The sequence below is a fragment of the Schistocerca cancellata genome, chromosome 8, assembly GCF_023864275.1.
Source record: "Schistocerca cancellata isolate TAMUIC-IGC-003103 chromosome 8, iqSchCanc2.1, whole genome shotgun sequence".
Taxonomy (NCBI): Eukaryota; Metazoa; Arthropoda; class Insecta; order Orthoptera; family Acrididae; genus Schistocerca; species Schistocerca cancellata.
The window spans coordinates 347,905,203-348,049,381 of NC_064633.1; the positions used below are offsets into that span (position 1 = coordinate 347,905,203).

Below are 144,179 nucleotides of genomic sequence, written 5' to 3' on the forward strand. Positions count from 1 at the left end.
TGGGAGCAATTCACAGCTTCCATAGACGAGAATCCGATGGTGTCAACAATGAACAAGCATGTATTCCTCCGTGGTTACCTTGATGGGGAACCTAAGGACTTGGTCGATGGCATTGCTGTTACAGCTGATACATATGAGCAGACTAAGCAAATTTTGAAATACAAATATGGGGATAAGAACAGAATTATCCAAAGTCACCTGGATTTCTTGGAGAATCTTAACACTTCGACTTCAGGCAGTCCAGAGGCTCTCAATTCCACCTGCATTGAGTGCCATAAGCGCATCCAAGCACTACGAGCACTAGGAGAAAATGTGGACTCTTATGGGAGAGTGCTTGCACCCAAACTTCTTCGAGCCTTTCCTGAAGAATTTTGCAAAAATTGGCTTGTTCATGCCCGAAGGCAAAAGATTGAAGAAGGGAACCTCACCCACCTTATGGAGTTCTTAAATGAAGAGGTGGAAGGAGCTATCAACACACGCAAAATTCGTGGAGATACTGTACCACGTGAAAATTACGTACCAACAGCATCTGCCTTCCATGTAAAGGTTAAAACGAAGAGGGACAAGAAGAAACAACAGAATTCAGAGCCCTTCTGTGTGTATTGCGGCGAAAGAGGGCACTGGGGCCAAGACTGCCAAAAGATTGCAAGCTTGCAGGCAAGAATCGACGCCCTCAAGACAATGAACCGTTGCTTTCTATGCCTGAGACGTAGCCACAACAGAAATCAGTGTTTCAAACGGGGAAAAGCGTCCTGTGCGAAATGTAAGGGGGAGCATCACATTTCTATCTGTAGTAGCCATACCACAACAGTAAATAAAATTGAAACTATGACTTCTAACTTCACATACCTGCAGACTGCTCGTGTGAGTATCACAGGACCCACTGGTAAGAGCAAACAGACACGTGCCATCCTGGACACAGGGAGTCAATCGAGTTTCATTCACCATTCACTGATCGAATCTCTCCAACTAAGTGTCATTGGAATCACTACTCTCGAGATAACTACTTTCGAATCCAGTTACAGTTCATCACTCTCAAGGAAGAAGGTGCAGTTTAATATGATGGGGTGCTCCACTAATTCCCACATATCAATAACAGCCTTTGAAAGCACAAATAATTTTTCACAGCAACCAACAGTGCCACAAGATGTAGGAGATATGGCCTTGAGGGGTGGTACACCACTCGCAGATCCTAAAAGAGACAATGAAGATCTACCTATTGAGATCCTGATTGGAGCTGATTATTACTGGAGAATCGTGACTTTGGAACAACCAATCAAGGTATCACCATCATTGGTTCTTCTCCCAACAATCTTTGGATATGTTCTCATTGGAAACAGATCTAGCACCACCATCAACAGAGCAACTGTCAACTTTATTCAGGGCAGCTGCAGTGATATATCTGATGAGTCAGAGCGCCGATTTTGGGACCTGGAGACAATCGAGATAACAGGACATCAAGAGCGAGCATTAAAACCCATGGACCACCCTATTTATCAGGAATTCCGAGAATCATACTGTGTGGAATATGGCCACAGAGTTGCATCTCTGCCTCGAAAGAAGGATATGCCTCTCTCCTGCAACCTCACAACTGCTGAAGCGCGTCTCGCTCCTTACAAAACAAGCTGCGAGGGGGAGGCTGGTGGGAACGCATGATAGGCTCAGTCAAGCGCTGCCTGAGGAAAGTTCTTGGTCGCTCCCAGGTGGATGAAGAGAGCTTAAACACCACCTTGATCAGCATAGAAGCCGCAATAAACTCACGACCCATCACTCAAGGAGAGAGCGACACTACATTGACGCCAGCTCACTTTCTAAATGGTGGGAAATTAGTGACAATTCCATGTGGGCCAGAGCCAGCAACTAGAAAGGACCTTGCCAAGAAGTTCCGACTCAGACAAAAGGTCAATGACGACATCTGGCGCAGGTGGAAGACAGAATACCTCCTGCTGCTAAGACAATATCAAGAGGTGAAGGGATACCCTTCGCAAAGGAAACCGAGAATTGGAGAGGTTGTTCTGCTCCTAGAAGACAGCAAACCACGGCACTTGTGGAAGAGGGCTGTGGTAGAAAAAGTGCGGCATGGCAGAGACAGTAAAGTACGGTGCATCATCCTCCGCCAGCCAGATGGTATGAAGATCTGTCGACCGGTCCAGCTGGTCATCCCCCTCGAGATGGACCAGGGTGGGGAGGATGTCGGGGAATGAAGACTCCTACGCCATCTGTTGGTGTTCTGTTAAGTCTGTACATTGTGCTGCCCTCTGCAGCGGATATATTTCAACTGTAACTGTAAAATGGACGTGTGAGAATAAAGGTGTGTGTGAGCAGAAGTTTTACTGTGTCCTTGATTTCACTAGTGTGTAGCAACAAGCCCAATAGCAGACTAACCACCCTCCTACAACAAATGAGCGACAGTCTTCCGCTCATAACGTCTACATCGGAAATACGGATCCTTTGCTTTTACTAGTGACAGCAACAGACCCAAAGTGTACAATAGACAATTGGATTCTAACAGAGAGCTAACGCCATTCAGAATTCGATTCCAATATCAATTGGCAGGTCTTAGTATTCACTATTACAGTTCTACGAAAAATTGCTTTGACTCATACAATTAAAATTTCTGAACCTATATTCACCTTTATTACCCGCTCTTTGTTGAGCTGTATACCGATTGATCTCGATATCAAGGGACTTCAGCAGTAAGATGTCCATTTTTTGTCCCCAAGCTGAAATATCCCAAGCAACTTCGTCTGTCGCCTATTCTGTCCAATTTTTACAGCGGAAGCAATAGCGATTCGAAAGATTCTCATATTTGAGTGTCATTCGGAGCTCCAGAACTTGGTGACAGTGTCAGATTCGAAAATTGTATTGCCTTCTGTTGAAAATCCAAAACACAACAATAAAACTAAAATACGGAAAATACACTTGAATCATCGTCAAATAAACGAAGAGTTAAGAGAATCTCCTTTGTATGAGCCCTAGCCCATGTAGGCTCGATATACAGTGAAACGTCGACCTGTTGACAATGGAAACCAATGTTTCGGTGGCTCCATAATGAGAATCAGTCTATCATCCTCCAGTAAAGGGCTATGGATGCGGAAACTGGGCGAGAAAGAATGGGCAGAGGATTGGTGCCTTTCAGTCTGCAGTCCAGTCAGTAGTCAAAAGCTCCCACTAATTTCGAAAATATCAGGTGAGTGGGAAGCTGATAGCTACAACCATAGTTTAACTTCTACCCTCTGACATCGGATAGGTATCAAGGATAAACCATTCTGTGACTGTCAGCAAAAAGAAGTAGATGTAAACCAACTGCTTGTCCCTAGAGTTTCTTCGAAGCAAAACCGTTTACTGCAGGCAAGTGCTCCTGTATTGTTGTGTCGTGAAGATCATCAAATATACTAAGCCCTTTTTTGTTTTATACGAGATACTAGGGTGTGTGTGAAATTTAGTGTTTTATCTGAAGCAGCTTAATCACTAGGTGTATGCTTCTCAATCTCTGTTGAGTTTTGTTTTCTATATTCTATTTCTGTTACAGTACAGTTGATTATCAAACTTTCTTTATTAAGAGTATAGGACCTATGTGAAAATAACAAAACAATTTAAAATCATTGTTCAAACTCTTTGTATTTCGATATCTCCGTGTATGTGTACCGAGTTCTTGACGTTGTGGTCCAATAAACCTATGGCAAGTAATCATAAAAATTTTCTTCTTTAGGGCCAGCAGCGTAATATATGTCTGGTAACGACATTATAGTTACAGTACATACACCAAATAGCTGCATATAATGAGTAATCTTCATTTACACTTACAACAGACTGTTTCGGCTTTATCGCCATTTTCAAGTATGTCTAGATTGATGTGACGTCCATACAGCGTCGTTAGTGAATTGTTTTGTAACTGTCACTGCTTTAACAAGATCGTAATTAACATTTAATTTCAACATCTTCACAACAACATTTACGATCTCATTAATGCAGTGACAGTTACAAAACAGTCCACTAACGACATAATATGGACATCACATCAATCTAGACATACTTGAAATGGCGATAAAGCAGAAAGAGTCTGTCGTAACTGTAAATAAAGATTACTTATTATAAGCAGCCATTTGGTGTATCTACTGTAATAATTAAAAAAAATCCCCACGCCAATGTCCGTGGTAGACCGAACGTCGTTCGTTCGTGTATTCCGATGAGCCCTTTACACGACAGCTAAGGACACGGCCTAACCGTACAATGCATCGAATAAACTTCTCAGTGCATGACACAAGCAACGTCGCATTTAGTCCACCAGAAAATCGTTATCAACACAGATAACTATGTACAGCATGTGGAATTTGAATATTTCTAGTTCCTAATTAAAATGATAGAATTTTGATTAAAGTTAGTTCTTAGAAGAGTGTTATATTTTATACGTGCTCTATTCGAAAAAAGTAACTTGTTTCTGTAACAATCTGGAAAATAACCATTAAACTATGTTTACAGCTTCGCAGGAGGACTTAAGTGTCTTAAGTTTACCTATTTAAATAAATAATCCTTTACTTATTATTTTGTAATTTACAGAGCAAAACGCCTTTTCTCAAACACCCTAGATATCATTTATTGTTTATTTTAATCCCGAGGTGTTCATTAAACCATTCCTTAAACAACAATAAGTGCTGGGAGAAGGCCATTAATGAAATGTTATTTCGAAATATCCTGGGAAGCAAGATGTTTACGTTTCATGTGTTTCAGCAGTTAGTAAGCTTAGCAAGAAACCGTAAGTTATTTTAGACAGTGGAACAAGAACTAACAGGAAGTTTCAGCATAGTTTAACTTTTCTGAGGAGTAATAAAGCGTATTTTTCACTCTGAGTAAAAATGGAGATAGAGAATCATTTGTCTAAAATACGATCAATTTAGCATTTTAAACAGAACAGGTGTTTTATAATAAGTAATTTCCAATGGCCGAGTTCTCAAAGCGATACATCTTCGTTAACTTTCAACATGAAAGACCTTTGGTAAGTAAGATATTAGGCCTATTAATGATTACATCAAAGAGGACAGAAATGAATAATAAATACACAGAATGTCTGAACGTCTCCCACAACGGGATTTCACAGTTCCCCTTCAAAATCATCTCGTGATGCTTGATGAATATAAAACGCAGTTTACTTTTGTGAATAAATTAATTCATGTCAGGCATCAAAATAATTTTCATTTAATTACAGGTGCCTTTATCTCAACTACCACAATGAGACGTGTCAGCGTTTTGTGTCCAAAGAGAATCGCGTATTCGGCGACGAAAACTTGTGACAAAGGCGTCACGCGACGGCGCTCGCCGGAAATTCGTCGCTTGCGTTGCCACGAACGAAGGAAACGCCGTGCCGCTCTGCCATAGCCGAGAAGATAAAATATTATTTTGAAGACGGCTAAGGATGCTATGCTAGAGACACCGTTTAGGCGGTTCTTAACACTTGGTACTGTCAGTTAGCAAGCAGTATTGTTTGATTGTTGGTAGGCTGTGAAAGCATCGGGACCGCCTCTCACAGCGAATTCTGTAAGAAGTCGTTTGTTTCCATAACCTACACTGGATATTTTTTGCATTTATTATGAGTTAACTTGTGTATTACGACGACTGTTTTACGTTTTAACTGCTTGCTTTGGTTGTGTTAATTTTAGGAGCGGTAGCGTATCTCTTCGCGGTGCAAACGCCAGTGAAATGAGACAATTTACTGTTTAGTACGATTAGTACGTACACAGAACTAACTAAACTTCTTTTGCAGTATTTAAGGACGGGTTCCTTACACCGAACCAGGGAAAAGCACCTGGTAAACAGGGCTCTAAAATGTGAACATCAAGAGTTATGAGCACTTGGCTATCTTCGATACTGTGAGACACGTCTCTCCTACTGTAAGCTCTTTGCCTTCCATATTTTGGGAGGAGGTAGCATGAACGAAAACAAGAAAAAAACTCCCGTAAACAAGGGTCCTAAAACGCATACTTAAAGAGCTATGAGCACTTGCTCATTTCTAGTGTGAAACACATCTCTTCTATTGAACAAGTGATCATAACTCTTAAGGTATGCATTCTAGAGCCCATGGTTCCTGGACATGTTTTTATTTCTTTGTGGTCTATACTGCCTCCTTCCAAAATATTGGAAAGGAAAGGGCTTGTCGTAGAAGAGATGCGTTTAAATTACCGAAGCTCAAGAAGCGCTAATACCTCTTAAGGTAAGCACTTTACAGTCCAGGTTCACCAGAAACTTTTTCCATTGTTGGTTTTCGCTAGACCACTGTACAGTGTGTGGTGGAGAGTACTTACTTCCATTATTAGATATTTCGTCTCCCCTTCGAATTTGTGTATTAAGCGAGGAGAGAATGACTGACTATGCGCCTCTCTTCACATCCTGGTCTCTCTTGTCGTATGATACGAACGCCAGATGCGAGGGGCGTTCAATAAGTAATGCAACACGTTTCTTTCTCCGCCAATTTCGGCTGAAGAAATGTGGAATTTTTTGTGAGACATCGTGTAACATTACCGCTTCATCCCATAGAGTTTAGAAGTTTATGAATTTCCGATAGGTTGTGGCGCTGTAAGCAGCATTCAGAATGACGTCTGTAGTGGAGGTGCGTTCCAAGCAGAGAGCTGTCATTGAGTTTCTTTGGGGGCGGGAGGGGGGAAACCAGTGTATCGAAGGTATTCGTAGGCACCTGCAGAAGTTCTACGGAGACTGGCAGTGAGCAAAAGCACACTGAGTCGTTGGGCGAGGCGCCTGTTATCACCGCAACAAAGTCGCTCAAACCTATCCGATCTCCTGAGTGTCGGACGACCGCACACAGCTGTAGGCTCCTGTCATGTTGGAACGTGCGGACACTCTCATTCGAGGTGATCGACTGATCACAATCAAAAACCTCGCTGCACAACTGGACGACACAGAAGCCGAAAGGAACTCAAAAAACTTCACTGGACCGCTCTTTCTCATCCACCCTGTACCGCTGATCTCGCTCCATCCGACTTCTATCTGTTTGCCCCTGTGAAAGATGCACCCTGCGGGAAGCAGCACATGGATGACGGGGAGGATATTGATGCAATAAGACGATAGCTCCGACGTCGACCAATAGAATGCTACCATGCGGGCATAAAGGCCCTTCTAGTAATGCGTCGTAAGGCTGTTGCTTTGAATGGAGATTATATTGAAGAATAGAGTTTTGTACCCAAAAGAGAGAGGAATAATATCGTGTACTGGAATCCTGAAAAAAGAAAACAATTTGCTTTCAGAAAAAAATGTATTTCACTATTTACCGAACGCCCCTCGTATATGACGGTGGCATAGCATCGATGGCCAGTCTCTCTCGAATAAAAGTTCCGTAAGTTTGTCCGGGAGGGTTTTGACAGAATAATATCGTCTCTATTACAGCGATTCTCATTTAAGTTTTCCGATCACCTCTGTGACTATTTTGTGTGGGCTACACCGACCTGTTGCGAACCAAGCTGTGAGTTCGTTCAATGCCTACTGCCGTTCGTACCTAAAAAATATCCCAAGCGACGGAGTACTACTTTAGAACCGGTCACAAAGCGTCTTGTATGAGGTTTTATTTACAGATGTTTTGTACTTTCCCAGAACACTACCAGTAAATCGAAATTTACCCCTTCCCTTCCCTACAACATATTTTACGTGTTCATCTCGTTTAACGTTGGTTCTTAGTATGATTTCTATATAGTGTGTCGAGCTCATTAATACTCTTTTTATCTTATTCACTCTCTTTTTTGCGGGCATTACCTTGGATACATGCCAAAGGCCTTGTCACAGTGATAACACTAGTTACCGTCAGATCACTTAAGCACTGTGGGCTTGGCTAACACTTGGATGGGTGAGCGCCCGGTCTGCTGAGCGCTCTTGGCAAGCGGGCTGCACTCAGCCCTTGTGAGGCCAATTGAGGAGCTGCTTTATGGGAAAGTAGCGGCTCCAGTCACGAAAACTAACAACCCGCATCCATATCCTCCATATCCGCATCCACTGATGCCTGTTGCCCTGAGTATGACACGGCGGTCAGTCGTTACCGTTGGGCCTTAAAGGTCTGTTTGGACAGAGTTTAGTTTTACCTTGTATACTTGAATACCAACTGAGCACCCAGTTTTACTTGGATATGTACTTACTCAATTCTGTCAGCGCGCATCCTCCTGGCCCTCTCCCTTTTACCGAGCGAGGTGGCGCAGTGGTTAGATACTGGACTCGCATTCGGGAGCACGACGGTTCAATCCCACGTCCGGCCATCCTAATTTAGGTTTTCCGTGATTTCCCTAAATCACTCCAGGCAAATGCTGGGATGGTTCCATTGAAAGGGCACGGCCGCCTTCCTTCCCTAATCCGATGAGACCGATGACCTCGCTGTCTGGTCTCCTTCCCCAAACAGTCCCAACCTCCCCCCCCTTCTCTCCCTTCACCTTCTCTGTCCATCCCTCTATCTCCTCCAGTCCCTATCTCTTTAAATCTGCTACGCCCCCTCTCTCTGTACATCCGCTCGTCCCCACTCTCTCTGTCCATTCTCCCCATCCCCACCTCTCCCTCTTCCCGTTTCCCCATTCCTGTGTCCACGTTTTCCTTCCCTCTTTCTGTCTACCATCTCTTCCTCCCCCCTTCTCTCTCCACGTTATCACCAAACCTCAACAGGAAATTTCTGGTTCTTGCTCCTAGAGTATTTCTTCCCGTATAGTGCGTAATATGTGATCCAAGTTTGCTTGAAATCGATCCGGGGCTGTAGGAGGTGTTTTTTACTCGCATCTTTGCCTTCGTACACACATGTCACGTGTATTTCACATATATTTAATACCGGTGTATCTCACACGTATTTGTATACAAATTTCACCTGTATCTCTAGCGAATTTGGCCCTGCAGTTTCATTTCACGCAGCTCAATGTTTAAGACGTCATATCACCTGAACTATATGTCTTACAAAGACAACTTTGCAGGTACATTCAGTGGAGTGTGTGAATATTGTCTTCAAATACAGTTAGTAGTAAAGAAATAATACATTAATACATCATGCCTTATGGGGCAGTTTTACTGTATGAACAGCGGAAATGCAGTAGGAGCTAAACTTTGATCATTTTGTGGAGGTTTTCAGCGTGAAAAAAGTTTATAAAAGTTCGAAATTATTTGTAAAGTTTGTTATTGATCTCATTGTCAGGTGCTGCACGAAGTACGTGTATTCGCGTGTCATTGGGTACACTTCTTCTGCACCCTGCCCTTTTGGTAGCTAGGTGGTTCCTATCCACACAGCGATTCTTTCCACGCGGTAAGTGACATGTGTACTAAGTCTAGTTGAAACTGGTCAAGTGGTTATCAGGAGAAGTGGAACATACGTACATATATAAATTTCTATAATGTGTATGGATTTTAAGAGAGATGCCTTTAATTACACGAAGTTGAAATTTTGTCCAATTTCTTTTGGATTTCGTATCATGATTCAATGACGATGCTTTCCTGTACATAGCGTAAATGTCAGCGAACAGACTGATAACGCTGCTGTTCCTACCTGAAAACTCGTATTAGTGTGTGTAGCTCAATGGTCGACGCAGGCCTTTCGACTGGACGCTACCCCTTCGGCGAACACTGGCAACACCGGAGATCTTATTACGCTTCCTTGGGATACACTCGGTGTCTTTCGTTTCTGTTGAAATTCAGGCATCTCACGGATGCCCTTATTCGAAGAAACGATAACATTTTAACTTACTCTCTGCGACAGATATTGGGATCTGTAAAGGGCAGGAGTATTCCTGTGCAGCTAGTGGTTCTTCGACTCTCTATGATGCACTTGACTGACAGATGAATTTAGCTGTGTAAAATACTGCACTGAAAGTAAGGAACAACAAATATAATAATCCTCACATGAATTGCCGACATCTTAATCTCAGTTTCCCTTATGACACACTAGCTGATGAAAAGTATTTGAGCATCCATCAGTGGGCATTAAAATGCAGTGTCAAATGTTTTTTTTATCTTTCCAGTCTTTGATCACAATAACAATTCTCTAAAGAAATGATATTGTGATCAAAGACTGGAAAAATAAAAAAAAACATTTGACAGTATTGGATCACCGTTTGGTTACGCGACCATGTCGCAGTTGGTGAAAAATGAAGTGCGTCAACATTTCGCTTTTCATGGCATTAAATCTACTGGGGACACTTTCAGAGAGATGTCTAAATGTCTGTCGAGGAATGGCGACCCAATTTTCCACAAGAGTCATAACCAGAGAAGGTAGTGAGGGCGCTTTGGTCTGAAGCGAACTGGACGTTGTAGCTCACCCCAAAGGTGTTCCATTGAGTCCAGAACGGGACTCTGACCAGTTAGGCCGCTCCACAAATGTTATTGTCCACAAACCATAGCTTCACAGATGCTCTTTATGACAAGGTGTATGTTGTACTGATGCAAAGAATCATCGTATCCACACTGTTCCTTTACTGTACGCAGTACACAATGCTATAAATCGTGTTCATATTCTTCCATAATTAGCATTTCCTTAATCGCAATATGAGGTCCATACCCTAACGAGGAAAAACATCCCAATACCGTAGCACCACCGTCTCTGTACTTTACTGTTGGCACTGTACAGGTATCTACATCTACATCTACATCCATACTCCGCAAGCCACCTGACGGTGTGTTGCGGAGGGTACTCGGAGTACGTCTAAGGGTTGTCCTTTCTATTCCAGTCTCGTATTGTTCGTGGAAAGAAGGATTGTCGGTATGCCTCTGTGTGGGCTCTGATCTGTCTGATTTTATCCTCATGGTCTCTTCGCGAGATATACGTAGGAGGGAGCAATATATTGCTTGACTCCTCGATGAAGGTTTGTTCTCGAAACTTCAACAAAAGCCCATACCGAGCTACTGAGCGTCTCTCCTGCAAAGACTTCCACTGGAGTTTATCTCCGTAACGCTTTCGCGATTACTAAACGATCCTGTAACGAAGCGTGCTGCTCCCCGTTGGATCTTCTCTGTCTCTTCTATCAACCCTATCTGGTACGGATCCCACACTGGTGAGAAATATTCAAGCAGTGGGGGGACAAGTGTACTGTAACCTACTGCCTTTGTTTTCGGATTGCATTTCCTTAGGATTCTTCCAATGAATCTCAGTCTGGCATCTGCTTTACCGACGATCAACTTTATATGATCATTCCATTTTAAATCACTCCTAATGCCTACTCCTAGATAATTTATGGAATTAACTGCTTCCAGTTGCTGACCTGCTATATTGTAGCTAAATGATAAAGTATCTTTCTTTCTATGTATTCGCAGCACATTATACTTGTCTACATTGAGATTCAATTGCCATTCCCTGCACCATGCGTCAATTCGTTGCAGATCCTCCTGCATTTCAGTACAATTTTCGATTGTTACAACCTCTCGATATACCACAGCTTCATCTGCAAAAAGCCTTAGTCAACTTCCGATGTTATCCACAAGGTCATTTATGTAATTTTGAATAGAACGGTCCTACGACACTCCCCTGCGGCACACCTCAAATCACACATACTTCGGAAGACTTCTCTCCATTGAGAATGACATGCTGCGTTCTGTTATCTAGGAACTCTTCAATCCAATCACACAATTGGTCTGATAGTCCAAATGCTCTTGCTTTGTTCATGATGGCAGGTAGTGTTCTCCAGGCATTCGCCGAACGCAAAACCTTCCATCGGATTGTCGTAGGGTACAGCGTGATACATCACTTCAAATCACTCATTTCCAGTCGTCCACTGTTGAATGGTGTCACTCTTTGCACCACATCAAACGTCACTTGGCATGGACTACAGAAATGTGTGGCATATGAGGAGCTGTCCGACCATTGCACCCCACTATTTTTAACTACCTGCCCACAGTCATTTTGCTAGACGGGATGTTGGCAGCACTTTGGAACTCACGACTCATTTCTTTCTCTGATTCCACGCAGTTTTTTACAGGAGCCGTCCGGAATGCTCGACGGCCCTGTTCGTCAGTACATAATGTCTGCCTAGTCGTGGTTCAGCTGTTATTGCTCTTTCGCGTCTCCACTTCAGATCACATCGCAAACAGTTAACTTTGAGATCCTTACAAGGTTTGCCGTCTCCCTGCTGGATTTTTTACTCGTGTGACATCCAATGGCTAACCCACATTCGAAGTTTGTGAGCTCTCCTGACAGGCCCATCTTGCTGTTAGGCCCACTGTTTCTCTACTGCCAACACTACACTCCAAACCACCTTCTATATTGGCGATCTTCCTCTAGTCACATCTAATAGTCAGTTCAGCATTATATGGGGTGTCTAGATACGTTTGCTCAGATAGTGCATGTTAATAATACAGCAGTCACGGTTAGTCGCGGTATACTGGCGTTTACAAATGACAACCCGACCTAAATGAAAGTAAATACGTAAAGCTGCTGCATTTATTTCGTTGCGAACGCTGAAGAGAGGTTAAATCGTCTGCAGTATAAAAACATGTATTCGATAGCAGTGGTGGATAGGAATCTCTAAGGAGATTTCAGACTCCTAATTTTCTACGCGAAATGTTACTGTATGCTGTAGATCACTCATGTCATTGTAGAGCTCCGTGTCCACATGTACGTTGTTGATACCATGAGAGAGAAGCGATTGACTGGAAACTGATGTGGGCCTATGGGCTACTTCTGTGCATGTGCAGTGGTACGAATGGAACTGCCATAGTTGGGATTTACTGCAGAGCAATGAAGCGCAGTGTACCGAAAAGAACTTTAAGCCTGGGAGGCCTAAGTATGGAGATCAATATTTCCTCCACAAACATGACTTACAAGATGTCTCGGAGTCGGGCGCTATGGCATTGACGGGAGAATGTAATTTAGTGTACGGAAGCAAGAAGTAGCAGAATGATGTAAACTAGAAACGTTTCTGTGAGTACGGTAGCGAAAGGTAGTCGGATGTGACCTTCAAAATTATAAAATTTTTATCTAATTCAAACATCTGACGATTCGAGTAGCTATACTCCAATAAAGGCCGTACATTCGTCTTTCTCAGCGCTGCAATCCAGCACAGGTACACAATGGCAGTAACTGCTGAAAACTAGTCATGGGGCTAACAAGCCATATTATCCAGCATTAAACATTACGATTTGTGCAGGAGGTTCGATATGAGGATACGGAATGCTAGTAAGACGTTATCCATTAGCTTCCAGAGGGTATTCCTGCAGCTGCTTCGGACACAGCACGCTGTGCAGCTCCCCTTGTTTGGTCCAGTAGACATTAATTGGTCTTCACAGGATCATAAAATACACTGGTGTCCAAAATTAAAGCAACAAAGACCTATTTCCCTAGCCTGTGTCTAATTCACGATATAATCATACAAACTGTCATTGGATGTACGTACGATCATGTTCTGTACGGAAGATGCCGTTCTGGTCAACGGACAACCATGCCAACGATGACGCAAGGACACCCATGAAAAGGGTAGTGTTTGCTGGGTAGCCCCACATCCATTATCGCTGTGTATACAGGCACAGAAGGGGCAGTGTAGACCACACCTACCAGGCTCTGCGATGAACGGCCATGGGAAGAATGGAAACAGGAGAGTTGCAAACTGTTGTGGCCCGATGGCTTAATGTGAAAGATTCTGTTGTTTTTTGGGTGTAGCGGCAGTTTATAGAGACCATAATTATATCCCGATGACCAGGGTGGTTCCGACCACGTGTGACTTCAGAAAGAGAGGACTGCTACTTGGCTGTGACAGCATTAGTGCTGCACGGCAATTGGCATCGACCTCTCAGCATCCACTGGACGTGTTTTGTTGAGGCAAATGGTGTTCAGGAGGCTTCAGCAGAATGGCCTTTATTGTAGGAGACCTGCAGTATGAGTACCTCTGGCACGTTCTCAAAGAAGGGAACGTCTAGAGTGGAGTCGTCAACATACCACCTGGATGGTAACAGTGGGCCTATGTTCTTTTCACAGATCAGCCACAATTTTGACTAGAGAGTGATTCTTGATGGATTTGCATCAGGAGGGAACGTGGAACACGTTTCCGGTATCCACTCATTGTGAAGAGACCGATATCGAAGAGAATCCCTAATGGAGCCGGTAGGCATTATGTTGACACTGGGACACCTCTTCATGAAATTGTATGGGTGAATCGGCGAGGTTTAACTGCTGCCAAGTATCGCGAGGAGACCTAGGGACCTCATGTGCGGTTGTTGCGCGGTGCTGTAGGAAAGACGATAATGCTCGGCCCCTTAAAGCACAGGTGGCTGATGTTTTCTTGGAAACGGACGACGTTGCACGCATTGGGTGGCATGCTCGCTCTCCAGATTTGAATCCTTTAGAGCATTTTTGTATTTCTGTGATGAACTAGATGCACTAGGGGGACAGGGTGCATCAAGTCAGAATCCACTAACCACTCTGCAACACTTGCGAGCAGCTCTGCATGAAGAATGGACGTCATTACCTCATCATGAGACTGATTAATGTCACTCACAGCATGCCCCGTCGTTTTGAGGCTAGCATTGCTTCCAGAGGTGATCACGTCCCATACTGAGCACATTAACCGGTTGTCGGTATACGTGTTCAAATCCGTTAAGTTGGAAAAAACAAAGGACATTTTTTCCATCTTTATGCGTAATGTAGTTGTTCACGTTCAGTATTGTTTACGTTGTTTCTACTTTATTGTCATCTGTTTGTACGATTTTGTGACAAAATAAACGCAAACTTGAAAAATTTCCATTTGTAGCTTTGATTTTGGACACCAGCATAGTAGCACAGTGCGGTGAGAAATGGTACTGAATGTTACGAACTGACGTCGGGTCCCCGCCATTGCAGTCGCCTGAAGTGTCAGCCAGTCCTGCATTAGCGTCCTACACAGACAACCAGAACACTTTTGCAGCGGAGGTTAGCATGTACAGGCCACCACAATCCTCTCCAGACGATCGATTTCAGGAAGACAAGGATTGTTTGTATCTTTCTGGGATTACCAATTTATTGGTACACTCACAATATTTATGTTTTACGTGATCTTTTGTGACCATATTATGAGTATGTTTGAAAATAGGTGCAAGAGAATTACTGAATACGGTAGTGGAAACGTTAAACTTCGAGAGCTAGAAAAGATAAATAAATACAAAACAATAAATTAGATAAACATAATTCCTAAGGCATCAACAATTTATATCGTCACACGGGAGTACAGGAAAAAGAGATGCGGGATTCACTGGCAATTAGTACAGATTAAAATAGGCAAGAAATAAATTTATATAAATGTGGTTGGGGATTATAAATTAGGAATTTGTAGAAACCTCAGGCAAAATCCCCAAGAAATTAACGATATTCTTATAATAAATAAATGGTTTGGGTGGAAATTTTAAGGTGTATGCATGATGCGTGCTCAGTTAGGAAACTTCCGTAATTATTGAAGTTTGCGTAGTAGCTAAAAGATGTAGGTAACTTGAACACAGCGGAACTACATTGGCGTGCAAAACAAAAGAGTAATTTTCGCGTGATGTGTCATTGTCAAGTAACGTAGCTCGATGGATCTGGGACCATAAGCAGAACTGCTATAGTAAGGCACAATACAGTACTGAAAGAAACGTGCAGTGAGAAAGGACTTTTTTTTTCAAAGATAATAATTACAAGGTAGTCACTACTATTTGTGATGGTCTCTTGGATATTACAAAAGGAAGGACATAGTTCTTAGTAAGGTGTGCGATTATCACGGACTGTAATGAGTGCTCTGCAACGTGCTTTTATGCGTGACACAAAGTTGGCAAGGAGTTCTTGTGGTAGTTTATCCCATTCCTTCACTAGCGCAGTTGACACCTGCTGAATGCTTGTTGATGAATATGGACATTCTGCAATACATCTCCTTAATGCATCCAACACGTACTCAGTTGGATTTAAATTGGGAGCCCGGCAAGGCAATCCACTCGCCTGATATCCTCTCCTTCCAAGAGCTCTTACACCGGCACTGTTCGATGCGGTAGCGCATTGTCATCCATAAAAATTAGGTCACAGTCGAAGGCATGCCTGAAAAGAAGTACACTCAGAAGGAGAACAGCTCCACAATAACATTTGCTGGTGAGTGTAACTCATTGGCCGAAGAATGGGAAGCCCTCCCACGAGAATTCGTTTACCAATCTTGTGGCCAGCATGGAAGCACGTTGCCGTCTGTCGTGATCACGCTCCCTATTAAGAGCCATATCCTGCTTTTTTTTTTATATCCAGGGGACCATCTTGAGTCGTGGTGACGTCAGTGTAATTATTCTCTTTGAATAAGAGTGTCCGGTCTGTTCGTATCGCTGCCTATTTCGTTCAGTTACCTTATCTATTAAACTACAGGTGTTGCTGGATTGCGTTGTCCCACCTGTGAACTATATTGTTGAAATGCAATCCAGGCAGCTGGGGTTGCACTGTGAGCAGCAGGATGGGTATGGAGTGAAGGTGGTGACTGGTCGAATGTACAGAATTATAAAGCGTCTTTGTGGTGACCGGGCATAAGCGCACTCTGCAAAGAAATGCTGTCACCTCGTCAGGAAGACGTGACGTCACCCTGCAGGACAGTGAACCAGGACTGCATACTGTGCTGGCAGTAAAGTGAGGACGAGAAGGTGTCGCCTGCCAAACGTTCTGCGTTACAGTACGGCTGCCACATTAGCGCTCTTGAAGATAGCCTGTCGCATGATGGGGTGGATGGAGACTGCTGACTTTTGTCCAGGACGTCAGCTGTCAAGAAGACTAGGTCTTGATCATTCAACGTAGATTGACCAACACTGCAGCAGATGTTCACCAAGTCGGTCAAGAGTCAATGGCACATAGTGTAGGAGGGCTGGCTGCACACCAGTCTCACCATAGGCGATGGCCCAGTAGATAACAACCGCAGACAGCGGCTGTGGTATGCGTCAGATTGGGTGCATCTCTGTGTTGACGTCAGCAAGAAGGTAGGAGGCTGAAAGCATCTTTGAGTTCCGAAAGCCTTGTCATTTAAAGGGCCGAGTCTGTGCCAATAATGTGATGGCTCTGGGTGTGTAAGTGCATCTGCCCAGTTTTATTGGTCTCGTCAGCACACCTTGCCTCACTGTGGTAACTTAATAATTATTCTCGGATATTTATTCCTACATTTGACTCTGCAGTGGTGCTCTGCCGTTGAAGTTATGAACTGTTACTTCAGAGTGTCTTGTTATTCAATCCTATTCCATCGTGCACTTGATTTGTTACCGAATACGTTTGTAAGATTGATTGGTTTTATAGGTTTGCTATGAGACATATAAGATGGGTCATCAGCATTTCAAAAATGAGATTCTGATATCTGAGGGGACCTGAAAAATCGAGGACTCTGAAATTAATTTGCAGTTTATAACATTAACATGATCTAAAGTAACATACGACCATCGCTTCCCGCGCCCGGCTTCGATTCCCGGAGGGGTCAGGGATTTTCTCTGCCTCGTGATGACTGGGTGTTGTGTGATGTCCTTAGGTTAGTTAAGTTTAAGTAGTTCTAAGTTCTAGGGGACTGATGACCATAGATGTTAAGTCCCATAGTGCTCAGAGCCATTTGAACCATTTAAACATACGACCATCTAAAATCGGGAAGATGCCATAAGCACTTGCATTCATGGAACTGACCAATGATACGTCACATCCGCGGAGTATGGTTGACGCATTGAAAGTGAACGCTAGCTCCTGACCCACTGCCGATGGAGATCCACAATGTATTTCAACTATAGGATCCAGACACGGGGAAAAGTTATTCCATTACACTTAGGTGAGTACTCTACATGAAACATTGGCCACCCGCTAATACCGTATAACACCGCATCTAGTGTTAGTAACAATTAAAATTTAATTTTAAAACTTCAAATTTTTTTGCGTACTTCACCACGTATGTGCGGTTTTTACCATTCATTCCTTTGCAATGATTCTATTGAAAAGAATTTCTAGGTCTGCCACACTTTCACATACGACCACAGCATTACTTGAATAATCACGAATTTGGGTTGGAGTTGATACAGTGTGTGAATCAAAGTGATGTCCACCAACCCACTCATAAGAAAAACAGCGAGTCATTGCAATTAATTAGGGCCACACTTTCTTCGGAAGTGCCAGAATTCTAATTATGTATTTATTTTAGAAAGCAAGGGGAGTCGCTTACAATGCAACTGACAAAACCCACGTCCTACCGATACTGGAGTATTGCTTTTCACTCTTGCAGCTGTCACCAGGTAGGATTTGCAGAAAAAGTAGAAAAGGCACAAATAACATCAGTGTGTTTCATCATAGGTTAGGTTGTTAGGCAAAAAAGCCTTGTAAAGACTCTCATCCAATTGAAGTGGCGGACGCTACAAGAGGGATTAGAGTTCAAATGGGGGCTGTCAACAGTCGTTCTTCCCGCTCACCATATCCAACCGGAACGAGGAAGTTGAGAAGTGAAAGTGGTGTAAAAAGTACTCACCGTCAAACACTGTATGGTGGATCATGGAGTACACATACAGATGGAAATCTGCGTATAACGATTCATACTAAGCTCATCTGCTAAAACATACTCTCTCTCACTCTCTCTCTCTCTCTCTCTCTCTCTCTCCCCCCCCCCCCCGACACACACACACACACACAACCACACACACACACACACATACACAACCACACACACACACACACACACACACATTGTGAAACATTTAGCAAAAACGTATATGTCAAATAATGTATTGCCTCGTGAGTAAATTGCATCTCCCTCTCTGCTTCATACTTCGCTGAAATAATTTGTATGCCAAATACCGTAATGCCTCATTAGTAAATTTCGTCCCACAAGTGCGCACACATCATCAGAGAATACTTAGCGCGCATAACAGCAATCACTGCTTGTGTATAAGTGAAGTTTAATTGTATCTGAATCATGAATGAGGCACACCCTTGAGACCCATTGTTGAATTCAGTGTACACAATGGATTTACTAACGCTATAATTCATTTAGGCCTTAGCAATGGATCTGAAGGTGAGGGAATTGGCATAATATCTACCACTGAAGGGACTGGATGTTTTAATAAACTCAGTACTTAACTGTACTTACGGCTCGTTACAATAGGCAATTCTAATTACAAATAATTAAAAACATCCATTTGACTATAATCTTTTTCAATATGTATATTACTATGAGAACTGTTAACTAATATTCTGAGTTGGAAAAGTTACTATATGAGGTGGGGTTGCTTCATAATCTCGCATCTGATTCTGTGAAATGTACTGCAACTTGACCGTAATGATCACAGTGATTGTTTGTCTGAAACAGGGACCTAAGAATCCACCCCAAAGATGAGGAAGCACTGACGAGTATGAGACAGTGAAAGCTATGATAATTTTCAACTACAGACTATCGCTTCTCCTAATATGCCAGGGCTGTAAGCGACGCTTACCACAATCTTCAGTGTAATGCAAACAGAGTGGAGACACGACAGCTCTCTGTCTGAGGATCAGCATTACGATCCAGCAGCTGTGGACTCGAACATTGGACTCCAGATGACTCCACCGCTTCTTACTCTTCTTACCACCTCCTGACCGCAACTTGTCTGCGCTGATTTTTTTTTTAAGTTTCTGACAAGCAGATTGCTCCTCTCTTTCCGCCAAGAAAAAGCATCCACCAATTCTCTCAAAAGTTAGCACAGCCCGCCAATGGAATAATCGTTTTCTGACAAAATGTTCCACCTAGAAGGGGCAAAACTTCAATAAGTCAATGAACTGAATTTCTTCCCCTTAGTGTTACGCCGTCCTGTCGGCACTTCTGACACACCAATCAATGCTCATTCAGCCAACAACTAGCCTCACACTGCAGGTCCAGTGAAAATGTTAAAATATTGTCTTCAACGCTAGTCACTGTCTCTGCTGCAACTTTTCAACTTTAAGGAGGACAAAGCTGTTTTGTCATGTTTTTAGGAAAACCAGGGGTTGCTCATCCACACAACTGTTTCCTTTAATAAGCTCCTTGCACCTACCACTCTCTAACAGAATTCTGAAACAGAGACTCTTATCTCAGCCATCCCACAGGCCATACTGTAAAGTGGACAATAGCTCCTCTGCTTTCTCACCATTCACAAAAGCAGCTTTCAACCCCAACGTGCTGAGCCACCATACCTTCAGGTCTCCTCGCCTATGAAGGGCAATGTGCTCATCGCTCCTTGTGTCTCATATCGCTGGGCTTAGCTGCAAGTCACCTGTCTCATATTCACAGCACTCCTCACTTTCAAAGCTCACCTGTAAATAAAACTGAAATGTCCAGTACCAAGTTAGAATCAAGAAGATTAAGAAGTGGAAATCAAATCAGCATTCACAGTCACTGTGATGTCATGATTCCCATCGAACTAATTCAACTCCCCTCGAGACGCATAATTAAAGGTGAATAAATGAAAGTAAAGAAGCGGAATGGCTAATGCCTTTCGTATCTTAGAGTCCTTGCACAACCGTACTATTTATAAAAAAATAATCTAAACACCTAAAACCATGACATGTCAGTAAATTTAATCTCAATATATTTTATACTTCACAAAACAAATTGTGTAAAATACTGCACAGCCCCATCAGGAAAATTTCATCTCCCTCTACAATGCTTTTTTTTTTCTATAACGGATCGAAACACATATGGCTAAAAATAAAATACTAGGCAGGTAAGCAGTGACAGCTGAGACAAATAAATACGCATTCTGAATTACTGTACTATTACCTTAATCTGCTGCAAGAATTCAAGACTGTCGTTATGTGTGACTTAAATTAGATACCTAAAACATGACTGTGGGCTTTAAAATTAGGTGCCACAGTGGTGTTTCCGTGTCAATGTCATCTGTAATGATTATCAAAATACATAAATATATTGGGGTTTCGACCTGAGGCCTACTTGAGGCAATGTGCTGGTGGTACAAAGATGGTAATGGGGAAGAAGATACTGCATCATTTTGCACACTACAAAATTATAATTAATTTTATTGAATGTTAGTATAGATTTTTTGTTACATTTGCTTTGGGACCTATATGTGTAACATGTTTATTCATCTTTCTGACACTTCTGACATCAAACCCTGTAACAATGGGGTAACATAGTAATCTTTCTGACACTTCTGACATCAAACCCTGTAAAAATGGGGTAACATAGTAATGACCCATATAAAAAATATAAACACACAGCATGGGGAAGGATGGTTAAGGATATGATATTACACAGAGGAAAGTTCCATATCTCATAAATACGATCTTTACCGTAAAATATAATTATTTCTCAAATATATAAAGATTTTTTGTATCAAAATAAAGTTATTTGTGGAATAGGTGAAGATTTCAAGTGCAAATGTGACGTAGGCTGTTTACTATAGTACATAGGTTCTCTAAATATGAATAAAAATTTGTTGTTTGCACAAAAATGAAACTGTCTGCATTATTTATCAAAATACTTAGAGAAGTGTTCTATAAAATTACAAAACTCACATGGACACTACTGTTGAGCTGACTTGCAGCTTGAAGTGCCCTTCTTGATGAGAACTGCTCGATCATTCTACTAGATGTAAACGAAATTAAGAAAATTGTTGTTATTATTTATCAAAACACACATGGTGATACTGATGTAACTTACTACTTTATTTACTTTTGTCAGGGAGTGAGTTATATTATATCTACATCTACATAGATACTCCGCAAGCCTCCGTAAGGTGCGTGATGAAGGGTGCCCTCTACCAGTACTTGTTATTTCCGCTTCTGCTCCACCCGCAAACAGGGCGAGGGAAAAACTACTGTTTGTACGCCTTCGTATGAAGCCTAATTTCCCGTATTTTATCTTCGTGGTCCTTACGCGCCATATATGTTGGAGGGAGCAGAATCGTTCGGCAGTCAGCTTCAAATGCCGTTTCTCTAAATTTTCCCGAAAAGACCGCCGCCTTCCCTCCAGGATTTCTTATTTGAGTTCCTGAAGCATCTCAATAACAGTTAAGTTTTTTGTTCGAACCTACCGGTAACAAATCTAGCAGCCCTCCTCTGAGTCGCTTCGATGTTTACCTTCAGTCAGACCCGGTACGAATCCCAAACACTCGAGCAGTACTCAAGAGTAGGTCACATCAGTATCCTACATACGGTCTCCTTCACATCGGAACCACTCTTTCCAAAAATTCTCCCAATAAACCGAAGATGACCATTTGCCTTCCCTACCACAGTTATCACATGCTCGTTCCACCTCCTATCGCTTTGCAACGTTACGCCCAATACTTAAAACAACTTGACTGTGTCAATCTGGACATTAGTAATACTGTATCCGAACATTACAGGTTTGTTCTTCCTACACATCCGCATTAACTTACATTTTTCCACATTGGGGGCTAGCTGCCATTCATCACACCTACTGGAAATTTTGTCTAAGTCTTCTTGTACCTCCCTACAGCCACTCAACTTCGACACCTTACCGTACATCACAGCATCATCAGCAAACAAACGCAGGGTTCTCCCACCCTGTCCGCCAAATCATTTATGTTTAAAGAGAACAACAGCAGTCCTATCACACTTTCCTGGGGAACTCCTGACGATATCATTGTCTCTGAACACTCTCCGTCGAGGACAACATTCTGAGTTCTATTATTTAAGAAGTCTTCTATCCACTGACATATATTTTTTCAAATGCTTGTACCTTCACTGACAGTCTATAATGGGGCAGTGTGGCAAATACGAGGGTTGGGACTTAAATAGTGGCAGCTATTTATTTACAGCTCGTACAAAATAGATACGTGTTCCAAAGATTTAAGAAATCGAGCTGAACTCACGAGGCTTAAGTCAGGTGCTTGCAGTAGATGGTATAGCACTTAGCAGCCCCATCAGTCAAACAAATCAGTAGTAGCTTGCACTGTACGTGTTTGAGCATTTTCCTGCAAAATGATCGTCAGGTCCTGCAGAAAGTGTTCAAGGATTCTGCAGCAAACAGAAGATAGGGTCATTGGTCTGTAATTTTACGCGTCCGTTCTTTTACCTTTCTTATACGCTGGAGACACCTGCACTTTCTTACAGTCACTTGGGACTTTGTGTTGGGCGAGAGATACACAATAAATGCAAGCTACGTAAGGGGCCAATGCTGTAGAGCACTCTTCGTAAAATCAAATTGGGATTCCATCCAGAACTGCTGATTTATTTGTTTTCAAATCTTTATGTTGCTTCTCTACGATAGGTATGCTTATTTGTATATCGTTCATACGTGAGTCTGTCCGATGATCGAATGATGGTATGTTTGCACGGTTCTCCTGCGTGAACGATTTCTGGAATGTGAAGTTTAAAACTTCAGGTTTCGTTTTGCTATCTTAAACTGCCACCCCTGCCTGGTCAAGGGACTGAATGGATGCCTTTGACCCGCTTAATGATTTTACTTGCGACCAGAATTTTCTCGGGTTCTCCGCCAAATCTTTTGCTAAGGTATGACGGGGGTAGTTGCTATATGCTTCGCGCGTAGATCTTTTCACAGACACACGAGTCTCTACTAACCTTCGCTTGCTGTCGTTTGTGCGTCCTCTTTAGAACCTAGAATCCAACAGCCTCTGTTTTCTCAGCATCTTACGAATTTCGTTATTAAACCAAGGCGGGTCTTTTCCATCCTTTATCCACTTACTAGGCACATAACTCTCCAGACCACGATTTGCAGTCTGCTTTAGCTTTGCCCATAATTCCTCTTCATCCATTTTACTGGTATTAAATGATGCCAGTTCACTGTCTAAGTGAGATGTTAATAACTGCTTATCTGCTCTCTCCAACAGAAACACTCTCCTAGCCTTTTTGACTGATTTATTAACCTTCGTAATCGCAGTTGCTATCATGACATCATGATCGCTGATCCCCGTTTGTATACTGAGATTTTCGATGAGCTCCGGCCAATTTGTAACTATAAGGTTTAAGATTTTTCCATTGCGAGTGGGCTGCCGAGCTAGCTGCTCAAACTGATTTCCAGAAAACATGTTCAAAAGTATTTCGCATGAAGGTCTGTCTGTACACCCCGCAATAAACCCACATGCATCCCAGCCTGTTGTTGTTGTGGTCTTCAGTCCTGAGACTGGTTTGATGCAGCTCTCCATGCTACTCTATCCTGTGCAAGCTTCTTCATCTCCCAGTACCTACTGCAACCTACATCCTTCTGAATCTGCTTAGTGTATTGATCTCTTGGTCTCCCTCTACGATTTTTACCCTCCACGCTGTCCTCCAATGCTAAATTTGTGATCCCTCCATGCCTCAGAACATGTCCTACCAACCGATCCCTTCTTCTAGTCAAGTTGTGCCACAAACTTCTCTTCTCCCCAATCCTATTCAATACCTCCTCATTAGTTACGTGATCTACCCACCTTATCTTCAGCATTCTTCTGTAGCACCACATTTCGAAAGCTTCTATTCTCTTCTTGTCCAAACTAGTTATCGTCCATGTCTCACTTCCATACATGGCTACACTCCATACAAATACTTTCAGAAACGACTTCCTGACACCTAAATCTATATTCGATGTTAACAAATTTCTCTTCTTGAGAAACGCTTTCCTTGCCATTGCCAGTCTACATTTTATATCCTCTCTACTTCGACCATCATCGGTTATTTTACTCCCTAAATAGCAAAACTCCTTTACTACTTTAAGTGTCTCATTTCCTAATCTAATTCCCTCAGCATCACCCGACTTAATTTGACTACATTCCATTATCCTCGTTTTGCTTTTGTTGATGTTCATCTTATATCCTCCTTTCAAGACACTGTCCATTCCGTTCAACTGCTCTTCCAAGTCCTTTGCTGTCTCTGACAGAATTACAATGTCATCGGCGAACCTCAAAGTTTTTACTTCTTCTCCATGAATTTTAATACCTACTCCGAATTTTTCTTTTGTTTCCTTTACTGCTTGCTCAATATACAGATTGAATAACATCGGGGAGAGGCTACAACCCTGTCTCACTCCTTTCCCAACCACTGCTTCCCTTTCATGCCCCTCTACTCTTATAACTGCCATCTGGTTTCTGTACAAATTGTAAATAGCCTTTCGTTCCCTGTATTTTACCCCTGCCACCTTCAGAATTTGAAAGAGAGTATTCCAGTCAACATTGTCAAAAGCTTTCTCTAAGTCTACAAATGCTAGAAACGTAGGTTTGCCTTTTCTTAATCTTTCTTCCAAGATAAGTCGTAAGGTCAGTATTGCCTCACGTGTTCCAACATTTCTACGGAAGCCAAACTGATCTTCCCCGAGGTCGGCTTCTACCAGTTTTTCCATTCGTCTGTAAAGAATTCGCGTTAGTATTTTGCAGCTGTGACTTATTAAACTGATAGTTCGGTAATTTTCACATCTGTCAACACCTGCTTTCTTTGGGATTGGAATTATTATATTCTTCTTAAAGTCTGACGGTATTTCGCCTGTCTCATACATCGTGCTCACCAGATGGTAGAGTTTTGTCATGACTGGCTCTCCCGAGGCCATCAGTAGTTCTAATGGAATGTTGTCTACTCCCGGGGCCTTGTTTCGACTCAGGTCTTTCAGTGCTCTGTCAAACTCTTCACGCAGTATCTTATCTCCCATTTCATCTTCATCTACATCCTCTTCCATTTCCATTATATTGTCCTCAAGTACATCGCCCTTGTATAAACCCTCTATATACTCCTTCCACCTTTCTGCTTTCCCTTCTTTGCTTAGAACTGGGTTGCCATCTGAGCTCTTGATATTCATACAAGTGGTTCTCTTCTCTCCAAAGGTCTCTTTAATTTTCCTGTAGGCAGTATCTATCTTACCCCTAGTGAGACAAGCCTCTACATCCTTACATTTGTCCTCTAGCCATCCCTGCTTAGCCATTTTGCACTTCCTGTCGATTTCATTTTTGAGACGTTTGTATTCCTTTTTGCCTGCTTCATTTACTGCATTTTTATATTTTCTCCTTTCATCAATTAAATTCAATATTTCTTCTGTTACCCAAGGATTTCTACTAGCCCGCGTCTTTTTACCTACTTGATCCTCTGCTGCCTTCACCACTTCATCCCTCAGAGCTACCCATTCTTCTTCTACTGTATTTCTTTCCCCCATTCCTGTCAATTGTTCCCTAATGCTCTCCCTGAAACTCTCTACAACCTCTGGTTCTTTCAGTTTATCCAGGTCCCATCTCCTTAAATTCCCACCTTTTTGCAGTTTCTTCAGCTTCAATCTGCAGTTCATAACCAATAGATTGTGGTCAGAATCTACATCTGCCCCAGGAAATGTCTTACAATTTAAAACCTGGTTCCTAAATCTCTGTCTTACCATTATATAATCTATCTGAAACCTGTCAGTATCTCCAGGCTTCTTCCATGTATACAGCCTCCTTTCATGATTCTTGAACCAAGTGTTAGCTATGATTAAGTTATGCTCTGTGCAAAATTCTACAAGGCGACTTCCTCTTTCATTCCTTCCCCCCAATCCATATTCACCTACTATGCTTCCTTCTCTCCCTTTTCCTACTGACGAATTCCAGTCACCCATGACTATTAAATTTTCGTCTCCCTTGCCTATACTCGGCAAATTAAAGTCGCTTCTAACTATTATTGCATGATCTGAGTATTTACGCGCTATTGGTCATAGACTTTCTTTGAAATACTCTAGAACTGCCACAGCGGAATCGTGTGGCCGGTAAAAACATTCAACAATTAACTTAGTTTAACCTACAACTGTTACACGCGACGAGACGACTTCACTGTCACACTCAACTTCTACCTCAATAGACACAATATTTTTGTAAATTGCAATGAAAACTTCCCCTCCTATGGCTCCTAATCTGTCTCGCCTATATACATTTCACGACTCGCTAAATATCTTAGAGCTTTACACTTAGGGTTTCCGCCAGCACTCACTCCGCGAATAACTTTGAAGCGAGAACTTTCCTGGAAGGCAGTAATTCGGGAACTTTATTACGAATACTTCGCAAGTTTAATGATAGAATTATGAGAGTTGAAGTGTCTTTATTCTGAACACCATTTGAATTTCTTTGTTGTGAATCGATTGGCGAGTGTTCACCAGAGCACCTCAAACTAACGCCTAGCCTAAAAAATCTCTATGTGCGCTCCACAAATACTGTGCTACCCGAGTAGCTGCTTGCTTTGTACAGTGCACCCCTCACCTATCAAGGGGAGTCATACAAATTCCATACGATGCCGCAGGTCCGGAAATCTGCAGCCCAGACCGTCACTGAGTCGAGGAAGTCTTTGGTTGAGACCCTCCTGTCGTCTCGAAACCAAAGGACTCCGATCAGTTCCATGAACGGTGCTGTAAACTGCGAGCCCTGCTTGTACCCCGCCGGTGAGGCCAGTAGTCTCTACCACCTCCGCCAGCCGCCTGAGCGAACTGAGGATCATCTCAGAACACATGTGACAGGCGTTGTTGCTGCCGACGTGAGCCACAACTTGCAGACGACTGCATCCTGCACGCTCTACTGCCATTGGCAAGGCCTCCTCCACAATGCGGATGAGGCCCCCAGCAGACATACCGAGTGAGCATTGGCTTTCTTTCCAGCCCTGAACGTTACCTGCCTAAGGGAGTCCATAACGCGCCTGGCATTGGAGCTCCCAATAGTCAGTAAACCCCTCCCCCCGTATGCCTTCACGGACCGTGCTGAAGGAGCGGCCACCTTTTCATTGACAGGGTGAATAGGTGAGGCCAGGCTGCCAATCTCCACAAATGACCCTCTGCCTCGAGTGAAGTGAACGCTTTACAACCTGCCACTCACCTTGCTGTAAGGGGGACCCACCACGTCGTGTGCACTAGGAGGTGCCTCGGAACCTGAGCCCGTGGGTAAAACAAGTGACACGTGAGGTGTCCCATGCGACGCGCCAGATTTTCCGCCACCATTTCACTCCGAGGTAGCAGTCTGAAGGTGATTGACAGTAGCCAACAGCACGTTCAGCTGTTCGCGACTGTGGCCGGCTCCTCCTACGTTCGTACACAGCATGCACACATTCTACCCAGCCTAGGGAGGTTAACTGAAGGAATGAACTATAAAAGAAGGCAATCCTAGATATCTGACTTGCTACCCTCCTGATGTGTCACCATTGGACGCTGATGCGTTAATGAGCTACGTAGCTGACTGTTCAGTAAGCAACTGTTGCGCTAAAGACTGAATGAATCTACACTTACAAAAACTTTCATACTGTGCAAACTAAGTAACACTTCAGTGAAATAGCACACTGAAATTAGTAACACACACATGTATAGATAAGAAACTAGGATTGATATAGTTTCAACTGCCCACTTTCAACTACTTTTCACAGTCAGCCAAACATTACAGTAACCGACATGCTAGGGTATTAGCCTCATCTTGCAAAAAACTTCTGTTCTCTTCTTCTGATAATGCTAACTTATGCTGTCAGACAATGAAGACAACAGACTCTTTGCTCCTACACATCGTTGTTTTACTGAAAAACTGTAACATGTTGTCCTATAAACTGTCATCTTACAGCAAAATTCTAAAAAAATTCCGATGCATCATGATGTCATTGCAAAAATTGTAAGAAATTACCACTATACAGCTCTATGTTCCTGCAACACTGTAAGAAGTTGCCCCAGACATTGTCATGTTACAGAAAAAAAAATGGCTCTGAGCACTATGGGACTTAACTTCTATGGTCATCTGTCCCCTAGACCTTAGAACTACTTAAACCTAACTAACCTAAGGACATCACACAACACCCAGTCATCACGAGGCAGAGAAAATCTCTGACCCCGCCGGTGTTACAGAAAAATTTAGGAATTATTACCATATTTCACATCTACAGGGTGTTACAAAAAGCTACGGCCAAACTTTCAGGAAACATTCCTCACACAAAAAGAAAGAAAATATGTTATGTGGACATGTGCCCGGAAACGCTTACTTTCCATGTTAGAGCTCATTTTATTACTTCTCTTCAAATCGCATTAATCATGGAATGGAAACGCACAGCAACAGAACGTACCAGCGTGACGTCAAAAACTTTGTTACAGGAAATGTTCAAAATGTTCTCCGTCGCATGGAATCCCTGATGCGCTGATGCAGCCCTGGTGAATGGCGTATTGTATCACAGCCGTCCACAATACGAGCACGAAGAGTCTCTACATTTGGTACCGGGGTTGCGTAGACAAGAGCTTTCAAATGCCCCCATAAATGAAAGTCAAGATGGTTGAGGTCAGGAGAGCGTGGAGGCCATGGAATTGGTCCGCCTCTACCAATCCATCGGTCACCGAATCTGTTGTAGAGAAGTGTACGAACATTTCGACTGAAATGTGCAGGAGCTTCATCGTGCATGAACCACATGTTGTGTCGTACTTGTAAAGGCACATGTTCTAGCAGCACAGGTAGAGTATCCCGTATGAAATTATGATAACGTGTTCCATTGAGCGTAAGTGGAAGAACATGGGGCCCAGTCAAGATATCACCAACAATGCCTGCCCAAACGTACACAGAAAATCTGTGCTGATGACGTGATTGCACAATTGCGTGCGGATTCTCGTCAGCCCACACATGTTGATTGTTAAAATTTACAATTTGATCACGTTGGAATGAAGCCTCATCCGTAAAGAGAATATTTGCACTGAAATGAGGATTGACACATTGTTGGATGAACCATTCGCAGAAGTGTACCCGTGGAGTCCAATCAGCTGCTGATAGTGCCTGCACACGCTGTACATGCTTTGGAAACAATTGGTTGTCCCCTAGCACTCTCCATACAGTGACGTGGTCAACGTTACCTTGTACAGCAGCAACTTCTCTGACGCTGACATTAGGGTTATCGTCAACTGCACGAAGAATTGCCTCATCCATTGCAGGTATCCTCGTCGTTCTAGATCTTCCCCAGTCGCGAGTCATAGGCTGGAATGTTCCGTGCTCCCTACGACGCCGATTAATTGCTTCGAACGTCTTCCTGTCGGGACACCTTCGTTCTGGAAATCTGTCTCGATACAAACGTACTGCGCCACGGCTATTGCCCCGTGCTAATCCATACATCAAATGGGCATCTGCCAACTCCGCATTTGTAAACATTGCACTGACTGCAAAACCACGTTCGTGATGAACACTAACCTGTTGATGCTACGTACTGATGTGCTTGATGCTAGTACTGTAGAGCAATGAGTCGCATGTCAACACAAGCACCGAAGTCAACATTACCTTACTTCAATTGACCCAACTGGCGGTGAATCGAGGAAGTACAGTACATACTGACGAAACTAAAGTGAGCTCTAGCATGGAAATTAAGCGTTTCCGGACACATGTCCACATAACATCTTTTGTTTATTTGTGTGTGAGGAATGTTTCCTGAAAGTCTGGCCGTACCTTTTTGTAACACCCTGTATACATCGACATGTTCAGGCAAAATTATATCAAACGACCCATACACTGACATGTTACAACAAAATTATAACGGACTGCCCCTTACATTGCTCTGTTACAACTAAATTGTAACAGATTACTCCATACGTCAAATAATGGATACTAGTGTGGAGCAGTGATGATCAATTGACAGCGTGATCGCCACTATCCCTCGACCATGAAGACTACCATTACTGCAGGTACCACTGCATGACGCAGTGATGGATGAGTGCCATTAGCCCTTTTATGACTGACATAGTGACTACCATTACCAAAATCACATTATTATCAGTACCCTGAATGAATGATAAACTCTAACAAATTGTTCTATACCCAACCTGACATGTAGCTGACCAAGCATACATACGCATCTTAGCGCTGTCCTCTCTACATAATCATGACACAGTCTTCTGGCTGGTTTTGTGTGGCTTGCCACGAATTCCTCTCCTTTGCCAACCTCTTTATCTCATAATAGCACTTACACACTATGCCCTCACTGAATTGTTGGATGTATTCCAGTCTCTTTCTCCTCCTACAGTTTTACCCTCTGCAGCTCCCTCTAGTACCAAGAAAGTTATTCGCTGGTGTCTTAATACAAGTTCATTCTTCCTGTCACTTCTTCTTGTCAGAGATTACGATTAGTTCCTTTTTTCACAGATTCTGTGCAGAACCTCTTAATTCCTTACAATCTAAATTTCAACATTCTTCCTTGGCACCACATCTCAGGTGCTTCGATTCTCTTCTGTTCTTGTTTTCACACAGCCTATAATTCACAGCAATTCAATGCAGTGATCCAAACGTATATTCCTAGACATTTCTCCCTGAAATTAAGTCCTATGTTTTATACCAGCAGACTTCCGTTCGCCAGGAATGCCCTCTTTGGTCGTGCTAGTCTGCTTTTTACGTCTTCCTTACACAATCCACCATGGATTATTTTCATCTCAACAGATCAGAACTCTTTAACTTCCTCTACCTAGTGATCACCAACTTTGATATTAATTTTCTTGCTATTCTAATTTCTGCTACTTCTCATTGAGTTGGTATTTCCTATTTACTTTCAGTCCATTTTCTATATTCAGCAGACTATTGATTCAATTCAACCGATCTTGTAACTCTTTCTCAGTTCCACTGACGACAGAAATATCATCAGCGAATCTTAACATTAGTATCCATTCACCTTAATTTAAATCCAACTCCTGAAAATTTCTTTCATATCTATCGTTAATGGTTCGACTTATAAACTGAACAGTAGGGGCGACAGACTACATTTCTGTCTTACACTCTTTTTAATCTGAGCACTTCGTTCTTGGTTTTCCAGTCTCATTGTTCCCTCTTGACTCGTGTTCGTATTTGTATATTACATGACTTTCCCTATAGCTTACACCTGTTTTTCTCAGAATTTCAAACATCTTGCACCATTTTGCACTGCTGAAATCTTTTCCTAGGTCGACAAATTCCGTGAGTGTGTCTTGATTTTTCTCCAGTTTAGCTTCCATTATCAAGTGCAACGTTAGGACTACTTCTCCGGTGCTTCTACCTTTCCTGAAGTCAAGCTGATCGTCATCTAACAGATCCTCAATATTCGTTTCCACTCTCCTATATATTATTGTGTGGTGTGGGAAGCCAGGATATGCATTACACCTCCGACAAGTTATTGCTGTAAACACTTACTGTAGACCTGATTCCATTTGGTTTGCACTGAACTGCGCCACATGCCATAATAAGAACACCGTGCAGTGTTTTTAAAGCTTTGACAAGGCACAAGTAGCTGCTGGGATATTTTTATGCGCCGCGTCTCATATACCCCCCCAGTAATACGAAGATGCCTTAATGAAGGTGAAACGTGTCATTGGGAACCAAGACTGCTTGTTTCTTCATATATATTATTATTGTCAGCAGCTTGGCTGCAAGAGCTGTTAAGCTGCTTGTGGGATAGTTCTCGCACTTATCTTCCTTTGCTATCTTCGGATTTGCGTGGAAGATGTTTTTCTGAAAGCCTAATGGTATGTCATCGGTCTCAAAGTCTACACACCAGGCTGAATAGACGTAGGTTGCCATTTTCCCCAAGGATCTTAGAAATTCCGATGTAATGTTATGTATCCCTTATGCCCTATGAGATTTTCATCTTCCTTTAAATACTGAACTACCTGCTCAGTACCATCACATACTTTCTCTATCTCTTCATATTTTGTGTGTGACGTTGACATGTATATCTAAGTATTGTTGTCGGCATTGGTTTGCTGTCGAATCTGATGAGAACAACCCTGTCACTGAACTTTTCACACTATCTCACTCTCTGCCCTACTTTAGTGGTCATAAGGAATGGCACATGCTTTATACCTGTCTGCTGTTTTCGTCTGAAAATATTTTATCTTCTTTCCATTTCTATTCACTGCCCACCACTGTATTTAGATTGAGCCTTACATTTACCTTTTGTGATTTTCTGTCTTTCCTGTTACGTTCAAACTTCTGACATTCTACTCCCTGATTCTTTGAATGTTACATTTTCGTTGGTTAGTCCTTATTTTTTTCATGGGCTTCTCCCTTTTAGCACTGCCCTTTTGGAGATAGGATTGTGGTACTAATCCAGAATCTTTTTTCCAATGGAGAGATCATTATGCCACTTTTTCAGTTGCAGGCCGCATGTCTTATAGATATGTCTTTTATGCAGTTGATACCGTTGCCTCTAACATCCCCATGCCGTTGATAATTGCTAATTCTTCTGTTACTTAGGTGCGTTATCCATCCCAGGGGCAAGAGAGTGCCGCCCACCTCTGTCCACTCCTCCGCCATCATCGACAAGGCCATTGGTGGTATGAGGGCAACTTCTTATGTCAGAATTCTTTGGCCTCCATTGCTGATAATTTTTATCAAAATTTCAAAAATCTAGGTTCGAAATCTGTTATGCGTCCTAAACTTAGAGCGAAAATGTCTCGAATCATCTATAAGTTTGGTGATAATGGCATAAATACACATTTCAGCATAGTTCCCCTTCATGTCACACACGAGTTACTCCCTCCCAGTCCGGCCCCTGCCCCCTCACCAAATGCGGGGGAGTGTTAAGGGGTAAATAGTGAAATGTGTATGTATGCTTTGTTAGCAAAGTTACAAATATGTAGAAACTTGTTATAAACTGGCAGGCATAAGTAGGAGTCCCGTCATGATTATGTAAGAGGTGACGACGCTGCAGTGTGTTGTGCGTGGTACATTTCGTTAAAATTTCATTTGAAGCTTATCTGTAACGTGGTGCTATATGAGGTAATTTGTTATATTTTCATATGCATTCAGGGTAATGGTAATCACCTTCTCATCTGACCGTCACTTCACCCCCCCCCCCCCGACGCTATCTACCATGTGATTGGTTTAATGGCAGTAACCACGACAAAAGGAGTATTTTCACTCACCATGTCAACCGACCATCACTGTCTCACCCAGCAGTATCTGGAGTAAAGACAGTCATTCTGTAATTGACTTTTACTGCTCCTCGCGTATCTTGGGTAAGTGTGACTGAGAGGTATCTAAAGTCACCCTGCCAATGGTGACCATCATCAATTTAGAGTAAAATCTACTACGCATTTAAGGTTGATGAGGATACACTATATAATTTTGTAGTTACATGACGACGGAAAAGACAATTTTTATAGCTTTGCTGTAATATAGTGGTGTTATAAACAAATATTTATCTCTTTTGATAAATAATACAGACATTTTTTGATTCGCTCTAAGTGTGATACAAAAATCGAACTAAGCTGCTAGTCGATAAGTGCTTTTAATCTGTAAGTTATGTCAATAGTGTCAATAAGCCAATGGCTAATTGCCTGTATTTTGATAAATAATACAGAGAGCTTAGATGTGGAAATATTTAATCTGTGGGACAAACGTGCCTTGCAAATCTTGGTACGTTAATCGAACTTCCCTTGTCGATGGGCGCCGCTAAAGTGTTAGTATAACCAATAATGAGCCATCTTTATTTTAAAAATTTTGTAGAAAGTAAGTTACGACAGCAGTATCACATATATGTTTTACTCAAAATTTACAAATTTTCTAATAATACATACATTTTTATTTTGGTGCAAAGATCGAATTTTATTCGTGATGATAAATCTGTTATTATATTTGAGTATTACGAAAAGCAATCTGCATATGTTTTGCCTCTAAATCGTTACGTACTTTCGTCTAAAGATCATATTGTTGAGATGAAGAACTTTCCTCTCTGAGCAGAACCTCATCCATCACTGTCTTTGGCCATAGTTTTTGTTTACATTTCTTGTTTGGAGCATTATGAAGTTACCTTTGTGTATTACGAAAATACGTAGTTCAAGTGATGCAGGGCATTAAATATCTTGTCACAATGCATCACTTTTAGTACAGTTTCTTGAGCGAAAGTGTCAGAAAAATGTAATATTGGTGAATAAACATGTAGATCCCAGATTAAATGTAATAAAAGAGCTACAATATCTTCAGTAACATGGGTCACATTTTTCTAGTGTGGAACATGCGTTGTTGGTTAGTGAGGTGAAGAATTACTGAAAAACTTCCAAAGTATTATGTGACGAAAGTTCGACCTTACCTAGGGTACACTACCTCAATAACGCCTAATATCGAGGTGACTATATCTTTACATACTTAGATAAATATCGAAGACAATATAGACAAGGAAATAGCATTTTTGTCACTTCGTTTGAGAGTGTGCACTCATGTTTCAGATGTCAAGTGAATGATACATACTAACTGCATTGTTCCTATAGCTGACAGTTATAGGATAGTAATTCAGATTGCCTACTTATTTCCGTCAGCTATCACTGCTTGCGTTCTTAATATAGTATTTCAGTCAACATGTGTATTTTACAGTTATACGAGAATGGTGGTCATGTTAGTTTCTGTACATATCCTTATTTGGGCTTAAAATTAAGTTTCAGCTGCCTGCTTACAACGTTATTTTTAGCCACAAGTCGTTTGTACTGTTATAGAAAGTAACCATTACTGAGAGAGATGAAATTTACTGATCAAGCAGTACAATATTTTCCACAAAGACTTTTTGTGAAATGTAAAACAGAGAGAGAGGGAGAGAGAAGGAGAGAGAGAGAGACAGACAGACATAGAGAGATGAGATTTACTTATGAAGCAGTAAAGTACAGTATTTGCCATAAACATTTTTAGGGAAATATTAAATTTACTGATATGAAGCTGATGAGACAGAATTTGAAGTATTCAAGTATTGTTGATAAATAATACAGATGTGGAGACACTGTAAGTTACACCCATTATGTGATTTCCGACGCTATGTGTGCACATATGAGATGACATTTACTGATGATACAATACAGTATATGACATACGCGCTTTTTAATGAAGTGTGAAAGAAAATGGGAAGCCTTTTTTACTGATGAACGAATACAATTTTTGACGTAAGCAATCTTGATGAAGACTACAATGCTGGAACCTTAATTAAGCAACGTGTGTGCGTGTGTGTGTGTGTGTGTGTGTGTGTGTGTGTGTGTGTGTGTTTGTGTGTGTACTTACGTATATTTAATAAATAACAGGTGATTCAAATACTTTTGAACATTGCAAGCTTCATTCATATACTTTTCTGATCATGACAACAACTTACAAAATTAGACGAAGTTGATCTATTTTCATAAATAACATACGTATTTCAGATTCTTTCGAAAAAGGCTAAAAATTCAGATTGTTTGGATACATTTTTGTAGATTCAGGCTACATACTGATTGCCTGTTTCGTCGGTGTGTTTGAATATTCCGTCAATCTGATTTCATAGAAAAGGGGTTTCGATCGTGACGCCATGAATATTACATCACGGAAGAACCTGGCGTTGCTTGTGACGTCGTGATGATGATGTCATAGTTGAGGGGAATATGGCTTGTGATTTCATGCTGTTAAGATCAATGGCCGCACGTTACATTATAAGGGTTCAAAGTCGATCAAAGAGTTCTGAAGGTCTCAAAACCATTCCTCTCACATTAATATGACTGTGTGATAATGTTCCCATACAACGCACAATCTGTATAATATCTTAATAAAACATAATGATAGTTTCAGAGTGTTCATGTTTCACTTCCTTGTAATGAAATTTTGTTTGGTAATATTGTACGTAAGAGATACGGATGAAACAATATAATCTTTCCTAACAATTGGTTCCATTATCATGAAAGAAGTGTGTATATGAGGAAGAGGCGTGAGGGTACCAGAAGGATTCAGTTAGATTACTTAGTGATAATGGAACCCTCGGTTTGCTTAAGATAGGTTATGTAACATTAAAAAGAGATTTCTAAACCAGATTTAAACTGTAAAACATTCCAGGGGGCAGATGTGAACTCTAACTATAATGTAACGTATATATGTGCGGTGTATGTTCTGGCGGATATGCCTGACAGGACAGACACCACCCTGTGATAGAGCGGCCATGTATACGCAAGATAAGGAAAACCAAAACATCGGCCGAAATTGGGCACTAAAATATATTCAGTGGTGGAAGTTCAAAATTTGTGCCGGTCTGGGACTGCAAACTAGATCTCCTGCGTGATACGAGTGGTTGCCGTAACTACCTTAGATCCCAGTTATGCTTCAGAGGCGACCCAAATTCTCAGCCTTGCACATGTTAATAGTGTCCCTGTCTATTAACCTCATTGCCCGCAGTATAATTTGTATTCCTGCAAGTGTTGGGACGTGACGTGCATCTGCATCCGATATAGAGTAATGAGCGGAGAAGGCTCCTAATACCTTCAGTACAGATTCACACCACGTCTGAGCGTTTGCAGTAATACAGATAATGCTGCGAGCAGTAAGGTTAATGGACAGAGACGCTACTAGCGTGTGACACAGTGCGGATTTCGGTCTGTCATATAGCGCGACCGGACGGCCGAGGCGGTTACGGCAACCGCCCGTTCTGAGTGAGAGATTCACATTCGAGTCCAGGTCCGACAAAAATTTTCATCTTTCACCACTGAATTTATTTCAACCCCGAATGCGGCTGGTATCTTGATTTCTCTAATTTTGCATAGTTTATTTGTTATGAACTGCAAAAAGGCTGAAGGATTTGCAACACGGTAAGAAATTATGAGGATGGGACCGGATAAATAGAAAGAATCAGAATTTGTTTCAAATGGAGCATTACGTAATAATTTACAGAAACAGGCGTAAGGATTGTAACTTTGTGTCCTGCCAAACATGAATGCCGCATATAGGAAATTAAAAAAAAGTGGAGACAAGAGGAGCAGATGTATGAGTATCAAGAACTAGGATGGCAAATCAGTACTACGCAAAAAAAGGAAGGTAGAAACGTGAAAGGAACATCTGAAAAGGCCCTTAAATGGAAACGGACTTTAAGACAATATTGTAGAAAGAGAAGAGAAAATATTTGAAGATGAGATGGGAGATATACTGCGAGAAGACTGTGACAGAGCGCGAGAACACCTACGTCGAAACAAGGCCCGTGGTGTTTACAACATTCACTCGGTATTAATGATATCCTTGGGAGAGCTACCCACGACAGAAATTTTCTAACTGATAAGCAATATAAATATAATGTACAGGTGAAATACTCTTAGACATAAGGAAAAATCTAATAATTCCTAATGCAAAATGGCAGGTTCAGACAGGTGTGAAAATTACCGAACCATCAATTTAATAACTCATTGTTCCAAAATAATGACATGAATTACTTGTGGAAGAATGGGAAAACTGAGAAATATTAGACTGCGTTACGGAAAAATGTAGGAATCAGCGAGGCCTTACTAGCCCAACTATTTAGCGTTGAAGAGAGACTGACGAAGGGCTGACTGATGTGTATAGCATTTACAGATTTAGACAAATTTGAGCCTCTTTTACATGACGAAGTTTGCTTTAGGAAATGTTATACTTGATAATGGAAGTAGGAATTTAAAAAATGATTACACTTCTACAGACTATGTAGATTTAGAAATACTGTTAGACAGTGTAAAATATAGCAAGGTGCTCGACATTCTAAGAAAACTGGGTGTAAGCCACAGTGAAAGAAATGTAATATGCGATACATAACTAAATCCTAGAGTGAACAATAAGAATGGAAGAGTAAGAACGAAGCACTCAGATTAAAATGGTGTAAGATAGGAAAGCAGTATTTCACCCCTACTGTTCAGTCTACAAATCGAACAACCAATAATGAAAATAAAATAAAAGTTCGGGAGTGGAATCAAAATTCAGAGTGAAAGACATCAATGACACGATTTGTCGATGACGTTGGTATCCTTACGGAAAGTGAAGAAGAATTACAGGATCTCTTGAATGGAATGGACAGTCTAATGAGTGTGGAATATGGATGGAGAGTAGGTCGAAGAAGGACGAAAGTAAGGAGAAGTAGCAGAAAATAACGAGAATAGTGACAAACTTAACGTGAGAACTGGGGATCACTAAGTTAAATAGTCACCCCACGTTATTCAGTATTGGAACTGAGTAAGCTATGAAGAAAATGAAGTAAAAACTTTTAACGGGAAAAAAGAGAAGGAGTAAATACTTGGATGTTTGGTGACGGCAATGTAATATTCTCAGTGAGGCCAAAGAACTTGGAATATCAATTGAACAGAATGGATAATACTTGAAAAGAATTTATAAAAAGAACAGCACAACAGTAAGACGTAGGTAAGAGAATGTTGACGAATTGAATAAGATGCTGAGACAATCAGCCTGAGATATGACGGCCTAAAGGTAGTAAAAACGTTAATGGGAATGCTATGGGGACTCCAGTGCTTTCTGTCTGCATTGGGCGTTGTGGAATACTTTACGTTTGTCACATCACAAGCCATGTCTCATCATCTTCGGCATCATCATCATGACGTCTCAAGCCATGTCCTTATTTTCAATGAAATATATTTAAAATGGACAACTAGCTGGTGGCAGCTACTCATAGCACTTAAAATGCAAGGTGGCGGTAAAGAACTTTTACAGCCAATTACAGCGAGTCTTTTTTCTTACCAAAGCCCATCGTATTCAAAAGCATCAAATTATGGTTCAAATGGCTCTGAGCATTATGGGACTTAACTTGTGAGGTCATCAGTCCCCTAGAACTTAGTACTACTTAAACCTAAGTAACCTAAGGACATCACACACATCCATGCCCGAGGCAGAATTCGAACCTGCGACCGTAGCTGTCGCGCGGTTCCAGTCTGTAGCGCCTAGAACCGCACGGTCACTCCGGCCGACTCATCAAATTATACTGCAGCATTTCCACAAGCTTCATCAGGAGCATTTTCAAAGTTATTCTGCTGTTGCACCATAAAATTTCGGATGAACAGCAGGATGTTTGTTACTTGCTGCCGTGATATTTCGGTGCAGAGTTTTCTGGCCATCTTCAGCTGAATACTGGCGAAAATAAGCTGAGCCCCCTATTTAAGACCCCGTCAGCACATGTGGGGCGTACCAAGTTGTCACATTGCATATGCTGTAATGGAGCATGAGCTTCTGCTACAAGTCAATGCACTGTGCCGCTCTTCCTCCAAGGCGAAATCCTGCCTCGTCGACATCAATGCTAAAATCACAGAGCGACGCCAGCTAAGCAGAGAGCGAAGTTTTCTTGGCAGGATTCCACGACGGGTCTAACTGGAAGCTACCGTCCCGATTGATAATGGAGTCAGTCGCTATTTTCACATATTCATCGATGATGCAGATACAAAAGTTTGACGTAAGGGCTACAATTTTGTTTTCATTGGATCTCATAGTATGGCCACTCGAAATACATTGTCCTGCGATAGTGAATTTGCTTTCTTCGAGGAGAAGATTCTGCCACTTGTGTTCCACAATACTCTCCTGAACGGTGAGCGTATTTTTCCGTATACAGGGTGAAAAGCATTTTAACCGACAAACTCTGAGAGGTTGTAGGGGACATCAAAACAAATATTTTTCCTAAATGTCATCTTTTCCTATGAAGATTATTTAAACCGGTGGAGGCCGTATTACGTTCTTCAGTTGTTCCACAACCTGGAACCAGTTGATTATCCACCCAGAGCACAGTTTTCGCAGTGGTACCTGGAACAGTGTGAAATACATCCTACATTTCCATCCTCTGTGTTGTTTACAGATGAAGCAACGTTTGGGCGTGATGGAGTCTTTAACATGCACAATTCTCATGTCTGGAGTGAGGATAACCAACATGCCACAGTTACTAGCGCTCATCAAGTGCTGTTCTTCGTTAATGTGTGGGTCGGTGTTGTTGGGGACTGTTTAATTGGGCCGTATCTGCTACCTAGGCCATTAAATGGCAGGCACTACTACAATTTTCTCGCCAGAGCATTGCCAGAATTGCTGGAAGACGTCCCGCTCCCTACAAGACAACGCATGTGGTTCCAACAAGACGGGGCGCCGGCACATTTCAGTCGTCGTGTGCGTCCCAGAAACGTGGATTGGCAGAGGTGGTCCTGTACCATGGCCTGCTCGATCCCCAGATATGTCCCCTCTGGACTTTTTTGTGTGGGGAGAGACACGCAACCTTGTTTACGCAACTCCTGTTGCCTCAGAAGAGGGTCTGGTTGCCCGAATAGTAGCAGCAGCAGCACGAACAATTCAGAATACTCCTGGGGTTTTTGCCCGTGTCAGACAGATCAATATGCGACGGTGTAATCTTCGTTTACGTGTCAATGGAGACATTTTTGAAAATATACCGTAATTGAAATAAGGTTGTGTTAATGTGTTGTCTCTTGGTCATAAGTAAATGGAAAAGTATTTGTTGCTTTAAATAATTTGCCGCCGGAGAAATCATCCTCTAGGAAAAAATGACATTAGGGAAAAATATTTGTTTTGATGTCCCCTTCAACCTCCCAGAGTTTGCCGGTTTAACTACTTTTCACCCTGTACACACTGTCCAGTCACATTAAAGTGACCACCTGTCAAAAACCTGAATAACTACCTTTTACACTTCGGACTGCTGTGAGACGTGTAGAACGAGAGTTAGTGAGATTCTAGAGAGAATCAACAGGGATGTGGAGCGAAGCCAACATCAGTGCTGGGACCAGCTGCGCTAGGTTTCACGGTTGGCGATCTATGAAGGGAACAGCCAGATCAGGATGGTTCCATAGATTCGGTATTGGGTTTAAATCCGGGAGTTAGGTGGCGATGGGAATACGGTAAGCTGCGAGCCGTGTGACACTTTGCATTGTCCTGTTAGTAGATGCCATCTTGCCGAGAAGAAACAAATTATAATTAGGTGTAGAAATGGTCAATGATGAGATCACCCAGAGAATACCACGAAAACATTCCCCAGGCCACATAGCTCCCTCCTCTGGCCTGGACCGTTTGTTGTTGCAGGGTGTTTGCTTTCAGAATTTTCACGCCGTGGAGCATAAAAAGTGATTCATGTGAAAAGACCTCCACTGAATGGGTGTACAGCTGCAGTACTGGCGTGCAAACTCCAGCCTTCTTTGCCGATGAACAGGGGCCAGCACGGGTATGTGAACCAGGCGCCTGCTGCGGATGCCCAAATGCAGCAAAGTTCGCTGACTGGTTGTTAAGGAGACATTATTGGTAGCCCCTTGGTTCATTTGGGCGGTTAGTTGTTCAAATGGTTCAAATGGCTCTGAGCACTATGGGACGTAAAATCTGAGGTCATCAGTCCCCTAGAACTTAGAACTACTTAAACCTAACTAACCTAAGGACATCACACACATCCATGCCAGAAGCAGGATTCGGACCTGCGACCGTAGCGGTCGCGCAGTTCCAGACTGAAGCGCCTAGAACCGCTCGGTCACACCGGCCGGCTGTTGTTCAACAGTTGCACATCCGTTCAGTCTGTTCACCACTACAGATTCTGCAGCCGTCGTTCATCCCCGTCATCTATGGACCGTGAAGCTTCACAGTTCCCTCGGCGCCAGTTTCTGACAGCGCATTTTTTACCTGCACGGTATACGTTAACTATGGTGAACTATGGCTTACAAAGTTAGCAGCCGGCCGCGGTGGTCTAGCGGTTCTGGCGCTGCAGTCCGGAACCGCGGGACTGCTACGGTCGCAGGTTCGAATCCTGCCTCGGGCATGGGTGTGTGTGATGTGCTTAGGTTAGTTAGGTTTAAGTAGTTCTAAGTTCTAGGGGACTTATGACCTAAGATGTTGAGGCCCATAGTGCTCAGAACCATTTGAACCATTTGAAAGTTAGCTGTTCCGGAAATACAGGGTGTTCAAAAAGTCTCACTCCGCAGTGGCGTATGATTGTTAGCCGCACGTGCCGTATGCCGCAGTGAATATACCGAAATGAAACTTGGTGAAATACATGTTATTAAGTTATTGAATATTCATTTTTACTTACAAATTTTCACATTAAGTGTCCCCCCTATTGTTGAATACACAGTTCAATTTGTCTAATCATGTTTCGAAACACAAGCTACAGCACTTCTTCTATAACAGAAGCAGTGAAAGTGGATATTGCAGTTTTCAATTCATCGATGGATTTTGGACGGTTTTTATTGACAGTTGTTTCCGCTGCACCCCAGAAGAAAAAGTCAGGTGGTGTTAGGTCAGGCGATCGTGGAGGCCAGAGTCCCTGTGAAATTATGCGATCACCAAAAACATCAGCAAGCAGTGACACTGAAACGAGAGCTGTATGCGCGGTTGCACCATCTTGTTGAAAATAACCGGCTGACAATCATACGGCACTGCGAAGAGACTTTTTAAACATCCCGTACTTCCAGCCCTGTAACGAAAGCCAATGACCGTGCCCGTTGGGACATCAGATAAATCGTTCCGTTTCTGCATTGCGATAACGACTGCACTGTTTTCCACATCCTCCAGACACACTTTATATTGCCTCCACTGCTAGTGCTGCCACCTGCCATCTTTAAGTGGTTATTGAACGTTGACGGCGAACACAGGTCGTAGTCACATCAATCTGACTGGACGGTGTATGAGTGAGACACTCACACTGACTCTTATTAACACACATCTCAGTCAGCTGTAAGTGGTCCTGGTCCCTAACTGATCCCAAGAGCGCCGAGATTTTCCAATTGAGGACGAAACATCGCATTATGTCTTATTAATACTCTGCCTAATTTTACACACATATTTCGTGTATATGGCAGATAAGGTATCGGTTTGGAGGCCTCATCTTCTTCCTTGTTCTGCCGTTTGCACGCTGCAGCTCTTTCTGTACTTGCTAAGACGACTATCCACTGTTCAGGAACTCAGTTCATAGGTGTTCTAGCTACGCTTTCACATTATCGGCATGTGTGATGGTGTGGGCTTGGTGTATCGTGACCTTCAGAACATCCATTGTTTGTGACGGATGGTGACTTACGTAGCTTGTATGAGCGGGCTTTCGAAAGACCGAGGGTTCCACCGCTCGTACGTCGTATCGAGACGACAAAAATTACAAAAAACCTTCCGTCTTCATCTCCATGTTGAAGTTTATGTTTTCACGCTTACAGTAGAGACGTTTAACGAACTTACGGAGGCTGTCCAAACCACGAGGCCAAACTATAAACGTATCATCAACGTATCGCCAAAACACTGTTGGTTTTAAAAGTGCTGAGACAAGTGCTCTTTCCTCGAAATATTTCATGAAACGTGCGTCGGTAAAAACTAGCAGAGTATTAAGAAGACGTAATGTGATCTATCGTCTTCCATCAAAAATGTCAGCCCTTTTCGAATCAATCAAGGATGGCTTATAGCTGCGCAAGGTGAGTGATTATAAGATTCAGTGTGAGTGTGGCAAATCACATATAAAACAAAAAAACGTGCACTGTCCAGGAGAATATTTTGGAATACTGGTGTCATACTCGCCTCCTCGAAAACAGGAAATCCGCTATCGCGAAACGCTGTGTTTCCACTGGCCGAACGCTGAGATTCAATGGAAGAAAAATTGTGGCCCGTACGTCAAATTTTTTGGAGTTCCGTCATTAACATCAATGGAAATACGACTGTCTCCGTTCCTTATCAACCGCGACGGCGCCTTCCCGTTAGGTTCATCATGAAATTCTCTCACAGAAAAACTTAGTGCTCTGGGTAACCGGCGTCGTTCTGTGATCTTACTATTGGAAAACGATCGATCTGATATCGATGTGACAAGTTATCACCATGGATGGCACGCGCTGCAGTGCCCTGTCAGGCAGTGCAAGCATATGCGCTGAAAGCTGTGCGTGCCCTGTGACAATTGAAAACACCACGGGGTGTTTAACAGGGCAGTTCAGCGAATTTTCACCAGTTTCACAGGAAAAGTCCAGGAGACTCTGCACGGAAATATCGTGGCAGCAACGTTCCATCTCTGTATTTCATCTGGAAGTTTTTAAAAATATTTAAGCTTTCATTAAAAATGAAACATCTAATCAGAGCTGAAAAAAATACAAAATGGCGATAGCCGGAATTTTTTTTAGCATTAGTTAAAAATGAAATAGCCAATCAACATTGTTAAAAATGCAAAATGGCGCTGGCGGAAATTTTTTCCAGTATTCATTAAAATGAAACAGCCAATGACAGCACAATATTTTATTGTTAATCAATGTGCTCAGCCTACCCTATTCAAAAGTATCTGGATTTGTTAATGCCATATGAACGTAACTCTAGCACGCATTAAACTCATAGAAATACGTAAAAATACGTTCTATAGCATTATGAAACACACAGGCACACTACTGCCCATCCCACTTAGAGATCAAAGTGCACTTGTCGACAGAATTACTAACCTAAAAATGTTATTCCCATGTCTAAATTCATTATAAAAAAATCATTCCCTCACCTCCGAAACTGATATTAAGGTCAGCTAAATATTATACACTATTGTGCAAATCTTACGATGAAAGTAACATTTGCATACTGTGTCACCGACACACAACGTACCTTGATGAAACTTGGGACGTAGAGTACAGTGCAGTACAGAATATAACTGAAACAAATACGCAATGAGACAAACTGAAATAACACTTTTATTCAAAGACAATAACTAAACATCATGTTCGACAATGCTGAGTGTCCTCGTACGGAGAGAGGTGTGAACACATAAACCAAGCACATTTTCGAACATAGTAGTTTTGGTAGTCTAGGTGGTATGGTGTGGGATGGAATAACGTTGCATGACTGTACTGACCTCCACATCCGTAAACACAGAATATTAACCAATCAACGTTATTGTGACATTGTACTCATCCGCCATGTGCCATGTGCGTGTAGCGCCCAGAACCGCACGGCCACTCCGGCCGGCTGTGCGTGTTTCCTGGGGAGCACTCCTGACTTCGTTTTAGTGGATGACAGTACGCGACCGCATCGAACAATGCTGGTGGTGGAGCTCTTGCAACCAGAGGATATTCGACGAATGGACTGACCAACCTGTTCCTACCGAGCACGTGTGGGAGACGTTGGCAAGACGTACTACAGCACGTCCTCAAGAAACAGCGACCATCCATGAGCTGTCGACCACGTTGGCAGAGTAACGGAACACCCTACCGTAATAACTCCTTACCAAACTTGGGGGAAGCATGGGAAAACGTTGTAGAGTATGCTTTGCTGTACTTGGTGATCAATATACTCTATTGAGAACTATGTCCTGCTTTTTGTAACGTCCAGAGGACTACCATAAGACGGCCGCTATGGCCGAGTGGTTCTAGGTGCTTCAGTCCAGAATCGCGCTGCTACGGTCGCAGGTTCGAATCCTGCGTCGGGTATGGATGTGTGTGATGTCCTTAGGTTAGTTAGAGCGAGGTGGCGCAGTGGTTAGACACTGGACTCGCATTCGGGAGGACGACGGTTCAATCCCGCGTCCGGCCATCCTGATTTAGGTTTTCCGTGATTTCCCTAAATCGCTCCAGGCAAATGCTGGAATGGTTTCTTTGAAAGGGCACGGCCGACTTCCTTCCCCGTCCTTCCCTAACCCGATGAGGCCGATGACCTCGCTGTCTGGTCTCCTTCCCCAAAAACAACCCAACCCTTAGGTTAATTAGGTTTAAGTAGTTCTAAGTCTATGGGACTGATGACCTCAGATGTTAAGTCCCATAGTGCTCTGGTCGCAGGTGCAGGTCGCTGGCTCGAATCCTGCCTCGGGCATGGATGTGTGTGATCACCTTAGGTTAGTTAGGTTTAAGTAGTTCCAAGTTCTAGGGGACTGATGACCTCAGATGTTAAGTCCTGTCCGCAGCTCGTGGTCGTGCGGTAGCGTTCTCGCTTCCCGCGCCTGGGTTCCCGGGTTCGATTCCCGGCGGGGTCAGGGATTTTCTCTGACTCGTGATGACTGGGTGTTGTGTGCTGTCCTTAGGTTAGGTAGGTTTAAGGAGTTCTAAGTTCTAGAGGACTGATGACCATAGATGTTAAGTCCCATAGTGATCCGAGCCATTTGTTAAGTCCTATAATGCTCAGAGCCATTTGAACCATTTGACTACCATAAACCACAGTGAGTTCAGTGGAGTATGTTTGAAATGCTGAAACTGATGCAGGCCAAATATGCACGATAGCACAGAAGTGTTGGACATGGCGTGGTAGCAAAAAGATGTCCGAATTTGTGAGCTCTATCCTGCTGCTCGGAAATTAGGGGCAGCTGACGAATTGCTGTATCTGTCTGGTGGCAGCCTCTCGTGGTGTTTGTCGCGTACCCGTAAGCCTTCTACACATCAGACTAAAGAGTCATTTCTGTTCGTCCCGTTGCGTATGTCTTTCAGTTTCCATCTGTATTATACTCTATCAGTTCTTTCTGTGTATGGTCCCTGTTCCTTCGAGATGCGATGCTTGGTATGGTATAGTTAATTTTGTCTTTAAGTTTTGCAAGCCTGCGTAGCTGGTGTATGATGTTGCAATTCAGAGCAGTCTCATCTTCAGCTGTAACACATTAAAAACTACATGAAACCTCGACAGATAACATAGTTAACAGTACTAATACTCAATGAGGATATGCTGTGCTTTCTAAGTCACTCAAACATTATAGCTACTCCATGGCAGCATAACTCAGCATTATCAGCAGTAGATGTCAGATGTATTGTACTGGAAGATAAAGTTAATACCCTAGCGTGCGGTCACTATAAGGTAAAGATAAATATTGACTATAGCTGATTTTACTGCGTAAAAACTAATTAAATCATAATAATTAATGATGATCTTTCATTTTCATCACATTACCTCTTTTATATCTTGTACGATTCAGTTTAATAGGAGGGTCAACAATGTGACACCTCATACTCACACTCTATTGCTTAAAAGAGTGTTGATACGGAGAGATAACGTCATCAGTGTAAAAGACTAAATGAATGTTAGGAAAGCCGTTATAAATATTACATAATCATGGCAATAATAGTAGTCAGCTGCATTCAAGTTATAACATTCTTCTCCAAATTTCTTATCAATTCATCATTAACACTTGTCAGAAATAGCGGAAATTATTAAAATTTTACTCATTTTTGTCATACAACGCAAAAACATCAATAACTTCCTTTCGCTCTAGTATATGACTTCCCACTGGACATCTTTTTGTCTGCAAGAATAAAAAATACGAAAAAAGATAAGCAAAAATCAGGACTATTTGTTGTAAAATATTTCACACTTACATTTTGAAGCTGTATGTGTGTGCACAAAATGTCTTGATGACACATGGATAGAAGACAGCAACAACCAATTCAGTGACCTGTTACGATTCATTACCTTGATTTATTATCTATTTTTTCACTTAGTCAGCGAGTCACCAAGTATGCCACATGTCGTCAACCTGACAAAAATGTGTCTGTGCCCATACTTGTCAATGTTAGCAAGGTAAAACTTATCGATCCAATCAGTGAGATCAAACTTGCCTATACCGGTCTGTCTACGCAAAGGAATCAGGATGCATGGCATTTTACATCAAACCAAGTCAAATGTATACGCAAGAATCGTGAGCTGTTCGTTACTTTCCAAAGAATTATTTTTTCTAGCATCATACATTAACCCACGTCTATAGTATGATTGTTGACTATGAAAAATATTAGAGCAGTATTAAAATATATCGTTTGGATAGTTTTGAACGTAGTGCCAGTATACACCACATTCCGATCATTCAGTTGCTTTTGAGTGTCATGCTAATTTACACAAAATTCAGATACTTTTGAACTTTAATGGCTGCACTGTTGCATGCCAACTCATGTGCAGCACTGTGGTGGGAGTCAACTCCATCTTGCAGTGTCACCACTTATAGCATGAGCTGTGCTTGTCTGCCAGAACTTCCATTTGGAAACAGCCGCCACTGCTGGTATGTACCTACTTGTGTTGTCTCAAGTCAGTGGCGGCTCATACATTCAGAGTTACCTCACAAAGAGTTACAGATGCACGTTCGCTGGAAACTATTCGTTATAAAAATAGCTGCACCCGAAAGGACCCAATTGATCCACTGCAAACTGGGTGAGTATTATGCACACCATCAGCGATGTCCATGATTAAATTGGCACTGCTAGCCGCACTCTTGGAGAGAATGACTGTTGCCACATTGTGATGCCCTTCGGTTGACGTAAGAGGACCCCAAACGACCGTACCAGTCACTGGGGTCGGTCACTAAAGCATCACCTGAACATGCAATAATCCAAGGTGACACATCTGCTCAGCTGGTCGAGTTCGAGAGGGTCTGCATCGTGAGGCTGTGGGGGGCTGGATGCTCCTAATGTCGTACTGCTTGTTCCAATAATATTCAGATATCACCATTGCCTCTTAATATAGGAAGGCACACAGACACGACATGTAGGATATGTACACTCCTGGAAATGGAAAAAAGAACACATTGACACCGGTGTGTCAGACCCACCATACTTGCTCCGGACACTGCGAGAGGGCTGTAAAGCAATGATCACACGCACGGCACAGCGGACACACCAGGAACCGCGGTGTTGGCCGTCGAATGGCGCTAGCTGCGCAGCATTTGTGCACCGCCGCCGTCAGTGTCAGCCAGTTTGCCGTGGCATACGGAGCTCCATCGCAGTCTTTAACACTGGTAGCATGCCGCGACAGCGTGGACGTGAACCGTATGTGCAGTTGACGGACTTTGAGCGAGGACGTATAGTGGGCATGCGGGAGGCCGGGTGGACGTACCGCCGAATTGCTCAACACGTGGGGCGTGACGTCTCCACAGTACATCGATGTTGTCGCCAGTGGTCGGCGGAAGGTGCACGTGCCCGTCGACCTGGGACCGGACCGCAGCGACGCACGGATGCACGCCAAGACCGTAGGATCCTACGCAGTGCCGTAGGGGACCGCACTGCCACTTCCCAGCAAATTAGGGACACTGTTGCTCCTGGGGTATCGGCGAGGACCATTCGCAACCGTCTCCATGAAGCTGGGATACGGTCCCGCACACCGTTAGGCCGTCTTCCGCTCACGCCCCAACATCGTGCAGCCCGCCTCCAGTGGTGTCGCGACAGGCGTGAATGGAGGGACGAATGGAGACGTGTCGTCCTCAGCGATGAGAGTCGCTTCTGCCTTGGTGCCAATGATGGTCGTATGCGTGTTTGGCGCCGTGCAGGTGAGCGCCACAATCAGGACTGCATACGACCGAGGCACACAGGGCCAACACCCGGCATCATGGTGTGGGGAGCGATCTCCTACACTGGCCGTACACCACTGGTGATCGTCGAGGGGACACTGAATAGTGCACGGTACATCCAAACCGTCATCGAACCCATCGTTCTACCATTCCTAGACCGGCAAGGGAACTTGCTGTTCCAACAGGACAATGCACGTCCGCATGTATCCCGTGCCACACAACGTGCTCTAGAAGGTGTAAGTCAACTACCCTGGCCAGCAAGATCTCCGGATCTGTCCCCCATTGAGCATTTGGGACTGGATGAAGCGTCGTCTCACGCGGTCTGCACGTCCAGCACGAACGCTGGTCCAACTGAGGCGCCAGGTGGAAATGGCATGGCAAGCCGTTCCACAGGACTACATCCAGCATCTCTACGATCGTCTCCATGGGAGAATAGCAGCCTGCATTGCTGCGAAAGGTGGATATACACTGTACTAGTGCCGACATTGTGCATGCTCTGTTGCCTGTGTCTATGTGCCTGTGGTTCTGTCAGTGTGATCATGTGATGTATCTGACCCCAGGAATGTGTCAATAAAGTTTCCCCTTCCTGGGACAATGAATTCACGGTGTTCTTATTTCAATTTCCAGGAGTGTATATTCGACATGCACTACAGGGAGAATTGTCCACCATGTGTACACAGATTCAACATCAACGATAGGGGCAAATCAGCTTGCTGTCCTGCCTTTTATGTCACATCCCATAAATACCAGCACGATTGGCCAGTGGTTGCCTGGTGCCACATGCTGAGCATTTTGATGGCTGCCACTCTCACCCCTGCAACTTCGTTTCTGACTCGACTGGTGTCAGCAGTGACTGAGAAAGGTTCCAGCTGATTGGCAGTGGGTTACCTTTAGCAATGAGTCGCGCTTCTTCCTTGAAGGCACTATGGAGAGCATCGTGGGAAGTATGTCTCCCATCAAACGCCCTTCCACCCTTGTATGATGGTATATGGAATGATATCATATGATGCCAGTGCTCTTTGTGTTCCTAATGGGTTCCACGACAGCTGCGTAGTAAATGGAGGGGACCCTGCAAGTAGTACCTATTCATGAACGGTAACTCCCATATCCGATTTCAACTGGACAACACTCTCACACCGCTGCCACCTCCAAAGTGTCACTTGTGGTTGTGTATACTCCACTATAGCCAACAGCATCGCAGGAACTCTCCTTAATCAACAATGTGTGGGGTACCTTGGAACGTGTCATCACGACTCCACCTCCACCCACCAATCTGTCAGAACTGCATACTTATGCACAGTCAGCATGGGATGGTGTGTCATAGGACTACATCAGAGAGCTGTAAAATTCCATGCCACGACTTTCAGACTCTTGCATTCGGAACTGTGGGGCTCTGACGCCACATTAACAAGTCCGATTTGTGGCTGTGTGTTGCAATAAGTGTTGGTCCATCGCAGCTGAAAGTGTAATCGTTTCGAATGTATGGTATCATACACCTTTCGGCAGTCAATGATCAAAATTGGCCTTGTCTTTCTGGGAGCTGTTCTTTTTATGATGATCAGTGTATCAGATTTAACCACCGCCTACAATCGTGATTAAAAACATACAACACTGTAGTATGCAAATTGACGCTTCTACCCGTGATATCAAGGTAGCATGTCTCAGCTAAAATAAGTTAATCTTGTGATTGTATATTTAAAAAAGAAGGTAAATAGGAAACACTTCCTTGTTGCACTTTTTGCCCTGTTACATGTTTCATTTTCCGTCCTTGCTGTTGCCATTAAATAAATATATGTAATTTTATAGTTTAGCTCTTAGCGCAAAACTTAAACAAAAAGTGGTAGACACGTCACGAAACACTGCTAGTTCAAGTCTGGTGGCACACACAGTATGCTAAGATCACTCGATAGATATTCAGAGTAGACACTTATACTTATATATCTGTTACATCTGTATGGTTTCATTACTTCTGATTTTAAAGCTTAAACACTATCTTACCTCCCTCCCCCTTACCTATTAATATTACATCATCATGTAATCTAACAAACTCTTTGCCTTACAGTGACTTTATTTTATTTATTTATTGCTTATTTAGCCTGACCAGATTAGAGCCTTAAGGGAAACACATACCAGTAATATTACAAAAATATTCATAGAAACAGCAACAACACTAACACTAATAAGAATAATAAAAATGAAAGGGAAGTAAAAATGATATAAATCAGTTCAGCACATTCAAAACTATGTTTAATATTATCGGAAGAGGAAGGGATAAAGAAAGAGAAGAGTGAAATGAAAGTAACAGTGGCTGTTAGCAAAGAACAGAATTTAAATAAAGAACTCTGGAGACATGCTGGAGGGAGATGGTGTGGTGGAGGGGGTATCTATGACAGTAAGCTGCAGGCAAGTAATATGGGAGAGATGGCGATTGTGATAGGAGGTGGGCCATTAGCTGCCTTTTGGAATTTGGAAGGAATTTAATTTCTTTTATATTTTGAGGAAGATTGTTCCAAGGTGCTGCTACAGAAAATTAATTATAGAATTTGGCAGGATTATGTGATGATACGGAGAGAATTTTACTTTATTGAGAACAAATATTTCTGCTATGCTGTTGAGATTATAGTGTAACAGTTGGAGATAAGAGGGAGTGAAATGAATTTGAAGACGATAGAGCAGACATAAATTGTAATAGTCTTTACACTTATCGGCACATAGCCATGATAACTTTTCATAAGCAGGAGCGCTGTGGCCGAAGTAACGTACATCACATGTGTATCGTACACAAGCATTCATTGCCAATTCTCGCCCCTATGAGGTCTCATGCAAAAGTCCTTGGAGAGTAGCACCACTACAGTCAAGCTTCATTTTAAATTCGAAACGATATACTTCTTTACATTTCTGTAGTGATGCTCATACTTTCTTAAGACTACAATTCTGTGTTCAATCGAGTGTAAGGGACAGTCCACAATTATCCCCAAGATCTATGGTGAAGAAGAGAAAGTAATTTTGTGCCCTTTAGGATAATGTGTGAAAGAGAGTCTTTCAGTTGAGTGTTAATGAATCTTTTGTGAGGGAATAAGATTGTTTAGTTTTTAGGTGGTTTAAGTTTCCAAACTATGTTCTACATCCATTACGATAGGGCAATAAGTCAGCATTTACATGCTGTATGGCTGGGAGCAGGTTTGTTGGACTTGCACTTAGATATAGCTGATGAGCGTCAGTGTGTAGCATTGGGAGGGAACAGTTCACACATCATTAACATACTGGGTGTTACCAAACTATATCTACAAACTGCGACAGGAAAAAAACTGAGTATAGGAACCTTTTTCTGGAAACTTCATCCAACAACACTATAGAGCGTCGGAATTACGGGCACTGACGTCTGCGACTAGGCCACCCCATCGGCAACAAACGTGACTTATTACGCTGACGGACTGTAGGCAGAACGTCTCGCAATGTTGTTTGTTATTCAGTGATCATCACTGATTGCCACGATCGCCATGGAGAAGATGTAGCTAGGTGCCGTATAGACAGGCCTTGTTTCCTATGAATGTGATATTCTATTGCCATGGTAGAGGACGGTTTCGGACACCGTTTTCCGCCCACAATTTATTTATGTCCTTTATAACGAAAAGCACATTTTAGAGGGTTCCAGGAGAAAAATAAACTACTGATGGAAACCCGCATCCGAAAGCGTGTAATGGTTCTTTATTTACGTGACCATTACGGCACTCCAAACCCAGTTCTCGATGCCAGCAATATCGTACTGCTTTTCTGCGAAGTAACAGACATATTTTTGTGACAATATTCATATTTGGTTTTATTAATGTATAGGTACTCCGATGTATCGATATATTACAAAAAATGGCTCTGAGCACTATGGGACTTAACATCTTAGGTCACCAGTCCCCTAGAACTTAGAACTACTTAAACCTAACTAACCTAAGGACATCACATACATCCATGCCCGAGGCAGGATTCGAACCTGCGACCGTAGCAGTCCCGCGGATATATTACAGTGATATGGTTCTTGTGTGTATTCATTTCTGTGAGATTGTCATAATCTTTGACTTACTTGTAACCGTTTTGGCGCGAATGCGCACAGAGCAGTCTTTGTTTCACTTTGCAGAAGTTAAGCTTTTATTTCGCTCTGTAAAACAACAGTCAAGTCTTGTGTTTGGTTAAAGTGGAAATTAAATATATGAAGATTGATACAAAACTGTCTTCTTGATGATGAATTAAGAAGAAGTATATGTGAATTTACAAGAAGTTTAATAAAAATGTGGGTCGTGAACACCAAGTCAAAAATTATTTTTACCATACCATTGTTCTGATCTGGGATTGTTTGATCATTAAGAATTTCCTGAAAAACGTATTTGTTAGGTCTTCAAATACTGCTAAAATACAGATCTGGACCTTCTAGCAGTCAAAGTGGAATCACCCTAGAATGAACAAGATGAGCCGTAACAACTTCGACGAAATCTACGTGGGAATCCATTCAAGATAAGTGCCAAAATTAAAGACTTTTTCACAGTGACTTCATTATTCCCATTCTGACGATACCATCCACAGCCAATAACTTTGTTGTTGCCCGATAAAGCGAACATATGCTACGTGAGCAACATTATTAATCTGATTTCTAACCTACTTGCAAGTGGTGGTATTGTTAGAAGCGCCATCCACCGACGCATCAAAGCATTTCATTCATAGGAGATAAGGCTTGGCTATGCAGTAGCTACTCCATCTTCTCCTCTGTCAATCGAGGCAATCAGTCGCGGTCACTGAATAACAAACTACACACCTAGACTTTCCGCCTACAGTGTACGAAGTCACATCGCTGTCGAAGTGAACTTCACAGCAAACATAAACATATCCAAAGCCTTGCAGACAAATAAAAATTACGCGAAGCGAAATGTAGTGTGAGGAAGGCTATGCGAGAGGCGTTAGCCCGCATCTCGTGGTCGTGCGGTAGCGTTCTCGCTTCCCACGCCCGGGTTCCCGGGTTCGATTCCCGGCGGGGTCAGGGATTTTCTCTGCCTCGTGATGGCTGGGTGTTGTGTGCAGTCCTTAGGTTAGTTAGGTTTAAGTAGTTCTAAGTTCTAGGGGACTGATGACCATAGATGTTGAGTCCCATAGTCCTCAGAGCCATTTTCGAGAGGCGTTAAATGAATTCGAAAGTAAAGTTCTATGTACTGACTTGGCAGAAAATCCTAAGAAATTTTGGTCTTATGTCAAAGCGGTAGGTGGATAAAAACAAAATGTCCGGACACTCTGTGACCAAAATGGTACTGAAACAGAGGATGACAGACTAAAGGCCGAAATACTAAATGTCTTTTTCCAAAGCTGTTTCACAGAGTAAGACTGCACTGTAGTTCCTTCTCTAGATTGTCGCACAGATGACAAAATGGTAGATATCGAAATAGACGACAGAGGGATAGAGAAACAATTAAAATCGATCAAAAGAGGAAAGGCCGCTGGACCTGATGGGATACCAGTTCGATTTTACACAGAGCACGCAAAGGAACTTGCCCCCTTCTTGCAGCGGTGTACCGTAGGTCTCTAGAAGAGCGTAGCGTTCCAAAGGATTGGAAAAGGGCACAGGTCATCCCCGTTTTCAAGAAGGGACGTCGAACAGATGTGCAGAACTATAGACCTATATCTCTAACATCGACCAGTTGTAGAATTTTGGAACACGTATTATGTTCGAGTATTATGACTTTTCTGGAGACTAGAAATCTACTCTGTAGGATTCAGCATGGGTTTCGAAAAAGACGGTCGTGTGAAACCCAGCTCGCGCTATTCGTCCACGAGACTCAGAGGACCATAGACACGGGTTCACAAGTAGATGCCGTGTTTGTTGACTTCCGCAAGGCGTTCGATACAGTTCCCCAGAGCCGTTTAACGAACAAACTAAGAGCATATGGACTATCAGACCAATTGCGTGATTGGCCTGAAGAGTTCCTAGATAACAGGACGCAGCATGTCATTCTCAATGGAGAGAAGTCTTCCGAAGTAAGAGTGATTTCAGGTGTGCCGCAGGGGAGTGTCATAGGACCGTTGCTAATCACAATATACATAAATGACCTTGTGGATGATATTGGAAGTTCACTGAGGTTTTATGCGGATGATGCGGTGATATATCGAGAGGTTGTAACAATGGAAAATTGTATTGAAATGCAGGAAGATCTGCAGCGAATTGAAGCATGGTGCAGGGAATGGCAATTGAATCTCAATGTAGGCAAGTGTAATGTGATGCGAATACATAGAAAGAAATGGCTCAAATGGCTCTGAGCACTATGGGACTTAACATCTATGGTCATCAGTCCCCTAGAACTTAGAACTACTTAAACCTAACTAACCTAGGGACAGCACACAACACCCAGCCATCACGAGGCAGAGAAAATCCCCGACCCCGCCGGGAATCGAACCCGGGAACCCGGGCATAGAAAGAAAGATCCCTTATCATTTAGCTACAACATAGCAGATCAGTAACTGGAAGCAGATAATGCCATAAATTATCTGGGAGTACGCATTAGAAGTGATTTGAAATGGAATGATCATATAAAGTTGATCGTCGGTAAAGCAGATGCCAGACTGAGATTCATTGGAAGAATCCTAAGGAAATGCAATCCGAAAACAAAGGAAGTAGGTTACACTACGTTTGTTCGCCCGCTGCTTGAATACTGCTCAGCAGTGTGGGATCCGTACCAGATAGGGTTGATAGAAGAGATAGACAAGATCCAACGGAGAGCAGCGCGCTTCGTTACAGGATCATTTAGTAATCGCGAAAGCGTTACGGAGATGATAGATAAACTCCAGTGGAAGACTCTGCCGGAGAGACGCTCAGTAGCTCGGTACGGGGTTTTGTTGAAATTTCGAGAACATTCCTTCACCGAAGAGTCAAGCAGTATATTGCTCCCTCCTACGTATATCTCGCGAAGAGACCATGAGGATAAAATCAGAGAGATTAGAGCCCACACAGAGGCATACCGACAATCCTTCTTTCCACGAACAATACGAGACTGGAACAGAAGGGAGAACCGATAGAGGTACACCGCCACACATCGTCAGGTGGCTTGCGGAGTACGGATATGGATGTAGATGTAGAAGTGGTGTCCTAGCAATAGACGCCGGCACCTATAACTTTGCCGCTCTATTGTGTCGTTGGACGACGTTTCCAGACCGAGGTTCCGATCCAGAATTTGTCCCTCAAGGCGACCCCTCGAAGTTTTTCAGTATGATTTTGTAACACTGTACAATGAGAAAAGGAACTGGCCCAGGACAACACCATGTTTAAGCCTCTCTATAAGTGAACTGCTGTGATATGTAAACTAATATCAGTTGACAGGAGTGGCTCACACCGGAGCGGATGTCAGCAAGAGGGCGCAAGCGGCCGGACGTGTCTCCGGACGACGTGCTGCGCAGCAACGTGCGGCTGCTGCAGCTGGCGGGCGTGTGGCCGCCCTCGGCGCCGCGCGGGCTCGGCCGGCTGTTCCCGCTGCACGTCGCCTCCGTCTACCTCAGCCAGGTGGCCAGCATCGCCATGGCGCTGCAGCTCATGTACTCGGCGCGCGGCGACATGCACGAGATCACGCAGGCGCTCATGAACGCCATGACTCTGGTCGGCGGCGTGCTCAAGCTGGCGCACCTCTCGACGCACGTGCCCGCCTACAGCCGGCTCGTCGCGGCGCTGCGTGACGTCATCAGGATTCAGCGGCCGCACTGCGAGAGTACCCCCAGCCTCATGGCCGTCTTCACCGACGCCCACCGCAAGACGCTGCGACTCACCTTCTGGCCCATCGCCTACCTTAACCTCCTGGCGTTCGGCTGGTACATGATACCCGTCATCTCCTGGGCCACCGGCTCGGAAAAGAGACTCCTGCCTTTCTTCACCCTCCACGGAGTTGACTGCTACAATTTCTTTCTATACGTTGTCATCTATTTCGTGCAGTGCCACTCGATTTTCTACTGGTGCTTCATCAGTATCGGGCAGGACATGTTCTTCGTGACGGGCATGGTTCACGTGGCCGCCCAGCTGCAGATTCTCAACGTTCGTCTGTCGAAACTGGGCGGAGGACAGGAAACCGACAACGAATTTGGGCGGCTCTACAGTTGTAGAGCAGAGGACTGTGGCACGTGTGAGAGGAAACCAATGTCTGACGAGATGTACACGGAGCTTCGAAACTGCATCACGACGCATCAGGAAATTCTCAAGTAAGTTGAACAGTACATATGAGTCTATTTGCATTAATAAATTTTCGCCTCAAATCCAGTCACGAATTCGACGACTCTAATCCGTATAGATGATAGGGTACGCGAGTGACCAAAAGGTAACGAGAATTTTTGTTCTTTGGCGTGTTGGATCAAATGGCTCTGGGCATTATGGGACTTAACATGTGTGGTCATCAGTCCTAGAACTTAGAACTACTTAAACCTAACTAACCTAAGGACATCACACACATCCATCCCCGAGGCAGGATTCGAACCTGCGACCGTAGCGGTCACGCGGTTACAGACTGAAGCGCCTAGAACCGCACGGATTTGTGTGTTGTATTACTCCAATTCGCATGATTTTTTTTTTTTTTACTTGTTGTGTTGTTAAATGTGTGTGAGGAGTATCTGTAAAGTTTTAACCATATCGGATATTCTTTCTGTTATCGGCTGTCAAAGAAGTTACATTTACTTTAATGATTCGAAGATTACTTATGTTGTATACGAATGTGTCAGAGAATTTGTATTAATAACTTTTTTTAATAAGGACGTAAAAAACTTCAGCAGAAGTTTAGAAATGTAAAATAATGATTGGGCAAGTGTGCTGTGAGTAAAACAGCGGTTCACGAGTGGTATAAGCACCGCAAAGAAGCAGAAGAGGACTAACGCGTTGGACACCCTGGCACATCATCAAGCGCTGAATTAATAATAAAAAAAAGAAAAAAAACGTGAAAGGTAAGGTTATGAACGATCACCGAATCTCAATCAGAGAAATGGTTCAAATGGCTCTGAGCACTATGGGACTCGACTTCTGAGGTCATTAGTCCCCTAGAACTTAGAATTAGTTAAACCTAACTAACCTAAGGACATCATACACACCCATGCCCGAAGCAGGATTCGAACCTGCGACCGTAGCGGTCTCGCGGTTCCAGACTGCAGCGCCTAGAACAGCACGGCCACTTCGGCCGGTTCAATCAGAGAAGTCGCTGATGATTTTCGCATATGAACTGAGTCATTCCATGATATTGTTTGGGAAGTTCTGAGCATAAACTTTCGAAAATCGTTGAATTTCGGAAAAAAAACAGCGTCGAGCGCAAGCTGCTCAGGAATCGCTAGACGAAGTCCAAGGAAGCTACTGAAATGTGTCATAACAGGGGTGAAAAGCGGGATTACGGATATGAAATCGAAACTAAGGCTCAATCGTCCCAGTGGGTGCATTCTGGATATCCGAGACCAAAAAAGGCCAGTCACGTACGGTAAAATGTGTTAAGCTCACTGTGATCTGTTGTTTTAACGGGATACTTCACCATGCCTTCTTGCCACAAGATCGAACGATCAACAGAGAGTACTACTTACAAGTTCAGAGCCGTTTTCGTGAAAATATCTGAAGAAAGTGTCCATATTTGTGGGTAAACAATTAATTGCCTTTACGTTATGATAACTCACCTGTCCACACTTCGTTTCTCGTTTGCAAATTTTTGGCTAAAAAGAGTACTGTAATAATGACCCAACTCCGCATGTATCAGACATAGCTCCATGTGACTTTTTTTCTTTTCCCAAGAGTAAAGAAAATTTAAAGGGACAAGCACAGCTGATATTGAAGAAGTATCGCTCATATGGCTAAGGACTCTCGTAAAAATCGAGTTCGAGAAGTGTTTCAGCCGTTGGTAAACCATTGGGATAAGAGTATAATACCTAATGGGATTTTCTGAAAGGGTAACGCTGATGAAGTCGAACTAATAAATTCTTTCCAAAAAACAAAAAAAGCTGAAATTCCTGTTAGTTTTTGGATACTTCTCGTATTTCAGTCGAGTTTCAGCAGCGGCTAGATTCAGTGCTATTTACTGTAAAAAGATGTCACACAACATACTGTCGCAGAACGGATTTGGTGATACCATGGCTACGTAGTATTATAAGTTAATTATTACAAAGAAATAAAACAGCACCCAGACGCTGCTAATAATGCTATTTGTTGAAAACAAAAACGTTGTTCTCCGTTCCAATGGGAAAGTTGCTTACATTGTTTTAGTACATTGTTACGTGCATTTAGAATAAACAAGTTAGTTTAGTTATATAGAATTTTCCTGTAGGGGAACATCCTCCGCCATTCTGTCTACAATGGCGGTACTATGTATGTGCTCTTACAACCAGCTGCGCCACAGAGGACCAGCAGGCAGTGAACACACCGCAACGTGAGAGGGAACCGTCCTCCTCCGCCGCATTACGTCACCCTACATAACCACCTGGTTTCTGGAGCGGGATAAGGCTGCCCGCCCCACGGTGGAATGACGCCAGTCTCGTATTCAGTCTTTGCATTTACGCCTTAAGAGGCAGCTGTCCTCTTGTTGGTGAGCAATATTGTGAATTTCGACTATTTCCAGAATGGGATTTTCACTCTGCAGCGGAGTGTGCGCTGATATGAAACTTCGTGGCAGATTAAAACTGTCTGCCGGACCGAGACTCGAATTCGGGACCTTTACCATTAGCGGGAAAGAGCACATGCCATGTCTCCGCAGTATCCTTTCTTCCAGGAGTGCTAGTTCTGTTTGGTTCACAGGTGAGCTTCTGTGAAATTTGGAAGGTAGGAGACGAAATACTAGCGGAAGTAAAGCTGTGAGGGGGGGGAGTGGGCGTGAGTCACGCTTGGGTAGCTCAGTTAGTACAGCACTTGCCGCGAAAGGCAAAGGTCCCGAGTTCGAGTCTCGGTCCGATATACTGTTTTAATCTAACAGGACGTTTCAATTTGGATCTTGTTTGGTGTTCCATTCTGGCTGTATTATTGCTTTGGATTTCATGTAAGGACTTGTAGTGTTTCAAGGTATTAATTCTTTATGTAACCACGGCGGGCCAGAACTTGGTTTGTGTGGTCATTTCGAATAAAATAATTTTGGGTATAAGACCACATCATTATAATTCACCAAAGAACTTAAATGCCTATGTTTCGACCGACTATGCAGCGCTCCTCTTCACCGTGATTAGCTGCTGGATACTGGTGAATGCCTTGCCCCATAATCTGTCAGTCTATTTCGATTATAACGTGGCTACTGACGTCGCTTGTCTAGGATATCATTGTATAATTTGAAGTTAGACTGCTATTGAGTAGGAGGGCTGTCCGGAGGGCTACTGATTGCGCTATTGCGGTAGGATGTTTGGAAACTAACTGTAGTAGGTGACTGGTAGCCAATACAGGATCAAGGCTACTGCCTGTGATCTTGTAGTAAGTGACTGGTAGGTAACTCTAGTAGACTATTGATGGCCGAGAGCAAATCGGCAGCTTGTATCCAGTGCTAAGGTTCTCCTGCAGCGAAGCCTTGAAGCTGCACGGCAGTCCTGCCTTGGCTGCTACTTACGCTGTTAAGCCCAGGTAAAGTGGTGCTGCTGGTTGACGAACACATGTGGTCCGCTGAGCTGGAGTCGCTAGAAGCCATTCCATCGGTAACTTGTAGCCATCCTCCGTGTTCATGCTGTCGGGCGCTTCTGTCTGGAACCGCGCGACCGCTACGGTCGCATGTTGGAATCCTGCCTCGGGCATGGATGTGTGTGATGTCCTTGGGTTAGTTAGGTTTAAGTAGTTCTAAGTTCTAAGGGACTGATGACCTCATACGTTAAGTCCCATAGTGCTCAGAGCCATTTGATTTCAATGCATGCATGTCTGAAGAAACTATGCATCGTAATTTGGAATAACACGGACACCGCTGTGTTGTATCGTACTTTCTGAGGTACTTCTATCGGTCCTAAACGAGTAAAGCTACTATTCTTTTTACTAAATATTATTCAATAGTGCTATTAACATTGTCTGGTTGCAGTTATTTTAGGGAAGAAGCAATCTCTATTTTAATACTTGTTTTATTGTCACAATTGCTAACATTGGTAAATATTTCTTCGTTATGTAATTACGAAGACACATCGGTGTTTCGAGTATTCTGGAGAAAAATCAATATTAACACTTGGAAATATTTAAAATTTTTGCTATATTTCATGGGGTACACTTGAGCTACAAACCATGAAAGCCCTGTTTATGTAAGAACAGTTCACGAGTGTTTTTTGAGTAGTGTTGCCTCCTCTTTTTCTGCGCAGCTTGGTGCAGTTCCTGCAGCAGGTGATGAGTCCAGTGGCCATGGCGCAGTTCATGTGCAGCGTCGGAGCAGCGTGTGTCACACTCTACCAGGCAACGTTTGTAAGCTGGTACATTTTGTGAGAACTTAGATTTTAGCAGTTTGAGACAGATTACAGGCATCTATTTACAATTCTCACGCTAGTCATTCAGACAGATCTTTTAGTCAGTGTTTCAGATCGTTGAAGGTTCTGAATGTAGGCTTCAGTCTTTCTTCCCCTATTTCGCAGCGAAAACAACAGATAGTATATCGTGATTTTGTTTTTTCGTTATTTCTATTCTAAACATCAGTGGAGAAAGATTTCTGTGAGGTGTTAATTTCAATGTACAATTTGACACTAATAACTCTTATTGAAACTGGAACTTTGGGTGCAGGTAAACGGAACCTTGACCGATAACGTTTTTTCAGCCTCAGTGAGCCTTTTCACCGTGGTAGAATGGCTGGTAACAAGACTTTGTTGTGAGATAAGTTTGCAACAATAGGATAATTTTAGATCAAAATATTGTTGTTGGAATTTATCAATATAAAACTATATTTCAGAGTATTTAATTAAAAGGGACTGTCGGTACTGAATCAAAAGCTCCGTATATTTACATCATAGAAACCCTCTTAAAATAATATGAAAGAAACTTGTTTTCGCTAAATGTTTGTTTTCCGTAAATGGTGGAAATATACACTGGCGTCCAAAATTAAGACAACAAATGGAAATTTTGCAAGGCTGCGTTTATTTTGCTCCAAAACAGCATACACAGATGATAGTAAAGCAGAAACAATGTAAAGAATACAGGACGTAAGGAGCTGCAACATGCATAACGGTAGACTAAGATGTTTTTCGTTTTTCGAACTTAATGGGTTTGCACACACATTCGGATAACTGGTTAATGTGCTCAGTAAGGGGTGTGACCACCTCTGGCAGCAATACAGAAATGACAACGACGGGGCATGCTGTGAATGACGTCATCAGTCTCATGTTGAGGCAATAACGACAGTTCCTCCTGCAGAGCTGTTAACAAGTCTTGGAGAGTGGGTGGTGAAGCTGACGTGATGCAGCCCATCTCCCCGTGCATCCCAGACATGATCTATGCGGTTCACATCGGGAAAGCGAGCAGGCCACGCCACGGTTGCGATATCTTCCATTTCCAAGAAAACATCAAACACCTGTAAAATAAACCTGTTGTAGCTGGGATTCACAGTAATAAATTTTTTTTTTTTGAAGGACATCACCTTTACACCAGCGACTGTTATAAGTTTTTATTACACTATTGCAAATTTCGGCCTTAGACCATTATCAAGTGCTGATATTATGGCTTTAAGCCATGTCAACGTAACGCAAGCTGACACATTTGTATGTCGTTGTCAATACTGTTAAATACTTTCGTGACGTTGCTACACAGTGCGATCACACTTATTCAAACATTTGTTTTACGATGTTTGAATACGAGTGCTCGCACTGTGTAACAACGTCACGAATGTATTTAACAGTACTGACAACGACATACAAATGTTGACAGCTTGCGTTACGTTGACATGGCTTAAAGCTATAACATCAGCAGTTGACATGGCCTAAGGCCGAAATTGCAATAGTGTAATAAAAACTTATATCAGTCACTGGCGTAGAGATGATGTCCTTCAATCAAACACCTGTGCTCTACGAGGTCGAGCGTTATCATCCATAAGTACCAAGTCTGAGCCCAGAACATCTCGCAACGATCGCACATGAGGTCCTACAATATCGTCAAGATACCTGACAGCAGCTCAACATTTCCGATTCACCCATACAATTTCATAAGGAGGTGTTCATGCGGTCAAAATAATCCTTGCACACAACAGTAGTGATCCTCCTCGATACCGGTCTCTTTTCAAAAGTTTTGGGTCCCGAAATCGAGTTCCACGTTCCCTCCAAATGCAAAGCCGTCGAGAATCACTCTCCAGACCAAATCGGGACTCATCTGTGAAAAGAACATTGGTCCACTGTTCGACCGTCGAGATGGCATTATGATGACTCCACTCTAGAGGTTCCCTTCTGTGAAGACGCGCCAGGGGTACACATACAGCAGGTCTCCGACAATAAAGGGCACTCTGCCGAAAAACACTGCCCCGTTTGATAGCTGCCCTGACATCATCGTTGACGTGGTTGACCGGAATGCCACCTTTCGTGCAGAACACCATCGTACGAACATATGTTGACAGTTTCTATGAATACATCGCGAACAGACACAGAAAGGGGAAATAGCGGTTTGTTGCTTTAATTTTGGGCACCAGTATAGTTGTTCATGTTCCTGGCAGATTTTCTATCTGATGTTAGTAAGTATGGATCTTTCTTCACTAGCTGTCTGGTTCGGGTAGTATGATCTAGGTATGTTGGCTGAAAGTGTAATGAGGCGACCATCTGAATCGTGAAGGGCCGTAAAATGAGGTGAATCCGATCAGAAACAGCAGTTTTTTTAAATTTCGCCCATTTACTATTCTGATTTCGGAATAAAAGTTCAGTATGTTAATTTCACAACCTTTATAACGATATAATCATGTATTACATTATTTTTGATTTATAACTGCAATTATTATTTTAAGTTAATTGTTGACCGGTTTCACCTCCTCAGTTGGGGGGAATCCGAGCACCTTGTATTTTGTATGCAGGAACGGAATCAGACTTCTAGTGGAGTGAATCCGATCACTATTATGATTTTTAAAAAATGTATTGCTGTATTTGTAACAAAATTTTACAATTTCTAGACTAAACAAATTTTTACAAGCATATTAAACTTGAGATTTTTGCTATAAGAACACTTGCATTCACGAAATTTGACAAACAAATATTAATTTTAGTTATTGTATGTCATAATAAATGCGAAAGGTATTTACTCAATGTCATAATCATCTATTCCTTCAAAAATAAATATACCTCACCTTCTGTGTTGCGGAACAACTTTTTTAATAACCTGGGCTCTTTCTACCTCATTTGCTTCGTCAGTTTTTGGAAAGACAAAATAAACATTACCATCAAGTACTTTCTTTCTCAGAAATGTCATTTCATAGGTGTCACTAGAGTCTATTTCAATTTTACCTATAAAAATCCTGAACCTTTTTTTTTCATAAGAAGTTGAACCTTGGTGAAATAAATTTCTTTAAATTCATGCCAATCTTTATGCTCCTCCTTGTCCATTTCTTCATTTGCATTTGACTCGTGCTGTTCTAGATCACTGTTAGATGTTCCAGATAGGGACTCCATGCTTGCAACCCTGTCAGTATCATTTTCATTGAAGTCGCTAATAACAATTACTTTTGCTGGAGTTAACGCTAAACGCTTTGCTTGGCGCGGCTTTTCTTTTGTTTCATTAAAGAGAACCTGTTTCAATTGCATTTCGAAGGCTGATGCCCATGAAACTTCTGTTGAGCTGGTGCCATGTGCATTGTTATCGGTTTCTTCTGGAAGCTGTGAAATAACTCTATCGGGACAGAAAGGAAAACTTCCTGCTTTTCTGAACCCAGATATTACATCTGATTTGGACGTGATAGCTATATTTTCAAAAACATTTTCAGCAACCTAGGAAAATTGGGATTTTTGCACCAGTCTTCTAGTCTTCCTTTTCCAATCATCTAGCACATTTCTCCAAGCAAGTTTTAAAGGGCTAAGAAAGACCACATCAAGTGCTTGACACTAATGAGTAGAATTAGGTGGTGGAAGCACAAATTTAATGTCCTGTTCCTGGCACAATTTAATCACGTTAGATGACCGAAGAAATGGACATCTATAATCACTTAGGTCCCTCTAATTGCCGGGCATAAGGCAAGACAATTTCAACAGACCATGATTCAAACATTGTTAGATCAAACCAAGCACTTTGATTCCTATTATAACTTGCACCTTCAGTCCAAGTGGGAGGACTGAGCCTTCGGCCGTTGCTGCTATCATCACACTGATACTATCCACTGTCCTTTCAGGATGTCTTGTGCTTGCTTCACTATTACTTTCACTTGTCCAGGATCGTCACAAAAGTTTGTCTCATCTTAGTGTATAATGTTGAAGGGGAGGACAACACTCAGGTTCCCTTCAAGGTTTTTAAAATAACCAATCACTGTTTCTCGGGTAACTGCTGCCTTTGCCCTCTTCACATTTTTACTTACTCTAATCGTTAGTTTTTATTTCCTTTCAGAAAAGAGTTAACCCACTCGTAGCCAGGTCGATGTCACGAAATCTTTTTCAATCCTCCCTGCTCGATTGAGATATGTCTGTACAATATCGCTAACATCATTATTCCTCAAAGAAAGCTCCGTTTCACACAATAGAATAATCCTTCAACCAGGCTTTTTCCTCACTATTGGTTAACGCTGGTTGGCCGCCTATTTTGTATCTGTTCCCTTGACTTAGTCGTTTATTGTGGTATATGTAAAGGCGTATAGCTCTGAATCTTTCCGGATGCTTAATTTTCCTGATTTGACTGCTTTCACTGTAATTAGAAGAAATTCTGGTTTGAAGTTAGATTTCCCTGTTGGCCCAGAACATTTTGATATACTCGCATGATCGGATTCACCCTATAAAAATGCAATTTCATAATTAGGCCTGCATAGTGACGAAGTACTATTAGCAATGAACAAAATAACGAAACTGTATCACTTAAGATGTTCATATGCAAGCAATAATATTGCAACTTACCAGTTACACTTCGGAAATAACAGACGCCAGCAGAAGTTTTCGCACTCTTACACGAGTGTAGCACAAGAATCACACACCTACTGACAAAGCGATTTGTTAGTTGTTGTTGTAGATTAGTCAAGAATTCACGCAATGGTCAGCTGCAATGTAATTGTTAAAATGCTACGCTCAGTTAAGTAAATATGACGTACTGACCATTGGTAAGTAGGCAGACCGAAATACATAAAGATTTCAGAAAGAAAGTTACACACGCCTCTTATGCTAAGACCATCGGGCAACGTAAGTGGCGTGTTGTCAGGAAAGAGTACACATTCAAGGTTTACTGCAGACACAGTTCTGTCGCGATACGGATAACATGTACATTAGAGAATGCGAGCGAGTTGACGCGGGGCAGTACAATTCTTGTGGGCAAACGCCTAAATTGCACACATATTTACCGTGAAATTTTGGACGCATATGCACCAAACGCAATATCGCACTCAGCCCTAGTGAAATAACCCCAACATTTTGATAAAGGCCGCAAAGAGGTGGGTATGCTGATCGGGAAGGAAGGCGTTTGACATCCACCACAAACGACAATATAGAGGCAATACTTTCGGAGAAAGGAAAGAACGTCTGTGGGGGAAAGAAGACGTTCACTCAGCGGTTCATCAATGACTTCGTGAGCAAAAAAGGATTTACATCGCTGAGGAATCGAACGGTTCGTAGAACGTTCCAACCATTGTTTAGAGACACCTGGTAAACACGGTGAAAAATAGTGTTGTGTGTATCTGTAGTGCAGCATTCTTTGCCTGCAGTGATAATGTGTGACATACATTTGGAAGTCCCCTCATCCAACCACAGCAGGATTCGCCTACGTCTTATGCTACCCTCTCTGACTTTGAATAATCAAAGAAAATCTCCCACTTTGCATCAGTTAACTGGAAATTGAAACTATAATTGAAGAGTGGAAGTTGAAAAGGTCTTAGGTGTGAAAGCACACATTTGTGAAGGGAATAAAAAATCTTTTCTTGTACATAGCTTGTCTGTATCCAAAAACATTAAGAAGATATTATTATACCATTGAATTATGCTGCCCGTCTCATCACTACAAAATATACTCGAACAAATTAGAAAATCAATAATTTATTGAGAACGTTCCATGTGCCATACGAGGAAACTGTCTGGTTCTAAATGCCAGTAAGAGAGTTTTTGTTTCAAGTCCCCTTAATACAACAGCAGCACTTTTTATATGTGGTAATACAAGTACCGAAATATTTTAACTAGTAGAATTGTAGCCGGCCGCGGTGGCCGTGCGGTTCTAGGCGCTCCAGTCCGGAGCCGCGCTGCTGCTACGGTCGCAGGTTCGAATCCTGCCTCGGGCATGGGTGTGTGTGATGTCCTTAGGTTAGTTAGATTTAAGTAGTTCTAAGTTCTAGGGGACTGATGAGCACAGCAGTTGAGTCCCATAGTGCCCAGAGCCATTTTTAGTAGAATTGTAGACAACAAAAACCATTTCTTATTTCTTTTACATTTGTACAAGAGAATAACAAAATTTAACTAATGGAAAAATATCTCAGTACTGACTTCTGTCTCTTACGCAACTCAGTTATTAGGAAGAAACATTGCAAAATTTACAGTGAAATTCGCAGTGCTGTTGAGGAAGTGTTTTTTTTTTTTTTTTTTTTTTTTTTTGATGAGTACGAGAGCCTTTGATCACATTGACTTAGATACCTCCTTACACGCTTGCAAAAGTACACTTTTCAGGTGCGTGTTAAAAATGAAAGAAGACGTTTGCACGCATTGGAATGGCAAACGGAACTCCTGAGAGAATTATCGTCTTGCAAAAAAACCACGAAGCTTCTAATAAAGAATCTTTCAAACATTTTCTCCATGATTTGATACTTGGAACAAGTCTAGGGACATGCAACGGAATATCGAGAACATAAAATTTCTGGAAACACGTTTTTTAAAAAAAGTGGCATTTATTACGTTTTCAGTTTCCACGTCGGTGGCGTGTGATGAATTCAGAGGAAAAAATTGTCAAATATTGTGTTTAGTGTCATAAGACTTGAAGATTGAGAAGAATGTAAACCTACATTCGACATTTGTAACGATGTACAATTGAAAGACAACTTAGAATTTAGTTAGGGTTATTTATACTGCGTCATAAAAGTGATGTTACCTGTAATACAATATGAAATACAATAAAAAAATGTTACAATACAAAAATCAAGAAGCAGGCTTTGTGTGCTCCTTGAAATTATTCAACATTTTCTACAATCTGGAGCGAACTGAGAAAATTTTAACTTAAGAAATTAACACTTTTATATGTGCACTATCTGTACATCTTTTAAATAATTACCGTATGCCTTTATGCAGAGGTCAACGGATAATAAATTTCAGAATGCTAATTATGACAAGGGAGTGAAATACACTCCTGGAAATTGAAATAAGAACACCGAGAATTCATTGTCCCAGGAAGGGGAAACTTTATTGACACATTCCTGGGGTCAGATACATCACATGATCACACTGACAGAACCACAGGCACATAGACACAGGCAACAGAGCATGCACAATGTCGGCACTAGTACAGTGTATATCCACCTTTCGCAGCAATGCAGGCTGCTATTCTCCCATGGAGACGATCGTAGAGATGCTGGATGTAGTCCTGTGGAACGGCTTGCCATGCCATTTCCACCTGGCGCCTCAGTTGGACCAGCGTTCGTGCTGGACGTGCACACCGCGTGAGACGACGCTTCATCCAGTCCCAAACATGCTCAATGGGGGACAGATCCGGAGATCTTGCTGGCCAGGGTAGTTGACTTACACCTTCTAGAGCACGTTGGGTGGCACGGGATACATGCGGACGTGCATTGTCCTGTTGGAACAGCAAGTTCCCTTGCCGGTCTAGGAATGGTAGAACGATGGGTTCGATGACGGTTTGGATGTACCGTGCACTATTCAGTGTCCCCTCGACGATCACCAGTGGTTTACGGCCAGTGCAGGAGATCGCTCCCCACACCATGATGCCGGGTGTTGGCCCTGTGTGCCTCGGTCGTATGCAGTCCTGATTGTGGCGCTCACCTGCACGGCGCCAAACACGCATACGACCATCATTGGCACCAAGGCAGAAGCGACTCTCATCGCTGAAGACGACACGTCTCCATTCGTCCTTCCATTCACGCCTGTCGCGACACCACTGGAGGCGGGCTGCACGATGTTGGGGCGTGAGCGGAAGACGGCCTAACGGTGTGCGGGACCGTAGCCCAGCTTCATGGAGACGGTTGCGAATGGTCCTCGCCGATACCCCAGGAGCAACAGTGTCCCTAATTTGCTGGGAAGTGGCGGTACGGTCCCCTACGGCACTGCGTAGGATCCTACGGTCTTGGCGTGCATCCGTGCGTCGCTGCGGTCCGGTCCCAGGTCGACGGGCACGTGCACCTTCCGCCGACCACTGGCGACAACATCGATGTACTGTGGAGACCTCACGCCCCACGTGTTGAGCAATTCGGCGGTACGTCCACCCGGCCTCCCGCATGCCCACTATACGCCCTCGCTCAAAGTCCGTCAACTGCACATACGGTTCACGTCCACGCTGTCGCGGCATGCTACCAGTGTTAAAGACTGCGATGGAGCTCCGTATGCCACGGCAAACTGGCTGACACTGACGGCGGCGGTGCACAAATGCTGCGCAGCTAGCGCCATTCGACGGCCAACACCGCGGTTCCTGGTGTGTCCGCTGTGCCGTGCGTGTGATCATTGCTTGTACAGCCCTCTCGCAGTGTCCGGAGCAAGTATGGTGGGTCTGACATACCGGTGTCAATGTGTTCTTTTTTCCATTTCCAGGAGTGTAGAATAGCGATCATTGATAAATGAAGGGATTTAGGGGAAACCGCATGTGTTATGTCATATGCGAAAATGGAATTGATTTCTTGGCTGCACCATACACTCGAGATTCGACTGAAACTCTTCAGTCCTGATGGTACTCCTCTAGCTCAAAACAGTTATACAGTCTGCCATAACGTGTGGAGGCAACCTGGAAAGTCGTTATAGTTACGGATAGAAAAAGAACACCGCAGAGCGATGATTTATACGGTAGATATAGGGGAAACGACTAGTGAAATTAGTCTATCGTAAAAGAAAATATTTATTGACTATCTTGGTAAATGTTATAAGAAGGAATGCGTTTTGATGTAAACTTCGTCATCGAACACTTAGGATCGTTAAACAGAGAAGACAGAAAGAAGAGATACGCGATTCGTCACGAGTTTATTCTGAAAGTATTAAAGCTTAAGAAACTACGATTACTCTTGTGCGCCAAATTCCCAGTGTCCTCGTTCCAGAAAAGTATCTTATTATTTTTTCCGAAATACATCTGGAATGAGGACCACGGCTGCAGTGGTTGAGATGTTTGACGATGATGTTTAGTATGGCGGGAGCTCAACTGCGCGGTCATCAGTGCCCGTAAAAAGTCTCAATTTGTACACACTCTAATTTTTTTACACAGTCCAAACTAGCCACAGTCACGAGCTGCGGACGTTGAGATGTTCGAAGACTACCGACACTCTGTCATATTAAGCACCATTCGTGAAGAAAATGCAAGAGGAGAAATTGATTCTGGTGCGCCATGCACCCTCCACGACCTGTTATAACGTGTCCAGCAAAAATATTAGATTTCATAGTAATCGTGAACTGGTTCGATACCGAACGCATTGACTACTATCCCACGCCACTCACTAAATCTGAATATGCCAGCTACACCAGCTACTCTCCTTTGCAGGATGTGCCCTTCTTTCCAGTTTATTCGGAAGATAAGCAAACGCAAGGAAGATGTGCTGTTTAGTTGACATTGGCAACAGCATGTAAAATAATCCAGAATTTCGACAACATTTGTAAAGCATCTACTACATTCACAATATCCATAGGTTAAAGGAAAGATGAACAAACTAGTCGACAACACAGTAAAATCTTCACCTCAAGAGCTCAAGACAGAGTTAATACAACAGTAAACTTTTTCAAATGTTCACCACATTTTTCTAAATTAGCGGTCTGTCTTACTGTTTATTTAAATAACGTCTCAAAGATGGCATAGCAGGCTTCAGTTTCGCTTTAATGAAAGTATCACTATTTTTGAGAAATTTGCGAGTAAAGATAAGAAAAATAGTTAATATACAATCTACTTGTTAAATATGATTCTGTTTATATGTAAAATTCTATCACGTCAAACCATTCTTCAATAATTTATTTAGTTATTTCGTAACATCTACAAAATTGCTCTCGCTAGCCAAGGCAGGTCGTCCAACATGGCTAATTACTATTTTTCACTGCAATCTACTCCTTTCAATACAATCGACTTCACTGTAAATTAATCGTTACTACTCTGCACCACGATAGCTGTCAACTTCGCACAATTTTACAAATAGTAGCATACTGATATTCATTGTTAGGGTAACAGAACTTAGTCATTTTTTAAAGACACCATTGTCACCTCTTCTCTTAAAATAACTATTTTTACAAAATTTCACGATTTCATTTTCAGCGCTTGACCATTCTCAAGGGAAAAAATATCGTTCTTTAGCATAAGCGAGATACCAGACACTGTTTTATATGTCGTCATCACATGGTCCATCTCATACAATACTTTGCCTGATAGTTTTGAATTACTGGATGTGCTGAAGTATGAAATTGTTGCAGTTAAAATGGGCACATGCCGATACTCACGTCGTGGAGGTTCTAAACAAAATTATTTTAACAATCAAAGGCACCAATGATTACCTAAAAAATATGGCGAGTAACACTACTCACGAGAAAATAGAACTTAAACACTTCTTTCCTGCCGTACTGTCAGTTGCAAGCACCCACCTTCAAACTCTCTAATCATCGTATCATGATCAATTCGAATGTTTCAGTTCATTACAAAATCTCATTTAATCACTAAGAAGATGAATCATATAAAGCTTATACCAGGAATGTGCAGATCGCTTGATAGGTTTTCGCTACGACAGAAAGAAAGAAAAAGACGCCTTTTCTTTTTTTTCTTATATTTATCTTTATCTTTTACATATGTCTGTATTTAAATTTAGTAACAAGTGCACTAGTTTGTGGCTTAATCTATTTTTATATAACAGTACGTTTTACACAGCGCACATTCTGATTCACTACTTTGATCATATTCATGCTTTTATGCATTGGACTAGCATGTAAAGAAATGTAAATACCTTTATATTTATTTGTTATGATTTATTACTCAGCCATGTTTTCAAACTTATGACTTGTGTACAACAGCATGTATTTTCGTTATAATCTGTCATACAATCTCCTAAAAAATTCTGTTGCTCGTGAGACTCGATGTTTTGACACAGTGTTGTTCAAGTACTTTAAGCTCTTGCTTACATGTAATTGACTTTTTGTTATAATGTTAGGCACGGAATTGGACCACACATCAATTTGGTTGGTACATTGAACTTTTATGATAGATCATCAATCACCTTTCATTTTACAGTTTATTACACTGTATTTATTGTGATTTATGTGAACAGTACGACAGTAATTTTTCTTTCATTTGATTATTTGTTGAAACAAATTTAATTCTATGAATCTGGAGATTATCACAGCAACACTGGGTGTACCACATGTTTAGGAGTAGGGCATTGTGACATACTTTTCAGCTAGCTGGTATTTAACAAAGTTTTATTGCCGTCACTAGACCATCTCTTATGATGTCCTTCCAAATAAAAGCTCTCTGCCTCTATAAGCAAGGTTTTCACGTACTAAAAGTTGTTTCTGTTGTAACATAATGGCTAATGTTAATAAATCAGTACCACCTTACGGCACCAGTGACGTGTACCATTTAAAAATTTTAACGATTGTCTGCGCTGCAGTATATTTTCTGTTTTGAACTCAAGGAGAAAGTTAAGAAGCATTAAAACAGAACTGATTTTATTTTTTGGTAATTTAATTGAATTATCAACATAATACCAAGACAAGCTGTGGACCTAGATGCTAAATCAGAAAGCCAAGTATACCTGAGGAATCTCATATCCGTTGTCTCTCCTAAGAGTTATCAGTCAGATTTTTTCTAGTGTTTGCGTAGATATCTGCATAGCTGGAGTCAACCCAAGCAATTACTGATCGACATGTCTTTCCTGCGACGACCAGTGTCGACAGAAAGTGTCTGTTTGTTTCCCGTTTGAGATAAAATTGTTTTTAAACCAGAGATTGTGACCATTCTGCAGAGCGTTTCCAGGTTATTCTAGTCTGATATTCATTTTATCGATGTGTCTCAACAGAGACAGTAAAACAGGAAGAATAATAACAATCCAGCAGCGACTCAGTTGGACTGCATGTTTGGGGGTAGCAGTCAGCGCGGGCCAGGGCTACATCTACATCTACATCTACATCTACATATATACTCCGCTAGCCACCAAGCGGTGTGTGGCGGAGGGCACAATTCGCGCCAAAGTCATATTTCCCCCCCTCTCTTCCACTTGCGCATCGCGCGAGGGAGAAACGACTGTCTGAACGCCTCAGTACGAGCTCTTGTTTACCTTATCTTTGAATGGTGATCATTGCGCGATTTGAAAGTTGGTGTTAATAATATATGCCCTTCATCCTCGGTGAAGATCGGATTTCGGAAATTAGTTAGCAGCCCCTTCCGTTTAGCGCGCCGTCTATCTGCAAGAGAGTCCCACTTCAAACTTTCTATGAGATTTGTAACGCTCTCCCGATGGCTAAATGTACCAGTCACGAATCTTGCCGCTCTTCTTTGGACCTTCTCAATCTCTTGGATCAGACCCAACTGGTAAGGGTCCCATACAGACGCACAGTACTCCAAGACTGGACGAACTAACGTATTGTAAGCTGTTTCCTTTGCTGAAGGACTGCATCGCTTCAGGATTCTACCAATAAACCGCTGCTGCTGGCGGAGTGCTCAAAATTCATGGAATTTACTGCCTCTGTTAACACATATAGATAAAACAAATATCGCCTGATAATTCATGGAGTTTTACTGTCCTTGTTAACACATGTCGATAAAACAAATATCGCACTAGACTAACTGCTATCGCTCTATCGAATGGGCACGTAAAATTCCGCTTTAAAAATAATTTTGTTCGTAACGGGAAACAAACCTACGCTTTCCGTCGAAACTGAAGTAGCATGAAAGATGTGACAAACATCTGCCGAAGCACCAGAGAAAGTGCGCATGAACACTATCTGGGGAATCACACTGTATTTATGTGGACTCATTTACCTGCGAAATTCTTTGTATGTAGATTTTACAGTCAGCGTATAAGCAGTTCAATGATACTATCTTAATCACTGTATATTTGGGGAATTATTTCCATCAGTAAATGGAAGTTAACCCTTTCCATCCATGCTAGGTTGCTGCCATTTCCATCATCTCGCTGAGTCAGCAACGAATAACCCCATTCACGATAAGGAAATAACTGACAATTGTTTTCTGATCTCGCTCTTTTATCATGCCTCTTATACAGGATGAAGGAAAAAAGAAATATGTAGATTCGTAGAGTTGTTAGACGAAATAATACGATATACTTTTGTTACGTGACACAAATGACACAGGTATGTCGCTCGCTGCAATGGGACCTTGAAGTGTTTCGGTAGACTTCCTTTAAGGCCAACGTTCACAGTTGATTTGATTGCTTCGTATGTAAGACAATGTCTCTGGAATCGAATGTACAACACAATTACATTTTGTGGGGGGGAGACGAGGCATTTAGTTTACGATACATCGATAAACGCCCTAGAAAACCCAGTTGCCGGTTTAGCTGAAGCTGCAGCCATAATTCGTGAAACAACTGGTTGGTTTGAGCATGTTAGTCAGTCATTTACACAGAGATGCCCGTTGCGTATTAATGTAAACCGGCGTCTTTTTCAGCACTATTTCTAAAACTGTATTCATCACACTGTGGCTTGGGCACCGTCTCTGAACATCGTTAGCAGCAAAAACCTTCTTTGACCCCTAGAAGGAGAACGCTACACCTGTGGCATTCTAGTCACATATGTAAGAAAAAGATGTCTATTTTCATCACCTCTACACACTCTAAAGTTTTTTTTCTACCTTTATAAATATTTGCTACTGACACCGCCCACTGTTGACGACTGTTTTATTTACCACAAGCGGTGCCCCGTGCTCCGTGCAGTTTCTCTTCCGTTTCAACTCATGCATGTCGTCACATGACCAATGTACTCCTTGCAGGGATTCGTCTTTGACTATGTTCTTGTCGTCGGTAACATGTCCTACCATAAAACTTCCTGGCAGATTAAAACTGTGTGCCCGACCGAGACTCGAACTCGGGGCTTTGCCTTTCGCGGGCAAGTGCTCTACCATCTGAGCTACCGAAGCACGACTCACGCCCGGTCTCACAGCTTTACTTCTGCCAGTATCTCGTCTCCTACCTTCCAAACTTTACAGAAGCTCTTCTGCGAACCTGCAGAAGTAGCACTCCTGAAAGAAAGGATATTGCGGAGACACGGCTTAGCCACAGTCTGGGGGATGTTTCCAGAATGAGATTTTCACCCTGCAGCGGAGTGTGTGCTGATATGAAACTTCCTGGCAGATTAAAACTGTGTGCCCGACCGAGACTCGAACTCGGGACCTTTGCCTTTCGCGGGCAAGTGCTCTACCATCTGAGCTACCGAAGCACGACTCACGCCCGGTCTCACAGCTTTACTTCTGCCAGTATCTCGTCTCCTACCTTCCAAACTTTACAGAAGCTCTCCTGCGAACCTGCAGAAGTAGCACTCCTGAAAGAAAGGATATTGCGGAGACACGGCTTAGCCACAGCCTGGGGGATGTTTCCAGAATGAGATTTTCACCCTGCAGCGGAGTGTGCGCTGATATGAAACTTCCTGGCAGATTAAAACTGTGTGCCCGACCGAGACTCGAACTCGGGACCTTTGCCTTTCGCGGGCAAGTGCTCTACCATCTGAGCTACCGAAGCACGACTCACGCCCGGTCTCACAGCTTTACTTCTGCCAGTATCTCGTCTCCTACCTTCCAAACTTTACAGAAGCTCTCCTGCGAACCTGCAGAAGTAGCACTCCTGAAAGAAAGGATATTGCGGAGACACGGCTTAGCCACAGCCTGTAAAGCTGTGAGACCGGGCGTGAGTCGTGCTTCGGTAGCTCAGATGGTAGAGCACTTGCCCGCGAAAGGCAAAGGTCCCGAGTTCGAGTCTCGGTCGGGCACACAGTTTTAATCTGCCAGGAAGTTTCATATCAGCGCACACTCCGCTGCAGGGTGAAAATCTCATTCTGGAAACATCCCCCAGGCTGTGGCTAAGCCGTGTCTCCGCAATATCCTTTCTTTCAGGAGTGCTAGTTCTGCAGATTCGCAGGAGAGCTTCTGTAAAGTTTGGAAGGTAGGAGACGAGATACTGGCAGAAGTAAAGCTGTGAGACCGGGCGTGAGTCGTGCTTCGGTAGCTCAGATGGTAGAGCACTTGCCCGCGAAAGGCAAAGGTCCCGAGTTCGAGTCTCGGTCGGGCACACAGTTTTAATCTGCCAGGAAGTTTCATATCAGCGCACACTCCGCTGCAGGGTGAAAATCTCATTCTGGATGTCCTACCATAGTTTCACGAGAGTAATACAACAATCTCTTCGACAGTGCCCCGTGCGGTGACAGCGGTAACACTATACCCCGGATTCAATGCCCTTTTCCACTACCTTGACCGCGTTCCGTATTCCGTTTTCGGTACAGAATGGCGAGTTTCATCGCTCTGCATGCGAAGTCTGAAAAACCTGTCCGAATGCTCACTCACATGGAACACTTAAGTAAATATCCAATATCAAATGGTTCAAATGGATCTAAGCAGTATGCGACTTAACTGCTGAGGTCATCAGTCCCCTAGAACTTAGAACTACTTAAACCTAACTAATCTAAGGACATAACACACATCCATGCCCGAGGCAGTATTGGAACCTGCGACCGTAGCGGTCACGCGGTTCCAGAATGTAGCGCCTAGAACCGCTCGGCCACTTGGCCTGCCTAAATATCCGATATGCTTCTGCACTTTCAGATGGGAAGCAATTTATTACAGTGATTTTTTCGGATGCTATCTCCGAGTTCGTCGTGGTCTTCCCCACAGTGTACCCAGATGTTACGTAAGATTTCGCTAAACCGGCTTTCAGGTCCTCGAGGGTGTGACTGGTTCAACTTCTCGTAGCACCTCACAACCTCAGCTGATCTACTCACGAACTATAACCTTGCTATGTTCGGTAATTGGTCCTACTACCATCTACTAAAGGTCTCTATAGCCCTCAAAATCTCACGAAAAACATCGATTTGCTCCTCGGGCTGTTCCCCAAATGTGCCACCAATGCGGACGCGGCAGATTTCAGTGCTTATAGGGATGAATGGAAGGGAGGAAGTAGGCAGGCAAGTCACACCAGTAGTGTCATGATTTGTATGGAAAAATTAAATATAGAGATTCTCTTCCGGGACCTTTGGAGCAACATTTGATTTTAGAAAGCTTTTGTAAGCCACTTTGAACTATGTCCTTGTCCACAGTCGATGTGATTGTAGGATCAAGGACCCCCAATCTTATACTCATATACTGCTTTTGGATATTGGATTATTATGTGTACCTGAAGGATAATCATTGATGGTTAGTCTCAAGGGTTCTTGGAGCTTCAGTATGATTGTGGGAAGCCTGAACTGTTTTGCATGGAAAACGCAGCGGTCAAAAGTAGGTTAACAGAAGTTCTGAAAGTGGAAAATCTAGTCTGTCTCATTACAAGAGGAAAAGAGAGATATTTCACAATATTGATATAATCAATTCTTCATTTCTGATCATGGGTTCTTGGAGGAAAATGCTATTGCGCCTTTTCTATGGCCTTACAGATCCTTCTCTTAGAAATGAAGACAATACAGTGTCTGCAATGGAGCGCACAACTTCACAGCAAAATACTGAAACAGTTACTACCGCTTCCATAGTGCTATGGAACCGTATGGAACAGCAACAGCTGTTGTAATTGTAATGCTATGAACTTCTTAATTAGAGATTAGTAAAATTTTTGTTATTTCGCAAAAGCTACGCTTATTTTACATGTATCACTTGAAGGTACACATCGAACTACACTCCTGGAAATGGAAAAAAAGAACACATTGACACCGGTGTGTCAGACCCACCATACTTGCTCCGGACACTGCGAGAGGGCTGTACAAGCAATGATCACACGCACGGCACAGCGGACACACCAGGAACCGCGGTGTTGGCCGTCGAATGGCGCTAGCTGCGCAGCATTTGTGCACCGCCGCCGTCAGTGTCAGCCAGTTTTCCGTGGCATACGGAGCTCCATCGCAGTCTTTAACACTGGTAGCATGCAGCGACAGCGTGGACGTGAACCGTATGTGCAGTTGACGGACTTTGAGCGAGGGCGTATAGTGGGCATGCGGGAGGCCGGGTGGACGTACCGCCGAATTGCTCAACACGTGGGGCGTGAGGTCTCCACAGTACATCGATGTTGTCGCCAGTGGTCGGCGGAAGGTGCACGTGCCCGTCGACCTGGGACCGGACCGCAGCGACGCACGGATGCACGCCAAGACCGTAGGATCCTACGCAGTGCCGTAGGGGACCGCACCGCCACTTCCCAGCAAATTAGGGACACTGTTGCTCCTGGGGTATCGGCGAGGACCATTCGCAACCGTCTCCATGAAGCTGGGATACGGTCCCGCACACCGTTAGGCCGTCTTCCGCTCACGCCCCAACATCGTGCAGCCCGCCTCCAGTGGTGTCGCGACAGGCGTGAATGGAGGGACGAATGGAGACGTGTCGTCTTCAGCGATGAGAGTCGCTTCTGCCTTGGTGCCAATGATGGTCGTATGCGTGTTTGGCGCCGTGCAGGTGAGCGCCACAATCAGGACTGCATACGACCGAGGCACACAGGGCCAACACCCGGCATCATGGTGTGGGGAGCGATCTCCTGCACTGGCCGTAAACCACTGGTGATCGTCGAGGGGACACTGAATAGTGCACGGTACATCCAAACCGTCATCGAACCCATCGTTCTACCATTCCTAGACCGGCAAGGGAACTTGCTGTTCCAACAGGACAATGCACGTCCGCATGTATCCCGTGCCACCCAACGTGCTCTAGAAGGTGTAAGTCAACTACCCTGGCCAGCAAGATCTCCGGATCTGTCCCCCATTGAGCACGTTTGGGACTGGATGAAGCGTCGTCTCACGCGGTCTGCACGTCCAGCACGAACGCTGGTCCAACTGAGGCGCCAGGTGGAAATGGCATGGCAAGCCGTTCCACAGGACTACATCCAGCATCTCTACGATCGTCTCCATGGGAGAATAGCAGCCTGCATTGCTGCGAAAGGTGGATATACACTGTACTAGTGCCGACATTGTGCATGCTCTGTTGCCTGTGTCTATGTGCCTGTGGTTCTGTCAGTGTGATCATGTGATGTATCTGACCCCAGGAATGTGTCAATAAAGTTTCCCCTTCCTGGGACAATGAATTCTCGGTGTTCTTATTTCAGTTTCCAGGAGTGTAATTTGTTACGAAAACGACCATACGCATTACATAGATTATCACACTTACATGTAACAATGATGGAAATTTGTGTTCATGTTGTACATTCTGAGCCGGCCGTGGTGGCCGTGCGGTTCCAGGCGCTCAAGTCCGGAGCCGCGCTGCTGCTGCGGTCGCAGTTTCGAATCCTGCCTCGAGCATGGGTGTGTGTGATGTCCTTAGGTTAGTTAGGTTTAAGTAGTTCTAAGTTCTAGGGGACTGATGACCACAGCAGTTGAGTCCCATAGTGCTCAGAGCCATTTGAACCATTTTTGTACACTCTGAATTTAAGTATGAAGCTAAAAAATTGGCGAGGACTGATTCCTTATTATTTTGTTTTCAGAATCCTGAAGGAAACTCGAGTCTCAAGTGCCTCATGTACCTACCCATTCCGGCGCTTCAAATATTCGTCTACTGCTGGGGCGGACACGAACTCATGGAAAATGTGTGATGGGTTTTCTGAAATTTTATTATTTAGTGGTTTAATATGCTTAAACTCTTTAATCTGATTATCACAGATTATCAAAGGCACAACCAGTACGTTTACCATAAATTATCCATATTCAGAAGAAGAAAAAAATAATTGTTTGTTTATATGTGAATGTAGATTTTACCAGAAAATACTGTTGAAAAAATATTCTGGGGCTTCCATCGAGGTGGCTGCGTTGAAGTTCCGCGACGTTTTGATGATTGTCACTCTCATTATCTTCTCAAGAAGATGACAGGGGAAATGACAGTGACAATCATCGAAATGTAGCGCAATTTCAACGCAGCCACGCGGATGGAAGCCCTGGAAGAATTCGTCACTTTACATCTTTCCAGATTATCACAGTAATCAATTAAGGAGTTATTGTTACTATGTATTTCTCTGAATGTGGGAGAGACTCTCAGGAATGAGGAAGAAGCACATACGTGGCAAAATAAGATTGTTTCTAAATACAGAACTCACCAGTCAAGAGCTATAACCCATAATAATTAGTGTCACCCTACAGGTAACAGGCAAACACTTCGTTTTGAAATTTATTCAGTCTTCTGAACTGAATCCAAAGATGTTGGAAGAACACAGGCAACGTATAGAATATTATTGTGCTTCAAATGGTATTGCACTTTGTGTCACACCACAAACATTTACAAAAAGTGGAATAGAAATTTGAAATTTGTGATGAGTTCCGATGGGACCAAGCTGCTGAGGTCATCGGTTCCTACACTTACACGCTACTTAATCTAACTTAAACTTACGCTAGGGACAACACACAGACCAATGCCCGAGCCGCGGGGAGTGGCTATGCGGTTAGAAGGGCCATGTCACGGATTGCAGGGCTACTCACACTGGTGGTCCGAGTCCTCCCTCGGGCATGGGTGTGTGTGTTGTTCTTAGCATAAGTTAGTTTAAGTTAATTTAGGTAGTGTGTAAGTCTAGGGACCGATGACCTCAGCAGTTTGGTCCCTTAGTAATTCACAAACATTTGAAGAAGCCCATTCCCGAGGGAGGACTCTAACCTCCGACGGGGGGAGCCGCGCGAACTGTGGCAAGGCACCTCAGACCGCGAGGCTACCCCGCGCGGCAAAGTGAAATGGATTCGACCCCATAATTTTAGAGGCATAGTGGCAAGAATTGACTTCCTTCATGTGGGATACTGTGATACAAGAAGAAACATGTGACTTTGCAAATCCACACGTGTCAGCCTTTAGTTTCGCTTTCCGAATATGTCCACAAGATTGCTGCAACAACCCGTTATATGTTCTGAACGACTGTACAGAATACAAAAAGTCTGTCTAAGGCGCTGCAGTCATGGGTTGTGCGGCTGGTCCCGGTGGAGGTTCGAGTCCACCCTCTGGCATGGGTGTGTGTTTGTCCTTAGGATAATTTAGGTTAAATAGTGTGTAAGCTTAATGTCTGATGACCTCAGCAGTTAAGTCACATAAGATTTCACACACATTTGAACATTTCGGAAAAAGTCTGTGCAGTTGCATTGCATGCCTCTTTATCTAGGGCTGAATGTGGCATCAGCTCGCGGAAAATGTTTTACCCAGTTTTTGATGTGCATTTCTGAAACAATTGCTTTCAGAGCAGTAGTAAAAGCCAGCGATACATACGGTACAGATTTCTTCAGGGTCTTAGCCACACCCTCCATGAACTGAAGGGCTAACATCGCTTCCACCGAACTGTGTTATAAAGCAGCGCAATAATGCTCCTGTTGGGCACAAAACAGGCAAACATAAACCTCTTTAAAAGACTGTGACAGGAAAGTGGGCAACCAGCTGCTCATTCCGCCTTCCCCACCAAAAATTTTGGCATGTGACCATAATCGCTCTCTTTTACCACAAAACATTCTAATTCTTTTACACAGTCTCCTTTTTTAGTTAACCATTCACACTCAGCATATTCATCTCGATGCCACTGTCTATCTGTGTCTCTCTGCCACTATTTTCTTTTTCTCCCATAGGTTTACAGTATATCCCACTGCCGCTGTCTCCTCTCTCACATACTCTGTCTCCTTTTGTCTTTCTTTCCCAACACCAAAGAACCACCATGTATCGGCAGCTCAAAAATTTTGGGCTGTCCAACCTATTTTTCCCTCTACACCCAAGTGTTTAAAATTCCGGTGCAAAATGCGTCTTCCCCTGCAACTGTTAGTTGCTCGCCTGGAACCCTCCCCCCCCCCCCCTATGGTACGTAAGGTCTCCACAGATCTATATTTTTCGTTTACACTATCTCTTCTCTTCTTGGCTATCACTGCTAATGTCTTAATCTGTCTCTCTTTCTCTTTCGCTGCCACTTACTCTCTCCAGTCATCAGTGTCTCATCTCTCTTTCTCTCCCACTGTTACCGTTTCCTCTCTCTTTCATTGTCACTGTCTCAGTACTATTCTTTTTCAGTACAAAAAAGCACAAAAATGTTCTCATGCCAAAATCTTTTAAACAGGAAATTGTTCGCCACTTTTCTTCTCCAACAGCAGCACTTTTTCGCTGGTTCCCTTCCTTTCCCTGCTACAGCAAGTGTGCTACTTATACCAAACGAATTTGACACTTTATTTACGCACTGTTCGAAGAAATGTCTCAAAGCCAAGACCACATTTAGATATTTATTTCGAATTGATGACCGGTTTCAACATTATTTTGTTATCATCTTTCGATCTGCAGTACGTTTTAGGAACACACTGCATTTCTAAACATATTGATGTAATTCATGTAGGTTCTAGCGGCTCGGCGAAAGCACGTAAGTGACAGTCCCGGGCGTTGTGCGGCACCGTCTGCCGCAGCACAACTCGGAATGTCTTGCCATACACAGCTTTATGGAGCCGCAACTGTTCTCCCAGTCCCCCCTCTGATTCGGTTCAATTTGCGCCAAGTAACACAGGCACTTATTTCTTTTTCCAAGGACTGTCTTCAACAACTACATCGATAATGCACATCCAATGGAAATATTTTATACCAGTTAGCTACAAGCAGGCTTGATCTTAACCGACAGGGTCGGTTTAGTTAGGAATTAACAATCACGGTATCATCATTTTATCTACGATAGTTACTGAAAATAAATCCAAATGAGCGCTACATGAGTCATTATGCTGTGAAGACCAAATAAGCACGTGTTAGGATTTAGCATTCTATCTACTTAGACGATGACTGCAGATAATTTAGTTCAAATATGATAGACGTAGAGGAATTACAGACAGTTTAAGCTGATTGTAATTCGCGCTCTGGAGTCGTATGCGCCCACTAAGTGTGTTAAGAACGGAAAAAAACACTGGGCGTAATAACAAAATGCGGAAAATGCTGGAGAAGCAGAGATTTTGGCACTCTAGGATAAAGAAAATGTCTAAAGGTCAACAGCCAAAATTTAGTAGAAATTCGTACGTCTATAAAAAGATCGATGTGCGAACCGTGCAACAACTTCCACCGCACAAATTATGACGAAAGATCTTACCAAAAATCCTAATAAAATTCAGGTTCTGCGTAAAATCACCAAGTGAGCCGAAATTGTTTATTAAGTCACTTGTCGAACAGTCTGGTGGGCAATAGAAGACAGCAAAAGGCAAGCTAAAGTTTTGAATGCCGCGTTTAAAAAAATCATTCAGGCAGGAGAATTGTACAGACATACTATGGTTTGACCCCCGCAGAAATAGAAATAAGTATCCGTCACTCTGAAAAGCATTTGAAAGAGTTAGGGAAAAAATCTTGTCATTTCTGAATGGAATACCAGTTCGGTTAGGCAGGGACTCTTTGGCATTGACCCCTTACTTAACTGCATATATAGCGTATCTCCCGCTAGGGGCTAAGTCCCAAACATCTGTAAAATGTGCAGATGACTCCTGTACATAAAAACTCCAAAACAACAGACCTGCAAAATTACAGACCAATATCTGTAACTTTGAGCAATATCTGTAACTTTGAGCACTAGTGTCTGACATTCCCACCAGGTTGGATTACAGGAAGATATCAAAGCATTCAGGATCATGCTGAAGTTATGTTGCCGGTAGGTTCGATCAACACTAGAGTATTACGGAAAAGCTCTGCGAACTGAAATTGGAATTCACGGAGGCAAGCAGACGTACTTTTCGCAAAACGCTATTGAGAAAGTTTAGGGAACCGTCACCTACGGCTGACTGCAGAAGGATACTACTGCCATCAGCACACATCTCGCATAAGGACTGCAATTGAACGATAAGAGAAATAAGGACTCGTACGCAAGTATGTTCACGGTCGTGTTTCCCTTCCTTCATAGCTTCATTTGCGTATGAAAAAGAAAGCGGTGGTACAGGTTACCCTCCACGATGCACCATGTGATGACATAATGACATCTGAGCTATGTATGTAGATATACAGATGTTAAAATATCGCTCTTTGTTTAGCGTACTGTCAACGAAGATACTCTGTCTCGCACCAAAAGACGAAAGAAAACCCCCATTCCAACATCCCTCCCCTCTCCCCCTTCACAACCATGTTTTACTGTAGGTTGCAAATGTTTAATCTGTACTTAGGCATTTGTTTTTCGCTATATCTTGGTGTTCGGTCTGTTGGAAAGGCATTACATTTACTCTCATCAGTAAAGTAACATCAATTCACATTCAGGCCATTCATTAATGTGATCCTCTGGGAACTACAGTCTTTTGTCTCCATTTGGTTTGCTTACGATGGCGTTTTCCTTGTCGTTCTTCCTCCCTCGTAATCGACCGGACAGTTGATTGACTTATTTGCTTACCAAATACTTGCAGCAGCTAGATTGCAATTTTATTGTATTAACCGTAGATTACGATAAATCTTTCTTTTGATTAAATACCTCTCTCTCAAGTGCTTTTTGACGGACAAATTTTATGTGATCCTCATCCTCAAATCGCCATATATTCACAGCTATACCTGTAGGTGTGTCTGATGGGAAGTATGTAATGCGGAGCTGACCCCACTAAATGTCGCGAGAAACGAACCCTCCAATAGAGAAGAAGGAAGGGAGTTTGTGTTGTCAGACGAGGAATAGTAACAGCAGAATTGGTCCATCAGGAGAGCTCAGTGGCTTCGAATGTGAACTAGTCACTAGATGTCACCTGAGCAACAAATCCATCAGGGACCTTTCAACCTTTCTTAAGCTGAACGAGTAAACTACTGCTGGTGATGTGATAGTGAAGTAAAAACACGAAGGTAGGCCCGCACCTAAATCACGACCAGACAAGACCTCTCGTACTCACTGATAGGGATGTCCGCCGCTCGTGGTCTCGCGGTAGCGTTCTTGCTTCCCGAGCACGGGGTCCCGGGTTCGATTCCCGGCGGGGTCAGGGATTTTCACCTGCCTCGAGATGACTGGGTGTTTGTGTTGTCCTTATCATTTCATCATCATCCAGGAAAGTGGCGAAATTGGACTGAGCAAAGGTTGGGAAATTGTACGGGCGCTGATATCCACGCAGTTGAGCGCCCCACAAACCAAAACATCACAACATCACATCACTGATAGGGATGAGTGGTTGTAAAAAAGTGATATGAAATCAGCGGATGTAAACAATGGTAAATTCCTAAGTGCTACCAGGAATCAGACTAGCACAATGGATCTGTGCACAGGGAATTAAAAAAAATGGGGTACAGTGGTCCGGAAGCTCCTCATAACCCACACGCTTCTCTAATCAGTGCTAGGTGACGCATGAGATGGTGTAATGAGCGAAGCCATTGGACAGTGGATGACTGGGAATTTCAGTGAAAGGTCACAATACACGCTGTAGTATTCCGATGAACGGCCTTGGGTGTGACAATTGCCTGGAGAACATTACTTGCTAACAAGAGGAGTGCTACCATTGAAGTGGAGAGAAGGAGTTGTGACGGTAGGGGGGGGGAGGAAGGGAGTTCGATTTAGGGTGTGGTCCCCGTATCACACTTCAGAAAACGGTGGATGTGGAACACATTTTACAGCAATGTGCAGTGCGTATAGTAGAGGAAAATTTTAGAGACAATGATTGTATGAGCATGGCAATGTACCCTGTGACGAAGCAGCAATAGTAAGGAATGATTTGTGGATAAGAACGTTCTTGAAATGGACTAGCCTGCCCAGAGTTCCAACCTGAACCCAATGGGAGAAGGAATTTAAAGTAGACTGGGGCGGCTGTGAGAATTTGGATGGAGGATAAAAGCGTGCCAGGGTAATCTGTGCAGTTGTGCTAACCTCTGTGCCACTGTGCCAAGGAGCTTTAGTGGCTAACGCACTTGCCTAGTAAGGTGACTCGGGTTCGATTCCTGGCCTTGTTAAAAATTTTCACTATATACGTAATTCCTTATGGATGAGCTGGACCGTCGTCCTTGCTCCAGAGCCCAGAGTCCAACGACACTACCTTCTCTGGTTTCGGCACTTGAGGAAGAATGGTCTATCATTGATCCACGGACGTTCAGACACCTTACTGAAATTGTCTCCAGCAGAGTTCTAGTCGCGATTGGCGGACACATTCCATGCTGTTGTCCACTAATTGGTGTCCGGACATTTTGGTTCAGATACTGTATTTTGCAGATTATCAATATCTCTCTGGCTGTGACCCTTCGCACAAGGAAGATAAGAAGTTACTCTTGTTCAAATATCGTGTTAGATCCCCTGTCCCATTACGATCTTATACGCGACACTTCAGGACTAAATAATAACAAAATAAAGGACAAATGGTTCAAATGGCTCTGACCACTATGGGACTTAACTTCTGAGGTCATCAGTCCCCTAGAACTTAGAACTACTTAAACCTAACTAACTTAAGGACATCACACACATCCATGCGCGAGGCAGAATTCGAACCTGCAACCGTAGCGTTCGCGCGGTTCCAGACTGTAACTCCTAGAACCACTCGGTCACACCGGCCGGCAAAAGAAGGGACAGGGAGAAACATCACGTATCATACCCAAACACACTACACACGTTTATACAAGGGAGCACAAGTCATTCTCCTATGTGACCGAACATTAAGCGTTTAACATTTAAGAACTTTTTTTATTAATAATATTAAAAAGGTGTTTGTTAGTATTTTATGTTGATTCAGTGATATTTTATTACTTAACACCTCTCTCTTTATTGATACTGGACATTTTTGACTCGTTTGACACATAAACACCCAACTGACTTCGAAAATAATCAGACAAATCAGACGACCGCTTGTTAATGGCAAGCTTTATTTATCATCTACCAGACACTGAAGACATTGCATTAAAACAGATTTTTTGCAAACTTTCCTCAGTATTACCATAACTTTAAAATGAATACAACCCATCTGTCATCAAAAAACAATCTTATGCGAGGGACATTCGATAAGTAAGGGAACACATTTTTTTGTGAAAGCTTGTTGGTTTTATTCAGGATTCCAACACCTCATATATTTGTCCTCTCTTTTGGCTTCAAAATCGCATTTTAGCATAATCTCCATTCAGTGCGACGGTCTTACACCACCTGACAGGGAGAGCCTGTATGCCAGCACGGTACCACTCTACTGACGACGGCGGACGCAACGTTTTTCTACATTAATAATGTCCCAGTCGTCCACGTACTGCTTCCCAAGGAGTCCATCCTTCATTGGGCGAAACAGTTGGAAGTCGGAAGGTGTGAGATCTGGACTGTAGGGTGGATAAGGAAGGACAGTCCAGCCGGCCGCTATGGCCGAGTGGTGCTAGGCGCTTCAGTCCGGAACCGCGCTGCTTCTATGGTCACAGTTTCGAATCCTGCCTCGGGCATGGTTGTGTGTGATGTCCTTAGGTTTAAGTAGTTCTAAGTTCTAGGGGACTGATGACCTCAGATGTTAAGTCCCAAAGTGCTCAGAGCCGTTTGAACCAAGGTCAGTCCAATGAAGTTTTGTGAGCTCCTCTCGGGTGTTCAGACTTGTCGTGGAGAAGGAAAAGCTCGTGTGCAGTTTTGTGGCGACGAGCACGATGAAATCTTTTCTTCGGTTTCCGGAGGGTAGCAATTGGTTCAAATGGCTCTGAGCACTATGGGACTTAGCATCGTAGGTCATCATCCCCTAGAAATTAGAACCACTTAAACCTAACTAACCTAAGGACATCACACACATCCATGCCCGAGGCAGGATTCGAACCTGCGACCATAGCGGTCGCACGGTTCCAGACTGAAGCGCCTAGAACCGCTCGGCCACTCAGGCCGGTCTGAGGGTAGCACAGTGCACTTGAGAGATGATCGTTTCTCCACGAGGGAGGGCATCAAACAGAGTAACCTCTTTAGGATCCCAGAAAACTGTCGTCATGGCTTTACTGACTGAGGGTGCGCCTATGAACTTATGGCGCCAGTTCATGGATTGCCGGTTCTAAATAATGAAACCATATTTCATCGTCCGTACGACGTTCTAAAAAAATTGACACGAACAGTCTTTTAACGCGCAAGTAATTCCGCACAGATGATCCTTCGTTGCTCTTTATGGTCTTCTGTTTGGCGTCGAGGAACCCGACGGGCACACACCTTTGAGTACCCCAACTGATGGACGAGTGTATTAGTACTACGAACAGAGACCTCCAGTTGTGCAACGAGGTGTTTGATTGTGGTCCGTCTATCACCTGTAATGGAAATGTCCACACGTTCCTACGCTGCAGGAGTCACAGCTGTGTGCGACCAGCCGGCACGAGAGAGATCGAACAGCTTTGGATGAGATTGTTGGGATGATGACATGCGCCTCGCCCAACGACTCACCCTGCTTTTCTTCACTGACGCCGCGCGGGATTAACCGAATGGTGTAAGGCGCTGAAGCCATGGACTGTGCGGCTGGTCCCGGCGGAGGTTCGAGTCCTCCGTCGGGCATGGGTGTGTGTGTTTGTCCTTAGGATAATTTAGGTTAAGTAGAGTGTAAGCTTAGGGACTGATGACCTTAGCAGTTAAGTCCCATAAGATTTCACACACATTGGAACATTTTTTTGTTTACTGACAAATCACCGTAGACATTCTGCAAAGGCCTATGAATATATGACAAGCTCTGGTTTTCTGCCAAAAGAAACTCAATGATAGCTCTATGCTTGGAACGCACGTCCTTTAGAGACATTAGTTTGAAACCTAAATTTAGCGTTACTACCTACCATAACTTCACGAAATTGCAAAGGCTGAAGCAGGAATATTCCACGATGTTCCACAGTAAATTTCACATTTTTCCATCTGACATTGGCCGAGGGAGCCCCGTCGTAAATGTACTTTCTACGTTATTGATATTGTAACTTAGCAGTGGTCACATGAACGTCTGAACGAGGGTCACGGATGTCAAGTTGTGCAACTACACGTTAGCGCTTTCAGCCCACTCACTGTCCGGCGGTGTTGCAGGGGTTCTCGGTGTCGCTGTCGGCGTACAGCAGTCAGTGGATGGGAGCCGGCAGACGCGTGACCAGGGAGCTGCGCATGCTCATGTGCCGGGCACAGCGGCCGCTGCGGCTGCATGCCGGGAAGCTCTACCCCGTCAACAGGGACACCTTCGTCTCCGTGAGTTTCCATACTGCCTAACTAACAATGGCACCAATTCACCCAGTAAATGCCATCATGCACTTTTCGCAAGACGCTTTCTTAGTGGCGTCTTAAAAATAATATTTGTATGCCACGACTTGGGGGAGAGATGGATAGGTACAGCAACGTGGCCGGCCGCGGTGGTCTAGCGGTTCTAGGCTCTCAGTCCGGAGCCGCGCGACTGCTACGGTCGCAGGTTCGAATCCTGCCTCGGGCATGGATGTGTGTGATGTCCTTAGGTTACTTAGGTTTAAGTAGTTCTAAGTTCTAGGGGACTTATGACCATAGATGTTAAGTCCCATAGTGCTCAGAGCCATTTGAACCATTTTTGAACAGCAACGTGGTGAGCCACACCAGACAGCTCAACTGCCTGTACACGAAACTGTTACAATTTCTAAAAACATCATTCGATTTTAGAAGGGCATATCGCTTACATGCACTCACGTGCATCCTTGGGGAACTCTTTACAATTACGCTTAGGTTCAAAAATTTCATTTACGTTTCACAAATGTTCAATGTGCCCCTGCCAAAGTTGTGATAGAAGGGATATTTCTTAAAAGTTGGTGCGATACAACAGAGTGGTACTCGAAACTAACAACACCCACCTTCAGGTATCACACGAAAATTTTTTACCTATATTCCGTATGGGGGGATACTTTCCCGTACCATACATTTGCGAGAATTTCTGGAGTTAAAGCATTTACTTTTGTTGGTACGCGGCGTCTTGCGGTATGCTCCTTCCGCCCGAACTAGTGACAGTGCGGTGGTGTCTCGTCCTGTTGAAAAATGAAGTAATTTTTGGCACGTTTTCGCAGTTTAGGAAAAAGCTAGGACTCCAGCAAACCAAGGGACGTGACACCTGTAACAGAGCGAAGTAGCTGCACAACGAGGAGCCCTACCAGCAACGACATGAAACGACCACTTGCAGATCGCGTCGTGGAAAAGTTTCGAATGGTGAATTAAATTTTACTCTAAGTCCTTATCTCCAGCCGAAATGAAATGATTCATTAGCAAACACTCTCGTTAGTAAGAATTTGAGATCCACAAAGCCCGCTTTAAGACATTCAGGCAGCGTCATTGAAAAAAATATTGTAGTGTTTATATCACTAGCTCGCCATTCATTATTTTAGTTATGAAACGTGTATAGTGAATTTCAACCTACCAAACTTGTGATAAATGGAATATTTCTTAAACGTTTGTACAATCAAGAGAATAGTACTCGCAACTAACAACATCCACCACACGAAAATTTGTCACCTTTATTCTGATAAACAGATTCATACATTTCTTCATACTTAAAAATTTGCTATCTCACTGTATAGTATAGTTATACAGCGTGATCCATTGATCGTGACCGGGCCAAATATCTCACGAAATAAGCATCAAACGAAAAAACTACAAAGAACGAAACTTGTCTAGCTCGAAGGGGGAAGCCAGATGGCGCTATGATTGGCCGCTAGATGGCGCTGCCATAGGTCAAACGGATATCAACTGCGTTTTTTAAATAGGAACCCCCATTTTTATTACATATTCGTGTAGTACGTAAAGAAATATTAATGTTTCAGTTGGACCACTTTTTTAGTTTTGTGATAGATGGCGCTGTAATAGTCACAAACATATGGCTCACAATTTTTGACGAACAGTTGGTAACAGGTAGGTTTTTTAAATTAAGATACAGAACTTAGGTACGTTTGAACATTTTATTTCGGTTGTTCCAATGTGATACATGTACCTTTGTGAACTTATCATTTCTGAGAACGCATGCTGTTACAGCGTGATTACCTGTAAATACCACATTAATGCAATAAATGCTCAAAATGATGTCCGTCAACCTCAGTGCATTTGGCAATACATGTAACGACATTCCTCTCAACAGCCAGTAGTTCGCCTTCCGTAATGTTCGCACATGCATTGACAATGCGCTGACGCATGTTGTCAGGCATTTTCGGGGGATCACGATAGAAAATATCCTTCAAAATTCCCCACAGAAAGAAATCAGGTGACGTCAGATCCGGTGAACGTGCGGGCCATGGTATGGTGCTTCGACGACCAATCCATCTGTCATGAAATATGCTATTCAATACCGGTTCAACCGCACGCGACCTAAGTACCGGGCATCCATCATGTTGGAAGTACATCGCCATTCTGTCATGCAGTGAAACATCTTGTAGTAACATCGGTAGAACATTACGTAGGAAATCAGCATACATTGCATCATTTAGATTTCCATCGATAAAATGGGGGCCAATTATCCTTCCTCCCATAACGCCGCACCATACATTAACCCGCCAAGGTCGCTGATGTTCCACTTATCGCAGCCATCGTGGATTTTCCGTTGCCCAATAGTGCATATTATGGCGGTTTACGTTACCGCTGTTGGTGAATGACGCTTCGTCGCTAAATATAACGCGTGCAAAAAATGTATCATCGTCCAGTAATTTCTCTTATGCCCAGTGGCAGAACTGTACACGACGTTCAAATTCGTCGCCATGCAATTCCTGGTGCATGGAAATATGGTACGGGTGCAATCGATGTTGATGTAGCATTCTCAACACCGACGTTTTTGAGATTCCCGATTCTCGCGCAATTTGTCTGCTACTGATGTGCGGATTAGCCGCGACAGCAGCTAAAACACCTACTTGGGCACCATCATTTGTTGCAGGTCGTGGTAGACGTTTCACATGTGGCTGAACACTTCCTGTTTCCTTAAATAACGTAACTATCCGGCGAACGGTTCGGACACTTGGATGATGCTGTCCAGGATACCGAGCAGCGTACATAGCACACGCCCGTTGGGAAGTTTGATCACAATAGCCATACATCAACACGATATCGACCTTTTCCGCAATTGGTAAATGGTCCATTTTAACACGGGTAATCTATCATGTAGCAAATACCGTCTGCACTGGCGGAATGTTACGTGATACCACGTACTTATATGTTTGTGACTATTACAGCGCCATCTATCACAAAGCGAAAAAAGTGGTCCAACTGAAACATTCATATTTCTTTACGTACTACACGAATATGTAATAAAAATGGGGGTTCCTATTTGAAAAAAAACGCAGTTGATATCCGTTTGACCTATGGCAGCTCCATCTAGCGGGCCAACCATAACGTCATCTGGTTTCCCCCTTTAAGCTAGACGAGTTTCGTTCTTTGTAGTTTTTTTGTTTGATGCTTATTTCGTGAGACACTTGGCCCGGTCACGATCAATGGACCACCCTGTATATATAACATATATAACTGCATTTTCTGTGTTCTCTGAATAACAAAACTGCTTATATTAGATTGGCGCATAAGTTCGCAACATTTTTGTTTTGTACGTTGGTATTCCGGTTCAAATTTGTTTATTTATCGATTGTCGTTTTTTATTTGTAGTTCAATGTTGCTATTCGAGTTAACATACTGTCATGTCAGTTGTAGATAGTGAGTGGATTTGTAGCAGCTAGAAAATTGAGTGCCAAGTGAAGAAATCGGAACATTTCTGACATATTCTTCCGTTTGACTTCAGTAGAGGGATGACAGTAGCAGAGGTAACCTGAAACATTTTCGGCTTGTATGAGGTTAACACCATTCTACAGAGGACGGGAAGGAAAAGGTTTTCTCGTTTTAAGGAGGATTGTTTTGTCATTAGTGACTTGTCACATTCAGGAATACCTTTCGAGGTTTGATGAAGCTCTCTTGAACGCATTAATCCCCAATGATACACTTTAGTGAACTCGAGAACTCGCAAATGTTATGAACATGATCATTCCACCATTGTACGATATTCCTATAGAATGGTACTAGTCAAAATCACAAAAATCAGCTGGTGGCCATACGCGCATCGATTAGTCCGTGAACAACACCGATCATTCCTATACTGTATCGTTACTGGTGACGAGAAATTGTGTCTTTATGCAAATGTAAGGAAAAGAAAGGGGTGGTTGAGCCCAAAGGAAGCAACTCCCCATAAAACGACCTGCGTGCATCCACAAAAGATAATGTTACGCATCTGGTGGAACAGCGAAGGGGTGGTGTACTACGAATTGCTTCCCCGAGGTGTGACCATCACTGCTGCCATTTATTGTCAACGACTGAGATGTCCTGCAGACGCATTCCAAGAACAATGTACAGCAAGACCGCGTGAAGTGATGCTACTCCACGATAAGACACTCCCACATTCTGCTAGGCTGTCAAAAACACAGTAGAGGAGCTGAGTTGGGAAGACTTTCGGCACCAAACTTCTCATCTCAACGTGTGCCCTCGGATTTTCAATTTTCCCGCTCTCTGTGAAACAGCCTTTCCAGACGAAAATGTGCTGCGAATTTGGCTAGACGAACTCTTTCTCTCAAACCCACGTGATTTCTACAGTCACGAAATCGAAAAGTTACCTCCACGTTGGCAAACTATTGTAAATAGTGAAGGAGAATATATTGTTGATGATTAAAGTCTCTGTCATGTCTATCTATTGCGTTTATTAACTTATGGAAAAATTCTACGAACCAAATACATTATTTCAGTTCAAACGAATAATGAAAAGTTAAGACATAGATTTTAGGCAGATGTATTTACTTTTAAAAAAATAAAATTTCATATTGCCAGCGACAGAAATTCATGAAACATGCCTTCTAGTAATCAGTTATCCTAACTTGGCAGACAATATTTGAGTTCATCCATTATTGTGGAGTGTAATATTGAGGTACATTTAATTTAATATTGCATATAAAGTTTCAGTTTATTCAGACAACAGAATGTGAGGAAATGAAGAGAAATATATTAAACAAATTAGGTACACATACCAACATTTGAAGTAAATGAATCCTTGCAGAAAACGAAAGGAGGTGAGAGAAATTTTATTCTTGACAAAAAGAGGTGTAGGTCTCAATAGACCCCATTTTTAAGATGACGCAAATTTTCGACTTAAAAAGTTTCATTTTTGATTCTAGAATTCAGACGTCCTCAAATGCCACTGTATGTGAAACTAATAATATTTTTACATGCCCTCTCAACCTCTTACAACCGAAATTACCTACTTAAATAACTGTCATGTAGGCTAGAATTATCTGCTTTAAGCAGGATATGTTGAATTCCCCTTGTTTTCGAAGATGAAGAATGGAGATCTGACTACTGAAATATTCTGTACCGCATATATAAGGCAGACAGCTTCAAGAACATTGGTGGGGTTCTTGCTGCTAAGAATAACAATGCCAGACCATGCTGAATGTGCATATCACACTGACGTCCCATGTAACTGAATATATGACAGGACATTGGTGTGCAAGGATACCACTCAGACTGCAAAGCAAGGCATCCTACAGAGTCCCTTTACAGCAGACCCTAGGTTGTAGCTCATGGTGTACTTACATATACTAAGATGGTATCTGCTCTTTCGGAGCAGATACCATCGGTGACCATGCAGCTCGTTAGAATGAAATTACAATGAAATGAACACCCTTAGCTGCTTACGGGCGTTGACATACGTCAATGAGGACAGATGAAAATGTGTGCCCCTACCGAGAATCGAACCCGGGATCTCCTGCTAACATGGCAGACGCTCTATCCATCTGAGCCACCGAGGACACAGAGGATAGCGCGCGACTGCAGGGATTTATCTCTGGCACGCCTGCCGCGAAACCCACAATCTCAACGTATTGTCCCGCACTACATTCGTAGTGATCCCGCCCATTGTATTCATTACTCGTGGCGCGTTGCCGATTCCCGTAAGAGTTCGGGCACTATTTGTGCATTCGCACAGAAGAAGAAGATGGTCAAGTGGCCGGTGAGCCTTAACTATATATATACTAAGATAGTATCTGTTCTTTCGGACATGTCCGAAGTTCAAGAGGACTGATGACCTCTGAAGTTAGGTCCCATGGTGCTCAGAGCCATTTGAACCATTTTTTTTTTTTTTGCAGTTCACATGATCTTAACTGTTTTTCCAGTAGAAAACGAGGTGTGGCTGTAAAATAATGGGACTATTGCTGTAAAACGTTTTATTTCAGGAACGTACATACTAAGTTATTGTCACCCTCAATATAGTCCCCTTCTTGATCCCTACAATGCTCCATGAAGTCTTCCTCTGTGCACATCTTGATGGAGCATGCCGCCTTTTCTTTCACTGCTTCAACGAACTGAAATCTTGTTCCTTATACTACAGGTCTGACCTTGGGGAATAGATAAAAGTTGCACGAGTGGTTGGTCTCCACTGGGAAGCTGTAATTCGATAAAAATCTGTAAACAGACGATGAGGTATGAGCCGGTGCTTTGCCTTGAAACAGAGCCCAAGACTTGTTCTTCAACAATTCGGGACGTTTTGTCCTTACTCTCCCACGAACTTGAGCAAGAACCTCGAGGTAGTAACTTCCATTAAGAATTTGACCTTCAAGGACTCAGTGAAGAGTCACAATTCCATGAATATCGGAAAAAACAGTGATCATCACTTTGAAGCTGGTTTCTCTCATTCAAGTTTTTGTCGCTCTCGGTGATGATGTATTTTTCCACAGCATGGGTTGGCGCTTACTTCCTGGAACGTAAGTGTAAAACTAAGATTCGTCACTTGTTACACTCTTTCGAAGAAATTAGGATAAGTTTCAGTGGTATTCAAAATTTCAATGCAAATATTTTCACATGCTCCTTATTGTTCGATCGTGAGAAATTTCCACTACAATTTTACACACACTTACCTTATGTTAAACTGGTCACGTAAAATTTGCCTTAAACACTCGTAGTCTGTTGCTACAGCTTCAGTAATCTGTCGAATATTCAACCGCCTGTCAGATCAAATCAGATTACCTCCTTTTTCAATATTTTCATTCGTTTTTGAAGCTGAAGGGTGTCCCAGGCATGAGTCATCTTCAACGTCATCTTGTCCATTTTGCAAACGCCTAAATCACTCAAAACCTCGCTTACATGATAATTAGTTTCCGCCACACACTTATTTTACTGAAAAGTTGGTGCAGCAGCAGGTTTTCCAAGGTTTATGTAAAACTTCATACAATACTTTGCTCTGTTATTACACTTGTCTTTTTTATGGCGAAACAAAAAGCAGCTCTTACCGACGAAACTAAGGCTACAGGCGCTCTGATTTGTCTACAGACACCACCAGTGCCGAATTCCACTGAGAAGGCTTCACGCTTCACAGCTATTCGTCGTTCATCTTCGGCGCATGTGCACCTACTCTGTGATAGTATCAGTCCTGTCATTTATAGCCTCGTACACGCAAACAGTGCACCGGATGAGCCAGACGTTACCGGTACTGAGGAAGAATGTGTAGATAGAAAAATTAAATTCCGATTATAACGGCAGAAAATGTGACATTCCAATGAAGATTACACAGAATAAAATATTATCGTGTACATCGAATTTTTTAATGAAGTCTATCCCCTAAAAGCAGGAAGGACTTTTGTTTCATAACAAGACAGAATTTTTCTAAGACATCAGGATGACATCCTTTCAGAGTAAAAATATGTGTTTAATATGTAAGAACCATTATGGAATATCACAACAACGAATATTTTAATATAATTCATATTTCTGGAAATTTTGTTTCAGTTTACCCGAAATTTTGAAAACTGGATTCCTTCCTTTTCGAAGCGAACAATTACGCTCATCTTATTACTTCAATTATCTAAAAATATTTTATCAAACAAAGTCAGAAAGGTTTTACATTATCACTAATTTCGTAACAATTCGTTTGCGTTAGCAATCTGTTTCTTAGGTTTCATCTACCACCTTTAATTCTCAAGTAGTATAGTTTATGAAACTACTGTATAACCACTGATCAGATCACCTGTGTTAACTATCCATCTTCCACAAGAGCTGCAAAAAAGTATTTGACTTCTTTTTATAAAATAGTTTTAATTACTTACTGACATTAATGTGGTTTTATTGTTACCTCTTAACGATACATTTTACCTTCAAATGTGATGTAAAGTTCTGCATTAAATATTTAAATCGTATTTTAATGTAAAGTCAAATATTTAGACAAGTGGTGTAAGACTTCTTAAGTGACACTTATCTATATCTTTAATCTCTGTGATTGAACCATTTTTAAAAATTTTCGCATTTCTTACAAAAATCTTGTATTACTCTTTTTCCATAATCTCCTCGCTGAGTAATTGTTATACCTTATTTGTCTAAATATCATTTACCTTTTTGTCTCAAATGTGTATAATGTATTTCCTGAAATGTCCAGTTATTTGTTTAAAATTCTGATAAACCTTGAATTGGCCAGAAAACAGCTTTTACTGAGGATCTTCCATAATTACTTAGACATTTCCATATTAAAGGTTTCAATTCTTTCTCCACTATGCTGCTAATCAATTGAACATAAGTATTAAACTGTTACCTTCATACTATATTTTATAAATATATCAAATAAATATTTTGATTTGAAGTTGTAGCAGCTGTAAGTTACTTAAGACATAAAGTAAATATTAAGAAACATTATACTCTATGTATGAAGATCACCAGTTGGTGACAGTTCTCTGATTTCTGAAAAGAGATCCCTGACTACCAGAAATGACTTATTCAAGACACAAATAAATAGGTCTTGAAATACTGATGCCTATCTCTTTTCTACCTCAGTATCACCTATTTTGAAAATAATTCTCCAAATGATGTTGTTCAGTCGGAATTGTGCACCCATACTATTCTAGTGTTAACTACAATAGAATTGTTGCAATTCAGGCTGAACAACAGCATTTGAAGAATTAATAAAAAAGTGTGACACCGAAGTATAAATTAGTGAGGCATCAGTATTTCAAGAGTTATTTATTCCTGATGGCGTATGTCAGTTATGATAGTCAGCTCTGTCTTTTCAGAAAGCAAAGAACTGTCACCAAACGGTGATCTTGATTGAAACCCATTGTAAATAATAGCCCATAACTACCCATAAGAAAACTTAAACCACTTAGACCACTGTTATACGTACACATTACAGGATATAATAGCTATAAATCATGAGAAGTCAAGTCAGCCAGACTTGTCAGCTATGACGAAGTTAATCAGGCAGACAATCATGTTGTACACTTCTAGTTTTAACCCTAGTTCTTCAATAATGCAACTGCATGCAAAGAGCTGATGTCATCAACTAGAAAGTTGGTTTCAGCACCAACGTCATGCACATGTTCTTACTGGATAAGTTATGCACTTCACTGACATGTGAACTGACTGAACCAGTCACTTACCGTAGAACTCGCCAATTAAAGTGAAATACGGACTTTCGAGAAACGTGCGATTTATCTCTTTCAGATATAAAAGGGAGAAGTGAATAAAGTAACAACTGATAGGAAACACTATAGCGAAAATTGAACCCTTATCCCCTCATCTACAAGCTTATGAAGGCACAATACTTTCTTCATTGGAGGAATTCATGACTTGCATTTCCAATAACCTACAGATAGAACCATATTAGCACTACTACGAACTTCTAATTTAATGTTTTTTGCACCAATTGTACGAAAAAAAAGAGTAAAGATCTTGTTGTGCGACAAATAAAGTTCCTTATTCACTCATGATAACACAAACTTAATACTATACGAGGGTTGGAACTTTATTAGTGGCATCTATTTATTTACAGCTCGTACAAAATACCGTAGATACGTGTTTCAAAGTAGTCTCCAGCATTGTGTATAACCCGTTGCCAGCGATGTGGAAGTCGTAGGATACTCTTAGCAGTGCCAGTTGTGCTGACAGTTCGAGCAGTGCGGTCTATTGCCCGACGAATTTGTAGCTGTTCTGAAGTGAATGCCATGAAATGTTTCCTTCAGTTTAGAAATCAAGTTGAACTCACGAGGACTTAAGTCAGGAGAGTGCAGTAGGTGGTACAGCACTTAGCAGCCCCATCAGTCAAACAAATCAAATGGTTCAAATGGCTCTGAGCAATATGGGACTTAACTTCTGAGGTCATTAGTCCCCTAGAACTTAGAACAACCTAAACCTAACTAACATAAGGACATCACACACATCCATGCCTGAGGCAGGATTCGAACCTGCGACCGTAATTGTTGCGCGGTTCCAGACTGTAGCGCCTAGAACTGCTCGGCCACCCTGGCCGGCCAAGCAAATCAGTAACTGCTTGTACTGTACGTGCCAGAGCATTGTCCTGCAAAATGATGGTCAGGTCCCGTGGAAAGTGTCACCACTTCTATCTCTATGCTGTTCATTTTGGGAACACAACCTACGACCAGCTTTGAGACGGAAGTGATGACACTTTCTGCAGGACCTGACCATCATTTTGCAGGACAATGCTCAAGCACGTACAGTGCAAGCTGTTACTGATTTGTTTGACTGGTGGGGCTGCTATGTGTTATACCACCTACTACACTTCCCTTACTTAGCCCTCGTGAGTTCAACTCGATTTCTAAACTGCAGGAAACACTTCACGGTATTCGCTACAGAACTGCGCCGCTCGCACTGTCAACACAACTGGTGCTGATAAGAGTATACTACGACTTTCACATATCTGGCAACGGGTTGTACACAATTCTGGTGACTACTTTGAAGGTCAGTAAAACTTTGAAATAATAATATATTTTGTACGAGCTGTAAATAAATAGTTGCCACTATTAAAGCTCCAACCCTCGTAGTTAACAAACCGCCAGTAAAGTCCGGCTGATTGCTTAATCATTCACTCGACATTTTGTAGGTACGAAGCAAAATAAATGAAAAAAATTAGGATCTAACATCCGAAAGGCAACGTGTCCCTTTAAACAAAACACAACATTAAACGGGAACGAATGAAGATATGAGCTTTGTTTCTTCGAAAGGAATCAATCTGACATGTACATGAAGGAATTTAAGGAAATCACTGGAAACCTAAATCTGATGATGAAATTTCTAAATATAAAAGAAAAAAAAAGATGAAAAATTAATTCTTCATACTGAATCGTTTAGTTAATTTCCTCTTATGTGTACTTTTGAGACTCCCCTACGACACACGTAAAATCTTTTATTTAAGGCCATTTTGTAGCATGATACGGTCTCAACAGATGAATAATCACGACAGGAGCATGTAGACGTGATGTAACACAAAGAGATCTGAAGACAGCGAAAATAAACAATTACAGCTGGTTACTCCATTTCTCTTTATTTAGAAGGACCAAAATTTTAGTAATATGTGACACCTGAATTATTTTAGGGAGGACTGTTACAACTAATTATTTTGGTCATCAAAACTGCTCTACTGCAAAGTTATTATTATCGTCTTTCTTTGTCTTGCGACAACAATCACGAAAACATTTACAGGATTCAACCAACCAAAGGTCATTATCAGAGTGTCTAAGTGCACGTGGGTGCAAGCAGTGACATAAGAGTCCCGTAGTCACACTCACGTTGACAACACATTCCGAACACGCATCACGTAACCACTCATAAAATCAACTTGCCAATGGACTCTGAGAGACATATGACAAGAAATTTAATTTAATTTGCAAATGGAGAAAAACATGCACCGAATGACGCAGGCAAAAAGACATATTGTTGATTAAAGAATCAGACTGGCGGACAATGCCAAATGGCCAAGGACAAGTGCAAGAGTGTAGGAGAGTGCATGATTAGGAAAGAAGATTGAGGGTCACTTACAGAAAAATTGAAGTGACCTCTGGAAAAAAGAGAAGCAGGTGTATGAATATCAACAGCTGAGATTCCAAGCCAGTGTTAATAAGAGAAGGGAAATCTGGACGTTTGGAAGAATACACATAGGGGCTACATAAGGTGAACGGATTCCAAGACAGTATGTAGAAGGGGAAGAGGAAGTAAATGACGATAAGCTGTGATGGGGATATGATAATGTGAGACGAATTTGGTTAAGCATTAAAACCCTTAAATCAAAACGAGGCCCTTGGAGAAGAAGCCATTTCCTCAGAACTACTGAGATCCTTTGGAGAGCCATCCACGACGAAACTGATCCATGTGATGTGCACACTAAATACTATCAGACTTAAAGAAGAATGATGAAATTCCTAAAATAAAAAAGAAGTCTCTGAGAGGTTTGCATGTTACAGAACTATCTCCTTAATAAGTCAAGGCTGCAAAATACTAACAAGAATTATTTACGTAAAAATGGAAATACAGAAAGAGTGGAGTTGGGTTAAAACTAGAGCATCAGTAATCCTACCGTGAAGATATAGAACATTCTGCAGAATTGAAAGTTTTAGTCTTGTCCGTGAAGCGTTCCCAAATGGTGTATTTGGCAGTTTACTACCCCTTCGATAATCTAAGACCCAAGATCGAATCGCTGTTCTTGCTGCTGTTGTGATCTTCACTGCTCAAAATGGATTGATGCAACTCTCCACGATAGCCTATCTTGTCCATATCTTTCCATCTCTGCATAATTACGGCAACCATCCATGAGAACCTGTTTACCCCAACTGACCATTCCTTGCTGGCTGATACCAACCACCCCTTCTTCTAACCAAGTCGTGCCATATATTTCCTTTATTCAAACCTAAATTCAGTAACTCCTAACCGGTTATTCGATCTGTCCATATAATTTTCAACGTTCTCCTGTAGCTCCACATTTCAAAAGCTTCTACGCTCCTCTTAACTACCTATTACCCACGTTTCGCTTCTGTGCAAGACAAAGTCCCAGACAAATAGCTTCAGAAGGCTTCGATGTTAATTAATTTCTTTTTTCTAGATATGTCTTTCCGTTATTGCCAGTCTGCATTCAACGCTCTGTACTTTGGCCTTTATCGGTTATTTTGCTTTCCAAATAGCAATACTAAATTTAGTGCCTCAAATAATAATACAGTATCCTCAACATCGACTTGTTTCATTCGAATACATTCTATTAACCTTATTTTGCTTTTGTTGATGTTCAGCTTTTATTTTCAAGATGTTATCCATTTTGTTCAAATTCTCTTCCAAGTCCTTTGCCGCCTGTGAAAAAACTGCTATGACATTGGAAAGTTTAATTAATATTCTTGTTTATTCTCCCTGATCTTTAATTCTCTCTTCTAATCTCTCGTAGGTCTTCTTCACAGCTTTCTCAATGAAACGTTTGAATAACATTGGGGATTGCCTACTAACCTGATCCCTCCCTTCTGGACTGCTACTTCCGTTTAATGTTCTTCGACACTCATAATTGCAGTCTGGTTTTTGTAAAAGTTATGAATAATCTTTCGTCCTCTGAATGTCATCCCTGCTACCTTCGGAAATTCAGTTCAGTTTGTCAAAAAATTCCTCTAAAACTGCGAATACTATAAATGTATGTCGGCATTTTGAGAATATATCTTTTAAGATACGTTAAACGTCAATACATCCTCGTGTGTTCCTACGTTTTAGCAGAACGCAAACTGATGATCCCCGAGATCGACGTCTACTAGTATTTCCACTCTTCTGCAAATAATTAACGTCAATTTTTTGTAGCTATGATATAACAAAAAGATAGTTCGGTAACATGCAGACCTGTCAGCGTCCTTTTTTTTTTTTTTTTTTTTTTTTTTTTTTGAACTACGTTCTTCTTGAAGTCCGACTGTATTTAGCCTGTCTTATATATCTTGCACACCAGATACAATAGCCTTGTTTCGATTTACGGTTTTGAGTGCTGACAGATTCGTCTCGCATTAGCATACGCCTCATCACTACTCTTTTTCATTTACTCCTTCTTCACCTTGTACTTATTATCTTGGAATGCGTTCTCCATATGTACCCCCTCCATGTATTGTTTCGAACTTTCAGATTTCTTTTCTTTGTTTAGTGCCGGGTTGCAATCTCAGCTGTTGATATTTATATAGCTGCCTCCCTTTTCTCCAAAAGTTTCTTTTTTTTTCCCTACAGGTGACCTTCTTTCTTTTTCCTTAATCATACATTATTCTCCTAGAATCTTGCATTTGTCCTCTAGTCATATTAAACTCTGTGTCATAACATTTTTTAGCCATCCATATACCTTTTTGCCTGCTTCAATTGCTGCATTTTTTTCTCCTTTCACGATTTAAATTAAGTTTCTTTTTTGCTATCCAATTCTGCTGGACCTTGTCTTTTAGCCATTTGATCGTCTTGTTGCCTTCAGTATTTCATCTCTCAAGTTAATCATATGTCTACTATTGTATTCGTCTTTCTCTTTCAGTCAAGGATTGCAACATGTTTTGAAAATATCAACAACTTTTGGTTCTTTGAGTTATCCAGGTCCTATCTCCTTACTTCCCTAATGCTATGTATATTCTTCAGTTTTAATGTGTATTTCGTAGTAATTAATTAAGATCAGAGTCAGCTTCCTCACCTGCAACTACAATCTGGTTTCATAACATGTGTCTTATCAATATATAACATATCTTAAACCTTCTGTAGTGTCTCCAGAACTACAGTCGCTTCTTTTGCACCTCCTCCTACTCCCTCTTTGCCACACGCAAATGACACCAGGGTTACTGACTTAATATACACCTGCATAATATCGTGTATGGCTCCTGTGAGCATGCGGAAAGGTTGCAACATGATGTGTCATGGACTTGACTAATGTCAAAATAGTGCTGGAGGAAACTGACACTATGAATCCTGAAGGGCTGCAGGCAGCAGCAGCCGGCCGAGACAGATGCAGCAACAGGGAAGTAAATCTATTTTGTGACTTTTACGAGTTGCTAACCGGGAGCGAATTTTATAGTATCATCTGTGTGCTTTAATAGTTTAGTATCTTGAGTTTCTGCATGTTAATTTAATATCTAACAGCCACAGATCTCGCGTTCTCGTTGCGTCGGAAAGCAAACCGACTTTGTGACATATTAAAAGTTTCTAATTACGGCCGAATTATATGCTTTCACCTGAGCTTTGGTAGATAGGTTTTTGAATCTCTGCATATCAAACTAATTCGTTACACACACAGTTCCTGCACAGTTCCCGCAGTATAGTTCCGCAGCACATGCCAATAGTCCTATTATCTGGGTAGTTAAGTTTTCCACGGTCTTTAGTATGGATATGGAATGTGATTGTTGTGTGCAGATCTGAGCAGTGTTGGTGACATTTCGCTCACAGCTCCAGGCTGTGATGGCTTCGGTTACACAGCTTGAGGCTGCAGTAGGTTGGCACCACTATTATGGGCCAGTGGTGGGGATCCAACAGACGTCCAGCACATGCAAGTCCTCCGATTGGTCCTCACTAGTGGCCAGCCTAGTTATTTCTCGCACTGAGGCTGACCTCTGACCTGTGGTCGAGTGGGCGGTCACCCTGGGGCGTAGCAGGAGGTGAAAGACTTCCTGGGGGCCACACGTAGGCCTCCCCAGTTAGTCTGACAAACAGGTTCTGGGTGCTGCCTGTGACTGAAACTGTCGCTGAGCCAGATGCCGATGCCTGTCCTGTTTCTGAGGAAACCTCTCAGCCTGCAATACCTGGGCAATCATATTGAGTGGGATTAATGATAATTGGGAGCTCCAATGTTAGGTGTGTTATTGGGTCCATTAAGTACAAGGCTGCCAAGAAGGGTAAGAAAACCAATGTGCACTCCGTGTGCATACTGGGTGGAGTCATACCAGACGTGGAATGGGTCCTCCTGGATGCCATGAAGAGCACAGGGCGCAGCCAACTGCAGTGGTGGCTCACTTTGGTACCAGGATGTTTGTCACTTTGGATCAGAAGAGATTCTCTCTGTGTTTGAGCAGCTAACAGAAGTGCTAAGGACTGCACTTGCTTGCGAGATGAAAGCAGAGCTGACCATTTGCAGTATAGTCGACAGGACCGATTGCGAACCTCTGGAACAGAGCCGAGTGGAGGGTCTGAATCAGAGGCTCAGACGATTCTGCGACCGTGTAGGCTGCAGATACCTCGACTTGCGCCAAAGGTTGGTTGTGTTTCGGGTTCCGCTGAATAGGTCAGGTGTCCACAAAACGCAGGGATTGTGTGGTGTGGACTGGACAGTTTTCTTAGGTTAGAGGGTCTTGGGAAACACAAGAAGGGCTTCAGTCACAAAGGGTGCAGGCTGGACACAGGAAGAACATAGATACAGGAACCATTGTATAATAGTTGCAAATTGTCGTAGCTGTGTTGGGGAAGTACCAGAGCTCCAAGCGCCAATAGAAAGCACTGATGCCTAAATAGTTATAGGCACTGACAGCTGGCTAAAGCCGAATATAAGCTCAGTCGCAATTTTTGCGGAGAACCTAACGGTGTTCCGAAAGGATAGGCTAAATACGAATGGCGGTCTCGTGTTTGTTGCTGTCAAAAGTAGTTTAACTTGTCGCGAAATTGAAGTAGATACTTCCTGTAAGTTAGTCTGGGCAGAGATCATTGTTGGCAACCGGAACAAAATAATAATTGGATCCTTTTACCGACCTCCCAATTCAGCTGATACAATTGCTGAAAGGTTCAAAGAAAACTTGAGTTTGATTTCCAACACGTATCCAACAAGCGAAAATACATATTTCATTTCAGAGGTATGCAAAAACACCTTCCGAAATTGCGCTAAACGCATTCTCTGAAAATTATTTCGAGCAGTTAGTTCATGAGCCCACGCAAATCGTAAACGCTTGTGAAAACACATCTCATAGCAACAAATACGTAATTCTGAGTTAATGAGCATCAAACCGGATACAGGGACTAGTGAACACAGAGTGTTCGTAGTGAGACTGAATGTTGTAACCCACAAATTCTCTAAAAATAAACGAAAAATATACCTATTCAAAAAAGCAGATAAAAATTCACTCGACACCTTCCTGAGAGACAATGTGTACTCCTTCCAAATTAATATAAGTATAGACCTGATGTGGCATGAATTAAAAGAAATAGTATCGACAACAGAATGACATTTTCACGCTGCAACGGAGTGTGCGCTGATATGAAAGTTCCTGGCAGATTAAAATATCATTCTGGAAACATACCCAGGCTGTGGCTTAGCCATTTCTCCGCAATATACTTTCTTTCAGGAGTGCTAGTTCTGCGAGGTTCGCAGGAGAGCTTCTGTAAAGTTTTAAAGGTGGGAGACGAGGTACTGGCAGAAGTAAAGCCATGAGGACGCGGCGTGAGTCGTGCTGAGGTAGCTCAGAAGGTAGAGCACTTTCCCGCGAAAGGCAAAGGTCACGAGTTCGAGTCTCGGTCCGGCACACAGTTTTAATCTGCCAGAAAGTTTCTGTATTGACAGCAGTTGAGAGGTTTGTACCAAATAAATTAACAAACGACGGAGACGATCCTCCTTGGTACACAAAACGGGTCAGAAAGCTGTTGCAGAAATAACGAACAAAACATGCCAAATTTAATCAGACGCAAAGTCTCCAAGATTGGCGATTTTTTACAGAAGCTCGAGTTCAGCGCGGGCTTCAATTCGAGATCTTATAATAGTTTCCACAAAGAAACTTTGTCTCGAAACCTGGCAGAAAATACAAAGAAATTCTAGTCGTATGTGAAGTATGCTGGCGGCAAGACACAATCAGTGCCTTCTCTCCGCGATAGCAGTGGAGATACTGTCGAAGACAGTGCTGCCAAAGGAGATTTACCAAACACAGCCTTACAAAATGCTTTCACAAAAGAAGACGAAGTAAATATTCCAGAATTCGAATCAAGAACAGCTGCCAACATGAGTAACGTAGAAGTACATATCCTCGGAGTAGTGAAGCAACTTCAAACACTTAATAAAAGCAAGTCTTTTGGTCAGGACTGAATACCAATTAGGTTCCTTTCAGAGACTGCTGATGCAATCATATACAACCGTTCGGTCTACGAAAGATCCGTTTCCAAATACTGGAAAGTTGCACAGGTCACACGAATATTCAAGAAAGGTAGTAGGAGTGATCCACTAAATTACAGGCCGGTATCATTAACGTCGATATGCAGCAGGATTTTGGAACATATATTTTGTTCGAACATTATGAATTACCTCGAAGAAAACGGTCTATAGACACACAGTCAACACGGATTTAGAAAATATCGTTCCTGTGAAACACGACTAGCTCTTTACTCGCATGAAGTGTTGAGTGCCATTTATAAGGGATTTCAAATTGATTACGGAATCAATTTGAAATCCCTTATAAATGGAAGACTTTTTACACTGTACCCGACAAATGGTTTGTAGCGAAATTGCGTGCTTATGGAATATCGTCTCAGTTGTGTGAAGGATTCGTGTCAGAGAGGTGACAGCTCGTAGTAATTGGGATAAAGTCTTCGAGTAAGACAGAAGTGGTTTCTGGCACTCCCCAAGGTAGTGTTACAGGCTCTTTGCTCTTTCTTATCTATGTAAACAATTTAAGAGACAGTCTGAGCAACCGTCTTATGTTCGTTGGAGATGATGCTATTGTTTAGAGACTAGTAAAGTCATCAGAAGCCCAAATAAAACAGCAAGACGATTTAGAAAAGATACCTGTACGGTGCGAAAATTGGCAATTGACACTAAATAACGAAAAGTGTGAGGTCATTCACATGAGTGCTACAAGGAATAAGTTAAACTTCGGTTACACGATAAGTCAGTCAAATCTAAAGTCCGTAAATTCAACTAAATTCCTAGGAATTACAATTAAGAACAACTTAAATTGGAAGGAATACGCAGAAAATGTTATGTGGAAGGCTAACCAAAGTCTCCGTTTCACTTGTAGGACACTTAGAAAGTTTAACAGATCTACTAAAGAGGCTGCGTACATTACGCTTTTCCGTCCTGTTTTAGAATACTGTTGCGTGGTGTGGGATCCTTACCAGATAGGATTGACGGAGTACATCGCAAAAGTTCAAAGAAGGGCAGCACGTTTTGTATTATCGAGAAATGGGAAAGAGAGTGTCACTGAAATGATAGTGGATTTGGATTGTACGTTTTTCGTTGTGGAGCAATTTCTCACGAAATTCCAGTCACCAACTTTCTTCTCCGAACGCGAAAATGTTTTGTTGACACCGACCTACATAGGGAGAAACAATCACCGTGATAAAATTCGGGAAATCAGAGCTCGTACGGAAAGATACAGTTGTTCGTTACTTCCACGCGCTATGCGAGATTGGAATAACAGAGAATTGTGAAGGTGGTTCGATGAACATTCTGCCAGACACTTAAATGTGTTTTGCAGAATATCCACGTAGGTGTAGATGTAGATGTAGACGTAACAGTACAGAGTTGAAGAGGGTCGATGTGTGTAATAGCCAGATATCTATCCAGACCATCACACAGGAATTCCAAACTGCATCAGGATCCACTGCAAGTACTATGACAGTTAGGCGGGAGGTGAGAAGGATTTTATGGTGAAGCGGCTGCTCATACTCCACACATCACGTCGTCAAATGCAAAACGACGCCTTGCTTGGTGTAAGGAGCGTAAACATTGGACGACTGAACAGTGGAAAAAATTTGTGTGGAGTGGTGAATCACGATACACAATGTGGCGATCCGATGGCAGGGTGTGGCTACGGCGAATGCTCGGTGTACGTCATCTGGCAGCGTGTGTAGTGCCAACAGTAAAATTCGGAAGCGGTGGTGTTATGGTGTGGTCGTGTTTTACATGGAGGGGTTAGCACCACTTGTTGTTTTGCGTGGCACTATCACAGCACAGACCTACATCGATGTTTTAAGCACCTTCCTGCTTCCCACTGTTGAAGAGCAATTCGGGGATGGCGACTGCATCCTTCAACACGATCGAGCCCCTGCTCATAATGCACGGCCCGTGGCGGCGTGGTTACAAGACAATAACATTGCCGTAGTGGACTGGCCTGTACAGAGTCCTGATCTGAATCCTATAGAATACCTTTGTAATATTTTGGAACGCCGATTTCGTGCCTGGCCTCACCGACCGACGTCGATACCACTCCTCAGTGCAGCACTCCGTGAAGAGTGGGCTGCCATTTCCCTATAAACCTTCCAGCGCCTGATTGAACGTATGCTTGCGAGAATGGAAGCTGTCATCAAGGCTAAGAATGGGCCAACATCATACTGAATTCCAACATTACCGATGGAGGCCGCCATGAAATTGTAAGTCATTTTCAGTCAGGTGTTCGGATACTTTTGATCGCGTAGTGTAAGTGTTAGTGTTGCTCTGACAGTCCAAGAAGAAATGGAGACTTAAGTGAGTTCATCTTCGCATTGTGAAATCAGAGCTCATGAAGTCGCACACTGCATCGGCATTCCACGCACTACTGTTTAGGAGAGCACTAAGATGTACCGGTGAGTGCTATCTGGACAAAGTCAAGAATCAGCTTGAAGTGTTAGCCACCGATTTTGTGACGTGGAGAGCATTTACGGGGGGGGGGGGGGGGGGGGGGCACTTCAAAAAATTGGGTAAAATGAATATTGGCTGTCTGATGGATTGTGAACTCCGAAGGTTAGTCAACATCCACAACTTGAGCAGATCGTTTGGTGAGGACCGCCTGATGAGCCGCCACGTCTGCCTTGCTTGGCCTCCCGGTGCCCCAGATCTCAATCCGTACTGTTATAGACTGTGTGGTTTCCTGAAGCTGCAAGTCTACCGCCGCCGTCCGACGTCATTAAGGGCGTTGAAAGACGACATCTGGCGGCAATTTTTCACATACTAAGTGTTCTTCTGTACAGTGTTGTTTATAAAGTTGTCTCTCGACTAAGTATATTGATGATGAATGATGGGAGACGTTTTGAACGTTTGTTATAAAGAACATCCTTTTTCATAAGAATCAATTATTATCCTAATTATTGCTTTTTCATCATATGAAGCACTGTCTGTTGGTCGTTTTGCATACTTTTTTGTTCCAAAGAATTCCCATTTCATTTAAAGCTTGGGTGTCAGCTTTTTGTCTGTTTACCTACATTATTCGGTGATGTACTGACTTTTCCAATGTTAACGGAATTTTCGGTTATACTGCACGTAACCACTTTCAAGTAGTATGTACTCTTTCTCATATTCTTCTGTGTGGTGTAAACCCTCAGACAGCTTGTAGAAAAGTTTCTGTATTGTGTTTAACAGAGTTCTGTAATTTGTCCATTGGGTGCAATAACAATACACAAAAGTTAACTGGTGTACAAGTAAACTTTGTAGACAATCAAGATGGACAAAATATTATTAACTATATTATGAATGCCTGGAGCTTTAATTAAGTACCTGATAGTTATGTGTAAGTTCTTAATTTAGATACCAACAAGGACCATAAAACTGTTAAATTAAAGCTAGAGAGACACGGTTTTCTCAATCAAGGTCATTGTTCGCAACAATGCTGTGAAAAATATTTACTGCCAAATTGGAATCATCTCCCATAAGTAATATTACTCTACAGGTCTTAATAAAGAAAGCAATGTATTGAAACGACATAAACCATATCATGTTGCCGAAATTTTTCTTTTAAGTGCAGTTAATGTAATACGAATGCGCAAAAGAGGAATGGAAATACACTCTTGGAAATGGAAAAAAGAACACATTGACACCGGTGTGTCAGACCCACCATACTTGCTCCGGACACTGCGAGAGGGCTGTACAAGCAATGATCACACGCACGGCACAGCGGACACACCAGGAACCGCGGTGTTGGCCGTCGAATGGCGCTAGCTGCGCAGCATTTGTGCACCGCCGCCGTCAGTGTCAGCCAGTTTGCCGTGGCATACGGAGCTCCATCGCAGTCTTTAACACTGGTAGCATGCCGCGACAGCGTGGACGTGCACCGTATGTGCAGTTGACGGACTTTGAGCGAGGGCGTATAGTGGGCATGCGGGAGGCCGGGTGGACGTACCGCCGAATTGCTCAACACGTGGGGCGTGAGGTTTCCACAGTACATCGATGTTGTCGCCAGTGGTCGGCGGAAGGTGCACGTGCCCGTCGACCTGGGTTCGGACCGCAGCGACGCACGGATGCACGCCAAGACCGTAGGATCCTACGCAGTGCCGTAGGGGACCGCACCGCCACTTCCCAGCAAATTAGGGACACTGTTGCTCCTGGGGTATCGGCGAGGACCATTCGCAACCCTCTCCATGAAGCTGGGCTACGGTCCCGCACACCGTTAGGCCGTCTTCCGCTCACGCCCCAACATCGTGCAGCCCGCCTCCAGTGGTGTCGCGACAGGCGTGAATGGAGGGGCGAATGGAGACGTGTCGTCTTCAGCGATGAGAGTCGCTTCTGCCTTGGTGCCAATGATGGTCGTATGCGTGTTTGGCGCCGTGCAGGTGAGCGCCACAATCAGGACTGCATACGACCGAGGCACACAGGGCCAACACCCGGCATCATGGTGTGGGGAGCGATCTCCTACACTGGCCGTACACCACTGGTGATCGTCGAGGGGACACTGAATAGTGCACGGTACATCCAAACCGTCATCGAACCCATCGTTCTACCATTCCTAGACCGGCAAGGGAACTTGCTGTTCCAACAGGACAATGCACGTCCGCATGTATCCCGTGCCACCCAATGTGCTCTAGAAGGTGTAAGTCAACTACCCTGGCCAGCAAGATCTCCGGATCTGTCCCCCATTGAGCACGTTTGGGACTGGATGAAGCGTCGTCTCACGCGGTCTGCACGTCCAGCACGAACGCTGGTCCAACTGAGGCGCCAGGTGGAAATGGCATGGCAAGCCGTTCCACAGGACTACATCCAGCATCTCTACGATCGTCTCCATGGGAGAATAGCAGCCTGCATTGCTGCGAAAGGTGGATATACACTGTACTAGTGCCGACATTGTGCATGCTCTGTTGCCTGTGTCTATGTGCCTGTGGTTCTGTCAGTGTGATCATGTGATGTATCTGACCCCAGGAATGTGTCAATAAAGTTTCCCCTTCCTGGGACAATGAATTCACGGTGTTCTTATTTCAATTTCCAGGAGTGTAGAATAGAGCGAAATGAAAAAAAAAACAATGGTGAAATTTTCTAGCAGATTAAGACAGTGTAATGGAACAGAATTCAAATGTGGAACTTTGCCTTCTGTAAAGGCGTGCTCTACCGACTGAGCTACCCAAGCACAACTCATCCTCAGAGCTGGACTTCCACCAATACTTCATCTCCTACCTTTGAAACTCCACAGAATCTCTCCTGCGAAACTTACAATACTAGCTATCCAGAATTCATGCCGTGGCTAAGCGATGTGTGTGCCATTCCCTTCTTCCGGGAGTGCTAGTCTTGCAAGTGACGCAGGAGATATTCCGTGAAGTGTTGAACGTGGAAGATGAGGTACTACCGGAAGTAAATCTGTGAGGATGGGTCATAAGTCATGCTTGGCTCAGTCGGTACAACTCTTGCCTTAAAAAGGCAAAAATTTCACGTTCGCGTCCTGGTACGGCATACAGTTTTAATCTGGTAGGAAGTTTCGCATCAGCGTACAGTCTACTGGAGAGTGAAAATTCATTCTGGATAAACAGGAGTATTTGGCGACAACGGCTGCCACAAAAGAAGACTATAACTGCTATTTGGAAAAGAACAGTACTTTTCAGATGTACGAACAAGAATTACAAATTACTTTAAAAGCACTAGATGGAAAAATCTGAATTCATTAACTCAGCACTTACTGTAAATATTATTGGCAAGTGGGATACGTTGGAGTAGTTACAAAAAATGATGACTTCAAGGTCGTTTACTGCAGTAGAGAATACAGGAAAATCTGTTTGTAAACCCTCATCGCTATTTCGATCTAATAAGGAAGCCTGGTTACATTGTATGTAGATGTGGTGGTCCTTACACTGTTCATCTAGTAACAGAAAAGTCATTTCCAGCCATTAAAACTGATGGAACCACTATATTTAACGACCATTCGATGTTAAGGTGGTAAATGTAGGGTTCTACACGCAAATTTCGCTAGAATATGGGGACGATTTAGCATCATATGCACTTGAGGATGTCGAATGTATTTACAATAACTCGAAGTGGGTAATGGATGTCTAAACTGGTATTCCTGAATACTGTATGCTGATAGAAGAGTTGTAATGGGTGTACACGAGTGCTGTGCATGTTGTTGTGTGGATTCGAGTGCGAGGAGGCAAGCTCCTATCACTGCTTAGATCATTGGGCTATGACAATTGGTCTGTTGGTTTTAGCTAAACTAAGGCGAGTTTTATAGAAATAACATGAACAGTTTAGATGTGGAAATAACACTGGCACTTAACTTGAGGGCGCACTGCGCATTGCAGCGCCAAGTGTACAACATGTAAGTTACGTCAGTGGTACTACAAAGTGTATCACTTGTGTTTGGTACTGTTATGGATCAAATTTTTGCCCAATATGATATATAACACAGAAAATTAAGACGTGGTAATAACATTGTAGCACGTAATTTCTGGGTCTATTGAACCTGCCATCAGGCTGGAATGAAGATATCCTAATGTTGGACTCTGATGCCAAATGAGGGTACAAAAAACGTGAAGGCAGGTTTGGGATACTTATTGTTGGCTGTTTTAACGTTTTATCATGCTAAAATACTGGAATGTGATAGGGAGGACAAAATGTGTGTGTGTGTGTGTGTGTGTGTGTGTGTGTGTGTGTGTGTGTCAGTTTGTCTGCGAGTGCGCTGCGGAAAAGCCGTGTGGATTTTGTGAAAGCTGTCAAAGTTGTGTTTGTTTTGCGAAAGGTGATCAAGCTTTGTATGTGTTCTGCAAATGCTGATAAAACTGTGTGAGCTGTGCTGAAAAAGCATCCAGCGTTTGTCCTAGTCTCCGCTTGAGTTAATCCAAGGAACTTCTGGACACATATTTTGTCCTAAGTCGCCCTGCATTCCTATATTCATTAATCCTGCGTTATCTGTACATGATTTGTATTTATAAACACTGTACTCTCCTGATCAAAAGTCCTGTCTTTCCAGACACAGACCTCACTAATTCCTAACGAGTCTAACTTCAACCCATCCATTTTGGTTTTAAAATTCTCTGGCCTACCAACCCGATTAAGGGATGTAACATTCCCCACACATACCTGTAGAAGGCCACATCTGTTTTTCTCGATGAAAACACTTTCCAGAATAGCCCTCAGCCGGAGATCCGAACTGAGGACTATTTTATCTCTGGAATATTTTACCCAAGACGAAGTTGTCATGTTTAAGACATTCGGTATTTGGCTGTGCCACCAGGAAAAATAGCGACTGTACTTTTTTCTTTGCTGTCAGTTGTTTGCAGGTCAATCATGTGGACTATTACCCCTTCAACTTCTGAAAGGCTACGGCACCTCTTCAGCCACAGGTTTGTCTGGCCTCTCCAAGATATCCCACCATTGTGCTTACTTCTATGGTACGGCTTTGAGTATCGTCGATGAACAGAAATTTTTCCTCCCCCCCCCTTTCCCTCCCAAATCTTCAGCAAGCTTATGGTAGGGGGAGGGTGGGACTTTATATACACAGTTCTGTTCTACAGTTTTCTCTCAGTCTGAACAAGTGAATGCTAGAATGATTTCATCAACAAATCAACAACCTAGTTACACAGTCCTTGACTACTCTTAAACTGAGCTTCCACTCGAATTATCAAGTGTCACATGACAACCGTTGTGCCTATGTTCTAATAAGTTGTCTCAGTAGTCTTACGGATTTTAGGCGTGGACACTAATTGTATCTTAAGGGCAGGACACGGAGTAAAAAATTATGTTATCGATTACTGACGATGTCTAAAACAAATACCTGATAAACGTTTTGCTATAGTCATATAGTATATGTCACTGTCTCCCGCAGCACACGGAACGTTAGATGTAATACTGCGCCTTCGAGCAAAGCATTACTTACACAATACTTAAATTTCGCCAAAAGGTGAATTCACTTATAAGGAGTGTTTAAAGTAATCCTCTGAAACAGAAGAAGACATTTGACACGCTTTTAGATATAATGTTGCGGAAAATAAGAACATCACTGTGCTTTTATCTCCTCTTTAATTTATGTTACAGTTCTTTGCAATTATCATTTGATCCATTATCAGTACAGAATAAAGTAATTTATTTTTTGTCAGGACTCGTAGTGTGCAGTACGATAAATTGAAACAGGTTGTTATTTTCTCTGTTAACAGTTGATAAATGCGTCGTTTTCTTTCTACACCGTTCTACGCCACATGAAAAATCGCTGATCAACAATGACATTGTCTGTGAAGAAGAAAATGCAGCAGCACTTATCTGCTGGAAACACACATCTGGAGTCACTTTGCAGTTTTACCAATTTTACAGCGACAGAGTTACACCAGACAATATTTAAAAGTTTACAACAACATTAACTGAGCATATATTTAGCTAAGATTATACTACAATTTGTAACGTTCCACATTTTCTGTACGTGAAGAGTTTGCTGAAATAGTTAACAGCTACAACATTTCTAACACTAATGCTGATTGTATTGTAGTTTCACCAGAATGCCACGTAAGTATTCTGTTTGTAACTCTTTGCACCTCTGCATACTCTAATATAGTTGATTCATTTTTAGACACTTGCAACTCTCCTGATCTGCGCAGAAGTCATCAGTAAAAATCAGTGCACATTGACTGTACACCACTGCTTTGGTTTTTATGGAACCTCAGAACTAGTTTGCGCTGATAACTTACAACTGTTGTTTCTGCTAGTTCAATAATTATGGCGAAGTTATAAATATTTAAGTACTGATTTGCACCTACTATTTTCTATTTATCTTTGAGTAACCAGTTGTTATCATTTTACTGTAAAGATTACAGACCACTTTTTAAAGAGTTCCGAAATGTCTTCTGTATGGTTTGAATTTATTTAACAGATTCCAATGATTACCAAAAACGAAGGGAGCTTCTTTTATGTTCTCGTAAGCATCACAGTAAACATCAAATGTCTGAAATGTTTTACAAAATGCTATAAAAGACTATATGACTGTGACATGAATTTGTGACCATAATGGAATTTGTGGAGCTTAAGAAGAACGCTAGAGAATACGTAAATTTGAGCACCCTGTTTTTAATTTTCTGACACTGTTACTACTACTAATGTAAAAGCAGAAAAGAGACGGATAGTAACGTCTCTAGTATTCCTCAGCATATTTAGAGTTATCATTCTATTCTTTATAAAATAGCACCAAATCAGAAACTGCTTATTAGACACTATGCAACAAACTGCCAAATACTAGAGGAAAATATAGTGCACGGGTGAGTGGTTAGCGCATAGAAACACACTGTGTCACAATTTTAACTCTGGGCTGCTAAGGAAATTTCGAAAACGCATCACGCGGAGATGTGTACGTATAGCATTAAACCGGTACATCTTTAGTCTAATGTGTTATTCTATCATATGTAGCACGGGTAGTTGTACGTTGTGTGTGGAAAGAAATCACTAGAACACCTACGGGACATGTACAAACCTTTGGCGTACTATATACTAAATGAATTTGCTGGAAATAATGGTAATGCTGTCATATTAAGCAACTAACTTATCTGGAACTGAAAGTTTATTTTTCAGTGTTCTTTGCTTTTTACTGATTTGCTGTGTAATGTACTGCTGTGTAATGTACTGGCTTTTATGTGCTGCAGCTCATTAAACTTCTAAATCATCACTCATGTTTAAAGTACGTAATTACAAATTATCGCTGCTACTGAACATGTGGCAAATAATGTTTATGTTGCTTACAAACGTTATATTTTTTTTTGTTTTAATTTCAGTTTTAGTTTCTGTTGGTAGGCCTCTCTATCAGCACAAAAAAAAAAAATAAATAAAAAATAAACATTCGCTTTGTGGTGTCGATTTTGTGTAACAATAAAAGAACGTTCAGACCTTTCGCCGTGAAGCTTTTTATGGGTAAGCGTTCATGGTTATGGCAATTTTACTGATGTAATACTTATTCTTGATGACAATGGGCTAGGGACGTGATAGTGAAAATAAAGAACTATACGCTATTGGACACATGTCCACAACAACGTCCATGCTTTTTCAAACATCAGTTTCCGTTGGAATAGTTACTGTTCATTGCTATGTTTGTGTAGATAGACTTCTTAAGACTTTATTTTATGGTGACAATGAACGTAATAAATATTTGTTCTTGACCTGATGTGAAGCTTCGTCATAAGAAGCGAAGAGTTTGTTACGGACATTCTATTTGCGGTAGGGAAGTGATAAATTTTGTATTGCATGTGAGAAGTGACTAATTCTCTAAAACAATTTATCAGACATAAGAAAGTGCTACATAACACGTTCAAAATCAGGGAAAGTAAGTTTGAAAAAATGTAGAAGCAAAACCATAAAAAATGATTTAAACACAATTGTTGAGAATAGAAAGATTTCAAAAAGTGTAAGAAAGAGTTTCCAAAGCAGCTATGGGAACACAAGGCAGGAAAATGTAGTGGAAAAGATCTGTAGAAAGGAAAAGTAAACTGAAAGTCGTAATATGCCTGTACTAATAAATGAAATACGTTGGTTAGATAATTTGGGGGAGGGGACCAAACAGCGAGGTCATCGGTCGTGAAATGTAGCACAAAGTCACAAGTGTGCTAGTATTCCACAAGCTCTGGGCAAGGCAGTGAGAACAATATCCAGTAGTACGCCAAAACAACCAAGAGAGCAGGTAACTACTGTAAGTGGCCTGTGTCCCACAAAAATAAGTCTTGTAGTTTCTGTAAAACATGAACAAAAACACATAGTGATATAACCAGCAGTGAAATACGAAAGTCAGTCCATGAATTTTATCGTAGAAGCGGCACAAGCACATCGTTCGCTGACAAGAAAACAAACGACGGTGAAAATGCTTGGCTTTGTAACTATTTGTTAGACAAAGCTGCGTTTCCTGTACACCTAAAATTATCACTACTGCTGTTCTGCATCCAGAAACTTGGTGATGTATGAAACAAGTGGGCGATAGCTGCAGCGGGAACAGGATTTACCAAAATCTTGGTGACATATCTGATGTGCAAGAACGATCAATTGAGTCCTCTGCAGAACCTGATGGTGTGCACAATAGTAAGGTGTCAAAAGAACTTTAAGACTGTAAAGGTACCATGAAGATCAGAATACGCAATTATATACCATTAAGAGGTGGCATCCAGGTTTGAGATATCTTTAAAGCCTGTTTTTCATGTCCACTTTTCCGATAATTAAAGGTAAAGACATCAAGGTGCAATAATGCAAGCTAACTGGACAACAAAACTGTGATTCTGTGCTCAACAGTGGCATATTATCATTCAGATCAGAGTACAGATTTTTCGTTAGTCTAATACAGTATAGTGTCTGATTCACTGAAGCACGAGAAATATGCTGTTGTTACTGTAACAGAAGGACACTAAATGACATTAAATACAATAATGACAGTATCGGAAGGATACTAGTGGTGAGATGGAGCAGCATCACAGTTCAGAAATAAATTTTGTGTTCTCAGCTACGCGGAATTCTTTGCAACAGCTTAAGAAAAGAATGCCGTGGCTGGAATCGGAGGTAACATAAAGCGTTTTGTTTTGATAAGTGTATTACAGAGAAACAACGTAACATTTGATGATGACGATGTTACAGTTGTGCAGAAAATTAAAATAATTTTAGCACCAGAATCGAAGATAGCAGAACGGGCGACTGGCTTAGAAGGCACCCCGACTCACAGCGACAGTCTTTAGTTTTAGTTTTTAGATTTCACAAATCCTGGATCATTCTGTAGACTCTTTCAGCTCCGTAAGTACAAATTACAGAAATGTGGTACAGAACCTTGAGCAAGTTGTTTATTCACTGTTGTATGAAACCAGTTCTTGTTACAAACGTCACATATCAAATATCTAACACTGGATACCATGGAATGGCCCTTGTATTGAGTGGAGTTCGTCCTTTCGCGTGGTATTTTGCTGGTTATTTTCTCATGTCAACATAGCGTAGAAGTTTTAGTTACCTTATTTTTCCCTTCCCTTGTGGTTTCAAAAGTTCCCTGTTCATTGTTTGCTACAGACAAACTGCTGTAACTGCACTACATTATCTGATTTATGTATCTCTACTATTTCACATATTTAATGTGATTTATCGGACTTTTGGTCTGTCTGTGTAATAATGAAACTGTTCTTCCACTTTACGAATTTCTCTTGGTTCAGATGGCTCTGAGCACTATGCGACTTAACTGCTGAGGTCATCAGTCGCCTAGAACTTAGAACTAATTAAATGTAACTAACCTAAGGACATCACACACATCCATGCCCGAGGCAGGATTCGAACCTGCGACCGTATCGGTCTCTCGGTTCCAGACTGTAGCGCCTAGAACCGCACGGCCACTCCGGCCAGCCGAAATTTCTCTGTTAACGCAAACACGATGTTTCACGAAAGTTTTTTTTGCGTGCGAGTTTGTATGTATGTTTGTCTTTAATCACAACTCCTTGAATACTTGCTGCAGACCGTTACGCACGAGTATAAATAAATGATACGTATGTTAAATTTTCTACCTCGGTACTTTTTGCATACTTCGGCAGATGTTGCTAAGGTAGGAATCCCTCTGCAGGTTCTGAGACAATATCTATCTATAACTGCCTATTGTACTTCGACCACCATATTACTACTACGTCGCGAGGCTTGTACTTCACTCCTAGCTTCACTCGATGATAGTACATCTTCACCGTTTGACAATGACGTGGTTGTGAAACACCACATCGCTGTAGAGTTCACGTACCTGACGAGTTTTCAGTAACTGATAATTGTAGAAAATGGTGATTTAGTTGTTTCTGGAAATGTGACAATTGGCCAAGTGAATTAAACAATAAATCTAAAACATAAGAAACTAGAACGTTGGAAAAAAGTCACGATGTTTTTAAAGCCAAAGTACTGCCTCAAGCTGCAAAGTAAAGTGACCTCACAGGTCACTTTACAAGGTTACATGTACACTGCAAGTGACTACCATTGTGTGCCTTAAGAACATTAAATTGCCAACGTAACAGTTTAAAAAAAATTGGCGGTGCGTAAAAAAGTAATGCGAATACGATTGTTTAATTTCGAGCAGTAGCGCTCATACTGTGTTACAGTACGGGATAATTATTGACACAGAATTATATATTACGTCCAATTCAGCACAGTTGACAACGGCACTAAATTATGAATTATTTTCAATTGTTTCGTCTTAGTCTACAATTTATTGTTATTTCAATACATAAAAAGTGAAATGCATACTGTAGATGTGACTGGGAAAATCAAAGCGTTACCACTGAGGGTTTTTTGTATCGCTACATACTTGCTGAATCAAAACATCCTCAAAACTCATATTTTCGCGCAATGAACTAAAGTTATTGTTTTCTGTTTTCTGCCGACTGTCGCAAGTTGCCCATACACTCGTGTATTCAAATAGTCCATGTTTTATTAATTTTAAAAAATCGATATCATGGTGGATGTAGAATTCTCCGAAACACTTAGCGGAAAGCTTAATGCCAGGCAACTCGCTAAGGCAGTTTGTGTATTTCAGTTGATATTAACGGTTTCTATCAAGTTTTACATAAAGGCTCGTTATAATGACCGAAAGATTTTACTACATTCATAACAAGTCATTAAATCTGGCCCAATCGCAGTATCACTTGTGCGACCGGATCGGTCTATTTTCAAGAAAATCCGACGAACGGTCACACTAACTGGCGAATCTAATAACAGGCGCTGGCCAAATCGTTTCGGCGACGTCAAAGGGCACGATATCAACTTGTGAGGGAGTTGGAGGGGGCAGAGTGATCTGATCGATCCCTGGGAAATGAGTTTTCCCTACCATGACATTTAGTTTCCTTCAAGGGATATTGCTAAGACGCTGGACTCACATTCGAGAGGTCGTCAGTTAAAATTAATCCAGACTTCGACTTTTCCATGATTTCCCTAAAGGTTTAACGTCAGATGCCGGGATAGTTCTCCTGAACGGACACAGCCGGGCTCAAACCCCATCTTTCCCCAATACCATCCTAATGACTTAGCTGTCTACAAGACGCCAAAGCCTTCCTTCAGTTTTATGAGGGATACTGCTGCCAGTGGATAGAATAGGCTGGTACGCAGTGATAAGCCATTATTGAACCATGAAGTGCGGCTACAGAAAGAGACGACTGTCGTATTATCGGAACGTAACTTCTCGTGTTTATTCGTCGCTGCAGCACTATCATGTGTGAAGACTAGTCTGCGTATGTAGTGTGAAATTTCTGCAGCGAACAATATCGAGTTTCACTGTCGTCGCAATAGATACTTGAACGCTGTCGTTGACCTCTTTAGAGCCGAATTGTATAATATTTTGGGGTCGAACCCCACTTCATTTTGTCATACAGTGATAGCTGCATATATTTTAGAAGCGAACGTGGTGACTGCATTCACACATACTGCATCGACTGTTGCATCAAAAAATCGCCAGGTTTAACGATATAGGGCATCACTGTGCCGACTTTATCGATTTCAAGTACTATGTATTCCGGGAAATTTAAACAGGAAAAGCTACACAGGCGTATTTCAAGACACGGAAAATCACCCGTCTTTCAAGCAATTCCACAAGCCATAGTTCAGCAGGAAGATCTCTGGCCAAATGTGGTGAGAAATATACAGGTGCTCCGAAGGACAACGTCTATCACTGGTTGCTTTGCCTGCAAATATGACTGACGTCGAGTTCGTCGAGCAAGTCTGGAATGTAGTTATTCAGATGTTGTTCGTCAGGATACTACAACAGTTCTTACCGTTGCTTTGTGGCCTCGCAAATAAACAGCTTGGAGGAAGATTTCCGGAGAACGTATGCAGATTATCTTTGACTCCGTGCCAGAAGTTTCAGAGGCTGTATTTGTAACAAATGGAGGCTTTTATCATTACAGTTTCTCATACCGATTTCAACTACTGTTCTCTAATATTATAAGTTGTGTCTCATCATGTACCTACTCTGTGGGGCAAAGCTTACTGAGTTATTTGTATAATTGCTAGTGCACGAAACAAACGATTTAACGTTCTATAATAGTTGCATATTTCCAGCCAATGATGATGGCTGGATTCAACAGTCAAGAATTGCGATACACTCTTATAATAAAAGACTGCGAACTCATGCCAGCCATGAAAATATCATCCTACGAGAAGAGCAGACGTGGACAAGTAAACAGTACAACGTAACAAATGGAGCATTCCATTGTAACCTGACGAAAGAATATAACAAACACAAACACATCGCAGTCGGAAAAAGGATAACACCTGCCAATTTCGCAACCCGAAAAAAAATCAGTAGAGAAACACCGGGACTCTGTTGCATGAATGGAAAAAATAGGTTACCACTACTGGAAGCACCTCCGCAGGAATTTTTACATTACATGACTGGGAAACTTCAGACTCAACAGTTTCTTCAAAATATAAAAGTGTACAACGCCTGCTTCCAAATGACGCTTTCGGTGTCACTTCGTTCAACGTCAACAGAGGTGAAATCGATTATCTTTTCTCCGTCCAAGGAGAAGTCTGTTGCAACATAGGGTCATTACTACCACAACCCAACAAAGACCATTAATTTCTTAAAGTATTTCACCGGAAATGAAGAAACAAAAATTGATCAAAGATGCACAAATGTCAGTGGATTGAGATGAGAAGTAGTCTGAAGTGTGCGGAGGATCTTACACGAATACAATCAACTGATTCACATATTCAAAACAGCGCTAGTTGGAATGCTTTCTGATAAATATAAAGTTATAATTCGAGCCGAGAAAAGACCACCTGGCGAACACGAACGTTGATTTAGTGCACGTCAAATAGACGAAGCGGCCATCGTAACTGTGGACAATGAAAATACAAGCTGTGAGATATCGTGCAGCGAAGAACAGAAGGACTACAACGCATTGCAGAGATACACCGTTTATATGATGCCCTCCATTACCTATTAATATTTCTGCACTAAGAGGACGGATATCATTTTAATGTGAAAAAAATCCAACCTGAAGCAGGCGTAGAAACAAACAAAAAATCACTTCCAAGGAGATCTATGCTTACAGCTTAATTATCAGAGACAATGAAACATACAATCACTTTCTCAACACACTACGTTCATTCCAACAGTTTCTGGTAGATATGTCTGCAAAAACAGAAGCGAAACGATTGCTTTACATAATACTGAATCACAAGAAACTACGCACGGAAGAATGCATCCACCTTCGAGATACAATCATAAATGACGGAAACATTGACTACATTGGAACAAGCATAATCTTATCCTCATGACAAATAGGAGCTCCGAGACAACGTGCACAAATACACTCAAGATGCTGTGACTTACATAAGAAAATATGTAAGACTGGACCTGTTCTTAACATTCAGATGCAACTCTTCGTAGCCAGAATTCGAAGAACAACTAAGATAAAGACAAGCCCACATGCATCGAGACGACATAATAGCCAGAGTTTTCCGAAAAACAAAGAGTTATTGAAGTCATAAAAAATACATCTTTGGAACCGTTAGAGGGTTGATGTACACAATCGAAAGCCAAAAACGAGGACTGCCTCATTCACACAATCTCATACGGCTACACGGCAGAATTCGTCACATGGATATCGACTAAATCATCCAAGCTGAATTGCCAATCCACAAGAAGATCCGGAACTGTGCGACGTAGTAGTGAAAAACGGACTATGCGTGCCATTAAACCACAATTCGCCATATATAAATGATGGCAAATGTAGAAAAAATACCCAAAACCATTCTTGGACGACACACAAACCAGAGTTGATAGCTATCCCAAATACAGGAGACGGTCACCTAAAAACGATGGCTTCACAACAAAAAACGATTACGAGGCAAAGACGAACTGAAAATAGATTATCAATGGGTATTACCATATAACACACTACTTTCAAAAAATGTTCCAAGCACACATAAACGTAGAATACTGCCATTCAGTGAAATCGATCAAATATGTTTGTAAGTATGTGAGCAAAGGCAGTGAAATGGCAGTATTTCAAATAGCCAAAGACATCGAACGACAAAACAGAAACGACGAGATCCTCGTGTTCGAAATGGAAAGATACATCAACAGTAACGAAGTAGCGTGGTGGATTTTCGGTTTTCCCGTAAAGGGACGCGAACCAACTGTGCAACATCTAGTAGTACTTCTCGAGAATGAACGAAAAGCTTACTTCACAAAAGATATCGCCAGAAAAACTGCAAGCGAACCACTTCAGACCACAACACCAACAGCTTTTTTCCAACTGTGTCAAACGGATCCATTCGCGAAAACATTTGTATATTTCAACGTCCTACCTACTATACACGGAACATAATAAGAAAAATCTTTTAACGACGGAAATATGGAATTCCAGTAGAGGATTATCCAGGAATCATGAAAACTAGGGCACTAGGCCGACTATACACCGTACATCAGAACAACGCCGAGTATTTCTATCTCCGGATACTGCTACAGGACATAAAGGGACCAACATGTCTCACAGATCTCAAGACTGTTGACGGTTAACCAGGCCAGATGTATAGAGAGGCATACCATCAAATTAACATTCCAGGAAGCCTCTCTCACAGCCTCAGCTGAACAAATGGTCGACTTATTCAGCACAATTCTAGCGACATGTAACCCATTGAATCCGAAACAGCTATGGGAGTCCTCTAAAAATAGTATGAGTAATGACATACTATACTAAATCCGCAAAGCTCATCCTTTAACTGACGTCGAATTCAACGACAACATCTTCAAAGAAACACTCATTCGCCTAGAAGATAAATGTTTAACAATGAACAACTTGATCTTAATACAACCTGGGACCCTAGCACCACGGTAAAATGCTATCGGTGCACTAAACTTCGAAATTACGAAGGAAACAAGCTATAACACCAAAGAACTACTTCAGTACATTCCTCATAACAAACCACTCCTCAGTGACAATCAAAAGGACATTTACAATGATATCATGGACCAGATCGACAACAACACAAGCGCAATTATTTACTTAGATGCATCAGGCGGCATCGGGGAAACGTTTCTAATAAATCTGTTGCTGGCGGAAATACGTGCTAAACAACACATCACACTTGCACTGGCGTCCCGGCATTGCAGTCACGCTTATAGATGGAGGACGAACTGCCCATTCTGCCCTGCAACTACCTCTGAATATGACCGAAGGACAATTCCCAGTAAGTAAAATCTGAAGAGCATCTGGACGGGGTGACCTTCTAAAATTCGTTTAATTGTTGTATCTTGATGTAGGTCGTAAGTCCGTTCAGCACAGTACGACTGTAATCCAAGATGTCCCGCATACAACGTTGTCCTTATATCGAGGCTAATCAGTGATGATTCTGAGAAGTGAACAAAACTGCTACACTATCGATAATCTGTAGACCTTTTCGCTTTTGCTCAACACAAACGATTCGCATAGTTTTCTTTGTACTCGTTGATACATTTCGTGAGCCATTTTAATCATTGGATACGTTTTACTTTTTCCCATTGCATCCCATGGTAGCACATGGTTTTAAGAGCCTACATTTCGTATGCTTCCAGTTTTTCTCCTTTGAGCCTTCGCAGTTCGAAGGCCGACTTTCACGTAAATGATATTTTAACGGCTGTTTATTTACTGGCTTACGAGACAAATTTCTAGGGTTGTCAGATTTTGTAGAATAAAGGAAAGAGTGACGACTAGTTATTTGTTTACAACAATATTGTTAAAATAAAATATGCACGTATATTATATCAAGAATAAAATTACATAACCCTTCTATATATTTAATAGAGTGCATGAAATATTAATAGTGCAGAAATACACATCTGAAGGACACGAAAAGTATATACAGGGTGTTAAAAAAAGGTACGGCCAAATTTTCAGGAAAGATTCCTCACACACAAAGAAAGAAAATATGTTATGTGGACATGTGTCCGGAAACGCTTACTTTCCATGTTAGAGCTCATTTTATTACTTCTCTTCAAACCACATTAATCATGGAATGGAAACACACAGCAACAGAACGTACTAGCGTGACTTCAAACACTTTGTTACAGGAAATGTTCAAAATGTCCTCCGTTAGCGAGGATACATGCATCCACTCTCCGTCGCATGGAATCCTTGATGCGCTGATGCAGCCCTGGAGAATGGCGTATTGTATCACAGCCGTCCACAATACGAGCACGAAGAGTCTCTACATTTGGTACCGGGGTTGCGTAGACAAGAGCTTTCAAATGCCCCCATAAATGAAAGTCAAGAGGGTTGAGGTCAGGAGAGCGTGGAGGCCATGGGATTGGTCCGCCTCTACCAATCCATCGGTCACCGAATCTTTTGTAGAGAAGCGTACGAACATTTCGACTGAAATGTGTAGGAGCTCCATAGTGCATGAACCACATGTTGTGTCGTACTTGTAAAGGCACATGTTCTAGCAGCACAGGAAGAGTATCCCGTATGAAATCATGATAACGTGCTCCATTGAGCGTAGGTGGAAGAACATGGGGCCCAATCACGACATCACCAACAATGCCTGCCCAAACGTTCACAGAACATCTGTGTTGATAACGTGATTGCACAACTGTGTGCGGATTCTCGTCAGCCCACACATGTTGATTGTGAAAATTTACAGTTTGATCACGTTGGAATGAAGCCTCATCCGTAAAGAGAACATTTGCACTGAAATGAGGATTGACACATTGTTGGATGAACCATTCGCAGAAGTGTACCCGTGGAGACCAATCAGCTGCTGATAGTGTCTGCACACGCTGTACATGGTACGGAAACAACTGGTCCTCCCGTAGCACTCTCCATACAGTGACGTGGTCAACGTTACCTTGCACAGCACAACTTCTCTGACGCTGACATTAGGGTTATCGTCAACTGCACAAAGAATTGCCTCGTCCATTGCAGATGTCCTCGTCGTTCTAGGTCTTCCCCAGTCGCGAGTCATAGGCTGGAATGTTCCGTGCTCCCTAAGACGCCGATCAATTGCCTCGAACGTCTTCCTCTCGGGACACCTTCGTTCTGGAAATCTGTCTCGATACAAACGTACCGCGCCACGGCTATTGCCCCGTGCTAATCCATACATCAAATGGGCATCTGCCAACTCCGCATTTGTAAACATTGCACTGACTGCAAAACCACGTTCGTGATGAACACTAACCTGTTGATGCTACGTACTGATGTGCTTGATGCTAGTACTGTAGAGCAATAAGTCGCACGTCAACACAAGCACCGAAGTCCACACTACCTTCCTTCAATTGGGTCAACTGGCGGTGAATCGAGGAAGTACAGTACATACTGACGAAATTAAAAAGAGCTCTAACATGGAAATTAAGCGTTTCCGGACACATGTCCACATAACATCTTTTCTTTATTTGTGTGTGAGGAATGTTTCCTGAAAGTTTGGCCGTACCTTTTTGTAACACCCTGTACTTGACATTTTCAAGAACTAATCAATCATATTCATATTTATTCTAATTGTATTTCACTGAATCTTAGGCACCTTTTAGTAATGGAATATCACTCTTCGCAAATTTAAATATCACTGAGCAGGACATAGTTTTATAATTCACTGTCACCTGAAGTTCTGCCTTGATTAAATCTGTTAAATATCTGTTCTTTGTGGCGCACCATTTAGCCTTCATAAATGAACTGATTCGCTCCGTAGAGACATTGAAACCATCGAAATTAAGCAAAAATTATATTGTTTTGAAAATGTTTGATACATCTTACTCAAGTACTGAAGAAAGGAATTTAAGCTATTTGCAACATAATCACAATCTTTGTTGAAAGTGGTGCTAGGTTAATCTAGATGACTGCTGAACTTCTCATAAAGGTCACCTGTGCAATTATTTTCACATTAGGCGAAAAAGTTCTACAGCCTTTTCAAAATCTAGTTATAAATTCCCTTCCTGTAGAGAATATGCCTCTAGCAGCGCATAGCCGCTGTCATCTGTCATATCAGACATTCATGATACTGAATCGTATTGATGCAAAATGTATTACGATCTTGCTTTTTTCTGAAATGACAAATAGTCCATTTAGGAGTTATTTTGCTTTGCTACCAAACAATTTATCTTTTCTTCTATGCTAAATTTTAGAATTGGGACGTCTAATTTTTTTGTTAGCCTCTAGTACACTTATCAGAGCTTCCTAGTCTTTTATCAAGATTTTCCAGCTTACTGATAACTAAAGAAACTATAAAAAAGTCCTTTTACAAGAGGATATGTTTTAAGATTATATTTATTCCATAAAATGTAGTTCGTAATAGACATAAATAGGTAAAACGGAAAGTTATTAATTCCCGGCAAAAAATAAACGGAGGAAGAAAATTAAGGCGAAAAATCAGAAGAATCCGTTAAAAACGGAGTGTGTGGTAACACTACAAGTTCCTGTTGTGAGTCAGAAACTTAAGTTCTCTGCTAACAGAAAAACTAGATGACGGGGATGGTAGAAATCCAAGCTAGAACCGAACTTTTCAGTTTCCAAGTGAGAAAAACTTATTAAAAAGCAGATCCCACAAAAATTTGCTAACGACAATTCTCTAAATAACGTTAAAGTCAAGACGAACATAAATATGTATATCCCGCCCAGACGATAACACAAGAGACGAACATGGGTTTCACCGATCTTTTAAACAGCCATTCAGTCTTAAACAGTTTATACATTCATGACAATGATGGCTGAATACCGTGGCTGTGGATTGAATTACTTGAAAAAAAAAATCTTGGCAGCTGGTAACTGAATTTCTTCAATTGATCCAAAAGATAACTACACCGATAACACTAAACGAGACGCAGCTTCTTGCAAGCGATCAGGCGAATAGTGACATTTAAAGAAGCCTATAAGTAACTAAAAACTCGCTTGTTTTACGAACTCTTTTCTCCACAGTCGCTGTTTTGCAAGTTATGTAGGTCAATAGCACCTTTCACGGCTGTAATAAAAATCTTATTAAGACCAATCACGTGTTATTTTATTGTAAACCGTCTTCGGCAGACAGTTTCTTTTGTTTCTTATGTCATTCACGTTATTCTATACATACGTGGTATGTTGTAACACACAGCGCTTTCAGTGAAACTTAATATATTCACACTTTTATGTTGTGATGGAGATGACAGCGGCCCTTAATAGCATAAAAATGTGAATATATTTAGTATTAGTGAAAGCGCTGTGTGCTAAAAATTACCATATGTATGCGTAAGAACTTGATGAATGACACACGAAACGAAAAGCCAGACCACTGAAGATGGTTTAAAATAAGGGAAACGCGTTTGGTCTTAATAATACTTTTATTACAATTGCAAGAGGCAATATTAAACTAACATTTATGTCCAAAAAATAGTCTCAGAAGCATATACAAGCAATATTAAATAAATTTATATTAGTAACAAGACATCTCTACAACATTTAAAAACGACCACGTAAATTACACTTTTTATCAGTGTGGCAACATTTTAATATTTAACATCGATGGAAACGAATTATACATAGTACCATATAACTACGTAGCAGAGTAGTGCGAACTTCTAACGTAATTTACGTATGAAACGTAAAACCTAATAAGCAAACAAACAGATCATTCAGAGTGTTAGGAATTCATATAGGTGTGAAAACATGCCTTATGTTGTCAGTACTAGGAAATGACAGAGAAATGTAAAACTAAAGATAAAGAATAAATGTGAACCATGAAGTCCAACGGAACAGCATGCTGTCATGGCACATCCACACTTATAAACCGTGAATACGAAGATTGTGAGTACACGATTGCTGATATGAATGAGTGTTTGGACGGAATATTCGTTAAAAGGTCAATACCTGGTACACCAATCACACAGTTGTATTAGGTATAATAAAACCAGCTTGGCTCTTCCTCATCGAACCGTTTCTCCACAGCAGCTTGTAGAACGAACATAACTATACAACTCCCCCAACGGCGAGTTTACCTCTGGTGGGTGCATCTTGCAAACAAACACAACAGGGCGGTTGCTTCAGTAATTTCTTTCAGTGCACGCTTATTTCGAAAATATTTTGAATGATTTCCATACTCAAAAGCTAGTGCGGCAGCTAACCAAGCACTCTGTAGGCAAGTACTTAATTAGAATTAAATACTAACAGAAAAATCTTGACGTATTCAACCTGAATAATGATTAGGGCTAGGGTTTTATGACCTAAAGATCACCATCATATGCACATTTTCAACTTAATCATCCTATTCCCCGTGTTATTTGTTATCTTAGTAGTGTATTCCATCTTATCTTCACATTGTGGAAAAAATCGCAAAAGATCAGCAAGAAGGACTTAACATAAATTATTTACAAATAAGGAGTCTGTGATTAAGCCACTGCAGTAACATTTCTGATCATTACATCACGAGAACTAGCGCTTGAGTTCTAAAACTTGTAGCTTACGATTTTGGTGGTGTGGGGTTCACGCAGGGTGTTATGCAGCTGGGAGATCAACAATTTATAAAACATAAAATGTTCATCTTGACAGTAAAGAAATGACAACAAATACAACTTAATTTAGAGTTCAATACGGTTCGTGAAAAGAAACAAAGAGAGAATATCAATAGAATATATCTTTAACACAATGAAAACAAAATTGTAATCGACTTCGTACCAGCATATAGAATTGGGTCAATAATAGTTTACAATAGTAGCTTACAGTGTCTTGCCACTTCACACAGACACAATACTATCAATAAAGTTAACTTCGCAGTGGGCTGTTGGACAACCATTAGACAACTTTCAGGCTTAATTAAGGCAGTTATTTTCTGGGAGAGCTATCAGGTTAAAAACATATAACTTAGAGGCAATCACGCGTGCTTTGTGGGCAATTTTTTTCCACAAACTATGCACCGACCAAACACCAACACACAATCTGTGTCCGAAAGACGACTGGTGTAAGTTCAGCAACAGAAATGAGACGTATTCGATTAAACACTCATTACCAGAAGCTGTTGTGAATGCAGCTTAGCCCAAATTCAGGTTCCTTGCAAACCCTGATTTATTGAGGAAGTGTCTTCGCGGAAAGACACAAAATGAAAATGAGAGCCTCAATAATTTAATTTGGATTAGATGCTCAAAAAGGACATTCTGTGGACTTGACGTATTCAAAATAGGTGTCTATGATGCAGTTTTATGTTACAATAACGAAATAATGGCAGAATTGAAGCGCTGGAGAGAGTTGGTACAGATCCTTGTGTGTTTACAACAAAAGCATACACCATCGACGAGAGCAGGGTCAAGAAAGCTAACAGTCAGTGTGTTACCTGCAAATACAGGCCAGTCAGATTAGAAAACGAGAGGAGACAAACCTGGAGAACGAGTAGTATCAGTATGGACGATTTTAAAATCGAGCTAAGCTTATTACATGTAGAAGTATGAGAAGAAAATCTTTAAACCTCATACATTTTATATGTTATTAGAAGCCTTTTCTCAAAAAGTATATGCGCTAATGCTATGAAATTTTGTGGAACTTTTCCTAACGTGTTTCTGTCTACCTGGAACTAAAAAATACGAGATCCTGCAATTACATTCTGACTTTAGATGATTGTATGTAGAAAAAAAGGTATTTTAGGATGTGCAAAATAAAAACTCTGTAAGTGATAAAATTTGTACCAGACATTAATAACTGTTGTTCAGTGGTCTTATAACCTTCTCAGGACACGACAATAAAATTTTAAGATTAATTGCCTGATTAGAATTTGAGTTATGGATTTTTATAAAAAGACAATTAAAAATACAAAAATTCAATTTTCGGGCAAAATATTAATTCTGCATATTTTGTTATATTTTTCCGCTATAAAATAGCTCTTTTGGTTTACATATGAAAAATTTTATATTTGTCCTTTAATAAATGTGGCTTTAATGATTTATTGAATGAATGTTTACGTTTTTCGTTAGATCCCCCTTTAATGTTAATTCAGTGTTGAAAGTGTACTTAAAAATACGCCAGCAACACAAAACATTTATTATTTATGTTAAGCGTCAGGATATTATATTTAACATATGCCAACGCATGTCCTTCAAATTGGTCACTAAGAAATGTTTGTGAACTCAAAAGTAAGTGCCCCAATGCTATTTCCAAGCATAAATGGTTACAAGTAACAAGATAAACAAATGGTTGAAATTTCAAATTACTCCTAAAAGAGCGATGTAGTAAAATTAAACTGGACTAGGAATATAACTACTCAAAAACTTGCATTCTAAAACTATGCACTAAGCAGGCAAACATAGAAACACGGAAGCAGTCTAAATTGCTGCCAGATAGTGGAAAAATTTATGTAATTATTCCAGTTTTTATGTCTACCGTTGATATAAGATACAATAGACATTCAAATTAAATATTTTCACATTTAAATTGCTGTATGATGCTTGACAAGTGTTACGATTCAACATGTGATGAGTACGTCAAATAGCACAATGTTGCTTATCACACACACACACACACACACACACACACACACACACACACACACATATTCGTCACATTGGTTCCTAATCATGATTGGGAACGCTAAAATTGAGTAACCCATTGCTGTTTTCCTGTCTACATAGTTTTAACAGAAATGTGAACCAAAAAATAGCGCCCTAAGAAGAATTACACTTGATGTAAGCCACAATGGACATCAAATTACATAGTTTCACATATAAATTGTTCGTTGATGCTTTTCAAGTGTTACAAAGATATCTCCATATCTAAAATACCCAAAGGTGTTGTCATTTCAATCTCAGGTATGTTGTTTGTGTTACAGGGAACACACTGTCATCGCTTAAGGTTTTTACAAGTAATGTTTTACGTTACCAAGCACCAGTTTAGCGGGAAAGGCGATAGTGTTGTAAGTAGGCTGTTTATGTTTTCTTATTGGCAACGTTACGTAGCGCTCTGTATGAAAATCACTGGCTGTGCTGTGTGCAGTCTGTGGCTAGTTTGCATTGTTGTCTGCCATTGTAGTGTTGGGCAGCGGCAGCTGTATGTGAACAGCGCGTAGCGTTGCGCAGTTGGAGGTGAGCCGCCAGCAGTGGTGGATGTGAGGAGAGAGATGGCGGAGTTTTGAAATTTGCAATACCGTATATCATTAACTGCCATGTATATTATGGTTTTTCAACACTATTAAGGTAAATACATTGTTTGTTCTCTATCAAAATCTTTCATTTGCTAACTATGCCTACTAGTAGTTAGTGCCTTCAGTAGTTAGAATCTTTTATTTAGCTGGCAGTAGTGGCGCTCGCTGTATTGCAGTAGTTCGAGTAATGAAGATTTTTGGTGAGGTAAGTGATTTGTAAAACGTATAGATTAATGTTAGTCAGGGCCATTCTTTTGTAGGGATTATTGAAAGTCAGATTGCGTTGTGTTAAAAATATTGTGTGTCAGTTTAAGCACAGTCTTGTATAATTTTTCTAAGGGGACGTTTCATATGTCGACCCTTAGCCGAGGATACCTCACTGGAATCTTCTGCTTTTTTCTTGTAGCTTGAGTAATTAGTGTAGATTTTGATTATTGCTAGTGCGTAATTGTAGAGAGAATCTCCTTTGTAGTTGCAGTCTTTCATTGTTGTACTGCAAAACAGTTGTGCATGCATGTAGATTAGTACCAAGTATTTCGCAGCTGCGCTTCAATTAACTAGATATTATTTTCAGTGTTATGTTAATGTGTTCCCCTATTTTTGCTCTTCAAATTGTGTTTTTCTGTGTTGTCGTGTGAAATATTGTGACAATAATGGCGTGTGAAAAACGTAACACTAGGCTCCAAAGTAAACTGAGAAATAATAGTGACAACGAGCGTAGCTTATCAACACCACTGTGTAGTGAATTAACAGACATTCGAAGTAGTAATTTGGTAATTGTGCAAAGGGAAATGGAGCGGGCGGCAAACAATGTCGTAGGCAGTGAAACAATTAGTGAACAGGGAAGCATTATCGATCGATCGCTTGGCAACAGCTCGCCTCAGGAATTCGAAATGACAGGACACAATTTTGCAAATACTGTAGATTCAGGTTTTGCGTCCTCACACTTTTCTCAAATAAGTCAAGACACATTTTCTGCTTTTCAAACTGCGAATATTGCCGGTTCAAATGCATTGCCGAATAGCACTGAGGAACATGTTTCAGACACCAGTGCATTGTTATTACAATTAACGTAACAAATGGAACAAAATCTTCAAAAGTTAGACACAATGGAACAAAATCAGAGACAAACACAGCAAAAGTTAGACACAATGGAACAAAATCTTCGGAAGTTAGACACCACACTTGAACAAACACGTGAAGATTTAAATACTGAGTTACATAACATTGAATCGAAATGTCAAAAAGTCTGTAATGATGTAAAAACACAAATTTGTGAGCATTTTCAACCTATTTTTTCGCGGCATGAAAATGCATTACAGAATCACGAAGCAGCCATAAAAGAACTGCAAACCATTGTTCATGAAAATCATGAGACCTTGTGGGCTAAAATTGACTCAGTTGCATCTACCGATTCGGTTACGCAACTTGCAAAAACTCAGGAAAACTTAAAGGACACAGTAGATTTGATTTCAACACAAATGGACACTCTGAAACTTGGTTCAGAAAAACACACTGAGGAAATGTGTTCACTATCAGAGAAAGTAGCCGAACTTTCGGATCAGGTCACTAACTTATCTGCAAAGGTAGATGATAATCTGAATGACACAAGACCTGTAGCCATCACTGACACAGAAGAGTATGAACAAATTAAGAAATTCAAACAAAATCAGAATCAAATTAATACGCAATACAAAAGAGACATGCGGGAAGTACAAGATCAGTTGGCACAAGTAATACAAAAATTTCACATTTCAGAGGACACTCGCGCTCCAACACGGGAAGAGGAACTTAGAAATACGGAAAAGCCACAAAATAATAACACAGGGCATTTCGGAAATTATGAAAGAAATTGGCAAGGTGCACCGAATTTTGAGATGTAACCGCCGACACGACGTAACAATGACCGATATGCTACTCGTCGACACGATGATTTTGACTATAAGTTGTTCATTACTACACGTAAATTCAAAACGTTTAAGAATTCTGCCAACGACATTCATCCACAAGCGTGGCTCCATCAATTCTCTCATTGTTTTCCTCCCAACTGGTCATTGGAGCACAGGTTAGAATTTATGTGTGGCTACTTAGAGAATGAACCAGCTGTAAGAATGCGATCGGTCATTCACGATTGCCACAGTGAAGGAGAATTTTACCATGCCTTCCTCTCAGCATATTGGTCTCAAGCCACACAAGACCGAGTAAAACATGGCATCATAATGATGAAACATTTGGAACAATCTGAATTTCCCAGTCTTATGAAATATTTTGAAGACATGTTGCACAAGAATCAGTACCTGTCAAACCCATACAGCCCCTCAGAACTTATCCGCATTTGCTTAATCAAATTACCTGAACATTTTGGACATATTATTTTGGCAGGACGTTGCAAAAACGACATTGAAGCTTTTCAGGGACTCTTACAAGAATTAGAAATTGACACAGACTGTCGCGGGATGCGAAAACAGGAAAACAATCACTACAGGTCACATCCGTTACAATTCCGTAACGACAGAAATGATAACTGGCCACGACAAGCCTATTCTTACAACGTAAATCGTGACCAAAAGAGACACCACCCGTATGACAACCACTGGCAGAGTAATAGTTACAGAGAAAGATCGCATTTCTGTAGTAATGAATATGACAGAGACACTCATAGAAACAGACAATATGGCAACCAGAACTATTATTATCACGGGAGACAGATTAACTTCAGACGCAACGGTCCACCGTGCAGTGATAATTCAGGGAGAAATTCTCCACCACTTAACGGACAAGAAAGAAACTACGGGAACTACCGACATGACGACAGACAATATACTCATAACGACAGACCTGAATTTCATCAGAACTGGCGGGGCTTAAACAGGACTGGGCCCTCTGGGCAAGGTGTATTTGTAGAAGTTAGGTCTCCTAATCCCAGTAACGAAGCGCGCCAACAAAGGAACAGACAATGACTCGCACCGCAGGTTGCCGCGCCCACCGGCTGGCTCAGAGAAAAATTCCAGTATTCCTTACCGACGTATACCGCATGATAATTGCGTTCAAGTTGAAAGGGTAAAACATTGCACCACATTTCATATGTAAAACCGTTTATTGAGAGACAATCTGCTTTTTACCTTTGTCTTTGCCATAAAACTTTTCATTTCACGTTACTAGTACTCTTTGTCAGACTTAGAAACCGTTAACATGCAACAATGTTTGAAGTTAAATATCCAGTCAAGAACCAAGAGAACTTATTTAAACAGAAATTACGAATGCATTGTTATTGCGAACAGACGACACAGTGTTATTGTGTGTGTACATTCTTGCTTATTAGTTGCACGATTACGTAACAACTATAAGGCACACATACTTAGAACATATACTGGTACTGCTAATGAGATTTTAATGCAACATTTTGGCTTACTTGAAAATACATTCTGGATTTAAAGTACTTTCTGTGAGATACCAGATGAGACAGTGGTGAGTTTATGTGACAGCTACACGATTTTATCATGACACTACTAATGAGTGACAATTTACAATGTTGCTTTTGCGGTGTTTCTGTTTTATATCTGCACAGTTTTTCTGAATTATTCTGGAAAGTAAAACATGTTTTAGTAGTAACTTTTGTGGTATAGCTACAATGAGACAGCCTTTTCCGTAGCACAACAATATGTTACAGCACAGTACGTTCTTCATCACAACAATAAGCATAATAACTATGATATCTATACGCAAAGCATTTCACTTTCGTTTATCATGAGGTAAGTACATTGACTTCTGCAGAACTTAGCTTTCGGAGGACAATTACTACGACACTTCCACAGAGATTATCTTACAGCAAGACGCACATTTAGCGCTACAGGACACGTATTTGAGTGATTAATTTTGTACTTAAAACATTTATTTTTAAAAATTTTTGAATCACAAAGAAAGTTTTCCGTGATACATTTCATTCCATTGCTGTAATCTTTAATACCTGAGGGTATACTTACATTAATCCTCAGGGGGGTACACACCTACTTTGTGTACCATGTGTTTGGCAATCACAAGGAGCCCTAGCTAATATGGTATTTGCTTATACAACTTTACACATCGGTACCATATTTCTGTAACACATAATTACACAGCTATCTGATCATTTAACTGAGAGAGACAAACTTTTTTACTATGGCAGTGACAGATGTTTACGTAACTACACCGTTGGATAACTTCACACTTACGAAATTGTATTTTGTCTGTACTTTGTGAACTGTTCATATTTTTTCGGAACCATTGTGGTACTATGAGAGCTTTGAATGATGTATTTGGTATGAGATCATGATTTTTAAAGTACGTTTGAGGTAGATGACACTACTGAAATGAGCAGAGAATCTTCTTCAGGTTTTGAAATTATTGCAGAAAGCTACGACGTTTTTGAGATATGACTGAGGTGTTATGATGTTATTTTTACAACGACGATGTGTATTATGCTCTTGAGGTATGTTTATGATCAATAAGCCGATGTTATATGAGGAATCTGATTATGCTATGTAGTTATTATGATGAAATATTGAAGAAGTGTCGATGAGTATGTATATGTGTAATAAGGTAAGGAATAATGAGTAGTGGTTAGGGACTCTGACTTGTGATAAAGGATGTTGGAAACCAAGAATCGTACTTTAAGATTTATGAAATGTGTGTAAATGCGTGAATGTATCACAATGCCGACAAAAATTTTTTTGGACACTGCTATATTCATAAGATTTTGTGTCTACAGATTTGTAACGCAAATTCTTGACCTGTGAAATTTTTATATGAGACTGCCACTGTAGCGGAAACTGCTGTCGTAAATATTTCGTTAAGAAAGGTAAGTGACCTTGACGTAATGCGTTTTTGGCGCCCAGCTGAGAGGTAGTCGTCTGACAAAAGAAAGCCATTAGGTAGAGAAGAAAAAGAGGCCATTATCCTTGCCACTGACATTCCTTTAGAGAAAGCATCGCATATATGACACGCTCATTACTTGGAAAGATACATCTGCACACCTGATTATGACAAGCGTCTTTCTACGAGAGTTGAGAGAATTTCTACTAACTTATGAAATGTCACATGACTATTGAATGATATTTTTATGCTTTGCTTTTCATAGTCGCTTATTTCATTTGATATCTAGTTTCCAGCTGTGTTGCAGCATTTCTTTTATAAAATAAAATGCATTTGATAATGTGAACACTTTCTGTCAATAGATCTATTAAATAATAATTTTGTAATCCACATTCTTAGAAAAAAGGAGCACTTGGAAAAGAAAGAACAATAAGAAGGGACTAGTAACAGTAACTGCATACATAATATTCTTTTCAAGTACATGGTAATATTTTTTTACAATAAGTTGTTGTGGTGCACCACTTTAATGACATAGATATTAAGATGTGTTGTCTTTAGTATAATATTTTTTCTGCTTGATCTTTGGCATGCTTAGGTATTAGTTACAGCATTTGCTGCTGCTGTTTGCCAGGCATAGTGCTACTAAATTTCACTTTGTATTACTCTGTTAAGCTAGTTTTACTACTGATTTATTTTTCTTGTTGCTGCATATTGGCTCATATTAGTTGTAATGTTGCATTGCTTGGTAATTTAGATTTACCTGCTTTGCCTGCTTTGCAATTTTCCATTTTTTTTCTCATTGCTGTTTGTGTTAATTGTTTTGTACTCCTGCATTGCCTCGTTCCTTAGTTTAGCATCTGAGCTCAGTAGATTTAAGTTAGCTTAAGAGGGGGTAGCCTATAAGAGAATGAGTTGCGATGAATTTGAAGAAATGCACTGAGAGGTTATACGAGAAAAATACAGAAAGCATGCTTGGATAGGATTTTTTTGGTGGAAACAAATGTTGAAATAAGATGAAAGATCTATGGAATGAAGTTTTGGGTTGAACTGCAGTACCACACGTTACACTGAAAACAAACCCTGCCCTTTCCTGTTGTGTTATTCTGCTATGTGTTTGTGTACCCTTGGGTATTTGTGTTCTTCCTGTCTTTATATGTTTATCTGATAAGACTTATGTTGTAGAATTTTTCTAATACTCAGCTACATGAACTATGATGAGGAACACTGTTATCCTCAAATATACTTTGCATTAATAATATGTTATTTACTTTGTAAAGATGTTCAGACATTATTTATTCTGTTCTGTTTTAATGCTCATGTGTGAAGTTGATGTTTCAATAATTATTCTGATGTTTTATGTCTTTACTTATGTCATAATTCCTGTAATACTGATGTATATGTTAGGTCGATTCTTTTGTAAAGGCTGTACTACAAATGTTATCTGTATTGTTATGTTCTTTAATGATGTATTTTGTACCTTTGTTATTGTATTGTTATGTTATCAAATTGTAATTGACACCAGTTTATCACATTAAGTAACTTGTAAGCATTCATTTCACTGCACACGTTTCTGTTGGTCACAGTATATGGACAATATGTGAGAAGTAGGGACTGATAGTGTTTGCATGAGTGTTAATAATTCAGCAAGGGACTGGATAACAGCATTGCTGGTTCTAAGGACATTTCAAAAAAAAATTTTGTGAGTGCACAAGTGGTGGTTCATGGACTTGCTATATTGTCCACAAGACTCTTCGATGGTGATTGTGGCACCTGCGCAGTCGCAACAGATGGCTGCTGGCCATCTCTACAAGGACTACAGTGGGTCTGCATCTCTGATGACCCACCAATACCACAATCTCTACCAGGACTACAGTGGACCTGTCCACCATTTCTACAAGGACTGCAGTGGGTCTGCACCTCTGGTGGCCCACCAATACCATACTCTCTACCAGGACTACAGTGGGTCTGCTCTGTGATGACCTACCTACCAATATTCTTCAAAACGTCGAATGACTCTGCTGTGGGTTTGCTCTGTTGTGGCCCATTACCTGTCAGCATGTCAAGAGTCAGCACTGTTTTTCCGTTGGAAGGACACCACTACTTCTTCGAGACTGCATGGAAATCCACTACTTCCGTGTGCATTGTCTTTTACTGCTCAGACTTTGAGAAAAGAAACGGCAGTTTGACTGTGATGAATGATCAGGACTGTCTTTATGGACTGTGAGAAAACTTTAGCTTTTGACCAACATTGTATTAATAAGTGTGTGCATTTGATATCTTTGTTATTGTAATTATGAAAAATTTTATCAAATCATTATTGTCCACTGCCCAAAATAATTTGTAAATTTTTTGTGGGGAGCATGGGGGCTATGTAAGTAGGCTGTTTATGTTTTCTTATTGGCAACGTTACGTAGCGCTCTGTATGAAAATCACTGGCTGTGCTGTGTGCAGTCTGTGGCTAGTTTGCATTGTTGTCTGCCATTGTAGTGTTGGGCAGCGGCAGCTGGATGTGAACAGCGCTTAGCTTTGCGCAGTTGGAGGTGAGCCGCCAGCAGTGGTGGATGTGAGGAGAGAGATGGCGGAGTTTTGAAATTTGCAATACTGTATATCATTAACTGCCATGTATATTATGGTTTTTCAACACTATTAAGGTAAATACATTGTTTGTTCTCTATCAAAATCTTTCATTTGCTAACTATGCCTACTAGTAGTTAGTGCCTTCAGTAGTTAGAATCTTTTATTTAGCTGGCAGTAGTGGCGCTCGCTGTATTGCAGTAGTTCGAGTAATGAAGATTTTTGGTGACTTAAGTGATTTGTAAAACGTATAGGTTAATGTTAGTCAGGGCCATTCTTTTGTAGGGATTATTGAAAGTCAGATTGCGTTGTGCTAAAAATATTGTGTGTCAGTTTAAGCACAGTCTTGTATAATTTTTCTAAGGGGACGTTTCAGTGTATCATGTTCTACGCTAGAAAAATATAATCGAAGATGCTGATTGCCGCTCATGTAACTCAAAGCTGAAAGTGCACTTGCCGACTACAGTCAAGAAAGGAGAAAAAATGTCATTATCATGTCTACAGTCATCAAAATCTCGTCTCTAAAACTGAAAGTTCGATATCCGTACTGCACTTTGCAAGCGCAATAGAACTTCAAATTAAATATTTCCGTACCTAAGTTGTCTGAAGTACATACAAAAATACAAACACCTCGCCTGTTGATTCTACTGAAATTTATTGTAAGTTAGTTGAGGTAATTTGATGTTAGTACAACTCGTGTAATCCATCTAAATATATAGAAAATGGTTTTTAATGCTGTAAAACATACATATGCACTACTGACGTCCTAACTTACAGCTTAAAGTGCGCTGTCGATGATTACCAAAGTAAACAATGTTAGTTCCTCATCTAAAATTGAGAGACTAGTGCAACATCGAAGTCAGTCAAATATTATAGTAACCCATATTGTGGTATTAACATCATCTTGCAGTTCAAAATGTTGCCATTTTCTGCTATTACACAACAAAACTTACGGAAAACTGTATTTCTTTCATTCCCACTATCATATATTTCAATCATCTGTAGTGCATGCAGTGCAGTGAAGTGGTTATTGTCATTTGCTGGCATCAGTTTAAACCTGACTTCCGGTAATTATTTTTTACTGAATGCTTATAATTCCTGAAAGGTTACTGAAACATCTTATATTTTTAATATTCGATATTTGCATAAGTACGAACATACAGGAATATTTGATTTTTGTATAAACTGATGTACTCTCCACCCAATTCTATTCTGGCTACGAGTTAGCATCAGTAATACACGTATTTTCTGTTCTACATGTTGCATTCATTGACGATCCTGCCAAGTTTGGACTTGATTGTGGGTTCGATGTAACATTGTTTGGGGAAGTGCCAGGCACTACAAAACACCTGCTTCACTGTGGTTCCAGTTACGTAATGTGAACGTCGTCACCTACATGGACATGAACCTGAATATAAGCAGTACATCGTTTCTAAGATCCTTATATTCACGATGCAAATGGATTCCAAAGCAGCAGTAGGTCAGCTGACCGTCAGGCATGTGTTAATGTTTTACCGTAGACGCTGGTCAGGACCCAATGCAATGGCTGAAAGTATTCGACCAAGGCACCAAATACAACAGGTAGGATGACGTGATGTGTTTGGCAGATGTGTGTTTTTACCTGTACTTCACAGCCAAATAGTGGTTCGACAACAACGAAACGAAGCTCAGTAACTGGGACAAACTGCAGGCCAGACGGAAGAAAACGTTTTACGGCGTTCAACAGCAAGTCCACTTAGAGGAGGAATAACTAAAAAGAAGGAGCCCATCGTCACAAGGAAACAACACAGTCATACATACATTCGCATGCTTATCATCATCAAATAAAGAAGACTATGTTCTGTGGTACGAAAAACAGTTTGCTGAAAGTCGAAAACGGGAAATACGTCTAGCCAACAAGAACTTGTGTTATAAGAATATCAACGACAAAAAATGGTTCAAATGGCTCTGAGCACTATGGGACTTACCATTTGAGGTCATCAGTCCTCTAGAACGTAGAACTATTTAAACCTAACTAACCTAAGGACATCACACACATCCATGCTCGAGGCATGATTCGAATTGCGACCGTAGCAGTCGCGCGGTTCCGGACTGAAGCGCCTAGAACCACTCGGCCACCGCGGCCGGCCTATATCAATGACAGAACACCGTTCTCCAGATTAGTTGTTATAACAGAATTTTGTCGTAATGTTGTTCACTCGTGGGACTAGTTGCAGACGTCATAAGAAGTCGTAGATTTTAGATCAGAGCTCCAGATCGACGAAGGTGTTTCTGCAGGAACACACAGAAAGACTAGGGTAGACAGTTGTTTGTCATTGACTACGTTGTTATTCCGCCATAGTTAAAGAGACTAATTCCACTGCCAACTGAGACACTCATTTCAACTGTAAGGCTTTTATCTGTAGCAAAAACTTACTCATGTTTACAAAGGAAATCTACATGGCAGCGATGATCATAAGTACTGTAAGTATAGTTGGATCACCACACCAACTATAACTTGCAGCCCCAACTCATCCGAAAAGGTATGCGCATAGGGATAGCTGAACCAGTCCAGAAGGGCTGGTTAGTGTTCCTGACGGGGCATTGTACTCTACTACCACTACAGATAAAACAGAGGAGAAAGCAACTGTCGAACTGTCAATAGCATCTGGTTTGACTTCTTCTTTCTTCTTCTTTGGCTATTGCGATTATCCCGCATTGTGCGCGTTGTCGGCTGGGTTAAGTACGGATTTGGCATGGTTAATTGTAAGGGGTGGCCGGATGCCCTTCCTGCCGCCACCCCATACCCTCCGTGACGGAATTAGTGTACCCGAGCTGTCTGCGTCTAGTGTAAATAGTGAAATAGTGTGAATGTGTTTTAAATGTCTGCGAGTCGTGTAAC

General features: G+C 41.9%; 1 protein-coding gene across 1 annotated transcript; it reads left to right on the forward strand.

Annotated features, from left to right (window-relative positions):
* Positions 1–57,113: 57,113 nt before the first annotated feature.
* Positions 57,114–57,962, forward strand: LOC126095569 (uncharacterized). Its single transcript, XM_049910346.1, has one exon. It carries the CDS (start codon positions 57,114–57,116, stop codon positions 57,960–57,962), a length of 849 nt encoding a protein of 282 aa, XP_049766303.1.
* The last annotated feature ends 86,217 nt before the right edge of the window (positions 57,963–144,179 follow it).

Coding starts and splice junctions, on each gene's coding strand:
- LOC126095569 (XM_049910346.1), top strand. CDS start 57,114: ATGTCAGCAAGAGGGCGCAAGCGGCCGGACGTGTCTCCGGACGACGTG.